Here is a 144,179-nt window from a genome sequence, read left to right as displayed (position 1 = left end):
TATGAGAAAATAATGAAGGAAAACTTCCCAAATCTGGTGAAGGAAATAGACATACAAGTCCAGGAAGCAGAGAGTCCCCAATAAGCCAGACGCAAATAGGACCACATCAAGACATATCATAATTAGACTTCCGGCCAAGATGGAGGCATAGACCAACAAGCTCTGTCTCCCTCTACAACTAAGTAGGATTACAGCTAATGCAAAACTAAAAATAATAAGAAGTTCCTGAAAATAAAGCTACGTGGAAGTCCTACGTATGCAGTCATAAACAAATGGTGCTCATCCGGTTGGGTAGGAAGTGCGAGCCCGTGGCTGAGAATGATCGAACTGTGCTGGAGGCAGCAGCCACAGCGGCGAACAGCAGGACCTGGTGAGCAGACGCCTGTGTTTGGGGGGAGGAGAGAGGTACCTGGGGGCCACCCTGGCTGCATACTGAATCTTTCGACTTGCAATTTCAATAGCGGAGAGGGCAGACCCTGTTGGGAGGTGGCCCTGTTTGCCAGTGGACAGTAACAGCAGGAATCCATCTTGGACCCCCGCCCCCATGCAAAGCGCCACAGGGTGGTGAGAGAGGTCGCCAGGTTGTGACAAGCACATGGGGCTCCGCCCAATACAGCATAGGAGGTGTGACAGTGCCCCGCCCATTAGGGAAAGATAAACAAAACAGTCAGAATGGCAGAATTAATGATTGAAATACCAATCACATAGCTAACTAAAAAAACAATTAAAAGTCTTGACCGAGGAATAAATAGTGAATCTTTTGGAAGCTCAGTTTAGAGCCATAGTTATAAGACAGCTTACAGACCCAACAGCGAAGTTGAATCAAGACTGGGAAGGAATAGAGGCTAGCCCTGCTGAAATGAACAAAAATACATACAAGACAAGTGATGAGGAAGGAAAAGCCATAGATCAAATCAACAAATCAGAACATAGAGAGGGAACAAACAGTCAACGAGTGCAGAAAGAGGAAATGAAGAGTGAAGAATATGATGAGAGGCTCAGAAACCTCTGGGACAGCTATAGGAGAATGAACATTCAGGTTATCAGATTGCCAGAAGGTGAAGAAGAATTAGAAATAGAAAAATGTGAAAAAATAATGAAACAGAAATTCCCTAACTTGGGGAAGGAGGTGAACTTACAAGTCCAAGAAGCACAGAGAGTTCCGGATAGACTGAACCCAGGGAGGACCACACCAAGACACATTATCATCAAAATGTCAAAAATTAAAGATAAAGAGAGAATCTTTAAAGCAGCAAGAGAGAAGAGAAGAATTATGTACAAAGGGGTCCCAATTAGACTATCATTGGATTTCTCAAAGGAGACTTTACAGGCAAGAAGGGACTGGCAAGAAATATTCAAAGTAATGAAAATCAAAAACCTACAACCATGATTACTCTATCCAGTGAAGCTCTCATTCAGGATAGAAGGACAGAGAAAGTGTTTCCAGGAAAAAGTAAGACTGAAGGAGTTTGTTAGGTCCAAACCACTGTTATGTGAGATGTTAAAGGGACTTGTTTAGAAGAAGGAGGATCAGGATAATGAACATTAAAATGAAAACTGTATTACAACAACCAACAGCAGAAGCTACGGAACTGAGGCAAAGGCAAACTAGGCAACGAGAAGGGGAAAAAATTTACAGGTAAGGTGAGCATATTGGGGGGAGGTCAGCGGGGAGAAGAAGTGGGGAGAGGGAGGGAGATGGTGCAGGAATTGGGAAGCATAGTGGGAGGGAGTGGAGTGGAAAGGAATATGTTGAAAAGAACTATATGTAGGACCAATGGGCATGGACTAAGGGGGGAGACAACTGGAGGGAGGGGGAGCAGGGGAGAAGGGAATTGGAACAACTGTAACAACATAATCAATAATAAAAAAATTTTTTTAAGATATCATAATTAAAATGCCAATGTTTCAAGATAAAGAGAGAACCTTAAAAGCAGCAAGAGAAAACAGAGAGTTACCTACAAAGAGGTGCCTATAAGACTCTTAGCTGATTTCTCAAAAGAAATTTTGCAGGCAAGAAGGGATGGGCAAGAAGTATTCAAGGTGATGAAAAGCAAGGACTTAACACCAAAATTACTCTATCCAGCAAAGCTATCATTTAGAATGAAAGGGCAGGTGAAGTGCTTCCCAGAAAAGGTGAAGCTAAATGAGCTCACCATCACCAGGCTATTATATAAAATGTCAAAGGGACTTACTTAAGAAAAAGAAGATCAAAATTATGAACATTAAAATGACAACAAACTCACAACTATCAACAACTGAATCTAAAAAATAAAAACAAAATCCAACTAAGTAAACCAGAATAGAAACAGAATTACAGGTATAGAGATCATTTGGAGAGTTATCAGCTGGTAGAGGAAGAGGGAGAAATGGGGAAATGGTACAGGGATTAAGAAGCATAATTGGTTGGTACAAAATAGACAGGGGGAAGTTAAGGATAACATAGGAAATGATGAAGCCAAAGAACTTATATGCACGACCCATGGACATAAACTAAGGGGGGTGGGATTGCTGGAGGGAAGAGGGGTACTGGAGAGAGTGGAGCAAAGGGAAAAATTGTGGCTGCTGTAACGTCATAATCAATAAAATACACTTAAAAAAAGGAAAAAAAACAGTGATAATTCATGTTGAATTATGTACCCTACATATGATTTAATGAAAATGGTACACTCTCTCTGTGTACCCAAACTGATAATCCCAATATAATCATCAGAAAAGCATCAGATAAATCCCAGTTGAGAGCTATTTTACACAATATCTAACCAATAATCCTCAAAACTGTCAAGATCCTCTGAAGAAAGCCTGAGAAACTATCACAGCCAAGAGGATCCTTAGGAGACATGATGACTAATTGAAATGTTCTGATATGGATGACATCTTGAAACAGAAAAAGGACATTAGGTAAAAACTAAGAAAATTGGCCAAAAGTATGGACTTTAATAAATAATATCAAGATTGGTTCATAAATTTTGAGAAATATACCACACTAGTGTCGTCGGCAGCCGTCCGTCTCGAGAGACGATGGTGTAGCTTCTTAAGAGTCCATCTGCACCGCCGAGAATGGTTGTGCAGTCCGACTCGGGAGTGACACGGTATCTGTCTCCTCCCGTGTTGAATCGACATCTTGCGATGACGCTGGAGTGTCCTCTCCAGTGAAGCTGAAGCTACAGAGCCTGGGCAGGGTGATATGGAGGGTCTGCTGTTGCCCATGCAGCAGACCCCCCCCCCCTCTTCGCAGCTGAAGGATCCAAGGGAAAGACGGAGTCAATACAGCTTGGCTTCAAGTGCGCCGCAGGAGTTGCCGGTGTTGACTACAATGTCAAACCGCCTTAGGGACTCCGGCTCCGGATTTTCTGTCGGGGTTTACTCCCTTAGCCTTTCCCCTGAAGAGGTATGCCGCAAGGCAGCGGAGGTTTTTTGGAGTCAGAGTTTTCCTTCTCTGATGTACCCTGACTGGAAGATCGAACCAGCGACACTTAGCTCGCAGGCCGACGCTCAATCCACTGAGCCAAACCAGCCAGGGGGACCACACTAATGTAACATGTTAATAATAGGGAAAACTGGGTGTGGGGTATATGGAAACTCTCTATGCTACCTTTGAAACTTTTTCTATACATTTAATACTATTTTAAAATAAACAAATTTATTTAAAATTTCAATGCTGAAATAAAATATTCAATTGTTTATATATGAGTACTTTACTTTTAAGCAAAAAGTAGTATGCTCATGAATCTACTGCTAGGGCAGAGAATTGGGAATTCAATACTGGTATCATTCACTGAAGCCCAGATTTTATCAGCAAAGTCTTCTCATTTTGTTCCTCTGCCTTTATTAGCATTTGCAACACTCTCAATTTAGCATCCTTTGCAATTTCATTACCAGGCTAGTTATTTCCTCTTCCAGATCATTAAGTTAAAATACACAAACTTCAACACCACACCCTGTGGCAGTTTTGAGAACTTGTCCTCAAATGGCTGCAGAGCTATGAAGTTAGAAACCAGCTAAATAATGATTATCTGCAAATGGCGATTTCCCAACTTAATTGGTTGAATTTAATTGTGCCGATGGTGATAGTAAAACAAACACTTTATTGCTTTCTAAACAGATACACTGTGGTCCTGAATTCTGATTGAAAGGTAACCAAGTGAGCTTGTTGTAACATATTACTTGTCACTCTCCAGGAATAGTTGTTTATATCTCATAAAGCTGATCATTATCAGATCACTATTTGCATGATCTTTATCACTTCGTATTACTTCCTGTGTGTGGAGTATGTTTGTTTTAGGTTTCTCCATCAAAACCAAACTAGACACCTGTCATCAACTATTTTCTTCCTCTGGAGTCACTAGCCACAAGAGAAAGGTACACACATGGCAGATGTGTAAACACATTCTTATAACCAGGACCTAGATAAAGAAACAGAACATTAGCATTTCAGAAACCCCTCCTGTGCCATCATCCAGGCTTTACCTATTCTGATTTTGAAACTATAATTTCGATTGCTTTTGGCATATTTCAAATAAGAAAATTGAATCATACATTATGTGTCCTTTTGGGTCTGACTTCTTTTGTTCAGCTTTATGTTTGTGATATGAATCCATTTGTTGCATGTAGTTGTAAATAATTTATTCTCATTGCTATATAGAATTTCATTGTGTAAATATACCACAATTTATTTATTTGTTTATTTGTTTGTTTATTTATTTATTTCCTTTTTTCCTCTCAAAGTAGTATCATAGTTCTTTTTCATAGTCTTTTTAACCTTTTTAAGACATAAATTTTTCAATATTTCAGGAAATACTCATCTAAAACCTCATTCTTAATAACTGCACAGCATTCTGTCTTATGAAACATTTGCCTAACAATTCCCTAGTGTTGAGTATTTAGCTTACATTTTGTCAGAAGCCTAGGAAGAGATTCATTGTAAATATTTTTTTCATCTTTGATCATTTCCTTAGGATGATTTTATAGAAACAGAATTGCTGATTGAAAGTCTGTGCACATTAACAAAAAATTAATAATAACTGCCTAATTGTCTTCTAAAAATTAATACTATTTAAATTTTTAACATTAGTTTATGGAAGGGCCATTTCATCATGCTTTTGGCAGTATTGAGCATTATAATTTTAATTTTTACACATGTAAAATGTAAAAAGCCTTTCAGTATTCTTTTAGTTTTTTTATTAAGAGTAAAGTTGACTATTTTTTAACTGTTTTCCTTTTTTATTTGTTTTTACTTATTAATTTAATCCTCACCTGAGAATATGTTTATTAATTTGAGAGAGAGAGAGAGAAAGAGAGAGAGAGAGAAACATTTATTGGCTGCTTCCTGCACCCTCCCTAACTGGGGGTACGTGCAAGGCGGGGGTGGGATTGAGCCTGTAATCTAGGTGTGTGCCCTGACCTTGCCCTGACTGGGGATTGAACTTGCAATGTTTTTGTGTATGGGACAACGTTTCAACCTGGCCAGTGCTCCATTTTTAGTTCTTTTATAAATTAGCTTTTTAAGTTCTTTGATCATTTTTATTAGAGTGTTTATGTTTTTCTTATTAGATTCTTAGATTTTTATATGCTAAGTGATGGTTTTATATGCTTTTTATATTTTTAATATGTTGTGATAATATTTGTTATTATTTATTGTAAACATATTTCCTAATTCATCATACTATATTCATAGTGTCCTTGGACATATAGAAATTTAAATATTTGAAGCCAAGGTCCAAATCTTTTTATATAATCATGTTATTAGCTATTTACAGTGTGATTTCTTACATTATAGTCATACATCAATCAGAAATTAATAAAATTATTATAGTTAGTTTATGCCTTTAAGAAAAAGGTTTTATTTATTTATTTTTAGAGAGAGGGGAAGGAAGGAAGAAAGAAAGGGAGAGAAACATCGCTGTGAGAGAGAAACATCTATCAGTTGCCTCTTGCATGCCCCTATCTGAGGACCTGGCCTGAAACCCAGATATGTGCTTTGACTGGGAATTGAACCAGGGACCCTTCAGTTCACAGGCTGGCACTCAATCCACACCAGCCAGGGCACTTGTTGCCTTTAAAAAATAATTTTGTTTTTAATTGACTCTTTGATTTATCTGGAATTTACTTGACCTTATGATATTATCTTATGAAATAGGACACTTAATTTGATTTTCTCCAAATAATTAATTTCTAAACCATTGTGTTAAATAAACATCAAATTCCTACTGCTTTGTGATTCTTTTTTTAAATCATAATTTGAAGTTACACTATATATTAATGTGTGTTTCATGGTTAGTTATTTTATCCCATTGATCTTTTATTTACACAACATGTTTTTGTTGGGTATCTCTATCTCCTATGTCCTAGACCCTATCATAGGCACAGGGACATATAAAGCTGAACAAGACAGATACTGTAAGCTTCATAAGGACATGGGCCATCTCATTGCAAGAGAGTGTTACCACTCAATTAATTCTAGTTTGTCTTATTACTCCTCAATTATTTTTTCTCACTTGCTTCTTAACATCCAGTTAACTTGAAGGTATGTGGATAGTAGGAAACCAGTCCTCTTTTTTCACTCCGTGACATTTTTTTGTCCAGGCTAGATGGACTATAGGGCCCTGATTGGGTCAACCAAAAGATTTGTTTCTGCTTCTTCCTTTCTACCTTGATTTAGTAAAGGCATAGAGTTTTTTCACAATGCAGCAATAGTAATTGAGAACATTAAACCTAGAGTCAGAAAATCTTTGTTTTAACTCTGATTATGTACTAACTTCATGGCCTCATAAAAATGTCTTCATTTCTTGGAACCCCAGATTCCTCAACTTTAAAATGGAGTTAATCATATTGGTCTTATAGGAAGCTTTGAGGATGAAATGAGAATAGGTATTAAAACTTGTAAATTGTAAAATGTCTCTGATATACAAATTATTACTGTTATTTTTAAACTAAAATACAAAGAACATGAAAGCAGGGCTCATGTCTTGCTGCCTTTGTGATCCCTTGTCCAAGCACCTCATTTATTTAGTACTTATAGGGAGCCCTCAGTAAATACATTAAGAAATTTCCCTGCCATTTATATGCTGTTCTAATATAGCCTGATGGAAACATATCCCACCCAGAAAATATAAGCAAATAACTCATTATTTGTTGTAGATTTCAGTTGTTTTTAGTAGTTTATATAAGCCCGTTGCTATCCCAGAGTTTGGAAACCATCTTAAATATTGATTAAAGGAATAGAGAGCATCTATAAGATAATGTAGTAATCCTTTGACATTTGAGGGGGATGCTTCCCTAAACCCTTACAAATCTCCAAACTTGAAAATACTATGATAATGTACACTTTTCATCATTGAAAACACTAAAATGTAATGAAAGTATTTGTGATCACATTTTTGGTGACAACTCTACTAGTGAAATTGAATTTTTCTTTCTCTTGGGAGGTGGTCTTGCTGTTAGTTCCTTGGCCTGCCCTTAAACAGACACCAGTCAACTTCCTGATTTGCTGACTCCAGGATGAATAGAGCTTAAACCCAAATTGACATCCTTATTCAAACTTGAATTTTATTCTGACAGGAGAACAATTCAAACCTTAACAGAGTGAGTGAGGCCAGATGAATAGCCAGGAGGTTAAGGGACTTGAGAACTCCAGTTAAAAAAAAATGGGTAGATTGAGTTCATTTATCCTATCAGAGTTTTAATCATGTTTTACGGATGAGGAAAACTAGGACTCAGGAATTTTTAATAACTTGTCCAAGGTCAAAGAGCTGAAAGAGTCAGGATTTCAAACCCTGTTGGAATCCATATTTCATACTTCTAACCACTTTGTTCTAGGGTAATGCCAAGGACTCTTTTGGATATCAATATTTTTCCTGGTTGGTGCTTTATAAATGCCCAGGTGAATTTAGATATTGTGGAGAACAATTTAGGCTTGTTATGTAATTGAAGGTAAATTTCATTTTGCTTCAGATATCTCTGTGAACAATGGGGAGAATTAAGCAACTGGTAAGCAGTTACAGATCAGGGCAACTGTACTCCATATTGAGCATGACAGACAGGCTGGCAAGTGGCTCTGAGGGTGGGACCTAGGCACTTAATGCCAGCTCTATCTGGCAACTTGGTGACTCCAGGGATTCAGATCCCAGCAGCCCCGCAGCACCTCCACTACTATGCTTAATTAATTCCTGCATCTGTCAGTAGATATCCAGGCATCTTGAATCTTCATGCTTATAACATTTGCTCTAAAGAGAAATCTGGAACGAGGAGGGCCTACTTGGAGCCCCATCTAAGAAGAGAGTTTAATTTTGTTACTGCAGTACTAGAAGGTTCTTTTCTGTGCTTCTTTTTACCACCTGCTTGAAGATACACAATGTTCCTCCCCATCATAGTGCCCCTTCCCACCCCCTACCCTATGTCATCTGTCAAGGAAGCCTTGCCTCACTTCTCTTATTCCCTTAATTAGGGTAAAGGAGGTAGGTCCATCTTCCCATCAATCTCAGCCTTCCTCTGGGAATAAAAAACCCTCTCATTATTTTTCCTCAGTAAAATTTGGAGCCACAGACCTCTTCCAAACATTGCAGAGATTTTCTATTTCACATTAGGACCCATGGTTTTTATTACAATATGCTGAATATATGTTTTGGCAAATGCTAAAAGATCAATGTGGAAAATTATTTCATCAAAGCTGAATATAACCATCATAAAATCAACTTCTAGGTCATAAGGATAAATCTGAAAATGTACAAAAACATTGATTATTAAAAATATAATAGTCAACTTCTACAAGATTGACATTTATAGATCAGAGACACTATTTTATCAGGTTCTTTCAACTGCTTGATTGATTGCATAACATTACAATGCACATTTGTGATACCACATAGATGCTCACTTTCAAATGAGGTTGTTGGATAACCAAGGCATTTTGAGGCTTGTTCTGTCAATATAGAATTCTGCTGGGGGTAAGGCTGCAGCCACATTATTAAGCTTTCCTTTCTCTCTACTAGTAATCAACTAAGGCTAAGGATATTTCTTCCTCATCTGTTGGACTTGAACTTTGACCATGGTATTATGCTTTAACTGAAGCAATCCCCCCAAATGAAGCTCTGTGTATTTCATGAAAAAGATGATTTCTTAAATGTTCAGAAACAGTCTTATATGTTATCTTGTTTAATAGTATAAATGATAGCACTTAAAACAATCCTTCCAAAGATGGACTTAAGATATAATTTAATCTCCATTATTTGGTCTTGCATTATTTCTGAATTTAAATTTTTATTAAAAAATTGTTGGTTTATAAAGAAGTATGTTCTTGTAAAACTGTAATACTCTCTCTTAACATGGTATTATAAACTGTTAAGCTATGTCTCTACTTAAATATTTCAAAGTTCTTAAAAATTGTTTTTCAAATATAAAATTAACAGCTTTCACATTATCAGTAATTGTAATGTTTAATTTTTGCAAAGAGCAATATGCATTTACACTTGAATGGCTTAAAAGAATTTCAATGTATAAAGCACGTGCAGATACTTTTTACTCAAAATTATATTTAGAATGCCTACCCCCAAAATTATATCTAGAATTTGAATGTGAACATTCTGATAACAATAAATCATAATTATATATTATTTATTTCACAGGTATTATGTTGACTATATATGACAGTAATCTTTATCACCATGTGATCTTTGTGCACAATAAAGATAACAGAAACAAATGTTTCAATTTTTTAGCCTTCCAAGAGCCAAGAGAAATGCAGATTTTGCCTTTATATTCAGTCCAGAGTCTAATGTTGGGTACATCTTTAGTTTCTAGCTCAGATGGTTTTAGGACCAGGTTCAAACCAGCCCTCCTATGAAAGGCCATCCATTCACTTGACTCTGGTGTTCTCACTCACTATAGGTCTACTACTTTCCTTCTTTTCTGGCCACACATATCAACAGAGGTCTTTCCATTTTCCTTCTATTTCCACATTACTCACTGTCTCATTCATTCACCATAGATGAATGAATGAATGTGTTAGGCAGCATGCTAGGTCCTGGAGATACAGCTGAAAATAAATATTCCCTTCTCTCAAGTAGCTTCTACTCTAGGGGGTGGAAATATGGAGAAATATGGGATTACTATATACAATGCGTGATTAGTGCTATGCAACAGAAGAGCACAGGAGGCTGTGGGAACTCACAGGACTGGCACCTATCCCAACTTAGAGGTACAGAGTAGCCTTCCTGGTGGTGTTCATTGGACTAATAATCTCTAAAGGCTAACTGGAAGAGAGGCAGAGAAATACCAAACCAAACCAAACTAAACCAAAAACAAGGACTAATTTGGTTCTTGTCCCCCTTGCTCACCCCAGTCTTGCTCACCCCAGTTGGTACTTTGAAAGACCATTAAACAGCCTTCTTATAAATTCCAATGGTACTTTTTCTTTCTTTTAACAACATCTGAGACTTCTTTTACCATGAATATTTCCCCTTTACTTTCCTGACACTCTCATTCTCCTGGCTATCATGACCTCATCTGCCCTTGGTTTTCCCTGTCTCTTTTTGTGTTCCCTTTTTTTACTTCTCCCTCTCTTTCCTCCATCTATGTATGGAATTCACCAAGGACTCAGCCCATGGTCCTCAGAATTTTCTTCTCCTTTGGGGAGAGTTCATTAATACTCAAGGTCTCCATTACTCTAGTCTAACAATTCTCTCATTAAAATCACCTGCACCATACCTCAAACTATGTATAGATACATCCCACTCTCTGTCTTTATTTCTACTTCAGTCCTATCACAGTCCTCCTCTTATAGCAAAACCCACCATTACAGAGAAAGGGGACATCAGCCATTAACACCTCAGTTAGAATTTGTTTTCTCCTTTTAGCAGTAGTAGCAATTGTTGCATTTTATCTATCATTTCAAATTGTAGAATATAGATTTTGTCCCTTGTTAGGAGAATTTTACACTGCAGTAGAATGAAGGTGATCAGAATATACCACCTCAAAATATGTCACTTTGGCATCAAGATTATTTTGAGCTGAAGGCAATTGAGGAACAGTAGATGTGAGAAAATTTCTCTGTCTCCCTCCTTTTTGCTTAAAGGCAGGATAAAAATTTCCTTTTGTGAAGGAGTCCCTCCTCCCCTCTCCCATACTGCCAAGAAGACAATAACCTGAGACACTCATCATCACAGAGACTATGTGAGATTGAATTTGCATAACAAACTTTACCGAAATAACCCTTAACTTCCATTAGTTTCCCTTTACATAATTATCATCCACAATTTACCACCTCTAGAAGCAAAAGCATGTTTTCTTAGCCTTGTCACTTATCAACAAAGTTATCACTCTGTTAAGATGGTATATAATCTCTCAGGTCTGTTTTTGGGGGGTTTGTACTTTCTTTTCTCTGAGGCTCCCATGTACATGTAAAAATTAAAATATTAACATCAAACACATTTCTATGACATTTCTCTTATTAATCTTTCTTTTTGTTTTATTCGTACAGCCCCAGAAACTGTACATAAAAAGGTAGAGGAAAAACTTTATTTCTCCCTTATAAGACATATAGAATAGTTTTTAAAATTTTTCGACAGGGGTTATAAGCATTCCCAACTATTTAATAATCATCACTGAAAACACATATGAAAAAAGTTTATAATATAGTATTTTTAATCAAAAATGAAGAGGATTACAAAAAGGTTTATGAAGTGTTTTCCCATTTTTTGAAATATAGTGTATATTATGTGTGTGTGTGTGTGTGTGTCTGTGTGTGTGTGTGGTGTGGTAATGTGAGTGTGTGTGCATTAGTTATTCATTGCTACTTAACAAATTATCCCCAAACATCATGGCTTAAAACAACAAACATCTATTATCTCATAGTTTCTGTGTGCCTTGAATTTGGGAATGGTTGGTTTCAGCTCAGGGTTTTTTCATGTCATTAGAATCTGAATGTTGGCTAGGGTTGCCGACTCTGAAGATTTGACTGGGGCTGGGGGATCTGCTTCCAAAACGCCCCACTTATGTGGCTCTTGGCAGGAGGCCTCAATTCTTTGACATATGGGCCACTCGAATGTGCTGCTTAAGTGTCCCCATATGTCAGTTCACACCCCCAGAGAGACTGATGAGACAAAGAGAAAGGGGAAGGGAGAGACAGAGATAGAGAGATAGAGACATATGCAATGCTTTTTAAAAAACTTTTAATTGTTATTCTATTACAATTGTCCTAAATTTTCTCCCTTTGCCCTCCTCTGCCCAGCCCACCCGCCTCTCCCACAGTCAATTCCCACACTGTTGTCCATGTCCATCGATCATTCATACATGTTCTTTGATATTATTTGACTAGTCCCTTCCCCTTCTTTCCACCATTATCCTTCTCCCCTCTCTCCTCTGGTCACTGTCAGTCTGTTCCATGTTTCCATGCAACACTTTTCATGACTTAGTTTCAGAACTCGCAACCATCACATTGGCCACATTTTATTAGCTAGAAACAAGTCACTGAATCTGACCCACTCTCAGTGGGACGAGAATTAAGCTCTGCTAGATTCATGGGACGAAGAAGGGAGGAGAGGTGTAAACCAGTTCAAAACCTTTATTGGGGAGGTCCAAGCAGGCAGGCTGAGACTGGAGTGAGTGCAGCCCTGAGCAGAAACAGAATTGGGTTTTTAAGGGCTTTAATCCTGGGTAACAGAATTGTCAGAGTCCAGGCAAGCATAATGGCCTGACCACAGGTTAAATTGGTTGATTCTTACAAAACAGGGAATGGGAGTTGGTTGATTCTTGCAAAACAGGAAATGGGAGTTGGAGGGACACCCTGCAGTTGGTCTGATAGGAGAATTGATTAGGAAGGGACATTGATTCTGAGAACAGAGAAGTTGCTAAATTCCTGCCTGCAGATAAGGATACCTTTGAAGGACACAGGCAGTCACTGGGGCCAGCAGTTACTGCAGGGTCAGTATATTTATTGGAGGTTAGCTAAAATTTGACCTGAATTCCCAGAACCCAGTTCTTATGCCCTAAGAGGCTCTACCTTTTGAAGAAAGGAGTAGCAAAGACTTTGGAAGTATTTTAAAATTTCACAATTTGTAGAAAAATGTCTGTAAGAATAAATAAATGCAATGCTTTTTACAATGATCTCTGCGTGGTTAGATTGAGGTAAGTCAATGAGTTATTTATTTACCTGTTGAGATGTGCCTAAAACACCTTCCTCCAAAGAAGCCCTTTCTTTATTTATTTTTTCTTTCTCCTAATATGGAACATTGAAAAATTAATCCCTGCCTTTTGTAATCTAGTAGTTATGGATTGAATGATGTCTTTTAACACTTTTCGCCAAATCTGTTGCCCCCAGAACACAACAAGGATGCCAGCCTGTTAAACCAAGCACGCCGTTGACCGGAGACAGGCAACTGACCTGGAGTCTGCACGATCCTTCTCCATGTGGGAAGGCCACCCTCCACTCCACACCCCCACTATTATTAGGGTTTTCTGGACCCAAGGGTAGGTAGGACGATGACCATGTCCAGCTTGAAGCAGCTAGAGGAGCTTGAGACCTTCGCCCATTGTCCTTTACAAGATTACAAAGGGTCCTAATATTTGAGAGGGGGGGGGTAGTTATTTTTTACGAACCAGGAGTATGGACTTGGGGGGGGGATTGCTGGGGGAGGGAGATGCTGGGTCGAGGGGAGCAAAGGGGAGAAAATTGGAACTGTTGTAACAATAAAATCAATAAAAAGCATTTAAAAATTTTACATGGACATGAATGTTTTAAAATAATGTTTTATTTTTTATTTTCTTATTTTTATTTTTATTTTATTTTTTGTTATTCAATTACAGTTGTCCCATTTTTCCCCCATTGCTCCCCCCTCCCAGCCCATCCCTTCTCCCACAATTATATCCCTCCCCGTTGTCCATGTCCATGAGTCAATCATATACGTTCCTTGACCTGACCCTTCACTTACTTATCTCCCTTCTCTCCCTCCCCCCTCCCCCCTACTGATTATTATTCTAGTCTTTGCCTATTTAGTTCATTTGTTTGTGTTGCTCTTTAGTTTCCTTTATTGGGTGATATCATGTGGTATTTTGCTTTCTTTGCCTGGCTTATTTCACTAAGCATGATTCTAATTCCATCCATGTTGTCGCAAATGGCAGAAGTTCCTTCTATCTTTCTGCTACATAGTATTCTATTGTGTAGATGTACCACAGTTTTTTGATCCACTCATCCACAGACGGGCAGCTAGGCTGTTTCCAGCACTTAGCTATTGTAAACAGGGATGCTATGAACATAGGGGTGCATAAGTTCTCTTGAATTAGGGTTTCAGGATTTTTCGGGTATAATCCTAGCAGTGGAATCACTGGTTCAAATGGCAGTTCCATTTTCAGTTTTTTGAGGTAATTCCATACTGTTTTCCATAGTGGCTGCACCAGTCTGCATTCCCACCAACAGTGCAGTAGGGTTCCTGTTTCTCCACATCCTTGCCAGCATTTGTTGTTTGTTGATTTGTTGATGATGGCCATTCTGACAGGTGTAAGGTGGTATCTCATTGTGGTTTATATTTGCATCTCCCTGATGGCTAATGATGTTGAGCATTTTTTCTTGTGCTTATGGACCTTCCGTATGTCCTCTTCGGAGAAGTGTTTGTTCAGGTCCTTTGCCCATTTTTTAATTGGGTTGCTTGTTTTCTTGATGTTGAGTCGTATAAGCTCTTTATATATTTTGGAGATCAGTCCCCTGTCTATGATATCATTGGCGAATATGTTTTCCCATATGGTTGGTTTCCTTTTCATCTTGCTAATGTTTTCTTTTGCTGAGCAGAAACTTTTTAGTTTGATGTAGTCCCATTTGTTTATTTTTTCCTTTATTTCTCTTGCCTTAGGACATGTATCCGTGAAGATATTGTTACGTGTGATATCTGAAATTTTCGTGCCTATGTTTTCCTCTAGGACTTTTATGGTATCACGGCTTACATTTAAGTCTTTAATCCATCTTGAGTTTATTCTCATGTGTGGTGTAAGTTGGTGGTCTAGTTTCATTTTTTTGCATGTCCCTGTCCAGTTCTCCCAGCACCATTTGTTAAAGAGGCTCTTCTCACTCCATTTTATGTTCCTTCTTCCTTTATCAAAGATTAGTTGACCATAGAGGCCTGGGTTTATTTCTGGGCTTTCAATTCTGTTCCACTGATCTATATGTCTGTTCTTATGCCAGTACCAGACTGTTTTGATCACAGTGGCTTTGTAGTATTGTTTGATGTCTGGTATCGTGATTCCTCCTGCTGTGTTCTTCTGTTTCAAGATTGCTTTTTGTATTCGGGGTCTTTTTTGGTTCCATATGAATTTTTGGAGGATTTGTTCTAGGTCTGTGAAATATGTCATTGGTATTTCAATAGGGATTGCATTGAATCTCTAAATTGCTTTGGGTAGTATGGCCATTTTGATGATGTTGATTCTTCCCATCCAAGAACATGGTATTTGCCTCCATTTATTTGTATCTTCCTTAATGTCTTTCTTCAATGTTGCATAATTTTCAGAATACAGGTCTTTTATCTCTTTGGTTAAGTTTATTCCTAGGTACTTTATTTTTCTTGTTGCTATAGTAAATGGTATTTTATTTTTTGCTTCTGTCTCTGAGATTTTATTGTTGGTGTACAGAAATGCCTTAGATTTCTGTATATTTATTTTGTACCCTGCTATTTTGCCAAATTCACTTATTATATCAAGTAGTCTTTTAGTGGATTTTATAGGGTTTTCTAGGTATACTATCATGTCATCTGCATATAGTGATAGTTTTACTTCTTCTTTCCCAATTTGGATGCCTTTTATTTCTTTGTCTTGTCTGATTGCTGTGGCTAGGACTTCCAACACTATGTTGAATAGAAGTGGGGAGAGTGGACAGCCTTGTCTAGTTCCTGATTTCAGGGGGAATGCTTTCAGTTTTTGTCCACTGAGTATGATGTTGGCTTCAGGCTTCTCATACATAGCCTTAATGATGTTAAGGTATGCTCCCTCTATTCACATTTTGCTGAGTGTTTTCAACATAAATGGGTGTTGTACTTTATCAAATGCTTTTTCCGCATCTATACATATGATCATGTGATTTTTGTCTTTCATTTTGTTTAGGTGATGTATTATATTTATTGATTTGCGAATATTAAACCATCCTTGCATCCCTGGGATGAATCCCACTTGATTATGTTGTATGATCTTTTTGATGTATTGTTGGATCCTGTTTGCCAAAATTTTATTGAGGATTTTAGCATCTATGTTCATCAGTGATATTGGCCTGTAGTTTTCTTTCTTTGCTATGTCCTGACCTGGTTTTGGGATTAGGGTAATACTGGCATCGTAGAAAGAGTTTGGGATTTTTCCCTCTTCTTGGCTTTTCTGGAATAGTTTGAGGAGGGTAGGAGTTAGTTCTTCCCTAAATGTTTTGTAAAATTCGCCTGTGAAGCCATCCAGTCCAGGGCTTTTGTGTGCAGGGAGATTTTTGATTACTGTTTCAATTGCCTTCTTTGTTATTGGTCTGTTGAGACTTTCTACTTCTTCATTCAGTTTTGAAAGGTTATATGTTTCTAGAAATCTGTCCATTTCTACTAGGTTGTCAAATTTCTTGCCATATAGTTGTTTGTAGTAATTTCTTATAATTGTTTGTATTTCTGAGGTATCAGTCATGATTTCTCCTCTTTCATTTCTGATTTTGCTTATTTGGGTCTTCTCTCTTTTTTTCTTAATAGCCTGGCTAGAGGCTTGTCAATTTTGTTTATTTTTTCAAAGAACCAGCTCCTAGTTTTGTTGATTTTTTGGATTGTTTGTTTCGTTTTTATGTCGTTTAATTCTGCTTTAATCTTGATGATTTCCTTTCTTCTTTTTGCCCTAGGCTTTGTTTGTTGTTGTTGTTCTAGTTCTTGTAGCTTTATGGTTAGGTTTTTTTATTTGAGATTCTTCTAGTCTTTTCAGATATCCTGTATTGCTATGAACTTCCCTCTTAGGACTGCTTTTGCTGTGTCCCATAGTTTTGGGGCTGATGTGTGTTCATTGTCATTAGTTTCTAGAAATTTCTTGATTTCCTCTTTGATGTCATTGTTAACCCATTCGTTATTTAAGAACATGTTATTCATTCTCCATGAGTTTGGGTGTCTGATTTTTTTCCCTGAGGTTGATTTTTAGTTTCAAGGCATTGTGGTCTGAAAAGATGCTTGATATGATTTCAATTTTCTTGAATTTGTTGAGGCTTGTTTTGTGTCCTATCATGTGGTTTATATTTGAAAATGTCCCATGTGCCTTTGAAAAGAATGTATATTTTGCTTCTTTGGGGTGAAAAGTTCTATATATATCAGTTAAGTCCATGTGGTTTAGTGTGTTGTTCAATGCCTGTATATCCTTGCTGTTTCTTTGCTTGGATGATCTATTGTTGATAATGGAGTGTTGAAGTCCCCTACTATGAGTGTGTTGTTGTTAATATCCTTCTTGTGGTCTTCTAGTATTTGCTTTATGTATTTGGGTGCTCCTATGCTGGGTGCATATATGTTTATCAGTGTTATATCTTCTTGATGAATCGTTCCTTTAAGTATTATGAAATGTCCTTCTTTGTCTCTTTTTATTGACCTTGCTTTGAAATCCATTTTGTCTGATATGAGGACTGCTACCCCAGCTTTTTTTTCAGGTCCATTTGCTTGGAATATTTTTTTATATCCCTTTACTTTCAGTCTGTGTAAATCTTTTGTTTTCAGGTGTGTTTCTTGTAGACAGCAAATATGTGGCTCCTGTTTTCTTATCCATTCCGTTACCCTATGTCTTTTAATGGGAGCATTTAATCCATTTACATTTAAGGTTATTATTGACATGTATTTATTCATTTCCCTTTTGTATCTCTGTTCCTCTACTCTTTTTTTGTTTTTTTTTCTTCCTTTTTCTTAGAATATTCCCTTTAGCATCTCTTGCAATGCTGGTTTTGTGGAGATGTATTCTTTTAGTGTTCCTTTGTCTGAGAAACTCCGTATTTCACCTTTCATTTTGAATGAGAGCCGTGGTGGGTAGAGTATTCTTGGTTGTAAGCCTTTGTTTTTCATTGCTTGAAATATTTTTGACCATTCCCTTCTGGCTTGTACTGTTTCTGTAGAGAAATCAGTCAATAGCCTTATTGGAGCTCCCTTCTAAGTTATTTGCTGTTTTTCTCTTGCTGCTTTTAGGATTCTCTCTTTGTCTTGGAATGTTGCCATTTTAACTATGATGTGCCTTGGAGTGGGTTTTTGGGGGTTCCTCTTGATTGGAACTCTCAGTGCTTCTTGGACTTGCATAACTTTTTCTCTCATCAGGTTCGGAAAATTTTCTGTCACTATTTCTCCTATCAGTTTTTCAATTCCATGATCCTTTTCTCCTCCCTCTCTTATTCCTATGATCCTTAAATTATTTTTTAATTGCTATCCTGTAATTCCCTTACATCTTGTTCATATTTTTTCTATCTTTTTTCATTTTGCTGTATCATTTGAGAATTATTACCTACATTATCCTCTAACTCACTAATCCAATCTTCTGCTTCGTTTAGTCTGCTTTTGACTGATTCTACTGTGTTTTTCAGTTCAGAGATTGTATTCTTCATTTCTTCCTCGTTCTTGTTGATAGTTGCTATGTCTTTTTTTATGCTGGTGTAGTTCTCTGCAAGTTCCCTGTAATTTTCTTGGAGCTGTTGGTAACTTCCTTGGAGGTTGTCATAGTTGTTTTTGAGGTTCTCGAGCATATTGAGCTTCTTCACCACCATAGTTTTGAATTCCATGTTTGACATTTGGGCTATGTCTATTCCATCTACCTCCCTTTCTGGGGAATTCCTCTTTTCTTTTCATTGAGAGGTTGTTTCTGCATCTTACCATGTTGGATTCTTCTTGTTTGTTTTTGTTATTTGGATTTGTCTGCTTTGCCTTCCCACCTTTGTATGAGATTTTTTATGGTAGATCTGGGGGTTTCAGTGGTGCAGTCTCTTTGATCTCCTGAGCCTGATGTTCTTGGGGTACCTTTTATATCATTTGTTTATGCTGTCTGATTATATTTCAGATTTTTTGTTGTTGTTGTTAGGATATTCCTTCTGGCTTGTTGATTGAGAGTCACTCTAGCCACTTTATCTCAAATTCTTTTGTGGAGATGTCAGTTCAGCCTTCTTGTGTCGTCTTCTTTTTCTGTGTTCACAGCTAGTCTAATGTGATGGGTCAGAGATTCCTATTCCTTGCAGCAGTGGTGTGTGCGAGGTGGCCGGCAGGGCGCAATTCAAGGCAGCCAAGAGCCCACCTCAGGTCTGCCACGCTGCACTTCAGGAAAGCAGGCCACGCTGCGCTCTGGGGAAGCTGGCGAGGTGTTTTTTATTTTCACTCAAGCATCAGTGCACGCCCAAAGTGGCTGGGGAACTAAGCTCAGGACTGCCACGCCACGCTCCTAGAAAGCAGGCTGCGCCAAGCTCTGGAAAAGCCCTCCAGGTGTTTTTTTTGGCTCGAGCACCGGTGCACGCCCAAGGTGTCCGGAGAACTAAGCTCCAGCCTGCCGCGCCGCACTGCTAGAAAGCTGGCTGCACTGCGTTCCAAGGAAGCCGGCCACGCCGTGCTCCGGGAAAGCCCTTGATGTGTTTTTTGGCTCCAGTGCCGGTGTGCACCCAAGATGCTGGGAAGCTAGCCTGGGCAAGTGCTCTGCGCTCCGGATTCTGGCCTGGTACTTTGGCCTGGTGCCCACTGGGCTGGCCAGGGGCGACTGCGCACACTCTTCTGCGTGTCTAGTGGGCCCTCCCTGCGCCCGTTGGGTCACTGATTTTATGTCTGTTGGCATGTGTCTGAAGAGCACCTAGACACCCAGCCCTGCGCACCTGGGCTAGTGAATGAGGGCACTTCCCTAAGTGTGCCCCCGTGACCCAAGGGGAGGGTTGGGGGTGTATGAGCGCACTACTGCACCTGCGCTCCTCAAGAATGGCCTACCACCCCCAAACTTTCCTCCCCTCTCCACCATCCACTAGAGAAAAATATAAAGGAGAATTATGTTCTCACTTGCCCGGCAGCACGCTGTCTCCTGTCCTTCAGCGCCAATGCCACTTGGTCAAGTCTGGTCTCTGCCAGCAGGCAGAGATCCGCTCTCCTCCCAACACCTCTCCTGGGTAGCCTGCGGTCGCCAAAAAGCCTTTGTTTACTTCCAGCCCCAGCTCCGGCAGCCGACCCAGTCAGGAATCCCGTTTCGTCCCCTTTTTCTCCGCTATCCTCACTAAACAGGTTGTTCCCAGGTGGATTTTCTCTAATCCAGCAGTGCCTTGGCTCGACTCCTGCCAGTGTCCAGCTGCTCACTGAGATGTTCTGTCTTCAGTTAGCCCAAACTGCAGAAGGGTCTTGGGAGCCTGAAACCGCAGCCTCTCCTCACTCCTCCGCCATCTTCCCCTCTCAAATAATATGTTTTAAATAAACCACAAAAATATTCTGTGATGCTGATGATGTTGCAGTTTGCCAAACATATTTCTTGAAACATTCTCAGTGGATTTATCAGTACTTAAGATGCTATGGCCAGAAATAGTTCCATAACACCAAACTTCTGAAGTACATATCATATTACTTTTAGTTTATAAGTGATGAAACTGAGGCATAGAGAGGTTAATTGAGGTTAACTAACTATAAATAAACAGTATAGATGATATTTGAATCTAGGTTTCCTGGTTCTACAGCCAAAGAGTTAAACTAAATGAAACATGCACAATGCATATTGAACTGTATGTAATCACACTATAGATCACATAAACAGTAGTTCAGAGAAATTAAAGAGCCAGAGCTGATCTAGTCAAGAAAATATTCATAGAAGAAATAAACAGTGAGCAGTATTGTGAAGCGAAAGAGTGGGGTTTGGGAAACCTAGGGATGACATTCCAAATGAGGGAAGCAGCCTTGCCAAGGTCCAGAAGTAGGTTGGAGCCTGGACTTTCCAAGGATGTCCAAATGAGAAGACTGGCCCTGGTGAAGTAGAGGGGTTCCTGATTAGTTGTGGGAGTTAAGAGAAAATGGAGTGAGATACAGGGTGGGAATGGAATGTTGGGCTCAGAAGGGCCCTGGCTGCAATCAGAAAGGCTTATCCTCAATTAATGTTCACACAGATTTAGAGATCATGGCTCTTGGTTACCAAGAAGGAATTTAGAAATTTTCTGGTCCATGCCTTTGATTTTCAATTTGGGGAATTGAGGCCTATGGAATAAAGTGATTCAATCCCACCTCAAATTTATTTTACTTACTTATTCTATTAGCAATTGTTGGAATATTAGAGTATTTTTAAAATTTAAAGTTCTTAATATATTTTTACCATTAAAAGATTTTTCTAGTATAAATAATAAAGATCCCCTTTTCTAAAATATGGCACCACAGTCTATGACTTACTATGGTATTAACTGAACTTATAGGAAGTTTATGTGCCAGACTAGGACACTGTCATCAAAGAAGACCCATTTCCAAAATACCCAGGGCATTTCCTGTTGATGTGAAAGATTTATTTATTTATTTACTTATTCAGTACAACATATTCTAAATACAAAGAGCCTTTCAAAACAAATATACAAATCTATGCCCAAGGATTGAGAAGTTTATGGTCCTTGATAACTTGAAAATCACCAAAGTTAAATCTTTTCAGCAGACATTGGTATGTTATTACTATTAGAAATAATTTTCAAATTGAATGTTTTAAAATATCAATAAGAGAAAATACCCTATTTGATTTATTTTCTTCTGTTTATCAAAGTTCATGTTGAAATGAATCACCTAAAGAGCTGAGATCAGCTCTCCATGGTATTTAGTACCCACTTCACACTACAGGCTCTTAGATGATGTCATGTTAATTATCTAGAAAGGCCGGATGGAAGATCCAAGATGGCGGAGGAATAAGTGGAAGCTACACTAACCTCCTCCCAGGACCAGTCTGGATTTACAACTTAATTTTGGAGAAATCATCTGGAATATACCCTGGCTGGTTTGGCTCAGTGGATTGAGCGTCGGCCTGCGAGCTAAGTGTCGCTGGTTCGATCTTCCAGTCAGGGCACATCAGAGAAGGAAAACTCTGACTCCAAAAAACCTCCGCTGCCTTGCGGCATACCTCTTCAGGGGAAAGGCTAAGGGAGTAAACCCCGACAGAAAATCCGGAGCCGGAGTCCCTAAGGCGGTTTGACGTTGTAGTCAACACCGGCAACTCCTGCGGCGCACCTGAAGCCAAGCTGTATTGACTCCGTCTTTCCCTTGGACCCTTCAGCTGCGAAGAGAGGGGGGGTCTGCTGCATGGGCAACAGCAGACCCTCCATATTACCCTGCCCAGGCTCTGTAGCTTCAGCGTCATCACAAGATGTCGATTCAACACGGGAGGAGACAGATACCATGTCACTCCCGAGTCGGACTGCACAGCCATTCTCAGCGGTGCAGATAGACTCTTAAGAAGCTACACCATCGTCTCTCAAGACGGACGGCTGCCGCCGCCGCCGCCGCCGACGACCCAAAGCAATTTATAGATTCAATGCAATCTCTATTAAAATACCAGCAACATATTTCACAGACCTAGAACAAATACTTCAAAAATTTATATGGAACCAAAAAAGAGCCCGAATAGCCACAGCAATTTTGAGGAAGAACACAGTAGAAGGAATCACAATACCTGATATCAAACTATACTACAAGGCCACAGTAATCAAAACAGTCTGGTACTGGCATAAAAACAGACATATAGATCAATGGAACAGAATAGAGAGCCCAGAAATAAGCCCAGGTTCATATGGTCAACTAATATTTGACAAAGGGGGAAAGAACATCAAATGGAGTGAAAAGAGCCTCTTCAACAAATGGTGTTGGGAGAACTGGACAGGGACATGCAAAAAAATGAAACTAGACCACCAACTTACACCATACACCAGAATAAACTCAAAATGGATCAAAGACTTAAATGTAAGCCATGATACCATAAAAGTCCTAGAGGAAAACATAGGCAGGATAATTTCAGATATCACACGTAGCAACTTTTTCACTGATATATCTCCAAAGGCAAGGGAAATAAAGGGAAGAATAAACAAATGGGACTACATCAAACTAAAAAGTTTCTGCTCAGCAAAAGAAAACATCAGCAAGATGAAAAGAAAACCAACCATATGGGAAAATGTATTCGCCAATGACATCTCAGACAAGGGATTGATCTCCAAAATATATAAAGAACTCATACGACTCAACGCCAAGAAGACAGACAACCCAATTAAAAAATGGGCAAAGGACCTGAACAAAAACTTCTCCAAAGAAGACATACAGAGGGCCCATAGACATATGAAAGTATGCTCAACATCACTAGCCATCAGAGAGATGCAAATAAAAACCACAATGTGATACCACCTCACACCAGTCAGAATGGCCATCATCAACAAATCAACAAACAACTTGTGCTGGAGAGGATGTGGAGAAACGGGAACCCTGGTGCATTGCTGGTGGGAATGCAGACTGGTGCAGCCAGTATGGAAAACAGTTTGGAATTTCCTCAGAAAACTAAAAATGGAACTGCCTTTTGAACCAGCAATTCCATTGCTAGGATTATATCCGAAAAATCATGAAACACCAATTCAAAAGAACCTATGCACTCCAATGTTCATAGCAGCACTATTTACAATAGCCAAGTGCTGGAAACAACCTAAATGCCCATCTGTAGATGAGTGGGTCAAAAAACTCTGGTACATTTACACAATGGGGTTCTATGTAGCAGAAAGAAAAAAGGAACTTCTACCATTTGCAACAACGTGGATGGAACTAGAGAGAATAATGCTTAGTGAAATAAGCCAGGCAATGAAAGAAAAATACCTTATGCTGTCACCTATTACAGGAAACTAATGAACAACACAAACAAATGAGCAAAATTGAACCAGAGCTATGTAAACAAGAAGTAGACTAACAGTAACAAGGGGGGAGGGGGGAGGGAGAGAAGGGTGTAAGAAGGGGAAGTGTCAAGTCAAAGAACATGTATAAATGACCCACGGACATGGGAAACTAAGTAGGGACTGAATGTGGGGGAATGGAGGGGCAGGGTAGAGGGAAGCAAGAGGGGGAAAAAAGTGAGACAACTGTAATGGAAAAACAAACAAAAAATTTTTATAGTGGGGGAAAAATGAAAATATGAAGAATGGAAATGCCAGTTCACTGAATATTAGGTCAACGATTTTCCTTCACGTTGTATATTTTTCTCCCTTCTTGATCTCTCCAGAGTTTCGCATTCTAAACAAGTAAGTAATGACTTAAGTTTCTTTGCATGGACCTAGTAAGACCAGTTGTTAATAGAGGTTCATTTTTTTTTTTTTTAACCAAGTCTTTGACTGGAATTTCAAGCCTAAAGGAGACATACTTGGGCTCAAGTTGTTACCAAAAAGCCCCGAGGAACTGGGAATGACTTTCAAAGGTAATAAAAGCCCACAAGATAAAAGGCCTGGTACCATGGTTGGTTGTGCGGTCCACAGCAATCTCTCCAGGATAGAAACGAAGGTTGTTTCCCTGAAAGATGGCTAGAAGGGACCTTAAGGCACAATGGAAAACCAGAAAGACTTGGAAAGGACAGGTGTGTACAGGCAAGGATGAATGCCAGGTATGTGGCCCAGCTTCTGTGCCCTGAAGAACAGACTGAGGGTCACCCTAAATGTTCCTTGTATAAGTTCCAGCAAAGCAGAACTAAAGTTCATAAGTGATCATTTGCTGCTCTTGTTATGTTTATGGAAATGAACAGGATAAATTAAGAATGGACTTAATGTAGTCCCTTTAAAGACAAGGAGGGTAATCTTAGGGAGAAAAATCATTTTTCAAGGAAAATCACAATGATCAGTAGTAGACTGTAAAGTAGGTCAGCTAACTGTCTTAAAAGTTTCTTCTCATTTAAAATATGGTTTCACTTGAAAATTAAACCATGTCTGTGATATCACCAAAGAGATTCAAGTTCCAGGCAAGTAGAATGTCAAGTGCCTTGCAGCTGGATGTCTTCCCAATAAGACAGTCTTACAGATTTAGACACTTGTTTGTTTGTTATGTTACATAAATTAAGATGTGTTTTCTGTTTTCAAAGGGCATAAGCCTATGACTGCATTACCTGAGTGATTGTCTGTATGCATAAGCCTCACTTAATCCTCTCTGCAGCGCTGCCTCCTGAGACTCAACGGTTTGGTTGAACTAAATGGCTGGGTTGGTGAAGAATGGGGTGGTCTGTGGGCTTCATTTTAAAACTGGTTTCTCTTTTCTATCCTAATGGCTTGGACAGAAAGGGCCCAGAGGTCTGAGAAGGGGGAAACCTAAACTATTTCCCTCAGCCCAAACTAAGTATAATGGGCAAAAGGGTTTTGGATAGGTGAGATGTGCCTAGCACACCTTCCTCCAAAGAAGCCCTTTTTTTTTTCCCCTAATGTGGAACATTGAAAAATTAATCCCTGCCTTTTGTCATCTAGTAGTTATGGATTGAATGATGTCTTTTAACCCTTGTCGCCAAATCTGTTGCCCCCAGAACACAACAAAGATGCCAGCCTGTTAAACCAAGCACGCCGTTGTCCGAAGACAGCCAACTGACCTGGAGTCTGCACAATCCTTCCCCATGTGGGAAGGCCACCTTCCCCTCCACAGCCCCACTATTATTAAGGATTTCTGGACCCAAGGGTAGGTAGGACGATGACCATGTTCAGCTTGAAGCAGCTAGAGGAGCTTGAGACCTTCGCCCATTGTCCTTTACAAGATTACAAAGGGTCTTAATATCTGAGAGGGAGGGATAGTTATTTTTTACGAACCATGGGTATGGACTTGGGGGGGATTGCTGGGGGAGGGAGATGCTGGGCGGAGGGGAGTAAAGGGGAGAAAATTGGAACTATTGTAACAATATAATCAATAAAGAAAAGCTGGGAAAAAAGAAAGAAAGAAAGAAAGAAAGGCCAGATGGAACAATGTTTTGTTTTCCTTTGGTGGCTAATGACAACTGGTGGGTTTTATCCCATTCCTCTGTTTTTCCATCAAGGATCCAAGGAGTTTTTGCTACAAATTAGATATGGGTTTCAACTCCTGTATCATTTCAAGTCCCCTCATTCACACTGATGATTAAGGTTATTCAGAGTATGTACACATGGATCTTGGAAATAAACAGGACATTTTATCTTACTGGGTTATTCCCAGTATACCAGCACTACGTTATATATGGGTTCTAGTAGTTAACAAGATTGAATTAAAGCTTGTTCTTGGTACCTTCCATCTCCTTCCTCCTTTTCTCTCTTCCCAGCAACAAGGTGAGGGAAACAATATGCAATTATTGTGGGGGCAGGGACACTTCAAAACCAATCAGGGAAAATAACTGTATATGTGACATAAAGAGGTCAGGCCATTAGCTGAGTGATTAATGTACCTGATGGTATGCCTTATTGAGGGTCAAATCTCCTTAGTAGCTAATGGGGGCAAAATGATCTTCAATCACCCATTAAGGCTCTCAGATAAATGCCCAAGGGAATTTATTCAATGGCTACCTCTGTTTGGGAACACTGTTCTTCCTTGACCTGGGCCTTTTTACTCAGCCATAGTGCTAGCCTCTCTTAGGTGACTCATCAAGCTCAGATCCACATCCAGGGCATAGCTCAGCTTTTCACTCTTCTACTCTTCCTTCCCTTTTGGGGACCTTTTATTCATACACTCATGTCTGTCTTGCTGAGCTTTCTTGTACTGAATCATTCAATTAACCTGAATTGTCCTCATTTTGTGTTACCTCTTCTCAGGCATTTTATTGAGTGCCATTTTCCTGCCCGTTTGAATTTTCTTCAGTTATACCTTTTATTCTTTAGAACTTTACTATGGTATTTTTTTAAAAAGGCCCCTCTTAATGGAGATTATATTGTGTACGTATAAGGCACTCATTTAACAAATGTTGCCCAAAGACAGCACATATGATTTTATATTTGTGATTTTTAAAAAATCCATAATTTTATCTTGGAGTGAAATTATGCTATAGATGTTATATGAAGGGGAAAAAGCTTCAGCTCAATATCTAATCATTTCATTATAATTTCTGTCACATCAGTCAGATTTCTGCTCGGATAGTGCTGCATAAAAAGCAACCCCCAAATTTCAGTTGTTTACAAAAAAGGCATTGTTTTCTTACTCTTATCTCTCTGTATGTTGGCTATGGGAGTAGCAAGTAGGTGCATGTGATTAAATCACAGACATGGGGAGGGTACTGGAAATAAACAGGTGGAAGAAGATGAGGTTTCACAGCAGACAGATGGCAAGGTTTAAAAAGGCCTCATACAACAAGGAGACAATGGAGAATCCTGAAGCTTTTTTTAAAAAGAAGTGACATGATTTTATTCTAGAGGATAACACTCATGCTGTGTGGAGGAGGGCCTGAAGCTGGAGTTCCCTGGAGTCAAGTTTCCACATGGAAATCTGTCATAGGAGATGAGATAGGAGCTGGACAGCCTGTGAAATAACAACTTTGCTTTAAGGATGAAGCCTAGAGCACAGGTACTAAAGATTAGTTTCAGGAGGGAAAGAGTGGCCATCTATTCAATGTAGGAATAAAGGAGGGAAGAAGCTAGGATGAAGCTAAGTTTCAGATGTCTCCTCAGAAGAGGGAGATGTAGTCCTAGAGAGAGTAGATGAATATAGAAGAAACAGGGAGGAAAATGAGACCCCTAGTATCCTATGCAGACATCTGCAAGACATAAATGGACAAGTACAAAAACTTGTTTCCTTAGCTACAGAATTAGTTCAGAATGTGAGAGAGATAGCAAGATGATGATGATAAAGATGAAAATGATGATGACAATTACCATTGATGTTGATGATGAGATGAATGCTGTCTCTGTTTCCATGTATTATGTCCTTTGTTCCTCATAAGAATACTATGGAATAGGTACTTTTAATAGCTTCATTTTACAGATGAGGAACCTGACAATTATAGTTGGTGAGGGTCCAAAGGCACACAGCTGATAGATGGTAGAGTGGAAATTTGATTCCAGGTATGTCTGTCTCCTCTTTACCTCTACTTTGGTGAGATGGTTGTCACTTCAAGGTTGAGCTAATATTCATGGAAGGGCTGACTAGCTTATGCTGCAAAGGATGATTTCATACTTCTCTGAAGTCCCTCTTGAAATAGTCTAAATCATATAAATCAGTACCTTTATTTTACACAATCATTGACCGACTGATTGCAGTGACTTCATGAAAATTATCTTCCTAGCTAATAAAGTTAATGCTTATGTGAGTAGCATTTTTCACTTTACAAAAATATTTCACATGCATCTCCTCATTTGCACCTTACAAAAATTCTGCAGGGAATATAGAGTAAATATATGATCACCAAAAGACATCAAATTTTCTCCTTAAAGGAAGAGATTGTATATAGTTTGAACTTGGTGAACCATACAGTGTCTGTCTCAACTACTCAACTCAGCTCTCACAGCATGAAAGCTGTAGATAATACATAAATGAATGAGCATGCCTTTGTTCCAATAAAACTTTGTTTATAAAATTAGGCAACCACCTATATTTAGTCTGTGTGCCATAGTGTGCCAACTCTTGTTATAGATGAATAAGCTTCATTTAAAGTGAATAAATGATTTTCCCAATTTCACACAGCTTATAGAAATAGGAGTGGAACCCTGGCCTCCTGCTTGCTTTATTCATTTAATAAATATTTGAGTCCCTATTACTTGTAAAGTACCATTCTAAGCACTGGGGACAGAGAAGGTCCTAATTCCCATGTGGCTTACATATTTTGGTGAGACAGATGATGAACAAATAAATGAGTAAAGAAGGTAATTTAAAAAATTGAAAAGTGCCATGAATACAATAAAGCAGTGTTAAATAGAGGACAATTTTAGCTATGGGAATCAGAGAAAACCTTTGTAAAACAGAAAAATTTGAGCTGAAATCTGGAGGAAGAGAATAAATCTATTACACAGATTTGGGGAATATTATTCTAGGCAAGTAAACTAATTAGTGAAAAAAAAACAGTGTGGCTAGAACAGAGTGAACAATGGGGAGAATTATATCTGAGAAACAGGAGGGAAATAAGGGTGAGAATTATAACCCATGGCAAAACTTTGGATTTTATTCTAAGTGAGGTTGGAAGTCAATGCCATTTTTTTAATATAACATACTGTTCTTAAATCTCTTTGTGTCTCCTTTGCTGCTCAAGAACATGGCAGATGTTCTCAGAATGTATTAGTTGATTGACAGATTTTGTCACTTAGGTTCCTCAAAGCATGAAAAACCCATCAACATGCTGGGACCATTGTAGACCCTTGTGAGGGGACACAATTAATAGATCCTTTTCCATTGAAGGTTTCCAAGAAGGCTGTGCCTAATATATTTGTCCAGGGACAGCAGGGAAGCCCTTTTTTCTCTCCTGGGTAGTGCTGGGCATAATCCAGACCATCTGCTCTGGCCCAGGCTCCCTGGCCATAGGCTCTGCCACCATTTTTCAAAACACTCCAAAGTTCAGAAGTGAGATGTCTCTTTACATCAGTCACTTTGTCAGGATGAGCCATCATGGCGCATCAAAAGTTTTGTGGTAATCTAGTTCTAAGTGTATAATTGACCAGCTGTGGGTAAGTTTTCTCTCCATTTTCTTATCTATAAGCTTAAAGCACATTTGCACTAGTAAAATGAAATTATGTATGTTAAGGGCCTGAGCCGAAGTGTCCTCACTGAATGTCAGATTTCTTTCTTTCCCAAATGCTTTTGTATTTCGTGATTACCAGGCAAGTCCCATTGAAAGTAGTCATTTATTTAGCATCTACATTTTATTAAGGGTTTAAAAAGTAATAAAAATTACAGCAATCCTTAAAACAGTTGTAAATGCACTGAAAAAGTTTAGCCATCTCTGCAATGACTGACTTTTGAGAGAGAATCATTGTGGTGGATCCTATGATGCTTCTTTGCCTAGATTTCCTTCAATGAAGAAAAGGTTGCTGCCAGCAGTCAGCCTCCAATGTCAGCACCTTCAGAGATTTCCTCGTGCTGCAGAGGGCTGCCTTACCAAGGCCATTCCCTCTCAGGTGGCCCACTTCAATTGTTGATTGATGAGCCACTCTAACAATCAGACTAGTTGGCTCAACTGGGGAGAACTTTGGGGGCTCTGACCTCTTCTAGGGGGTTAGGTGAAGCTGTTGTTGATTCTTAATTGCAACTCAAGGGCCCATCTATTCAACCTTGTTTCATTCTTCTTTTCACAGGTGTTGACCCCAAGATCATTCCCTAACAAACATTATGTGTGTTTAACTCCATCTGAGTCTAATTTCCAGAAAATCCAACCTGTAACAGTTGTGTGTAGTTTTCTTTTTGCCTTCTTAGTATCCCTGTGACCATCTGTTTAGTGAATCTGGTGCTTGTGTAAACTACCCTTCTACAATTATTAACATTTTATGTCCTGTACCTATCTGAAAGCGTATTCAATCCATGTATTGTTTACAAAAGACCTTCAATGAAGTTTAAAAAAAAGACAAAACAGTAAAATATTCACTCAAGTATTTGAAAAATGTAATTTCTACAACTAAAAGAATTTTAAAAGATTTTGGATTGCTTAATGTCAATTAATTAGGTATGACTGACATGAGATGTATATCATGTAAGAGATTAATCCAGAGTTAACTAGTGAGGTTATGAAACAGAGTACAGATTTTCCCAACAGCCCATGGTTTGAGGAACAGGGGAAGGAGATAATACAGCTTTTCAGGTATTCTGCATATCTATGGCAAGTTGATAGATAAATAATAGTTGTCTTACTGCCTTGGGGCAAAAGGTGTATGTGACTTTCAGGATTTAAAAGGAAGGACCAGCAGCCTTGACAGAAACGGAAGCATAATGGAGGTGTGCCATTATGAAGGAGCATGTCGTAGCAGCCAAGTGAGGGAAGCATGTGGAAGCAGCCATGCGGGAAGCAGCAGGAAGCTATGCAGTTTGTAGTCAGGATTCAGCCATGCCGCCTAGGCCAGTAGGAAAGCAGGCATGCCACTGCTTTGATTGTGTCCATTCTAGCTGACCCTGAAGCCACCAAGGACTCACCTTGCAGACCTGGACTCTACCTGGACTCCTGGAACTTGGGACATATGAAGAGAACACTCTCTTAGGACTTGTGCTTTTCCTGGACTTCATCAAGATCCAGTGTAACATGGCACATGCTTTCCTGGACTATTATATAAAGGCCAAAGACAACATATCCCAGATCCTGAAGGAGAGAGATGATAGGTAAGGGGTAGGGAACTATTTGGCTTTGTTTTTATAACCTTCTGTGGATCAAGGGAAATCCTGGGTGTTGTGGGAGAACAGGGCTCTGAGCAGAAGTGCTCCCAGGCTGGCCAGGGTTGGAATATTGTAAATAAAGACCTGTTTCTCTCAACACTTAATTGTTGAGTCATACACCAAGGTGCCATGTGAATGAACCCTGGTTTTCTCAGCCACAGTTTTGTAACATATCAACATGCAAGGGAAGGAGAATGAAATACTGGCACTTGAGGGGTTAAGTCAGGGTCAGAAAGATTAAGAAATTTAGAAAAGCATAAAAAAGATGGCATACTAAGATGGAGGCATAAATACACACACTGCGTCTCCTCACAACTAAGAAGGAATTTACAACCACTCCAAAAGTTAAAGAAACAAAACAAAACCAAAGAAAAAACAAACAAACAAACAAAAAAAAAAACAGAAAATCTAGAAAACTGAAACTACAGGGAAGTTCAGAAAAGAAATAAAGAAGAAATAATCAGTTAAGAAGGTAGGAGAGGCAGAGCCAGAACGGAGAGAAAGAGGAGTAGAGCAGCAGCTGTGGGGGTGGTGCTCGGTAGGCAGTGGTGGCTGGCAAGCGTGCGACTGGTGGGAGCAGCTGGCAGATGTGGCTAGCAGTACAGCAACTGTAGCTGCGGTGAAAAACACAGTCATACAGTTTAAATCTGAGGAGCGATCCCAGCCCCAAACCAGATGGATCCCAGTCCCAGACCAGACCACAGAGCTTGTGGTTCCAGCGCATGGGAAAATAGAGCTACATTACTTCTGACTGTGAAAGCCAGTGGGGGTTGGGGCAGAGGAAGAAGCTACTAGTCTTGAAAAGAAGGCCGCTTACTTAGTATGGGAAGGGGGAGAAGTGCCTGAAAAAGCAACGGCAACCAGCATTGTTCCTTCTCAGACCCTTTCCCCACAGACAGCACCAAAACACGGTGAAACAAGTCACCAGCACTAACGAATACCTAAAGTTCCCCCCCCTATAATCTAAAAGTGTGACAGCCCTACCTAAATTACAGAGGCAAACACAGAAAGCTGTCAAGATGAGGAGACAGAGAAGTATGACCCAAGAGGGGGGCAGATCAAAGTTCCAGTGACAGAACTAAGTGACAAGGAGATAGTGAACCTAACAGATGAGGAGATAACGAACCTAGCAGATGCACAGTTTAAGACACTGGTGACAAAGATGTTCACTAACTCGACAGAAAAGGTTAAACAGGATGGGGAAAGAAATGAAGGCTATCCTAAGTGAAATGAAGTAAAATTAACATGAAACTAGTAATGAAGGAAAGGAAACCAGGGTTCAGATCAACAAATTGCAACATAAGAAAGAAATAGACTTCCGGCCAAGATGGAGGCGTAGACAGACACGCTGCATTCCCCTCCACAACTAAGAAGGAATACAACTACCTCAAAACTAGAAACAACCAGAAGTTCCAGGAAATCAAACTGCATGGAAGACCAGCAAACAAAGATATAAAGAATAAATACTCATTCAGACAGATAGGAGGAGCAGAGCTGGGGCGGAGAGGATGCAGTGTGGTGGCAGCAGTGGCAGTGGCAGCAGGCCTGTGGAAAGCACAGTTACACATTTTAAGAGGTTGGGAGGGACACCTGGGGAGTGTTCCTAGCTCCTGACTAGGCCACGCAGCTCATGGTCCCAAAACTGGGGAAAATCAAGCCTCATTGCTTTTGACTGTGCAAACCAGTGGGGGTTGGGGAGGAGGCAGAAACTGCCAGTCTCTCAGCAGAGTCCGATTGTTTAAAGGGCCCCCACAGTCCTAGACTGTCCGCAGACCTATCTGCTCTGGGAACGACAGCCAGGGCAACAGCTAGAGAGGCACCAGTCCCATACAGAAGTGGGAGAAGTGCCTGGGAAAGAGGCATGTGCTGGGCAAGCAGCATTGCTCCTTGTCAGACCTCTCCCCCACATACAGAGCCACAACGTGGTGAAACAGGTTGCCCTGTACTGATGAATCCCTAAGGCTCTGACCCTTACAACATAACAGGAGCGACAGCTCTACCTAAGACACAGAGGTAAACACACACAGGAGACTTCCAGTCAAGATGGAGGCCTAGACTAACACACTCTATCTCCCTCCACAACTAAGGAGGAATACAAAACTGCAAAACCAGAAATAACCAGAACTTCCAGAAACTAAAATGAAGTCCAATGTATGAAGTTATAAAGAAGTGCTGCTCATCCAGATGGGTAGGAGGGGCAAACTTGGGGCGGAGAGGTCAAGCTGTGCTGGTGGCAGCAGCAGTGTCGATGATGGTGGGATGGCGGTAAGCACAGACACCCATATTTAAGGGAAGGTGAGAAGTGCCTGGGGAGCACCCCTAGCTTCAGACTAGACCCATCAGCTTGTGATTCCTACTCCAGGGAAGGCAGACGCCCATTGCCTTGGACTGTGAGGCCCAGAAGGGGTGGGGATGGAGGAGAAGGCTCCTGGTCTCTCAGCGGATAGTGAACAGCAGGAATCCATCTTGAACCCTCACCACCACAGAAAACACCACAGTGTGGTGAGAAGGGTTGTCCGGAAGTGAAGAGTGCATGGGGCTCCACCCCCTATAGTATAGGAGGTGTGACAGCTCCACCCAGGAAGCAAAGGAAAATACAAAACTGTCAGGATGACACAGATCAAGATAGAGATCCCAGTGATGCAGCTGACCAGACAGCAAATACCTAATCTAAGAAGCAGCAGATAGGAAATCTTTCTGAATCACAGTTCAGAGCTTTTGTTATAAGAATGCTTACAGACCTACAGCAGATCTTAAACAAGACAGGGAAAGAATGAAGTCTGGTCCTGCTGAAATGAATGAAAATGCACATGAAACTAGAGGTGAGGGAAAGAAAACTAGGAATCAAATCAACAAATTGGAACATAGGAAAGGAACAAACAGTCAATCAGTGCATAAAGAGGAAATGAAAAGTGAGGAAAATGAGGAGAGGCTCAGAAACCTATGGGACAGCTATAAGCAGGCCAAAATCCAAATCATTGGGTTGCCAGAAGGTGAAGAGGGAGAGCAAGAAATTGAAAAATTATGTGGAAAAATAATGAAGGAAACCTTCCCTAATTTGGGGAAGGAAATGGTCATACAGGTCCAGGAAGCACAGAGTCTCAAACAAACTAGGCCCAGGAGGTACCACACCAAGACACGTCATAATGAAAATGCCAAAGGTTAAGGATAAAGAAAGAATCTTAAAAGCAGCAAGAGAGAAGAGGAGAATTACCTACAAAGGGGTGCCTGTAAGACTGTCAGCTGATTTCTCAAAATAAATTTTGCAAGCAAGAAGTAACTGGCAGGAAATATTCAAAGTGATGAAAAGCAAGGACCTACATCCAAGAGCTATCATTCAGAATGGCGGGGCAGATAAAGTGCTTCCCAGACAAGGTAAAGCTGAAGGAGTTGATCATCACCAAGCCATTATTATATGAAATGTTAAAGGGACTTATTTAACAAAAATAAGATCAAAACTATGAACATTAAAAGGACAACAGTATCACAACTATCAACAACAGAAGCTAGGGAATGGAAACAAAGGGAAATTAAGCAGACAACCAGAGTGGGAACAGAATCATAGGTATGGGGATCATATGGAGGAAGGTCAGCTGGGAGGGGGAAGTGGGCATGAGGGAAATGGTGCAGAAATTAAGAAGCATAGTAGGAGGGTGCAGAATAGACAGAAGGATGTTGAGAAGAGCTTATATGCATAACCCATGGACATAGACTAAGCGGGGGGCTGTTCATGGGAGGAGGATCTTTGGGTAGAGGGGAGCAAAGGGAAAATAAATTGGGACAACTGTAACAGCATAATCAATAAAACATACAAAAAAAAAAAAGAAATAGACAAATTCACCATGAAAAAAAAAAGATAGCATACTATATTTGTTTAAATCCCAGGCAGTGTAAAAGTTTGCAAATGGCTTTAAACATATGAACATGGCAGTCTGTGCCCTTAGCTGAGTGTCGTTGGAAAAATTAGTCTTAGAGAGGTCAAATGAGGGTTGCTGTGGTGATTAAATGAGGTAATGGCTAATACATGGTAAGTGCTCCGCAAATGTTAGCTGCGGCCTCTGTTGTTATTCAAAGTGGCATCTGGCAAACATTCCCCAGGGAAGCCTCTCTCAACAACAAACAAACAAACAAACAAACAAAAACACTAATGATGATTTAGTGGGGGAAATAAAGCTCTCAACAAGGAAAATAAGACTGATAGGTAATCTAATACCAGATCCTTGAAGAAACAAACTAATTTCAAAACAAGGGGAACTGGGTTTGGCTTCATAAAAGGTAGAAAAAATACTTTGTGCTTTAGTCACTAAAGATTCACAATTTTTAGGGGGACCACTTTGTAAAGTATATGACTGTCCAACCACTGTGCTGTACACTTGAAACTAATAAAACATAATATTAACTGTAAACTGCAATTGAAAAATAAAATTTAAATAGAAAATATAATAAAAAAATATTACATTTTTCTACTTAAAATGTTCTTTAATGACATATTTTTGAAAATATCATTATTAATGGTCTTATACCAAAATGTAGATATTATATCACCATTTTTTGAATGGTGAAAATTTAGTTTGTTCTAACTTTTCACTATTGTAATTAAACCTACAAGGATAAAAAAATTCATAATTTGATCCAGCCAGAAACTTGGGCATCTTCCTTCCTTTTCTACTGAGTATGGGAAGGAACAGTACATACACAAGCAATAGGATTATAGGGCATTATTTACATGGGGTCATTGTAGGAAAAACTGAGGTAGCCGTGCACACTGGGAACTGTAGTTTTTCATATAACACATCAGTCCAGAAAACTAGAGAATGAGACCATGGGGTAAGAAGGTATCTCCTTACATGTTATAAAGGTACTAAAAGTTAAATTTTGCTTAAACATGAACATCAACCTGTCATTTTGTTGTAAGTAGCAGAAAGGCATTCTAGGGAGAAATCATCTGGAATAACCAACCGAACACCAGCTTGAGAGAAGTCTTATAACCACGGAGAGACAGAAAAGGCTGCTACATCACAACGTGACCGGTAGGGAGTGCGGAGACGCGGAAGGGCTGGCTGGGCTCACACGGGTGGCAGCTGAAGGGACTGAGAAACAGCTCAGCAGCCGGGGGTTCCCCCTGAGAAGGGCAGGGTCTAAATCCCCAGCTGAGCTTCCCAGCCTACAGCAACAGAGTGGAAAGTAAAATAGTATCCAGCTGAGAAAAGCGAAAAGCCACAGGGTTTCTTGCTAGCCGGAGAGAAACAGCTGCAGAAAAAGAGCTCTTAAGCGGATCATATATGAAAATATTCTGCCCCCACTTACCCTGAGCACAAGCAGAGGGAAGACAGAGAGGACTGGAGATACTTGGGGAGAGTTCGGTGTGGTGGCTTTGAGGGGAGAGCTGGGGAAGTGGCCAGCCGGGTCCCGGTGCTGACTCATCCCCAGTGCTGCAGGCAGACCATTCCCAGCCAAGTGGCGTCAGCCTGAGGGGAAGCAAAGGCCCTGCCTACAGGAATTAAGCTGCCACACCCACAGTCCTTAAGCCTGACAGCTAATCACAGTTTGAATAGATTAACAACTAAAGAAGCCAGACAAAGGCTGCCTAGGCCCAGACTGGTACAGGATCTGACGCCACCAGGGGCAGATCCAGGAAGTGCAGATCATTCTAAGAAGCACCAACAAACAATAGGAGTCACAAAAATGGGGAGACAGAGAAACAACCCCCCATCAAAAGGAAAGGTAGAGTCCCCAGAAAGAGTGCTAAATGAAATAGAGGGGAGCAAACTATCATATACGGAATTGAATGCACGGATTATGGAGAAGCTCAATGAGCTCAGTGGAAACTACAAAGAACTCCAGAAAAACTACAGTGAACTCCAGAAGAACTATAAGGAACTTACTGAGAATTATACCAGCATCAAAAAGGACATGGAAGCTATCAATAAGAGCCAGGAGGAAATGAAGAATACGATCTCTGAATTGAAGAACACAGTAGAAAGAATTAAAAACAGGCTAGAGGAAGCAGAAGATCGGATCAGCGAGCTGGAGGACAATGTAGACAAAAACTCACAGACAGTGCAACAAAATGAAAAAAGACTGAACAAGACTGAAGAGGCTCTAAGACAGCTGCAGGACAACATGAAACGTAATAATATCCATATCATAGGAATTCCAGAAGGAGAAGAAGAAGAGCAAGGAATAGAAAACCTCTTTGACAAAGTAATGACAGAAAACTTCCCTAACATGAAGAGAGAAAGAATCATGCAAATCCAGGAAGCACAGAGGGTCCCAATGAAGATGAACCCCAACAGGCCCACTTCAAGACACATCATAATTAAAATGGCAACATTCAAAGACAAAGAGAGAATCCTAAAAGCAGCAAGAGAGAAACAACTAATAACATACAAGGGAGCTCCAATAAGGCTATCATCAGATTTCTCAGCAGAAACACTACAAGCCAGAAGGGAATGGCAAAAAATATTCCAAGCAATGAAAAACAAAGGCCTACAACCAAGAATACTCTACCCAGCAAGGCTCTCATTCAAAATGGAAGGTGAAATAAGGAGTTTCCAAGACAAAAGAAGGCTAAAAGAATACATCTCCACCAAACCAGTATTGCAAGAGATGCTAAAGGGTCTGCTTTAAGAAGATGAAGAAACAGAGAGAGACAGAGAGGAACACGAGTACAAAGGGGGATAATGACAATGAATAAGTACTGAAAGAAAGAAGAAACTTCTACCAATTGCAACAACATGATTGGAACTAGAGAGAATTATGCTTAGTGAAATAAGCCAGGCAACAAAAGAAAATTACCTTATGCTATCACCTGTTACAGGAAACTAATGAACAACACAAACAAATGAGCAAAATTGAACCAGAAGTACATAAAGAAGGAATAAACTAACAGTAACAAAGGGGGAGATGGGAGGGAGAGAAGGGGTAAGAAGGGGACAGGTCTAGTCAAAGAACATGTATAAATGACCCATGGACATGGACAACTGGGTGGAGACTGAATGTGGAAGAAGGGTGGGGCAGGGTGCAGGGAAGCAAGAGGGGGAAAAAAAGTGAGACAACTGTAATGGAAAAACAACAAACAGAAAATTTTTTAGTGGGGGGGAAAATAAAAATATAAAGAATAGAAATGCAAGTTCAGTGAATATTAGAAGGACAAGGATTTTCCTTCCGATAAGACAGTCCTACAGATTTAGAGACTTGTATGTGGGTTATGTTACATAAATTAACATGTATTTTCTGTTTTCAAAGGGTATAAGCCTACGATCTCATTACCTGAGTGATTGTCTGCACGTATAGGCCTCACTTAATCCTGTCTGCATTGCTGTCTCCTGAGACTCAATGGTTTGCTGAACTAAGTGGCTGGGTTGGTGAAGAATGGGGTGGTCTGTGGGCTTCACTTTAAAACTGGTTTCTCTTTTCTATCCTAATGGCTTGGACAGAAAGAGCCCAGAGGCCTGAGAGGTGGGAAACCTAAAATATTTCCCTCAGTCCAAACTAAGTATAATGGGCAAAAGGGTTTTGGACAGGTGAGATGTACCTGGCATACCTTCCTCCAAAGAAGCCCTTCTTTTCCCTAATCTGGGACATTGAAAAATTAATACCTGTCTTTTGTCATCTAGTGGTTACGGATTGAATGATGTCCTTTAACCCTGTTGCCAGCCTGTTAAATGAAGCATGCCATTGTCCAGAGACAGCCAACCAACCTGGAGTCTGCACGATCCTTTCCCTTGTGGAAAGGCCACCCTCCCCTCCACAACCCCGCTCTTATTAGGGATTTCTTGACCCACGGGTAGGTAGGACGACGACCATATCCAGCTTGAAGCAGCTAGAGGAGCTCGAGACCTTCGTCCATTGTCCTTTATAAGATTGTAAAGGGTCTTAAGTCTGAGAGGGAGGGATTGTTATTTTTTATTGTTAAAATATTTAACTAATTAATTAATTATTTTTAAAAAAGAAGAAGAAGAATATATGAAAGGGTGAGGCGGAAGAGCTTGTATGTACGACCCATGGGCATGGACTTGGAGAGGGGATTGTTGGGGAAGGGGTTGCTGGGCGGAGGGGAGCAAAGGGGAAAAAAATTGGAACTATTGTAACAATATAATCAATAAAATATACTTTAAAAAAAAGGCATTCTACCACTAGCATGGAAGTGTAGAAGCAAAGACTAAGATGAATGAAGTCACAGAACAATGGGAAACAAATATATCTAGAAGACTCAAAAGAATAACAAACTTCTAATAATTATCTACTAGTGAATCCAGAGGAAAACGTCAAGGAATTATTTATTTAACATTTATGATAGAGCACGCGAAGACATAGTCTTCATGAAATAGCTGCAGACTAGTAGAAAGATAGTATATTAAAAATCTGATTATAAAATCAAAGAGAAATGTCAAAAATCATTTCCAAATTAGAAGATACATAATTACTAAAAAAGATGAATCTAGAATTTTAAAAATCATATTATTAACAAAAACTGAGAAGGTTTAAGGGGCCAGGTAGTGAAGGTCAGAAATGTAAGATTTTAATATATCCTTTGGCTGAAACAGGGATTACTCAAATGTTATAATTTCATTTTTAATTCACACAGAGTAAATAGACTGTAAATTGTTTGTGAACACAATCTATAAATGAGCACTACAGAATTAAAGTCAATTATTGCCAACAAACAAACAAACAAACAAACAGAAAACAAAGGAATCCAGAAGGAAAAATTAAAAATAAGAAGGTATAGAATATGATGATGAGAGCCAAAGTAGTAATAATAATACATGTCAGTAGGTTAAACCAGTGGGTTTCAAAATTTTAAGCACTTGGATCTTATTTTCAAAGGAAATACTATATTTGATCCCAAATTATAAAACTGTATTTTTAAGTTGCTTTTGTTTATTATAAAGTCAATTAATGAGATCTAACATAATGAAAAAGTAGCCTTCACTGTGTGCATATTGGTCCTAGACTGTCAGTTTCCCTGAAAAGTTAATCTATAGATTAATACGATTTCAATCAAAATTCAATGCAATTTTTATTTGAACTTGATAAAAATGAGTCTGAAGTATATTTTGAAAAAAAAAAAAAAAACGAAGAAAAAGTCAACAACAAAGACCTAAAAAGAGGAGTATGAGGACTGTGGAGCTGCTATATAAGATATTAAAATGCACTGAAAAAACTCTAGTAATTAAAGGCATGACACTAGCCCCAGAATAATAATAGCATTAAAAAAAATTCTAGTGTGAAAAAAAACCCAGTGTGTGTGCAGGTGTTCATATTTTATAATTTAAAAAGTTTAGAAGTCAACTCAGTTGGGAAAGTATAGATTATCAATAAATGACTTTAGATAAGATGGCTTACTCATCTGAGAAAAATTAGATCAACAAAATTAATTATAAATGTATTAAAGGTAGAAATTTAAAAAGTAAAGCCATGAGTTTGTTTTTATTTTGTTCATTTCTTGTATGTTTTGGATTCCACATATACTTATCAGGGTGACCATTTAGTAAGTTATATAAGTATAATCACTATGTTGCACATCTGAAACTAATATAACACTGTATGTCAACTCTAATTGAAAAATAAAAATAGGATATCAGAAAGGTCTGACAAATAAAATAATCGTGAAGCCATAAAAATAAAAATATAACATAGAAAATAATATATCTTTGTAGTGGTGCAAAAATTGACACAGATAGCTTAAACCAGAAGTAGAGAAAGTACTGCCCACTCATGGCCAAATTTAGAATAATGATGCACATTTATTGATGGCTGCTTTCACTCTGCAGATTTGCAACAGAAACTATTTGGCTGGCAAAGCCTAAAATATGGGGTGGGGCAAAAATAAATTTAAAGCTGTAAGTATGCAAAATACAGAGTTTATTCTTGTATTATTATGTATTAATTATCGTATTATTTTCCATGTGAACAACTGCAAACATACTTTTGACCCACCCTGTATTTATTCTCTGGCCCTTTACAAAGGTTTGTTGACTCTTGGCATAAATCATAATATAATCTTATGTAGTCAAATCTAAAAAGTTTAAACTTTGGAGTGGAAAATAAGATAATAAATAATAAATAACTGGGAAGAATATTTGCAATGTATAATAGACATATAAATAGCTTTTACAAAACAACAAGAAAAGCTGTACTATAGCAGAAAAATATGCAAAAGACAGAAGCAGGCAGTGCACAGCACACACATTATCAATAGCTAATAAACCAAAGTGATGTGTCAGCTATCTCTAGTAGTAAAAAAAAATGCATTTAACAAATACTGTACCACAAGTAAATATTAGACACACACCCCAAAAGGAGTATACCCAGTATGGGTTAAAATGTAGAAAAACAGACTCATTAGCTACTGGTGAGTTGTAGACTCAAGGGCAATTGGTAGCATATAGAAAAAGCTTTAAAATGTATATACCATTTGAGAAAGCAACTCCATTAGTAGGATTTACCCTAGGGAAATAATTAAGGACAATTACAAAAATTTATTTCTAAGGATATCCAATGCAGGATTATCCATAATGGTAAAACATTGTAAGCAACTTTAAATATAAAAGAGTATGACATTTCTTGAGTAAATTATCATCAACTCATAAAAAATATTCTAAGCTATTAAAAGTTGTATTATACACTTTAAAAAATGTTCAGAATATATTCCTGAGAATGAAAAATAGGTTAGAAACCAAAAAGTATATTATAATTGCATTTTTGAAAAGAAATTCACATAAAAATCTATGGCAAACATCAGTTAGTATTAGTTACACTGCCTTGTGGGATAACAGATGATTTTTACTTTCTCCTCTTTGCTTATTCATATGTAAGTGCTTCACTAAACTGTCTCATCTCTGTGGGGTACAAAGAGGAAATGGTTTTATTTTTCTCCATTCTCAGCCTTCACTCCCATAACTGTGCCATATGTAAAATACCTCCCTTGCTGGGTCACAGACCCCTTTAATACATTTTGGGATGATTTCTTGACTTCATTTTTTGATATTAAAAACTTGTCCATTTCATTTATCCTTCAGAGCTTTTCTCTTTCCTCAGGGCCTGTCAAGTTTGTGAATTAAGGGATCTTGGGGTAACATGGTATGTGGCAGCTCCCCCGGGATGCACTTCTCTGTCCATCACCTTGTTGCCATTCTATTGTGTTGCAAGGGAAAGGAGGAGGGGATTAGGGAAAAGAGCTCCCTTAGTCTTTGCTTCTTCTCTGACAGGTGCTGTATACCTTCTGTGTAATGGGCTCTAAACACTGGCACCCACAAAGGACACTGAGATGTTTACCATCTAACCCTTTGATCACTTTCAAACCCCACCTTCTTTCCAGCCCTCTTCAACCACAAGCTTCCCACTGACAACACAGCCTCCCCCACCTTGGGGTGGGGCTACCTGCAATCTTGCACAAGTTTGGTGGCCTTTGAAGCTATTTATGTGACCCCAAGTGAAATTCAGGCATTAATGTCAAACAGACCACCATGGGGCATGTGAACTGTTCCATGGCCAGCCCTGCTATCTCCTCTTCTGCTATTCTCCCCAGCTCAGAAGGGACCAGGAGAGGACCCACAAGTCCTCTTCCCATTTAGATTACTAGACAGGACCTGGTGCCAGTCTCCACTTCTTCCAGGGACACCCAATGCTTCTACTGGTGGCTTCCTTGGAGCCTCTCCCCTGGCTTGACTTCCATTGCCTTTTGTTCAACTTTGGTGGAGGACGTTACGAGACCATTTGGGGATAAAAGGGCCCTCATCAATTCTTCAATGGCTCAGGACTCCAGAAATGCCTTCCTTTCTCTTTTTCTTGGCCCCTCTTAAATTAGGGATAACTTAATTTTAAAAATCTCAGTGGAAATGTTTTCTTGGAATATTATAGGAAGATTATTTTAAAGAATACAATGATGAATAATCTTACAAAATGTGAACATGTTGACAGTTGGAATGAGTTACTTTACTAGAGATCAAATATATTATCGAACTACAGCGCTATTATGACTAAACATATTGAATGATAAACATAAGAGAACAGATAGCCCTCATACAGATCCTAGCATATGGAAGAATATATGCTAAATATATATTCTAAAGGAAATATCATAGACTAATGGGAAGGGATGACATACTCAACAAAAGTGCTGAGAAGATTATTTGGAAAAAATATGTTACATTCTCATTTTATATCATACACCAAAAAAAAATTTCAGATATATTTAGTTAAAAAACATAAGCACAAAAGCCCTAGAAGATAAAATAAATAGTGTTAGAATTGATCTTGAATTGAGAATAGTATTTCTCAGCCTGTAAGCATTGGAATAAAACATATAGGAAAAATAATTAATTGTTTTGTGTTAAATAAATTAACAAATGTGTAATTATTTTTATAGGCATATTGAAAACTTCATAAAAATAGAGGCAAATAAGATATGTTCAATAAATTTTAGTGTAATAGGACAGACAAAGCTTAGTATATTTAATATATAGATAAACCATCAATCAGCAACCAAAGCACTAATGTTTCCATAAAAAACTGGGACACATGTAAACAGAAAGAAAGCTGTAATTATGCTCCCAAATTATATCAGAAACATATTTGACTTCCCTTAGTACAAAATGCAAACTTAAACAAGATAACTTCTCACCTATACAATAACAAGAGGTTTTTAAAATGTACAAAGATGTTGCCAACACAGTGAGGTGATCGTTTTTATCCACAGCTGATGGAAGAATGAATTGGCCAAATCTTTCAGGAAAAAAGTTGGACATAATATTAAAAAAGCCTTAAGACTGCTGGTTCTCTTGCACTCCATTATTCTACTTCTAGGAATCTATCCCAAGGGACCATCTGGATGCACAAGCAATTTATACAGAGGAATATTGATCATATATATTATTTATAGTTATCAAAAGTTATAAATAAACCATTATTTTATTATTGGATATTCAGGAAAGTAAATTATAATCTCTTCAAAGATGGTTTTAGCCCTGGTTGAGAAGATGGTGGGGGAGTAGGTAGTAGTGTTGTCTGGTTGCTCCCATTGCAGAAGAACTTGGAGTACAAACACGGAGAGGAGTGTGTGAGGGCGGATTTCAGATAGCGCAAACAGGGACAGAAGTGTGGGAGTGGCATGAAAGAGGGCTGAAAGCTCAGCCCACACTCCCCAAGAAAAGTCACTGGGCCTCCCAGCCCAGCACCCTGCCGCACCTCACCCAAAAGGAGCAGCTTCAGACTGGCTCATTAACTGGTATCTGCTTAGAAACTTCCCCTTGCCAGATGTGCTCAGACCAGCAAAGTCCTGGAGGGAGTCAGTGAGAAGGTTTCATTGAAACAGCCAGGGGCCTGGGAAGACAGTGAACAGCCTGGACTGTGAGAAACTGTATGAACTGAGTTTAGGTGGGGACTCCCTACTCTGGCAACCCTGGGCTGGTAACCCTGCACTCCAGGCACTCGCAGTATGGCTCCACCAAACAAAAAAGCAGAACTGTGCTGTGGAGAGGGGCCCATACAGGAAAGCTGCAGCTGAAACGCAGACTTGGTAGGGATCCCAGGCAGGCAAGCAGTACACACAGGCACACAATAAGGCGCTGGCAGCCAGAGACACAGGCACACAATAAGGTGCTGCCAGCCAGAGGCGCAGGCCAATGCTACAAATTGGAGGCAACACAGTTTTTTGGAGGAGGAAAGGAGACAGGACCTGAGACTGGGCAGGACTAGGGGCTTGTGCACTGGCTTGCCAGCAGAACAGCATTGCTAGACAAGCCTGAGGAGCGCTGGAGGGTGCCACAGGATAAATGAGGAGAGACCAAACCCAGTGTGGCTCACAGCAGGGAGCGGCGGCAGGCCCACTAGTGAAAAAAATGGCAGCCTCCGAATCCATCTAGATCTCCTCACAGACAGACAGCCAGAAAAGATTTGAAACTCATGGAATTTTGACCAGGGGCAGGTCCAAAAAAGAAGGACAGCGCCCAAAGGTTGTACAGGAGAAAAAAATCTTTATTTAATCTGTTTCCTACCTTCTCTCCCTCCTATTATTCTTCTTTAATTTTTTGTTATTTGTCTGTTTTGTTTATCTTCCTTCTCCCACTACATATATAGCATAAACTGCTATATAAACCTAACACTATACACTTCCACTTTCTCAATTCATTCTGCATTCTTCCCTCCCCTTTTTAACATACAATGTAAATACTACTTACTGTCTTGCATAGCCTTGACCCTACTTGCTACTACCATTATTCTACCATCTTCCCTCTAAAGAATCATCTCTCTAGCAGTTAAAACAACTCTTATCTGCTTTTCATACAGTATAATAGTCTTAACCTCTTTACATCTATATTAATACTGGCTTATTTGCTACTGATAGTGTGTTGTGGGTGGGAGATGTTTTTGAGGGTGTGGGTTCATTGCCTGGGTTGTGTGTTTATGTTTTAACAGCATCTCCACAAAAGAACTCAAGACAAGCTGGGCAGAGTGATTCTCAATCAACTATCCAGAGGGAAGTTTCCACCAAAGAGTAACTGAAATAAAACAAGACAGCTTAAACAAAAGACATAAAGGGAATCCCAAGAGCATCAAGCTCAGGAGATCAAAGAGACTGCACCACCGAATTCCCCAGGTCTCCTATACAGAAACTCATACCACAAAAGTGGGAAATCAAAGCAGACAAATCCAAGAATCCAAAAGGAACAAGAAGCATACAACATGGGGAGACAAAGAAACAACCTCCCAATGAATGGAAAAGAGGAATCCCCAGAGAGAGAGAGAGAGAGAGAGATGAAACAGAAGCTGTCAAACTATCAGACATGGAATTCAAACAAATGGTTATAAAGAAGCTCAATGAACACGGTAAACTCAGAGAAAACTACAATGAATTCCAGGGGAATTACAAAGAACTCCAGGGAAACTACAAAGAACTTCAGGGAAGCTACAAGGAACTTACGGAGAACAACACCATCATAGAAAAGGACATAGAAACTATCAATAAGAACCTGGGAGAAATGAAGAATACAATTTCTGAACTGAAGAACACAGTAGAATCAATCAAAAGCAGGCTAAACGAAGCAGAAGACCAGATCAGCGAGTTAGAAGACATTGTAGAAAAAAATTCCCAGACAATACAACAAAATGAAAAAATATTTAAAAACAATGAAGAGGGTTTAAGAGAACTGCAGGAAAACGTGAGACTAAACAACATTAGAATCATATGTATACAAAAAGGAGAAGAAGAGGAGCAAGGGATAGAAAACCTGATTGAAAAAGTAATGACAGAAAATTTTCCTAACTTGATGAGAGAAAAAGTCATGCAAGTCCAGGAAGCACAGAGGGTCCCAATGAAGATGAACCTAAACAGGCCTACTCCAAGGTACATCATAATTAAAATGGCAACATTCAAAGACAAAGAGAGAATCCTAAGAGCAGCAAGAGAAAAACAGCAAATAACATACCAGGGAGCTCCAATAAGGATATTAACTGATTTCTCAACAGAAACACTACAAGCCAGAAGGGAATGGCAAAAAAATATTTCAAGCAATGAAAAACAAAGACCTTCAAGCAGGACTACTCTACCCAGAAAGGCTCTCCTTCAAAATGGTAGGTGAAATAAGGAATTTCACAGACAAAGGAAGACTAAAAGAATACACCTCCACCAAACCAGCACTGCAAGAGATGCTAAAGGGAATGCTGTAAGAAAAAGAGAGAAGGAGAGGAACACAGGTACAAAGGGAAATGAATAAATACCTGTTAATAATAACCTTAAATATAAATGGATTAAATGCTCCAAGAAAAAGACATAGGGTAACAGAATGGATATGGAAACACAACCCACATATATGCTGTCTACAAGAGACACACTTCAAAACAAAAGATTTACACAGACTGAAAGTGAAGGGATGGAAAAAAGTATTGCAGTCAAATAGACAAGAAAAAAAAGCTGGAGTAGTGATACTTATATCAGACAAAACAGATTTCATAGCAAAGACTATAAAAAGAGACAAAGAAGGACATTTTATAATACTTAAGGGAACAACCCATCAAGAAGACATAACCCTGGTAAACATATATACACCCAACATAGGAACACCCAAATATATAAGGAAAATACTAGAAGACTACAAGAAGGATATCAACAACAGCACTCCCATAGTAGGGGACTTTAACACCATGTTATAAACAATAGATCTTCAAAGAAAAGAAACATCAAGGACATTGAGGCATTGAACAACACACTAGATCACATGGACATAATTGATATATATATGTATATATATATGTGTGTGTGTATATATATGTGTATATATATGTGTGTGTGTGTGTGTATGTGTGTGTGTGTGTGTGTGTGTATATATAATTTTCACCCCAAAGAAGCAAAATATACATTGTTTTCAAATGCACATGGGACATTTTCAAAGATTGGCCACATGGGAGGACACAAAATAAGCATCACCAAATTCAAGAAAATTGAAATTATATCAAGCATCTTCTTAGATCACAGTGTCTTAAAACTAGAAATCAACCTCAAGGAAAAAACTCAAAGACATTCAAACTCATGGAGAATGAATAACATGATATTAAATAATGAATGGGTTAACAATGACATCAAGGAGGAAATCAAGAAGTTTCTAGAAACTAATGATAATGAATACACAGCAACCCAAAACCTATGGGATACAGCAAGAGTAGTCCTGCGAAGAAAGTTCATAGTAATACAGGCCTACCTGAAAAGGATAGAAGAATCTCAAATAAAAGATCTAACCCTACATCTATAAAACTAGAACACCAACAACTGTGGGCAAGTGCTCCTCGTGGTTTAAGGAACTGTAGCCCTGGCCTGAGCATGACGAGCCGCCAGCTTTCTGGCCACACTTGCCTCTAAGTCTCAACATAAGACTGTGTGTAGAACATGACTGACAACCACTCAGAGGGTTGCCTTGGGAATTGGAACAAAGGATGCTCATTATGCTCATTATGCTTTAGAACTTGCTCTTCCTTCCTTATCAGTAATGTAACATAAATAATCTCTAGCAAGGTGTGTATGAAACCTTGCACCTGGTCCGAATGTTTTATAGACCTTGACTCTAATCCGTCAGTGTGATTCCTGAATTAGTGTATGTTATCTTTACTGTCAAACAACTGAATATAATAGACAATTTATGAATTTTAGCCTTGTATCTCTCGTATGTATCCTCCTCAATAAAAGGCATGAGGGATGAAAGTTTGGCTGCTTGTCTCCATTAGAGAGGCAGTCACCTTCCCTCCCCAGACATAATAAAGTGTCCTGGGTTAAAGTTTGTTCCACCATGGTCAAGAAGCCTCTGTTGGACAAAGCAACTTCCAACAGAGTCTGGGTGTGCGTGGCACCTCCACCGTAAACAACGAACAAAGCACAGGGTGAGTAGAACAAAGGAAGTCATCAAGAACAGCGCAAAATTAAATGACTTAGAGACTAAACAAACAACTCAAAAGATCAACAAAAGTAGGAACTGGTTCCTTCAAAAGATGAACAAAATTGACAAGCCCTTACACAGGCTTATCAAGAAAAAAAGTAAGAAGATCCAAATAAACAAAATCAGAAATTAAAGAGGAGAAATCACGACTGATACCAGAGAAATACAAACGATTGTAAGAAATTACTACAAACGACTGTATGGCAAGACTTGACAAACTAGATGAAATCGACAAATTTCTAGAAACATATAATCTTCCAAAACTGAATCAAGAAGAAGTAGAAAGCCTGAATAGACAGATAACAAAGAGTGAAACTGAAACAGTAATAAAAAAAATTCCCAGCATACAAAAGCACTAGACCAGATGGCTTCACAGGTGAATTTTACAAAACATTTAGGGAAGAACTAATGCTTACCCTTCTCAAACTATTCCAAAAAATCCAAGAAGATTGAAAAATTCCAAACTCTTTCTATGAAGCCCCTATTTCCCTAATTCTAAAACCAGGTCAAGACACAACAAAGAAAACTAGAGGCCAATATCGCTGATGAACATAGATGTTAAAATCCTCAACAAAATATTGGCAAACAGGATCCAGAAACACATTAAAAAGATCATACACGATGATCAAGTGGGATTAATCCAGGGATGCAAAAATGGTTTCAAATTTGCAAATCAATAAATGTAATATACCACCTAAACAAAATGAAAGACAAAAATCACATTATCATTTCAATAGATGCTGAAAAATCATTTGATAAAGTACAACACCCATTTCTGATGAAAACTCTTAACAAAACTCTCAACATAATAAAGGCTATATATGAGAAACCTGAAGCCAACATCATACTCAATGAACAATAACGAAAAACATTCCCCTTGACGTCAGGAACAAGACAAGGATGTCCACTCTCTCCACTCCTATTCAACATAGCCTTGGAAGTTCTAACCACAGCAGTCAGACAATAAAAAGAAATAAAAGACACCCAAATTGGAAAAGAGGAAGTAAAACTGTCATTATTTGCAGATGAGATGATAATGTACATAGAAAACCCTAAGAACCACTAATAACCTACTCGATATCGTAAATGAATTTGTCAAAATTGCACGGTACAAACTCAATATTTAGAAATCTAGGCATTTTTGTACACCAAGAATAAAATGTCAGAGACAGAAACTAAAAAAAAAAAAAAAAATCCTATTTACTATAGCAACAAGAAAAATAATGTACCTAGGAATAAACTTAACCAAAGAGATAAAAGACTTGTACTCTGAAAATTACATAACATTGTAGAAAGAAATTAAGAAAGATACAAATAAATGGAAGCAAATACCATGTTCTTGGATGGGAAGAATCAACATAATTAAAAAGTCCTTACTACCCAAAGCAATTTCCAGATTCAATGAATTTCCTATTAAAATATCAGTGATTTATTTCACAGACCTATAAAATATACTCCAAAAACTTATATGGAACCAAAAAAGATCCCAAATAGCCACAGCAATCTTGAGACAGAAGAACACAGTAGGAGGAATCACAACACCAGACATCAAACAATACTACAAAGCCATTGTGATCAAGACAGTTTGGTACTGGCATAAGAACAGACATATAGGTCAATGGAACAGAATAGAGAACCCAGAAATAAACCAAGGTCTATATGGTGAACTAATACTCGACAAATGGGGAAGGAACATAAAATGGAGTGTAAAGAGCCTCTTCAAAAAATGGTGCTGGAAATACTGGACAGTGATGTGCAAAAAAATGAAACTAGACAACTACCTTACACCACACACCAGAACAAACTCAAAACGAATCAAACTCTTAAATGTAAGCCATGACATTATAAAAATCCTAGAGGAAAACATAGGTAGAAAAATTTCAGATATCTCACGTAGCAATATTTTCACCGATACATCTCCTAAGCCAAGGGAAGTAAAGGAAAAAAATAAACAAATGGGACTACATCAAACTAAAGAGTTTCTGCTCAGCAAAAGGAAACATCAGCAAATGAAAAGGAAACCAACAATATGGGAAAATATATTTGCCAATGATACCTCAGACAAAGCATTGATCTCTAAAATATATAAAGAACTTACACGTCTCAATACCAAGAAGATAAACAGCCCAATTAAAAAAAATGGGCAAATAATAATAATAATAATAATGGGCAAAGGATCTGAACAAATAGTTCTCCAAGGAGGAGAGCCATATGAAAGAATGTTCAACATTACTAGGCACCTGAGAGATGCAAATAAAAACCACAATGACCCTGGCTGCTGTGGCTCAGGGGTTGAGCATCGGACTGTGAACCAAGTGTCGCTGGTTCAATGACCAGTCAGGGCACATGACTAGGTTGCACAACAGGTCCCCAGTAGGGGGTGTGAGTGAGAGGCAACCACACAGTGATGTCTCTCTCCCTCTCTTTCTCCTTTCCCCTCTCTCTAAAAATAAACAAACAAACAAATAAATAAATTATTTTAAAAACTACAATGAGATACCACTTTACATGTGTCAGACTGGCCATTATCAACAAATCAACAAAAAACAACTGCTGGTGAGGATGTGGAGAAATGGGAACCCTAGTGCACTGTTGGTGGGAATGCAGACTGGTGCAGCCACTGTGGAAAACAGTATGGAATTTCCTCCAAAAACTAAAAATGAAACTACCTTTTGAACCAGCAATTTCACTGCTAAGACTATACCCAAAAAATCCTGAAACACCAATTGAAAAGAACCTATGCACCCCTATGTTCATAGCAATGCTGTTTACAATAGCCAAGTGCTGGAAACAGCCTAAGTGCCCATCTGTAGATGAGTGGATTAAAAAACTGTGGTACAGTTACACAATGGAATACTATGCAGCAGAAAGAAAGAAGGAACTTCTATCATTTGTGACAACATGGATGATACTAGAGAGAACTATGCTTAGCTAAATAAGCCAGGCAATGAAAGAAAACCACCATATGATATCATCTAATACAGGAGACTAGTGAACAACAAACAAATGAACAAAATTAAACAAGGAACAGAAAAACAGTTATTGGGGAGTGGGGAGAAAAGGGGTAAATAGGGAAAGGGTCTAGTAAAGGAACTAGTATAAATAACCCATGGACATGGACAACGGGGTGGGGAATGACTGAGTGAGAAGTGGTGGGCTGGATCGGAGGGAGAAATAGGGGAAAAATGGGACAACTGTAATAGAAAAACAATAAAATTAAATTTTAAAAAAGATGACTTTAGTATCTGTGAGATATCCCAAATATTCCACATATTGTAGAATTATTATTAGCATGTCAGAGTGCTTATGTAAAAACATCTACATACAAAATTATTTGTAATATGACTGTATGTTTAAAATTCTCACAAACATGGCTCTTGTTACTTCAGTTCAGTTTGTATGTCTCTTAGATTTAGTGCTTTTTCCATGCAGACAGAAAGAAAGCACCTTCCCAAGGAATGAAAATTTCAGTCCGTAAAGAATATAAAATGAACTCAATTCTACATTTTAGTTACAGCAGTCATTTCCACCCTCTTCATTCTCCTATGTCAATGCATTCTTTGCCAAAGGATTTTTAAAATTATAGTAGTTAACTATTCAATTTCTATTTCCTTAATTATATTTCTAAACAATATACATATCTTCTTATATTTTTACATTTAAAACACAGCTTAATTGACATACAATAAACTGCATATATTAAAGTATGCAATTTAATATATCTTGACACATGTATATGCTGTAAAACCACCACTACAATCAAGATAATGAACATAACATGATTAGAATTTGATTATGAAAACATATGGCCTAGAAAGAACTGCTCCACAACGCTCAGGTTATTTATATTTAGCAAATATAATTTTAATCTTTTTAAATGTATTTTCAAAATTTTCTGTAATGTGAATGTGTTATATTTATAAGTAGAAAAATCCTGGGACTTCCGGCCAAGATGGAGGCTTAGACTCACATGCTCCATCTCCCTACACAACTAAGTAGGAATACAACTACATCAAAACCAAAGATAACCAGAAATTCCAGAAAATAAAACTACATGGAAGCCCAACATATGAAGTTATAAACCAGCGGTGCTTGTCTGGACGGGTAGGAGGGGCAAAATCGAAATCGGGACAGAAAAGTCGGGCTGCGCTGTCTGTGGTAGCAGGAAGGATAGTGACCAGACTGCGAGAAATGCGAGGGGAGCAATCCCAGCTGCAGTCGAGATCCGGCAGCTCGCGATTCCAGCGATGGGGAAGGCAGACCCCCCCATTGCCTTGGATGGTGAAGCCGTGGGGAAGGAGCCTCCTGGTCTCTCAGCGGAGAGTAATGGCAGGAATCCATCTTGAACCCCCGCCCCCACACAAAGCACACAGAGTGATGAAAAAGGTCGCCAGCCGCCGGGTAGTGACAAGTGCACGAGGCGCTGCCCCCTACAGCCTGCCCAGGAAACAAAGGTAAACAGAAAACTGACAGGATGAAACAGACCATGATTGAAATCCCTGTGACACAGCTCACCAGGCAGCAGATCAGGGATCTAACCTGTGAGCAAGTAAGAAATCTTTCTGAGGCTCAGTTCAGAGCTATAGTAATAAGGTGGCTTACAGAATTGACAAAAGATTTGGAACAAGACGGGGAAGGAATTAAAGCTAATCACACTGAAACAAACGAAAACACATATGAGACAAGTGGTGAAGAAATGAAAACCAGAGATCAAATCAACAAATCAGAACATAGGGAAGGGACAAACAGTCAACCAGTGCAGAAAGAGGAAACAAAAAGAGAGAAACACGAGGAGAGGCTCCGAAACCTCTGGGACAGCTATAAGTGAACGAACATTCAGATTATAGGATTTCCAGAGGGTGAAGTAGAAGAACTAGAAATAGAAAAATTATGTGAAAAAATAATGAAGCCGAACTTCCCGAACTTGGGGAAGGAAACAAACTTACAGGTCCAGGAAGCACAGAGAGTTCCAGAAAAACTGGACCCAGGGAGAACCACTCCAAGGCACATTACAATCAAATTGTCAAAAATTAGAGATAAAGAGAAAATCTTAAAAGCAGCAAGAGAGAAGTAAAGAATTATGTACAAAGGGGTCCCAATTAGGCTCTCAGCTGATTTATCAAAGGAGACCCTGCAGGCAAGAAGGGACTGGCAAGAAATATTCAAAGTAATGAAAATCAAAAACCTACAGCCACAAATACTCTATCCAGCGAAACTGTCATTCAGAATAGAAGGGCAGAGAAAGTGCTTCCAGGACAAAGTAAAACTGAAGGAGTTCATTAGATCTAAACCACTATTATATGAGATGTTAAAGGGACTGGTTTGGAAGGAGGAGGATCAAAATTATGAACATTAAAATGAAAACTGCATCACAACAACCAACAACAGAAGCTAGGGAATTGAAACAAAGGCAAACTAAGTAGGCAATGAGAGTGGAAAAAGAATTATAGGTATGGGGAACATATCGGGGGGAGGTCAGCAGGGAAGGAGAAGGAGGAAAGAGAGGGAGATTGTACAGGAATTAAGAAGCATAGTAGGAGGGAATGGAGCAGACAGGAAGAGGTTGAGAAGAACTATATGCACAACCAATGGACATGGACTAAAAGGGGGGACAACTGGAGGAAGGGGATTCACTGGGTGGAGGGGAACAGAGGGAAAAGAAATTGGGACAACTGTAACAGTATAATCAATAAAACATATTTTAAAAAATCCTGAGGAAAAGTTAATGACAGTGATTGAGGGTAGGATGCAGAGTGGTAGGTCAGGAGGTGGTGCCTTATGAAAACCAAAGAAAGAGAAGTCTTAAGGAAGGCTACTACTCTGTATATTGGATATTAGGTTTCTACGAAAAAGGGTCCAGAACTGTTTCTTTGGCAAATCAACAGCAGAGATCGAAAGTAGTAGGTTAAAGAATAAATAGGCTTGGGGGAGTGACAGAGGAGGGGCCAGAGCCCAGGTGACAAAATAAGCTTTGACTATGAGGAGGGACACCTCTCCAGAAGTAATGAACTAAAATGAGAGAAGGTGTTAGACAAAATCTCATGTTGAAGGGTGGAGAATTGAAAGCTTACTTTTGCCTGTGGTACAAAAGCAAGTTTGTGTCCTACTAATAACGTGACTTAGACGGCAAAATGGAGGACACTGGTAAATTTTGCCAGTGGCAACTAAGAAGTAGCAGGTATGAGCAATTCCTACCTGAATTGAAGAACTACCTGGGACAGAAGACCACTGTTGAAATGGCCCCCATTTCCTTGTTGTGATTTATTTTACTGATAGACTAGAGGCAGAAAAGGAAAGTGAGCTGTCAGCTTAATTCAGTGCTGGGGGTTGCCAAGGAAGGGGGAGGTTGGTAAACAAAGAAGAAAAGAGTTAGGAATACAAGTTAGGTAAGGACTGCTTTATTACTGGAAAAGTCATCTTTAAATGGAAAATAAACTAGGAATGTCTGCTCTTTTAACAAAGTTATGTTTGTATTTTTCTTTATTTTTATTATTGACATTATTACAGATGTCCCTATTTCCCCGCACCTTGCACACCTCTTCCCTCTGAACATCAACACACTGTTTTCTGTGTTCATGGATTATGCATATATGTTCTTTGAAATTGATGTTATTATTATTTTGGTACATGGTTGATTTTGGTTATATTCCAAGTAGGATTATCACATTCTCCTCTCAGCTAATTCTTCACTCAATATCATTTAGTTCATTTTTAAAAACACTTGATGTGCTAACCCATTCCACTGTTACAATGCAGCAGTTAAAATAGCCAGAAGTAGTGTCTATACACAGTAAGCATTCTACAAATGTTCAAATAGATAAGCAGACAGCCTGTGTATCTACAGCTGTATATAGAGCAATGTATCATTAACTAATGACTCTAGGATTTTTTTCAGATACTAATAAGCAAAGGCAGTGTTAACATTATCTGTAATAAACACTTGGGAAGAAAACTACTTTGTAAGTATTCCAGTGTCTCCAAAATGGAGGAATAGCCCACTCAAGCAAATCATTGATGAATCTGGTGTTGTTGTCAGTTCTACTCAGATCAGATGACAACAGCAAATGGATGTTATCTAGTAAAATTTTCCCACCATATTATAGTTGCTTGCTTGAGACATTTTCATGTTTTATTAAAATCACTGAATAAATTTCCATTTCCTTAATTTGTTCTTGGAATGTTCTGAAGTTTCTGAGAGTCATTACTTGTCAGAGAGCACATGAAATTATAGAACTTGTTTATTAGCACCAGACATTTCCTTTGAGGGTTGAGGTTTAGGGATAGCATATATTTATGTCTATCAATCATGAAAGGCAAAAGAAATTGTCAAGGACTAATATGAAAAAGGCTGAATATATTTGTGCAACTCTAGATCTAGCATTCCCTGTAGATCATTTTTGGCAGTTTTTTTATGTGCTTCCTATTTCTGCTGTCCACATTTAAGCTATCTTCATAAGAGTCACTGTCTTGAGTTCATATTCTGAAACATGCCAGTTTGTTGTTGATTTATAGAGTATTTCTGTGCCTGAGTTTTAGATCTAAGTTTTGTCTTTTTTTTTTTTCCAGGAGGAACCTCATACAATGGCTGAGTGAGGTGACATGCATGCTCTGTTGCTACAGTGATATCTCACTGAAGGCACTTGAAACTTTCCATGCCTCATATTCTTCATCTATAATATGGTAATTTTTCTGTTTATTGATGAGAGACACACATACAGACATACAGACCTTGATGTGAGAGAGAAACATCAATTGGTTCCTCCTATACATGTCCCAACTGGGAAGTGAACTCACAACCTAAGTATGTGCCCTGACCAGAAATCAAATCCCCAACCTTTTGGTGTATGGGATGGGGACAATACTCGAGCCAACTGAGCCACACTGGCAAGGGCTATAAGATGGTAATATTATGTCTGTTTTTATCTTATAGAACATTTCAGAGAGTCAATCAGATTTCTTTTTTTAAAAAAAGCACTTTGAAAACAATTCAGGTCAAAAAATTTAGATTTTTCTTCTTGGAAGAGAACTCAACCCAATGTAAACAAATGTTCTTTGAAAATGTTGCTGTTGAAATTCTGACATGATTTGTCTCAGTGTTTTGATGACTTCTGGTTGAACCACTTTCCCATCATTGTTTGGAATCTCTATATGCTATCCGCTCTTAGTCTTTTATTCATGTCAAATTCAATATCCCTGGTCATGAACATTTGGTCAAAATGACACCCAAGACTTCAAGAGATACATTTAAGACTTGAAAATTTAGTTGGAACTTAGCCTCCTACTTAAGGGAAAAAGCCACCTTGAATTATGGGAGAAGAGTTTTTATGTATAGGTTGATTTCATTTTTGATAACTTAATTGTTATACTGATCTGTTTTTAATATTGAAATGACCTCTCAGCTCAGTCAGTAATGATTTATTTTGATATTACAAAAACTCATTAAAAGTAAGACAATACTCCTTCTTCTATTACTTTGCTGCTTTCCTAAAGATAATTGCCTTAAGATTTATAGTTCTCTTATTCCTAAAATAAGAATAGCTGCCCACACAAAACTATTTGCCTAGCTCTAATAAACTGTTATGTATATAGACTTTTTCTGGAGAAAGAAGTATACTTGAATGCTGAACACTTTCACTCTGAATTTAATCTCTACTGCAAACTATGAAGGTTGTCAATGTGAAGATGAGGAGTTGGTATGGTAGAATGGATATTTGCATTTAGTGCTTTGGCATAGAATAACTGGAGTTTAGATGGAATAGTTAGAACTTTGTGTGAAGATTTGTGTCAAAATTTCTTTTATTCTATAAAAGTTTATCAAAAGCATTCTACCTAAATACAGACTCACCAAATTACCCCTGATTGGTTGAGGTAGCAAACAGTATCAGGACCCCATACATATCTTCTCAGCCTTAAGAATTTAACTGCATGCTGGCCCAATTTCAAATGCCAGAAATTCCATCTGAAGGCTTTCTCTGGCTACTTGTGTCATCTCTGTCCTTGCATATAACAGGTCAGAAGTAGCAGGACATTTCTGTCACCTGGAAGTAGCCTTCAATCAGTGGCTGGTGGGAATGGCTGAATAAACACTTCAGCTTCTTTGTACCTTGAATTGTATAACACTGAGGTGTGTGCTCTACATTATTTCTGAGTTCCCAGTGGGATTGATCTCACATTGCTCCCTGTGGTAACCTCATGATAATTCCCTTTTTATTGGCTTCCTTTCCTTTTCTGTCTTACTTTCCTATGCCCTTTCTGGCGTTTTCTAGGGTCACTCCCATTGTAAAAAAAACAAAAACAAAAACTACTTGCACTTGAGTCCTTGACTCAGAGTTTGCATCTGAAGGAATCCAAAGTAGGACAGTTGGGAATCTTGATTCTGTCCATACAAGTGTATTTAGGGATCATGGGAGGCTGATGAATGACCTCATGAATTAAGATCACACAGCTCTTCATCGGAGCTGTGATGGCATCAGGGAGAACGCCTGCCACTTTTTACACAAAGAGCCTTGTAAACAGGTAACTGAGTTCGTGCAGCTGAAAGAGAGAGCATTTAAAATTGGCAGTGGCATATGAAGGCATGAAAACAAGATCTTTCCCCTCTATCACCCCATAGAAGGTAGAACCAGGACTTGGTCGTCATATTTCCATGGTATAATTTTAAAAACGTATGTGGATAGACCATTATGGTGGGAATGAGAAACCTGTAGGTAGTTAGTATTTCTGGTTAAGGGGCAGAGAGCAGCACTGTAAGAGGAACAAAATGTTGTTTGATGTTTAAAAATAGATCTAACTCTACCAATTAGTCTGTTCTGCCTATGGTAACCTGATTTAATGTTATGGTGGTAATCGCTTCTGGAAAGCTTTGACATATTTTGTAATTGAATTGCCAGGTTCACACAGATAAGTGTGTCTAGTTAACCAAATTATGTTGACTCCCTTGGAAAGCCAGTGTGAGGACTTTCCTGTTTCCTGTCTTCATGTGGTTTTACAGATTCATGACAGACCATTAGCATGATGAAAGATCGATTATTATCTTAGGTAGGAGACTGTAATTTGTCCCATTTTTATTTTTATTTTCCATCACCTTGAATATCATATGCACTTATCAAAATGGGTGTCATATACTTTGGAATTTATAAAGTTAGATTGCACACTTGTCAAACATTTTTTTTCCTGACATGGACAAAAACATCAACATCAAGCTTTAATTAATCTGCTTAGAAATAGAGATGTCAAGATTTTAAAAAATGGCAGTATCAAAATGAAAGACTAGGGACTGGAATGGCTCATTCATTCCACCAACAGTTTTTGAACACATTCAGTGCATACAGCAAGTTGCCAAACCTGGACTGAAGTCTGTGAGAGGTTGGAGGAACATGAAGCTCATACCTTCATTAAAGAATATGTAATGCCTACAGTGCTTGACACTTTACTAGGCACTGAGGAAACAGCAATAATAAAAGAGACAGGACTTCTGGCCAAGATGGAGGCCTAGACAGACACACTGCATCTCCATCCAGAACTAAGGAGTAGAACTATCTCAAAACTAGAGATAACCAAAATTTCCAGAACAGCAAGCTGCGTGGAAGTCCAACAAATAAAGATATAAAGAATAAATACACATCCAGACAGGTAGGAGAGGCAGAGCTGGGGCAGAGAGGACGTGGTGTGGTGGCAGCAGCAACAGAAGTAGCAGTGTCAGGCCAGCAGAAACCTCAGTCATACTTTTTTAATTAATTAATTATTTTCTTAACAAGATTAGTTTATTCAATTTAATTTTACTTTATTTATCTGTTTTTAGAGAGAGCGGAAAAGAGAAAGAGAGGGAGAGAAACATCAATGTGCGGTTGCCTCTCACGTGCCCCCAACTGGGGACCTGGCATGCAACCTAGTCATGTGCCCTGACAGGGAATCGAACCAGTGACACTTGGTTTGAAGACTGACGCTCAATCCACTGAGCCACAGCAGCCAGGGCTCTCAGTCACACATTTTAAAATGTCGGGAGGGACACCTGGAGAGCGCTCCCAGCATCAGACCAGACTGCATAGCTCACAGTTCCAGCACCAGGGAAAATAAAGCCACTTTGCTTCTGACTGTGCAAACCAGTGGGGGTTGAGGCAGAGAAAGAAACTGCTGGTCTCTCAGTAGAGTCCACTTGTTTAAAGGTCCCTCATGGTCTTAGAACATCCACAGTCCCACCTACTCTGGGAACCATGGCCAGGGCAACAGCTAGAAAGCACCAGTCCCATATGGAAGTCGGAGAAGTGCCTGGCAAAGGGGCGAGTGCTGAGCAAGCAGCATTATTCCCTCTCAGACCCCTCCCCCACATATAGCACTACCTGGTGAAATGGGTCACCCATATTGATGAATGTCTAAGGCTCCTCCCCTTACAACATAAGAGGTATGGCAGCTCTACCTAAGACACAGAGGCAAACAAACACAGGAGCCTGTCATGATGAGGAGACAGAGAAGTATGGCCCAAAAGAGGAAATGGATCAAGGTTCCAGTGGCAGAACTAAGCAATAAGGAGATAGCCAACCTAGCAGACATAGAGTTGAAAACACTGGTGATAAAAATACTCACAGGCTTGGAAGACATGCTTAAGTACAGCAAACGCATAAGGAAAGAAGTGAAGGCTATATAAATGAAACGAAGAAAAATCCACACAAAACCAATGGTGAAGGAAAGGAAACCGGGGTTCAAATCAATGGTTTGGAACACAAGGAAGAAAAGAACAGTCAGCCAGTACAGAATGAGGAAACAAGAATTGGAAAAAAGAATGAGGAGAGGCTTAGGAACATCTGGAACAATTTTAAAGGTGCCAACATCCAAATAATAGGGGGCCAGAAGGACAAGAGTAAGAGCAAGAAATTGAAAGCTCATGTGAAAAAATAATGAAGGAAAACTTCCCTAATTCTGGGAAGGAAAAAGACATAGAAATCCAGGAAGCACAGAGAGTCCCAAACAAGCTAGACACAAAGAGGACCACACCAAGACACATCATAATGAAAATGCCAAAGGTGAAAGATAAAGAGAGAATCTTAAAAGCAGCAGGAGAAAATCAGAGAGTTACTTACAAAGGGCTGCCTATAAGACTATTGGTGATTTCTCAAAAGAAACTTTGTAGCCAAGAAGGGACTGGTAAGAAGTATTCAATGTAATGAGAAGCAAGAACCTACAACCTAGATTACTCTATCCAGGAAAGCTATCATTTAGAATGGAACGACAGATAAAGTGCTTCCCAGATAAGGTAAAACTAAAGGAGTTCATTATCACCAAGCCATTATTATATAAAATGTTAAAGGGACTTACTTAAGAAAAAGAAGATGAAAACTATGAACACTAAAATGACAACAAACTCACAACTATCAACAACTGAATCTAAAAAATAAGAACAAAATCCAACAAAGCGAACCAGAATAGGAACAGAATCATAGGTATGGGGATCATTCGGAGGGTTATCAGCTGGGAGAGGGAAGGGGCAGAAATGGGGAAATGGTGCATGGATTAAGAAGCATAATCGGTTGGTACAAAATAGACAGGGGGAAGTTAAGAACAATATAGGAAAGGGTGAAGCCAGAGAACTTATATGCGCGACCCATGAACATGAACTAAGGGGGGGGGGATTGCTGAAGGGAAGGGGGATACTTGGGAAAGGGGAGGAAAGGGGAAAAAATAGGGACTACTGTAACAACATAATCAATAAAATATACTTAAAAATAATAAAAGAGACAAAGTTCCTTCCATCATAGAGTTTATACTTTAAAGGGTTGATATGAGATGAGAGAAAGGGACTATTTAACCCTTATTCTCAAGAATATTACAATCTACTTGGAAAGTAAAGGTAAGTGCACTGAGTCAAAATTCCAAAACAATGCAAAAATGGGGCAGATGACAGAAGTAGGTGATCAAAGCTTTTCAGATGTAGGTGATCAAAGTAAGCAAAGTAAAGGAATACCCAACACTGCGTCTGCCAGAGATTTTCTAAGACACCTAGAGGAAGTCAATTAACTGCCTCTGTTTTCCCAAGTAGTGATCCAGGTGCAATTTTGCTGTTGATTAGAGCCCCTGATTATCTTGTCTTGAAGACCATTCACAATGGGAGATCTGGAAGAGAGGCAATCTCTGAATGCAAGTTTCAAAATCTACAGCAAATATTATACTCAATAATTATGTGTGTGTTCTTTTAAAATGTAATAAGAAGAGATTGACTGTTTTCATTGGATTTAACATGGTATTAGAGTTTGTAAGCAATGCAACAGACAAGGAAGAATAATATAGTTTTAAGAATAAGAAGGAAGATGTTGACTTGCCATTATTTTCAGACAATCTAATTGCTTACAAAGAAAATTCAAGAGACTCAACAAACTTTTTGAGCTAATAAGAAATTTCAACAAGGTTAAGTAGGTGAAAATAAAATTTAAAAATCAACAATGTTCCAATACATCAGCAATAACTAATTAGAAAAGGTAATTTTAAGAATCATATTCACATGAACAACAAACCTTTACATATGAAAAAATTTAATAAAAAAAATACAACTTAATGTAGAAAACCAAGTGGAGAGCTCTACATGTTTGCAGATGTTACTTCAATAAAAATCTCAACAGTTTCGTGTGTGTGTTGATAAGATAATCTTAACATTCACACAGGATAATAAAAAGCCCAGAACATCAAGACAATTTTAAAAAAATAAAAGCAAAATAAAAGAACTTGCACTACCATATATCTGATATATAAAATATAATTACATTACATATAGGATACACACACATACACACACACACAAAGACTAATTAAGACAGTGTAGTGTTGGTGTAGGGATGGAAAAGTAGACCATTTACCATAGGAAACTAAACAGTTCTGTGTGAATGTGCTTGTGTATGTGTGTTTTAAGTATTTGAATATGTGCTCTACTTTAAAATAGGACTCTTGTCTTAGTTTTGAAGCATGAAGACAATAAATCTTATATTCCAAGATGACACCATGAAAAGATTTCAAAGTCAAAATATGAGAATTGCTTATGGAACTTTTAAGACCTTCACTTTCATAGAGGCTGTAGATAGCAGTGGAGAGTTGCCGGAGAATTTGTGAACAAAATTTCTTTGGCAGGTCCTGGCTGTGTCACTCTAACTCCTTCCAAGGCAAGGGGGTTGTGAAAGCTCTTTCTTCAGCTCAACTCCAAGTAGAAATGTCTTTGAGCATTTGGTATGTAGTTCTCACAGCTGATGGGACCCTGTGAACTGATATTTGGCCCCTTTCAGGAAGCCTACAGGATGTGTAAGGAGTTAGGAACTTGCTCTGGTGGTGCAGTAAGATTGTGGGTACTCCTTCACTGAGAGTGGACTCTATTCCTAGAGTTTGCTGGGACCAAACATATGAGAGTAGTTCTGTGGATGAGATGGAACCACATGTAGAAGAGAGAGCCAGCCTGGAGCTTTACACAGCTCTGTCCTCGAGAAATGCCAGGGACAAAGGGGTGCCAAACAAGAGAGAGCCATGTAAAGCTGGCACACACACGTGCGCGCGCGCGCGCGTGCACACACACACACACACACACACACACACACACACACACACACACACACACAAAGCCAAGAGGAAAGCAGCTTGACAGAGGAAAAGGGCCAGCATTTGCCTGGCTCTCAGAAGTTCATGTAAATGCCTCAAGGGGGAAGCCTCTTTAAATTCCAAATGAGAAAGTCAACTTCAACTGTCTGCCAGATTCAGTGAGTGTAAAGTTATCTTGAACTCTCCCTTCTCTCTTTGACTCCATTAGAATCAGAGAAGAAGCAAGGAAGATGGGAGTAGGAAGGAGGTTGCAGGTATTAGGTAGAGATGGAACGGGAAGGATCATGTACTGTTCCCAAAACAGTCTTCTCATCTACAAAGGCCTTGGTTGGGTGGAAACATTTAACTTTAAATTAAATTTTGAGTTTTGATTATTATACAGGACTGAACTTTTATATGTATGTATTCAGGCTCCTGCTATAACACTATATATACATTTCTGAAAAACCTCTTATGCTGCATAGTCACACACTATAATTGGCTTATAGGAAAAATATATTGAGACAGACCACTCAAAACATATGTAAATTTCTAACTAGATTACTAACAAAAACCATAACAATGCTAATAAAAATACCGACATGGTTTAATCTCCATTGATATTTATACCCAGCCTCACAATCAGCTGATCCTTGCCTGTTATTGACCAGACTCAGGCTTTGATCTTTGACGTATAACATATCGGAGGGCATTTAATTATGATGAGAACAGTTTCATCAAAACTAAAAATCAGGGACTTTGGAAGATGGCGGAGGAGTGAGGAGAGGTTGCGGTTTTAGGCTCCGGAGACCCGTCTACAGTTTGGTCTAATTGCAGACAGAACATCTCAGTGAGCAGCTGGACATTGGCGGGAGTTGAGCCAAGGCACTGCTGGATTAGAGAAAATCCACCTGGGAACAACCTGTTTAGTGAGGATAGCGGAGAAAAAGGGGACGAAACGGGATTCCTGACTGGGGCGGCTGCCCGAGCTGTGGCGGGAAGCACACAAAGGATTTTTGGCGACCACAGGCTACCCCAGAGAGGAGTCAGGCGGAGAGCGGATCTCTGCCCGCTGGCAGAGACGGGACTCGACCAAGTGGCATTGGCGCTGAAGGACAGGAGACAGCGTGCTACCGGGCAAGTGAGAACATAATTCTCCTTTATATTTTTCTCTAGTGGATGGTGGAGACGGGAGGAAAGTTTGGGTGGGGTAGGCTGTTCTGGAGGAGCCCAGGCGCAGGGGCGTGCTAATCCACTCCTCAACCCTACCATTGGGTCGAGGGGGCGCACATAGGGAAGTGCTCTCATTCACTGGCCCAGGTGCGCGGGGCCGTGAGTCCAGGCGTCCCTCGGACATTCCCCAACGGACATAAGATCAGTGCCCCAACGGGCACAGGGAGGGCCCACTGAACACGCAGAGGACTGTGCACAGACACCCCTAGACAGCTCCCGTGGGCGTAGGGCCCCAGGCCGGAAAGCAGACCACTAGCGCAGGCTCTGTTTGTGCCCGCCCAGACGGGTGAGGGAAGGCGGGCGGCTGCAGCACGGGAACAGCGAGAGGCGGCGACCCACGGACGCTCGATTCCACTGAGCGCAAGTGTCCCTGGCCCTGCCCTAAGAGGCGAGAGACCAACTCCCGGAGCTCGGCTCAGCGGGACTGAGGGCACGGGGCAGCGTGCGAGCGTGAAAGCACCTCAGCCCGGGGTCAGTGGGAGCTCTCTGGCCGCCTGTGCGGGCAGGGTCACCTTGGCGCGAACGGGGAACCGCCGCGGCCCAGCGAAAGAAGGAGCCAATCCCGGGGAAAGCGCTCGGGCCGTCCGCGCGGGCAGGGTCACCTCGGCGCGAACGGGGAACTGCCGCGCCCCAGCGAAAGAAGGAGCCAATCCCGGGGAAAGCGCTCGGGCCGTCCGCGCGGGCAGGGTCACCTCGGCGCGAACGGGGAACTGCCGCGCCCCAGCGAAAGAAGGAGCCAATCCCGGGGAAAGCGCTTGGGCCGTCCGCGCGGGCAGGGTCACCTCGGCGCGAACGGGGAACTGCCGCGCCCCAGCGAAAGAAGGAGCCAATCCCGGGGAAAGCGCTCGGGCCGCCCGCGCGGACAGAGACACCTTGGCACGAACGGGGAACCACCGCGGCCCGGCAGCAGTGGGCTCCAACCGCGGGGCAAACTCTCGGGCCGTCAGAGCACGCAGGGGCTTACGCGCAAGGGCACCTCAACTGGCTACAGCGGGCAGCAAGGTAGCGCGCCGCGCCGGCAATCGCGGGCGCGCACCATAGCGGCAACCGGGTGCGCACACCAGTCAGGCAAAAGAACAAGAACCTCTGACCTGCCACACTAGACCAGCTGCGGACCCAGAAAAAGAAGGCAACACACCAAGGCTAAAACGGAGTAAAAACATCGTTTTTTTTTTTTTTTTTCTCCAAATTTTTTCTCCCAAATTTTTTCTCCCTTGTTCTTTCTTTCTTCTTAATAATTTCTTTTCTTTCCTTCTTTCTTTATTCTTTTCCTGGGGTTTTTTTTGGGGGGGTTTTTGGGGGGTATATATATATATATATATATATATATATATATATATTTTTTTTTTTTTTTGGTTCAATTTTTTTTTCTCTCTCTTTTTTCTTTCTTCTGTATTCTTTCTTTTCTATCTTTCTTTGTTCCTTTCTTGCTAACCTTTTGGGGTTTTTTGGGGGGGGTTGTGGTAAATTTTTTATTTTCTTCTCTTTCTCTCTTTCTTCTTTTCTTTCTCCTATTTTCTTGGGGATTTTTTGGGGGAGTGTTTTTCCTCCACCTCTTCCAATAATAACAAACTTTATCTCTAACGTGTTGCATATAACCTCTCCTTCTCATCCTTTCTCTTTAATAGTGGTTTATTCGTTTGTGTGTCTAGCTTAGCCCCCCTATTACTTTAAATAATACAATATAATTACTATATAAACCCAAATACAATACAATCCCACTTTCTTACTATACTAAGTATTTTTCTATCCTTTTCTTCTATTTTTCTTAACATACAATGTAAATATTACTAACTGGCTTGCACAGTCTCAACTATTATTAATCTATCAACCCCTCTATCAAAAATTATATTTTTCCTCCCCAAAAACAACTCGTATCTATTCTTCTTATAGTATAAAAGCTCAAATCTCTTTACATTTATATTAATACGGGCTAGTTGGCTAACGATAGCAGGATAGAGTGGGGGATACTTTCTGAGGGTGTGGGTCTCCTGCCTGGGCTGTGTGTTTATGTCTTTAACAGCATATCCACAAAAGAACTCAAGACAAAGCAGATAGAGTGACTCTCAACCAAGTAGCCAGAAGGAAGATCCTATCAAAGAACATCTGAAATATAACCGAACAGCATAAACAAACGACATAAAGGGTAACTTAAGACCATCAGGCTCAGGATATCAAAGAGACTGCACCACTGAAACTCCCAGACCTTCGATAAAGAATATTACACCACAAAGGAGGGAAGTCAAAGCAGACTACCCCCCCAATAAATAAATAGATAAATAAATAAATAAATAAATAAAAACAAAAAGAATCCAACATGGTAAGACGCAAAAATAACCCCTCAATGAAAAGAAAAGAGGAATCCTCAGAAAGAGAGATAGACGAAATAGACATAGCCCAAATGTCAGACATGGAATTCAAAACAATGGTGGTAAAGAAGCTCAATATACTCGACATCCTTAAAATCAACTATGACAACCTTCAAGGAAGTTACCAGCAGCTCCAAGAAAATTACAGGGAACTGGCAGAGAACTACACCAGCATAAAAAAAGACATAGAAATCGTTAACAAGAACCAGGAAGAACTTAAGAATACAATCTCTGAACTGAAAAACACAGTAGAATCAGTCAAAAGCAGACTAAACGAAGCAGAAGATCGGATTAGTGAGTTAGAAGATAATGTAGAGAAAAACTCCCAGACAATACAGCAAAATGAAAAACGATTGAAAAAATATGAACAAGATGTAAGGGAATTACAGGATAGCATTAGGAAAAATAATTTAAGGATCATCGGAATACGAGAGGAAGAAGAAAAGGAACATGGAATTGAAAATCTGATAGGAGAAATAGTGACAGAAAATTTTCCGAACCTGATGAGAGGAAAAGCTATGCAAGTCCAAGAAGCACTGAGAGTTCCAATCAAGAGGAACCCCCAAAAACCCACTCCAAGGCACATCATAGTTAAAATGGCAACATTCCAAGACAAAGAGAGAATCCTAAAAGCAGCAAGAGAAAAGCAGCAAATAACATACAAGGGAGCTCCGATAAGGCTATCAACTGATTTCTCAACAGAAACATTACAAGCCAGAAGGGAATGGTCAAAAATATTTCAAGCAATGAAAAACAAAGGCCTACAACCAAGAATACTCTACCCAGCAAGGCTCTCATTCAAAATAGAAGGTGAAATAAGGAGTTTCTCAGACAAAGGAAGACTGAAAGAATACATCTCCACCAAACCAGCATTGCAAGAGATGCTAAAGGGACTGTTCTAGGAAAAAACAAGAGAGGAGAGGAACAGAGGTACAAAGGGAAATGAATAAATACACGTCAATAATAACCTTAAATGTAAATGGATTAAATGCTCCAATTAAAAGACATAGGGTAACGGAATGGATAAGAAAACAGGACCCACATATTTGCTGTCTACAAGAAACACACCTCAAAACAAAAGATTTACACAGACTGAAAGTAAAGGGATATAAAAAAATATTCCAAGCAAACGGACCGGAAAAAAAAGCCGGGGTAGCAGTTCTCATATCAGACAAAATGGATTTCAAAGCAAGGACAATAAAAAGAGACAAAGAAGGACATTTCATAATACTTAAAGGAACAATCCATCAAGAAGATATGACTTTGATAAACATATATGCACCCAACATAGGAGCACCCAAATACATAAAGCAAATACTAGAAGACCACAAAAAGGATATCAACAACAACACACTCATAGTAGGGGACTTCAGCACTCCATTATCAACAATAGACAGATCATCAAAGCAAAGAAACACCAAGGATATACAGGCATTGAACAACACACTAAACCACATGGATCTAACTGATATATATAGAACTTTTCACCCCAAAGAAGCAAAATATACATTCTTTTCAAGTGCACATGGGACATTTTCAAAGATAGACCACATGATAGGTCACAAAACAAGCCTCAACAAATTCAAGAAAATTGAAATCATATCAAGCATCTTTTCAGATCACAATGCCTTGAAACTAGAAATCAACCTCAGAGGAAAAAATCAAAGACACCCAAACTCATGGAGATTGAATAACATGCTATTAAATAATGAATGGGTTAACAATGACATCAAAGAAGCAATCAAGAAATTTCTAGAAACTAATGATAATGAGCACACAACAACCCAAAACCTGTGGGACACAGCAAAAGCAGTCCTGAGAGGGAAGTTTATAGCAATACAGGCATATCTGAAAAGGCTAGAAGAATCTCAAATAAAAAACCTAACCACAATGCTACAAGAACTAGAACAACAACAACAAACAAAGCCTAGGGCAAGAAGAAGGAATGAAATCATCAAGATCAGAGCAGAACTAAATGACATAGAGACTAAACAAACAATCCAAAAGATCAACGAAACTAGGAGCTGGTTCTTCGAAAAAATCAACAAAATCGACAAGCCTCTAGCCAGTCTAATCAAGAAAAAAAGAGAGAAGACACAAATAAACAAAATCAGAAATGAAAGAGGAGAAATCACGACTGATACCTCAGAAATACAAATGATAGTTAGAAATTACTTCAGACAACTGTATGACAAGAAATTTGACAATCTAGAAGAAATGGACAAATTTCTAGAAACATACAACCTTCCAAAACTGAATCAAGAAGAAGTGGAAAGTCTCAACAGACCAATAACAAAGAAGGAAATTGAAACAGTAATCCAAAATCTCCCGGCACACAAAAGCCCTGGACCGGATGGCTTCACAGGCGAATTCTACAAAACATTCAGGGAAGAACTAACTCCTATCCTCCTCAAACTGTTCCAAAAAATCCAAGAAGAAGGGAAAATCCCAAACTCTTTCTATGAAGCCAGTATTATCCTAATCCCCAAACCAGGTCAAGACACAACAAAGAAAGAAAACTACAGGCCAATATCACTGATGAACATCGATGCTAAAATCCTCAATAAAATATTGGCAAACAGGATCCAGCAACACATCAAAAAGATCATACATCATGATCAAGTGGGCTTCATTCCAGGGATGCAAGGATGGTTTAATATTCGCAAATCAATAAATATAATACATCACCTAAACAGAATGAAAGACAAAAATCACATGATCATATCAATAGATGCAGAAAAAGCATTTGATAAAGTTCAACACCCATTTATGATGAAAACACTCAGCAAAATGGGAATAAAGGGAGCATATCTTAACATAATTAAGGCTATATATGAAAAGCCTGAGGCCAACATCATACTCAATGGACAAAAACTGAAAGCATTCCCCCTGAACTCAGGAACGAGACAAGGATGTCCACTCTCTCCACTCCTTTTCAACATAGTGTTGGAAGTCCTAGCCACAGCAATCAGACAAGAAAAAGAAATAAAAGGAATCCAAATTGGGAAAGAGGAAGTGAAACTTTCATTATATGCAGATGATATGATAGTATACCTAGAAAATCCTATAAACTCCACTAAAAGACTACTCGATATAATAAGTGAATTTGGCAAAATCGCAGGGTACAAAATAAATATACAGAAATCCAAGGCATTTCTGTACACCAACAATAAAATAGCAGAGACAGAGACAAAAAAGAAAATACCATTTACTATAGCAACAAGAAAAATAAAGTACCTAGGAGTAAACTTAACCAAAGAGATAAAAGACCTGTACTCTGAAAATTACATAACATTGAAGAAAGAAATTAAGGAAGAAACAAATAAATGGAAGCAAATACCATGTTCTTGGATGGGAAGAATCAACATCATCAAAATGGCCATACTACCCAAAGCAATTTACAAATTCAATGCAATCCCTATTAAAATACCAATGACATATTTCACAGACCTAGAACAAATACTCCATAAATTCATATGGAACCAAAAAAGACCCCGAATAGCAAAAGCAATCTTGAGACAGAAGAACACAGCAGGAGGAATCACAACACCAGATATCAAACAATACTACAAAGCCACTGTAATCAAAACAGTATGGTACTGGCATAAGAACAGACATATAGATCAGTGGAACAGAATAGAGAGTCCAGAAATAAACCCAGGCCTCTATGGTCAACTAATCTTTGATAAAGGAGGAAGGAACATAAAATGGAGTGAGAAGAGCCTCTTTAACAAATGGTGCTGGGAGAACTGGATAGGGACCTGCAAAAAAATGAAACTAGACCACCAACTTACACCACACACGAGAATAAACTCAAGATGGATCAAAGACTTAAATGTAAGCCGTGACACCATAAAAGTCCTAGAGGAAAACATAGGCAAGAAAATATCAGATATCTCACGTAACAATCTCTTCACGGATACATCTCCTAAAGCAAGAGAAATAAAGGAAAAAATAAATAAATGGGATTACATCAAACTGAAGAGTTTCTGCTCAGCAAAAGAAAACAACAGCAAATTGAAAAGGAAACCAACCATATGGGAAAACATATTTGCCAATGACATCACAGACAGGGGACTGATCTCCAAAATATATAAAGAGCTGATACGACTCAACATCAAGAAAACAAACAACCCAATTAAAAAATGGGCAAGGGACCTGAACAAACACTTCTCCGAAGAGGACATACAGAAGGTCCATAGACACATGAAAAAATGCTCAACATCATTAGCCATCAGGGAGATGCAAATAAAAACCACAATGAGATACCACCTTACACCAGTCAGAATGGCCATCATCAACAAATCAACAAGCAACAAGTGCTGGCGAGGATGTGGAGAAACGGGAACCCTACTGCACTGTTGGTGGGAATGCAGACTGGTGCAACCACTATGGAGAACAGTATGGAATTACCTCAAAAGATTAAAAATGGAACTGCCTTTTGAACCAGCGACTCCACTACTAGGATTATACCCGAAGAATCTTGAAACAACAATTCAAAAGAACTTATGCACCCCTATGTTCATAGCAGCACTGTTTACAATAGCTAAGTGCTGGAAACAACCTAAGTGCCCATCTGTAGATGAGTGGATCAAAAAACTGTGGTACATTTACACAATGGAATACTATGTAGCAGAAAGAAAGAAGGAACTCCTACCATTTGCAACAACATGGATGGAACTAGAGAGAATTATGCTTAGTGAAATAAGCCAGGCAAAGAAAGAAAAATACCATATGATATCACCTAATACAGGAAACTAAAGAACAACACAGACAAAGGAACTAAATAGAACAAAAAGCAGAGTAGCAGTCAATAGGGGGGAGGGGAGAGGGAGAGAAGGGGGATAAGTAAGGGAAGGGTTTAATTAAAGAGCCTGTATGAAGGACTCATGGACATGGACAGCGGGGAGGGATATGATTGCGGGAGAGGGGGTGGGCTGGGTGGGGGAGAGAAATTGGGGGAAAAGGGGACAACTGTAATTGAAAAACCAAAAAAAAAAAAAAAAAAAAAAAAAAAAAAAAACTAAAAATCAGATCTAGGGCAAAGACAATTTTAACTTAAGGTCCTTCCTTCCATCTTTCCTCCCTCTTTTCATCCCTTTCTCCCATTTTTTTCTTATTTCATCCTTTCCTCCTTTTCTTTCTTTCCCTTACTCCCTTCCCCTCCCTTCCTTCTTTCTTTCTTTACTTCCTTCCTGAGATATTTTTGCAGCTCCTTTAGATAGTTTAAAATAATAGAAATTGTGGTAGTTTCTGAATCCATTAAACTAGCTACTACTTGCACTAAAGGAAGGCACTTTGGATGTATTTTTCAGCTTTATTCTTTTCTTTAATATGCTTCATTGATTATGCTGTTACAGTTGTCCCAACTTCTTTTCCCTTTGTTCCCCTCCACCCAGTGACCAACCTCCCTCCAGTTGTCTCCCCCTCTTAGTCCATGCTCATTGGTTGTGCATATAGTTCTTCTCAACATCTTCCCATCTACTCCACTCCCTCCTACTATGGTTCTTAATTCCTGTACCATCTCCTTCCCTTTCCCCACTTCCCCCTCCCTGCTGACCTCCCCCCATAATGTTCCCCATACCTATAATTCTTTTCTGACTCTTGTTGCCTACTTAGTTTGCCTTTGTTTCGATTCCCTAGCTTCTGTTGTTGGTTGTTGTGATGCAGTTGTTACTTCAATGATCATAGTTTTGATCCTCTTTCTCTTGAACAAGTCCCTTTAACATTTCATATAACAGTAGTTTGGATCTGATGAACTTCCTCAGTTTTACTTTGTCCTGGAAGCACTTTCTCTGACCTTCTATTCTGAATGACAGCTTTGCCGGATAGAGTAATCGTGGTTGTAGGATTTTGCTTTTCATTACTTTGAATATTTCTTGCCTTCAGAGTTTCTTTTGAGAAATCAGCTGATAGTCTTATTGGGACCCCTTTGTACATAATTCTCTTCTTCTCTCTTGAGGCTTTTAAGATTCTCTCTTTATCCTTAATTTTTGACATTTTGACTATAATGTGTCTTGATGTGGTTCTCCCTGGGTTCAGTTTTTTTGGAACTCGCTGTGCTTCCTGGACCTGTAAGTCTATTTCCTTCCCCAAGTTCGGGAAGTTCTGCTTCATTATTTTTTCACATAATTTTTCAATTTCTAGTTCTTCTTCTTCACCTCTGACAACCCTATTATTTGGATGTTGGCCAGCTTATAGCTGTCCCATAGGTTTCTGAGCCTCTCCTCATTTTTCTCACTTTTTGTTTCCTCTTTCTGCTGGTTGACTGTTTGTTCCCTCCCTATGTTCCAATTTGTTGATTTGATCCCTGGTTTTCTTTCCCTCATCACTAGTTTGTATGTGTTTTTGTTCATTTCAGCAGGACTAGCCTTCATTCCTTCCCTGTCTTGTTTAAGATCTGCTGTTAGGTTTGTAAGCATTTTTAAAACCAAAGCTCTGAATTGTGCCTCAGAAAGATTTTTTATCTGCTGAGCTGTTAGATTAGATATTTACTGTCTGGTCAGTTGCATCACCGGGATCTCTATCATGATTTGTGCCATTCTCACAGTTTTGTGTTTTACCTTTGCTTCCTGGGCGGGGCTGTCACACCTCCTACACTATAGGGGGTGGAGCACTGTGCACTTGTCACAACTGGGCAACCCTTCTCACCACGCTGTGGCATTTTCTGTGGGGAGGCGTCCAAGCTGGATTCCTGCCATTCACTCTCTGCTGAGAGACTGGGAGCCTCCTCCTCCATCCCCACCCTCTCTGGGCCTCATAGTCCAAGACCATGTGGGTCTGCCTTCCCCGGCGTTGGAATCACAAGCTGACGGGTCTGGTCTGCAGCTGGGGGTTCTCACCAGGTGCTTCTTGCCTCCCCTTAAATACAGATGTCTGTGCTTACCGCTGTCCCACCGCTGTCGCCGCAGCTGTCACCGCCTACACAGCTTGACCTCTCTGCCCTAGCTTCACCCCTCCTACCCGTCCAGATGAGCACCACTTCTTTATAACTTCATATGTTGGACTTCCATTTTATTTCTGGAACTTCTGGTTATTTCTGGTTTTGTGGTAGTTGTATTCCTTCATAGTTGTAGAGGGAGATGGAGCATGTCAGTCTAGGCCTCCATCTTGTTCAGAAGTCTTCTGTGTGTGTTTACCTCTGTGTCTTAGGTAGAGCTGTTGCTCCTGTTATGTTGTAAGGGGTAGAGCCTTAGGGATTCATCAATACAGGGCGACCTGTTTCAACATGTTGTGGCACTGTATATGGGGGATGGGTCCAAGAAGGAACAATGCCATCTGCCCAGCACTTGCCCCTTTTCCAGGCACTTTCCCCACTTCTGTATGGGACTGGTGCCTCTCTAGCTGTTTCCGTGACCATCGTCCCCAGAGTGGATGGGCCTGCGGACATTCTAGGACTGTGGGGGCCCTTTAAACAAGTGGGCTCTGCTGAGAGACTGGCAGTTTCTGCCTCCTCCCCAACCCCCACTGGTTTGCACAGTCAAAAGCAATAAGGCTTGATTTTCCCCGGTGCTGGGACTGTGACCTGAGCGGTCTGTTCAGGATCTGGGAATGCTCCCCAAGTGTCCCTCCTGACTTTTTAAAACATGTAACTCTGCTTTCCGCCAACCTGCCACTTCCACCGCTGCTGCCACTACCCTACCATGTCCTCTCTACCCCAGCTCCACCCCTCCTACCTGTCTGGATGAGTATTTCTTCTTTATATCTTTGTATGTTGGACTTCTATGCAGTTTGATTTTCTGGAACTTCTGGTTGTTTCTAGTTTTGAGGTAGCTGTATTTTTTCTTAGTTGTGGAGGAAGATGCAGCATGTCTGTCTATGCCTCCATCTTGGCTGGAAGTCCTTCGCCTTTATTCTTAAGGTCTTTGCAGTGAACTGGATGCTTGTCTTCCCTTCATTCATAAATTTAAATATTAACCCAAAATATGATGGTATTTGGAGGTGGGGCTTTATGGAGGTGATTACAGGTCATGAGGATTAATCCCTTATAAATACAATTAGTGCCCTATAAATAAGATTAATGGCCTAGAAAACACCTTTGCCCTTTCTTTCCACCCTGTGAGCATTCAAGGAGAACTGTGTATTTTGTAGCCAAGAAGAGGGCTCCAACCAGAATCCAGCCATGTAGGCACACTAAGCTTGGACTTACAGTCTTCAGAACTCTGAGAAATAAATTTCTGTTGTTTATAAGCCATTCAGTCTGTGGTAATTTGTTATAGAAGCCTGAATTGACTAAGACAGTCTTTATATTCTGGGGATTTCTCTTTAATTTTGAGAAATCTTGCTCCTCATCTTTTCAAATCATTATCATGCTAGGAAAAGTCACATATGAACTAAAACAACTTCCATTTAACAATGATAATTTACCCCTATTCACCTATCATATTTGAACTAAATCATAAACAAATACAAACTCTAGTGGAGTATACACATATAGAAATTTATGTAAGCAACAAGATGTTAAAATGGGATATGGTGTCAATTCTGAGTTCCCTGTCATCATGGGAAAGAGATAGAGGCCCTTGTCTATCACCTCAGGTATTTTTTGAGAAACCCATCAATAAGACTACTTCAAGATTTTAGTATGTGTCCTCTGGAGTTTTGGAGAGACAGTAGACTGGTATATGCTATAGTTTTGAGGAAACTAAAATTTCAGAGCCTGGATGAAGCAACCTGTGGCTGTGACTGGGGAGTAAGTGACACTTATTGATGACTAAGCAAAGGTTTGACTTCCTGATGGACCATATATGAGTTGAGAGAGTAGTTGAGCTTGAAACTACTTAAAGGGACTTTGCCCAAGAGGGCCTCAAGAGGGGTAATGGGAGAAGGTATATATGGAGGAAGAATGCCAAGAAACAGTGAATCAAGGGTAGATTCACTGAAAGGCAGGTAGAGAATGCATCATGCATGTCAGAGACCAGCAGGTGGAGCATCCTCAGTGATGGATGTGGATAAGTTCTGCTATCCCACAAGAGAGAGAAAATTAAACATTCATCACAGCTAGAGAAAACCAAAACTCGCAATGCTACCAGTCAAGTTTGTTCCCTTATTTCTCCTTCTCTCTTTCCAAAATTTGATTCCAGAGTCATCAGAAACTGTGATTAGCAAGCAGGAGGAAGAGGGTCCAATGTTCAATGTGGTAAATGAGAAGAAGCAAACCTTGTCTCTCTCAGAGTAGATTTTCCCCCTGAATAAGAGCTCAACAAAGAGAGGGGAGAGGCTCTGATTTTGAGGAGAGTTTGACATTTTGAGTATTATTCCAGAGTGAAATTATTGAAGTAAAATTGCTTTGGGAATTGAAGAGGGCATTTCAATCTCTCTGAGAATGAACAGAAAAGGTATTGGGTGACAGAACAGACTATGGTGTGAGGAAGACTACTGGTGCCTACTGTAGTATTTATCATGCTGTTATTATATTTTAAGCAGTTCAAAATTAAAGATTTGGCAAAGTAAAATAAAAAAAATGAAATGACATTTAACGATGAGCTTAAAAATTTTTTTATTAGCCCTGGCTGCTGTGGCTCAGTGGATTGAGCATTGACCTGTGAGGCAAGTGTTGCTGGTTTGATTCCCAGTCAGGGCACATGACTAGGTTGCATGTCAGGTCCCCAGTTGGGGGCGCAAGTGAGAGGCAACCACAGTGATGTTCCTCTCCCTCTCTTTCTCCTTTCCCCTTTCTCTAAAAATAAATAAACAAACAATCAAACAAATAAATAAATTATTAAAAATTACAAACATATATGTCCATTTCAAAAATAAAATTTTTTATTATTTTTATTGTTGTTTTATTACAGTTGTCCCATTTTACCCCATTGCTCTCCCGTACTCCTCAAAATATTTTTATTTCATTTTTCAATTATCATTTATCCCCCTTATACCCACTTCTACCCTTTACTCCCTCCCACAATCACTACAGTGTTGTCCATGTCCACGACTCCTTTTTCTTTTTTTTGCTCAATCCCTCCACCCCCTGACCTCCCCTACTGCAGAGCTGTCAGCCTGCTCTCTGATTTATGTAATGTCTTGCTCAAGGCAAATAATCTCAGTGTTCAATTTTAAAAGGTGTTAAGATGTTGTTTAATTAAATCATCGAAAGGAAAGTTTTTGTAAAACCATATACTTTGCTCACCAGCACATTGGTCCATCCAGTTTTTTATTTTTACATTATCACTTGCTCAGCTTTGTTGATGGGTTGTTTTGCCAGCCACTCCCTTGACTACACTAGGTTCCATTGATTATGAATTTCTGTTTTTTCATAGAAAAATTTCCAGTCTCTAAATCAGGATGCAGTTCAGTGCTCGATTCCCTGAACTCTCCAGAAAAAAAAAAAAAAATAGAGGGAGATAATGAATATTTGATCAGATGATTATCTATCCATATGAAAACCTTTTATATAATTTTATCTGCTTATACTTTGTTTCAACTCAGATGCTGCTTCCACTATAGCCTTATTGGATTCTTCTTGCCAAAAAATAAAAAATTTCCACTGTCATATGACATTTTTCTTCTTAGAGCATGCACCACACTCTGCCATGTGTTATAATGTATTATTTTAAATATATTTTATTTCTCAAGAGTACTTACCTTTAAGGAGTTTACAATCTATCTTATTCATCTTTAGGACCCTCAAAGTACTTAGTTCAGAATCTTGCCCATAACTGATTAAAATTGGTAGAGATAAATTAAAGAGCTAAGATGAGAAGTGAACAGTATGTGCAAGTGGGGTAGAGGAAGTGTGTGCTGCACAATGGAGAAATGTCTCTTCTTGAGGACAAATACAGTTTCCTAAAAGTTTTTAGTAGTAATCATGGGAAATCCCTGGAGGAAATTGGAATGTCAGCTGAGACCCCTGAGAACCACTATACATGGCTTGGAAAAAATGACACTGTTAGAGAAAATTAAAGCCTTTGGAGAACTATATCAACTAGTTTATAATTAGCAATTACTACAGAAAGGAAAAATATTTATTCCATTATGACAACAAAGATATCATAATTGTACCAAAAGAGTTTGTCTGCAGCCTTTCCAGGATGCATTGAGCACTTAAATACAGGAACAAATTGCCTTAACTTTGGTGGAAACAGTAAGAAAACAAGCTTTCTTAAGCTGCCCCTTATCTATAACTACCAGTCAACAACACGTGATATGGTATGACCACCATGTGGGTGGTTTAACCGTATCTTCCTATTTCTTTCCTTTACCAAGAACCTCTGTTGCTAAGTCAGTTCTGATTAACAACCAAGGCAGCTCAATTATCCCCTAGTGACTTTCAAGGAATCATGTATTTTTTTTTTTTTATTGAACTACCATTTATTGAGAATCTATTTTATGCTGGACATTGTGATAGTGTGAATCTGTTCAGTCTCTTAAATATTCTTGTATCTTATTCTCAATGTCTTTATACATGTTGTTTCCTCTGTCTGAAGTATTCTAAGCTGTCTTAAATAACCCCTACTTATCATTCTGGTTTGGGTTTAGACACCTCATAATTTGGGAAAAATATCTAGACCTTCTAAAGTTTTAGTTTTCCCTTCTATGTGATTTCATAACGATATAAACTTCCCTCATCATATGAAATCAAACTTTATTTTAGTTTAGCTGGTAGCTTCTATTAATCTATACACTCTTGGAGAGCAACACCTGATTTTTTTCCCTTCTTTCCCTCATTACTGTCTCCCCTGTACCACTGTAATGGCAGGTGAAAGTTGATTAATGTATCATTATCTTTTTATGGCTGTTATATGATTATGTTATTATAATATATTACCACGTCAATACCCCATAATAGTGTTAAATGTCTATGTACCTTTGAGGGATTTATCCATTTGCAACTAACTGTAATTTTTTAAAGCATTATCTTAAAAACTTATATGGACTCCTTTGTCCATAGAATTTCTGAAGCAATTTGAGTAAAGTTTTCTGTTTTTCAGTGTGATAAACAATGCCAGGAATCAAGACCTGTATTCTAGGCTTGGCTCTGTCACTATCCTGCTGTGTGCTCTTGGAAAATAACTACCTCTCTGAACAGGTTTTCTCATCTATCCAAAAAAAATATGGAATAAGAGCTGTTCTATGCCTGATATTCTGTGACTACCATTGTGTGATGATTATAAAACATAACTCAAACATTCTTGAACTGTCCTCCCATTGAATTGTGATGGTCTATGTTCCCTCTTCTTGAATCTGGGTTTTGGGACTGATTGTTTAATAAAATATACTGGAAGGGATGCTGTGTCAGTTTCTAGGCCCAGATCACAATATTGACACTTCTGCCCTAGTCAGATTGCTCAGTTAGTTGGAGCATCATCCCATTCATGAAAAGGTTGCAGGTTCAATTCCTGGTCAGGTTGCATACCTAAGTTGCAGGTTTGATCCTTGGTCTGGGCACATTCAGGAGACAACCAATTAATATTTTTCTCTTACATCAATGTTTATCTCTCTCTCTCTCTCTCTCCCTTTCTCTGTAAAATCAATAAACATTGACACTTCTACTTCTTGCCTTTTCAATGTTCATGCTGAAAACCCAGCTACCATGCTATAAGGATGCCCAAGCATCCTCTGCAGAGGCTTACCATAGAAAAAGTCAGAGTTCCCTGGTCCCCAGCCTCAGCTGAGAGCTCAGCTGAAAGCCAGTACCAAGGTAGTCATGTTAGTGAACCATTTTGAAAGTGAATTTTCCAGCCCCAAGCTGAGCTGGTGAAGCTGATGCTACATAATTCAGAGAGGACCTGTTCCTGTCCAGCCCTTCTCAAATTGCAGATTCAAGAGCAAAATCAATGGTTATTGCTGTTTTAAGCCACTAGGCTTTGGAGTAATTTGTTACACAGCAATAGATGACTAATACATACCTTTTGTTATTTCACAGTGTCTCAGAACTTTCATTTATTTGCATATTCTGGTATGTATAAAATTAGCTTCAGATCTTTGATAAATCAATACTTAGTTCAAATTTATAACAGGAACAAAAGCAGTAAGGAGAATATGCCATTACATGTTCAAATGCTGGTTGCATAGTGCTCCTCCTGGGCTTCTTAGCAAAGGTTAATGGAAAAACCTTTGATTAAATTAACTGATGTAGGTAGAAAATGGGCCAACCACTCTCCCTTGGAATGTAAGTACTATGATTGATGATGGCTCTTTGCAAAACTTTCTGAAGATGATTGCCAATTATGAGTGAGTCCACAATCTACAATGAAAACTTCCCCCTCATTTATTTTGTGCAAAGTGATCTTCTTAACAGTGGCACCAAAATGTCAATTTACTACTATGCCCCCTCACTGATCTAGGGTCTGGAATCCAAAACATTTTTTCAACTGGCATTATGTTACATATAAAAGAAAGTTTTTATACCCCAAATAAATAGATCTCTAACTAAAACAGTTCAGGGTATAAAATGAAGAGAGGCTCTTTTTTTTTTCTCTCTCTCTCTCAGTATCTGAGTACTTAATTGTCAATGGGCTTGGAAACTGAGCATGGAGGGTTACAGCTTTGTGCTGCCATTGTGGTTCCTGGGACTGGTGACTTCTGGATTGGGTACCAGGACTGAACTTCTGGAATGATTCTCCTATATGAGGGCAGTGGTCTTCCCTTCTTAGGACACACTGATTATGAGCAACAACCACAGAGCCAAATAATCTAAGTAAAACTCAGCTCACTGGCTACATGACCTTATTCAAATTACTAAGCCTTTCTATGCTTTGATTTCCTCATAACAGTGATAATAGTAGTGACTATTTCATAGGGTTACTTTTAAGGTTAAACGAGTTAATATGTGTAAAGAACTTAAAACAATGCCTATAATATAGAAAATACTATATAGTTGTTAGCTGTTATTATTACTGTTAATATTGTCATTAATTACTATTATTTTAATTTTCTTCTTACCTTGTAGTTGAAAACCATGCCTATAATAAAATCTATTATGTGTGGACACCACACAGAGCCTGCCATATCCAAGAGGCCATTTATTAATTTTAAAAGTCCTGAGCATATCATTGGAATGGAGAGCACATTCAGGCATTCTTTTTTCTTTCTTATTCCTGAGACTTTGACTACATATCATTCCTCCACCCAGATCTGCCTCCTCCCAGGAGCTGCCCACTCCTATTCTACTTCCACCAATCACTTTTCAAACCATAATCTGAATAACATAATTGAGATAAGATTTGGGTTCTAGTGGGCTTTTGTTTGTTTGTTTTCCCTAACACTCAAGTTTAAGTCGCTGCCTTAGATAGAGCTCCCTGGAAACTGACTGTGAGATAAAGTTGTGTGTTAAGGTTTGTTGGGGAATGCTCCAGGGAGATATACTCATGAGGAAGTAAGAGGGGGTAATATTGAACATAGAAGTTGACCATCAATGTGATTGCTACAGAAGCCTCAACTGATCCTAAAGGGAATGTTGAGTTGGGAAGGTCTTCCAGAGTCATCCAAAGTTGAGGTTGAGGGGATCAGGCCTACGAATCTTCAAATGAAACACTGAGGCTGAACTCCCAGAAGAGGTGTAAAATTGTTCAAGGCTGCTTCCTGTAGTCAAGGGACACAGCTGTGTCTGCAGCTGATTGTCCCAGCAGCTGGGGATGGGAGCACTGGCCCTCACAAAAGGACTTGGATAGAGCACCACAAATCCACCAACGATAGACAACTTGTTTCAAGAATAATATTTTCAGTGAAAATGCTTCAATATCTACTAACAAGAAGCAAATTACTCAGGCAAATTGCTTAATTTCTCAGAGTCTCATTTTCTCCTATACATTGGAGATTAAATACTTTATTATGGCTAATAGCTCTACTACTTTGTCTTTCCCATAGTTAATAATCATTTCTAGTTCTTGTACCACCTTGCTCAGTTTCATGAGATCAAGAATCTTAGGTCTAGAAATTCTAGCTCTTGCATTTTCAAATGACACTGGGGCTTATATGTTTGCTCTTACTTAGGACTAGCTCTGAGGGCAGGAAATGAACATCATTTAAACACCTACAACATACCAGGCTCTCTGCCAATTCATTTAATCCCCACCACAGCACAGGGGCAGGCACTAGCACAATCATTTCCCACAAGAGAAGGGTGAAGCTCAGAGAGGTAAAGTGGCTTGCTCAAGGTAATATGGCTAATAAGGGGCAAAAATAGGGTTTCAGTCCAGGTTCACACAGTGTCATGTACTGCTGCACTTGTGTAGGTATGAGTGTCCTTCACTTTAAAGCTCAGGTTTCCAGAATGTAGTTGGGAACATAAAATTAAAATTATAAGGGGGACTAATATTTTTAAAATATTGATATAATTTTCTATTCTGCCTTCCTGAGAATGTGATTTTACCCTGGTTGGCCCAGGATACTCAACTGCCTGGAATTTTTTGAGGTTGTGTGTGTGTGTGTGTGTGTGTGTGTGTGCACGCACACGCACGCGCACTAGTGATAAGAAATGTTAAAGAAGGAATACAGAAAAACCATGACCATGTTCACAAAATATGATTGTACAGCAGGCCAACAGCCTTGTAAGTTTGGCTATGGTCTTTAGAAAGCATTTGCTCAGTTTTTAAAGCAGACTCCTCTCCCTCATTCCCCTTTAGATATCCAACCTTGAGGACCTAGAGTAGCTCAGAAATATGGTGAGTGCACACAGCAAAGCCCAAGTCTTTCTGTTCAGTGCTAGAAGGAGAATATTACCTAAGGGAAATAAGAGACAGCCAAGCCCCTTTCCCACCATGAAGAAAGTGGGAAGGAGAAAGAAAAAAAGAATAACAAACCAAGATGTGGGTTCCTGATTCCTTTCTCTTCAGGCTTAACTGATCATACAGGAAGGCAATTTAGAGAAATTAGAGTGACACCAAGAATAAATGAGGTACAGCATGGAAAGACAGAGGAAGACATTAGGTTTAGCTTTGTGGCATTGGAAGCTCTCAATTCCTATGTGCCATGCACTCAGAGTTGAGTATCCATTGACTTTTCATAGAGACTGCCTGTGGCAGGATGACATAAAGGAAGGGAATTTTCAGTTATTTCTTGGGGTAGAGCTGAACCAGTAGACATGATAGAACACTTGGCAGAGACCCAGGGATCGGTCATTAACCAGTGAGGTTTGAGGAGATGCCTAGTTGCCACTGAGTTTTACAGAAACTGAGAGGGTTGCAGATTGGGGCTATACCACCTACAGCCATCAGCAGCAGATGGTACAGGTAGGGCAGGTGATGCATTCAAAAGGATAACTGAGGTATTTCTCTTGTTACATTGGAGACAGAGGCCACTATGTCTTAAGACTTCAACTGGTGCCTTGCTCTCTGACTTCTGGGTGCCTTTGCCAATGGAAGGTACCAATTGGGGGCCATAGTGAGGGTGGAAAAAGAGATTAGTGTTATTTCTGTTCCTTTTCTTTCTGACAGTGGGTAAGAAGTAACTATTCCCCTACACAAGTTTCGATGGGCAGCACTCTCCCATATCTATAGGTAGCACCAAGCTCTGGAACCTTCTCTCTTACTCTTTTAGACTTAGAGGTGGCAGCACCATCCTGCTGTTGTGAGCATTGGGTGCTTCCCATCCCTCATAGGCTTCTCTTAACCTTATCAATACCTCTGGAAATAGTCCCTTATTTAAATGAGCCCCCTTTGCATGTAGTTTCATGCTTGATAGAATGATTTTCTGTCCTGGTTTGTCCCATGCAGTTCTGGTTTATTCCAGCTATTCTAGTGTAATGATTGCGGCATTCTCCTATCACTCTCAAAAGATCCTGGTATGGATAGTGCTCTATTCATTCGACCCTTACTGCACAACCCTAGGGAGGCTGGGAGGAAGAGACTCTATTGAATTGGATTATATGTGAACCAGATTGAGCTCTCCTGCTCACTTCACGGGAAGACATCAGATTAGTTAAAGACACAATGGAAGAAGTTAAATTTCCTCAACACTTATGGGTTGTGGTGTGAATGCTTTTTCAATTTTCATTCCTGGGGTGCAGGACTCTTCCTCATACATCTTTGCCAACTCTGCTATACCTAGTGCCCTGAGTGCCATGAGGTTCATAAACACTGTCTGAATGAACAATAAGGGGATGGTGTCAGTATTTTCAGTCAGTGTGACAACTCATTCACACATGGAGGTAACCATGGCACCAGTTCTCACAGGAGCTGAGTGTACTTCACAGAGGGAACTGCTGCTGTTAAGGGGAAAATAATTGGCAGTGGAGTAATGTGTGTATGTGTAGCTGTGTGTTTGTGTGTTGGGGGGGGGCCTGGTTTGGGCATGAAATTACAATCTAAAAATAAATTCACACTGAAGTCATTTCTGGTATTAGGGTGAACACGAACTTAGAGAATGCATTTTGCATTTTAAAATCCTCCTGCTTTGCTTCTTTTCACTGCACACAGAAACCACACAGCTGGCCATTGACTGCACTGTGGGGTCAAGATGGTGACTCTCAGTTCTGTTTGATTTAGCAAGTGTTCACTGAGCATACACTGTGTGCTAGGCCTTGAGCTGCCAGGTTCCTCTGTGGAAGTCAGCCTGCAGATAATGTGGTCACAGCCCTGAGTATCCCTGGGTCCAGTCAGTCTCCTTTCTTCTCAAGTTAGAAATCACTGCACCTACCGCCTGCCTAACCTCATTTTTTCTTTAGATGAATAAATGAAGGATCTTAGAAGAACTTCAGTTTGTTCCTGTAGAGAAGCAGGGACCCTTTTACTCAATAATACTACCATCTATGGTAACTTCTCAGAAACTCAGCCATCTAAGAGCAGCCTTATTTCCTTCTTGGTGGTTTCACACTTTCTCTCTGGCAATGTTGTTCACCAGTGAGACATGGGTGGTGATTAGAGGTGAGCACTGTGACAGAAAGCTTCTTGTGTACTCAGCATAGGTCTCCTCCTAGGAAGAGCCCTGAATCAGGCCTGGGTGATAGCACATTGTAATTCTGAAAACAATACTCACCCCATGTACCCCTGGCTGGTTTGGCTCAGTGGATTGAGCGTCGGCCTGCGAGCTAAGTGTCACTGGTTCGATCTTCCAGTCAGGGCACATCAGAGAAGGAAAACTCTGACTCCAAAAAACCTCCGCTGCCTTGCGGCATACCTCTTCAGGGGAAAGGCTAAGGGAGTAAACCCCAACAGAAAATCCAGAGCCGGAGTCCCTAAGGCGGTTTGACGTTGTAGTCAACACCGGCAACTCCTGTGGCGCACCTGAAGCCAAGCTGTATTGACTCCGTCTTTCCCTTGGATCCTTCAGCTGCGAAGAGAGGGGGGGTCTGCTGCATGGGCAACAGCAGACCCTCCATATCACCCTGCCCAGGCTCTGTAGCTTCAGCTTCACTGGAGAGGACACTCCAGCGTCATCGCAAGATGTCGATTCAACACGGAAGGAGACAGATACCGTGTCACTCCCGAGTCGGACTGCACAGCCATTCTCGGCGGTGCAGATAGACTCTTAAGAAGCTACACCATCATCTCTCGAGACGGACGGCTGCCGACGACTCACCCCATGCTCATCATCAGTGGCTCCCTGAGTGATCTTTGAACAAGTTTTATGCTCAGGTATGGGTTTCTCTGAGGTTACCATTTTTGCTGCAGCAACTTGTGGTAACCCTCCTTGCTCTGGGCTGGTATGTATGGGCTCCTTCTCACCTTTGCTCTGGCTATGGCCACAGCCCTAAAATCTCTGACAGACTTCCCTGAGTTCTGATGTTAGCACCCTGGGGCTGGCCCCACTTGCTTCCTAGACTCGGAAAAGACCATGGGTTTCCCAAGGAAAGAGATGTGTAATGGGCTTAACACATGGTTGCAATTTTTTGTCACTCCTCCCATCAAAAGGTGACATCTAATTCCCCTCCCTTTGGACATGGACTAGACACAGTTATTTGCTTCTAACAAATAATATGTGGTAAATGTGATGTTCTATGACTACCAAGGTTATATAATAAATGGGGATACAGTTTTGGTTTGGCTCTCTATCTCTTTTCAGAACCTCACACTTTGAACCCAACCCAGGCCACAGGGACAGGCCCCATGCAGGTGTTCTGCCTGACATTCCCAGCTGAGTTCCCAGTCAACAGCCAGCATTACTCCCCAGACATGTGAGAAAGAAAGCTTTCATGGTGACTCCAGCACCAGCTGCTGTCTGACTGCAACAACAAAGGAGACTTCTGTGGGAAAGCCAGCTAGCTGAATACAGTCAACTCCCATATCTATGAGAAGTAATATTAATACATAATTTGTGCTGTTTTAATGCCATTATGATTGGGGTGGTTTGTTAGGCAGCTATAGACAACCATTATGAGAGGCAAAAATAATTTGGAGAAAGTTCACAGAGAGCCAGAGGGTGATTTAAAAGTTATATATAAAACACAATAACATGCTGGAGAGTGTGAACTTTTTAGTCAACCAAAGGAAAGAGCAAGGGGAAACTTTTAAATGTATTTAAAAAACACAACAAAGGAGAGTGAACCTTCTTGATTTCCAGTGAGGACAGCGTGAGAAGAAATCAGCTTAAATTGCAGCACAATGAACCTCTGATTGATGTAAACACTAATTTTTTTTTGAGTGTGGGGAGAAATGCATGGGTGCTCATATTTTGGTGAATCATATATTGTCTATATTGCCTCCCACCCAGTTAAGTACCTTTCCTCACTTCATGTTCACTGTGGTTTCTAAGAAACAATTAATATAAAATGTAATAAATACACATTGAAGATAAAATGTGTTAATATCTTCATATGTACACTATTTGAGTTTTAAGGAATTAAAAAGAAATGCTCAAAACAGATTTCTGTAGAATGGTATCATCTCCTTAAATAGTATGATAAAAAATTAACAAGTTTGTGTTAATTGTTTTAGAACTGTGTGATATAATTTGCCAAAAGGCTCACATAGAATTTACTGAACTAAAGAGATCACTTCTCAGCATTCTTATTACACGCAAGGCTATTTTGCAACTCCATAGCTTTCAACTTTCCTCAAACTGGAAGGTCACCCCCATCTTTCATCTCACCTCACATCTGCTTGTCAGTTACCCTTGGTAAGAAACAACCACTCCCTACACAAAATAAAATGTTACGTAGCTTAACAGTCACTTATATACACCCACACCCACACTCTGTCTTGCAATATACTGTTGTTCCTTTTTCCCACCGCTACATTTGTTACCTACTGCCACTCTAAGGGCAGGGCAAAGAGCTAGATTTAAAGAAAGCACGCAGAAGCCTTTTGGAGAAACAAGAGCAGCCCTCCTTCTGTGTCTTAAATGTAATCACAAAAGCTGAACACAGAAAAAATTTTCCTACTGTTTCTGCTGCAGTTTTTTATTTTGGAGGACATTTATTCATCTTTATTATTTCCTTGTTAAGTAATATTTAATCTTACTGGTGGTTGGGTGTGGGCAGCAATCACATCAGAAGGAAGAGAAAGAAATTCAAACATATTTATGAGGGAAAAAAATAAGTGCTAACAGTTATAGGATGGTACATCCTTTATAGTTAATATGCAGCTCAGGAAAGAATAGAATAGGTTCCCAAAGTATGCAAGAAAGCAAAATCAGCTCTGTGTAGACCATACCCTGTGTTAACACACTCAGAGGTATATTCTCTAGGCAACCAGATTTGTTTGCAGGTGGATGTTTTTCAGAAAAACCTATTATTTATGAAGTGCACTGGGGCTGGAAAGTAACAATGGCTAAACAATGGGTCAGAGGTTCTCTTGACCTACAGTGTTAAAAGCTCAACATAGAAAGCAAAGAAAGTTAAGAGAGGCCTTATAATGTTTAGAGTATAAGTAAAGAGGCCAGAATCTGGGAGCAAAAATCTAAATGACATTGCCATTAACCAGTTCACTATAATCTTAATCTACATTTATCATATCATTTATTACAGTGGAACAACCATTTTAGTTCATCCTAGGAAACAATACTCTGTGATGTATTACTTATTTGTTCATCTTCAGTTTCTTGATCTGCAAAATAGGAAATAATAATATTTACTTTGTGAGGCTGTTGTGAGGATTTTATGAGGTAGCACATGTTAAATTCTTAGCCTGGTACATAATACTAGTTAATATTTAGAGTAATTTTTATTATTGCTACTGGAAGGCAGTATAGAGTAGAGAATAATATGTGTTTTGAAATTTGAGAGAATTGGATTTAAATACCAGTTTGTTTGTTTTTTAACTAAGTAGTAATATATCCTGGTGTATATCACTATAAAATAATGCTTACTTATAAGATAATATTACTTATCTTATATGGTTGCTGTGAGGCTTAACTAACATTACAAAAAAATGTTGAATGCAGTGTCTGCCACATGGAAACTAACAAATGACTGATAACTATTATTACTCTATGGAATTTTTATTATAGATATGTTTGGCCTAAGTTACACCTAATTTTATTAAAAAATGAAGCACTGTACTTCAGGATTTGCAATAATTGTGGGGTTAATCCATTCAGGTCCTCCTAGAAGATGGGACTAGCTGCAAAGAAGACTTATTGGGAGAAACATACCAATAAGAGAGCAGGAATAGGAAAGAAGAGCCTTCAGGGTGATACAAGTTTGACCCCTGAGAAAGAAGAGGGAAAGAATGAGAATGGGGTAAAAAGGACCTTAAATGCAAGAGAGTTATGAGAAAGTCTCAGCTGGGTAAATGGGGAGCCCAGAACAATGATTGCCCATCAGAGAAGTCCTGTGTCAGGCAGAATGGCCCAGTTTTGGTGAGTGCACCATGCTGTCATTGAGTAGAAAGAGTCTGGGGAGAGTGTGGCCTTGGCAGGAAGGCTGCAGATGGGGACTATGCATTTCTAAGCAGGGTCTCTGGAAGGGAGCTCTATATGGTGTAAAACTATGGCCACCACAATGGGCTAAGTTAAGCTCCATCCCAGTCAGAACTATCTTTTATATTAGTTAGTTCTTGTTTGGGTCAAACTCTCATAAAATACCTTCTATAATTGTAAAATAAAATTGAATTTTTGAAGAAAAAAAGTACTTCCAAGAGTATTTTCTGAGGAGTAATTGAAGCATTGAATCAAACAAATATGATATGTGTTGAAAATCAGCTTAAAAGTTTCCATTTGAAAAAGAGCAATGCAGGTGTCAATTTTTCCTGTTTGATTCCTTAAAGGAAGTTAGGCCATAAGTCTCCTTTATGTGCATAACTGAAAAATGGGAAGTTTCAATAATTCATTCTGGATTCTCTTCCTATTTAACTGTACTACTTAGATTTATTTTAAAATTTTGTTTCAGAGGGATGTCAGAAATGTAATAGTGGAATTGGACCAAGTAAGTCTACTTTTAGCTTTTATTTCCTCTGCTATAAAACCCTGTTTTCTAGTTTCAACTTTATATTCCTCTCAATCTGTAATATCAGTGAAAAAAAAAAAAACTTTTCCTTTACCTTCTTAGGTTCAGTGTTTGGGGTTGTGAATTAAACTGACAAAAGTACACATTAGCAAGAGAAAAGGCATATTTTAATCATGTACTAGGGGATTTTTACAAAGAAATGTGACTCAAAAGGGTTGGTTAAAATTTTAAAATTTGGAGCATATAGACCAACTTATTTGGGGAAGGAGTAGGATAAAGAACACTTATGGAAAAACAAACAACTTTTTGTAAAGACAAATGGGCCCTTAGGAGAGGAAGATATGATGGTTATGTGACAAAGTCTGTTTGGGTGCGGTATAGTGACTTCTCATCTCTGGTGATGAGTCTCTTTATTGGTGGCTCCCAAGGAGGGCCTTAAAACAACTGAGTCCTTCTGAGTTCTTTTGGGAGGCTTTGTTTTTAGGCAGATAAGGAATTTCAAGAACTCAAATGCCTTCTGCCCAAAATAATTTTTATGCCACTGTGGCATATTCTGTACTCTTTCAATGATGTGAATGTCATACATTTTGAGGACCCAGACCAAAGGAAGTGCATAAAGACCCAGTAATATTGACTTCCAGCCAAGATGGAGGCCTGGAAAGACACACTGCATCTCCCTCCACAACTAAGAAGGAATACAACTACCTCAAAACTAGAGACAAGTCATTCCAGAAAATCAAGCTGCATGGAAGTCCAGCAAACAAAGATATAAAGAAGAAATATTCATCCAGGCAGGTAGGAGGGGCAGAGCTGGGGTGGAGAGGACACGGTGTGGTGACAGCGGCAGCATCAGGCCGGCGAAAAGCTCAGTCACACACTTAAAAAAAATAGGGAGGGTCACCTGGGGAGTGCTCACTGTGCAGCTCACAGTCCCAGCTCGGAGGGAAATCAAGCCTCATTGTTTCTGACTGTGCAAACCAGTGGGGATTGGGGTGGAGGAAGAAACTGCCAGTCTCTCAGTAGAGTCCACTTGTTTAAAGGGATTCCACAGTCCTAGAACGACCACAAACCCACCGACTCTGGGAAAGACAGACATGGCAACAGCTAGAGAGGCGCCAGTCCTATATGGAAGTGAGAGAAGTGTCTGGAAAAGGGGCGAGTGCTGAGCAAGCAGCATCGTTTTCTCTCAGACCACTCCCCCACATACAGTACCACAACTTGGTCAAATGAATCACCCTGTACTGACAAATACTTCAAGCTCCACCCCTTATAACCTAACAGGTGTGACAGCTCTACCTAAGACATAGAGGCAAACAAACACAGGAGCCTGTCAAGATGAGGAGACAGAGAAGTATGGCCCAAAAGAGGGAAAAGATTAAGGCTTCAATGGGAGGACTAAGTGACAAGGAGACAGCCAACCTAACAGACATAGAGTTCAAAACACTGGTGATAAAGATGCTCACAGACTTGACAGATGTGCTTAAGTATGGCAAATGCATAAGGGAAGAAGTGAAGGCTATGCTAAATGAAACGAAGGAAAAGCCACACAAAACCAGTGGTGAAGGAAAGGAAACCAGGGTTCAAATCAATAATTTGGAACATAAGGAAGGAAAAAACAGTCAACTAGTACAGAATGAGGAAACAAGATTTGAAAAAAATGAGGAGTGGCTTAGGAACCTCTGGGACAACTTTAAATGTGCCAACATCAGAATCATAGGGGAGCCTGAAGAAGAGGAAGAGCAAGAAATTGAAAACTTATGTGAAAAAATAATGAAGGAAAACTCCCTGGATTTGGCAAAGGAAATAGATGTCAAGTCCAGGAAGCACAGAGAGTCCCAAACAAGCTAGACCCAGAAAGGACCACACCAAGACACATCATCATTAAAATCCCAAAGGTTAAAGATAAAGAGAGAATCTTAAAAGCAGCAAGAGAAAAGAAGAGAGTTAACTACAAAGGGGTGCCTATAAGACTATCAGCTGATTTCTCAAAAGAAGCTTTGCAAGCAAGAAGGGGCTAGCAAGAAGTGTTCAAGGTGATGAAAAGCAAGGACTTAAAACCAAAATTACTCTATTTGGCAAAATTATCATTTAGAATGGAAGGGGAAATAAAATGCTTCCCAGACAATGTAAAGCTAAAGGAGTTCATCACCACCAAGCCATTATTATATGAAAAGTCAAAAAGACTTACTTAAGAAAAAGTAGATAAAAATTATGAACATTAAAATGACAACAAACTCACAACTATCACCAACTGAATCTAAGAAATAAAAACAAAATCCAACTAAGCAAACTAGAATAGGAATGGAATCATACGTATGGAGATCATTTGGAGGGTTAATAGCTGGGAGGGGGAAGGGGGAGAAATGGGAAAATGGTGCAGGGATTAAGAAATATAATTGTTAGGTACAAAGTAGGCAGAGGGAAGTTAATAATATAGGAAAGGGTGAAGCCAAAGAACTATATGCACAACCCATAGACATGAACGAAAGGGGGTGGGATTGCTGGAAGGAAGTGGGGTACTGGGCAGAGGGGAGCAAAGGGGAAAAAATTTGGACTACTCTAACAACGTAATCAGTAAAATATCCTTTAAAAAAAAAACAAGATCCAGTGTTATTGCTGGCATTATCTCAATAGTTTCATGTTTATTCACTAGACAATTTAATGATGGTGGAGAAAAAGCTCTTTGGCATTCACTGATGGCATAAGTCATAGAAACAATTCTTTGCAAAAAACATTACAGCTCTTGAAATTAAAACATTACTATCATAAAGAAGAGGCACTGGAATTACGAGCAGAGAGGAAGGGAAGAAAAAGAATGGAAAATACAAGACAGGATATTCAGGGTCAAGCAATAACTGCTTTGTGGCCAAAGCCTCTCACTGCTGAAGAAAAATCAACAGGTGTTAGATATGTGAAACCAATGAAAGTGTCACATCACCAGGGAACTGACAATACCAGTAAATCATCAGCAGGCCTGGATAAATTAAATGTTGGCATTCCAGGCAGAGGCTGTGGCCACAATTGCTATGACCCTTTGTAAATTTTCTATCTCAGTGAACAATGAGATGAGAGTAAAAACAAGGGTCAATATTTATACTGCTGGTATCCTGTGGAATCATTTCAAAGATTTTGATTAAAAACAAAGTGGATTTTGTTGTTTTTGTTGATGTTATTTTAAATTTGGGAATCTCTGAGAGGCAAAGGCAATAGGATTATATAATGTATGAGTTTGCTGGTATGACCAGAGTGGCCTTTGATCAGGGTGGTGCAGGACTAAATAGTTTACTCAAACTGGTGTTAAGAGTGTGTTTGACGATCTATTAGAGGTGGGAAGCTACTTGATACCTTTGATTCCTATAATATTTGGGAGTTGATCCTATTTGAGCAAGTCGGCTTACATGAAACAATATTTATTATACCACTGTTTATAGTTGTAAAACCCCTATAAACAATTTGAATATGCATCAACAGAAAAATTATTGCATAAATTGCAATATTTATGCTGTGCAGTTGTTAAATTAGATCAAAACCTATAGACTTTGAGAGATATCCATGAATTTAAAAAATAGCATGTTTTCAAAAAGTATTAAAAATTATACTTAAGGGATTTTAATACTTCTTTTGCTTATGACACGAACTACAGGAAGTCCGCAGTTAACGTCATTGATAGGTTCTTGGAAACTGTCACTTTAAGTGAAATGAGTATAAGAAAACTATTTTACCACAGGCTAACTGATATAAACAAGAGTTAAGTTACTATGGCTTATTTCTGGTCACAGAAACATTACCAACCTTCTCAATAAAGACCCAAAATATTTTAAATATTAAACATTGAAATAAATGTGAGCTATACACACATTTAATGCAGGTGAATAAAAATGAGTAAGAGAAATTTTTTCCAATCTGCTTATTCCAGTTAATGTCACAGGTGACTAGAACATCTTCCAGCAGGTCAGGTGCAAAGAGGAAATCCACCCTGAACGGGATTCCCTTCCATTGTAGAGCACCCTCACACACACCCGCACTCAGGTGGGGCCCATATAGACATGCACATTCACCTCATGTGCACAGCTTCGGGATGTGGGAGGAAACCAGAGTACCCGAGAAAAGCCATGTAGACATGGGGAGAACATGCAAACTCCATACAGACAGTAAACCCTCCCAGAAATTAATTTTTATCTTTCTCATCAACATATAACAAAATGGCATTAAGAAAATTGATGTTATTTGAGGATGTGCTGTATATATGATTGCATCTTATTGAAAATAAATAGGAAATTTACTAAACTATAGTTTTTAAAATTTATCTGGTAGATAGATTAATTCCTTACCTGGAGCTTGATTCACATTTCTGTGCCTCATTATAGCTGAGATAATTCTGAGAAGATGATAATTACAATATTAGAAGTACCATTTTTTAGAAGTTAAAGAATGAGAGGATTTATAGAGGCAGAGGATAGAGAGATAAATGTAGTAAATTATTTGATTAGGGCTAGGTACTTTAGAAAAGCTTCTACTGAGAGAAGGAAAAATTAGAGGTTACTACTGTTCAATTGCAGATAGGGATAGAGAAGAAAAAGTGGTCAATGTAAAAAGCCTAGAATTGCATATTCAACCTCATTTTGTATAGTGCATTGCAGTTTCAAAGACATTCTTTATATCCAGTTCTTCACTTGTCAGAGAGCTGGATACAGGCCTGCTGTTTCACAGAAAAAATAAAAATAGAACTAGATTAGTTCTGCCTAAATTCTCTCTCTGAGTACTAACTAAATTGGATAATTGATAAAATCTGTATGTGAAGTCAGTCAAGGGAAAATTAAGGTTTTCTTCACTGGCATTTAGAATTAATATAGTCTTCAGTGTAAATAAATGCACAAACTATGCTGTGGATGATGCTCTCAGCATTCCTCTACCTTACACAGGTCTGGCAGATTGGAAGCAGAATGAGAATGGAGTAGAAGGGACACCATCTGGGTAGTGATGCAGGTTAAGTGGGAAGAGTAGAGAACTTAGAGTAATAAGTTTACAGATGAATTGAGGTGATGGTTGTGATGACTGTGGTACAGAACTTACCCTTCTGGTGAGGGTGAACCAGTTAATTAAGACCAACACTCCTACTGAAGACAACTAATATGCCACACCCTGGCATATTTAAAATATTCTGGAAAGTGCCAGATGAGATAGATGAAAATAGAGCCAGGGACTAAAGGAAAGGAGATAAACACCCAGGGAGTGAACCAGAGTTTGGAGCTACTTTTCTCCTGGGGCATTGGGAGTATTTGCCAATTTCTTACCAGGTGACTGAGAGCTTAAAATGCTTAAATTTGGTAGCTTTGAATGCTTATTTTAAAAAATCTTGTTGATTTGTTTAAATTGAGTTAACATGGTTAATAACATTATGTAATTTTCAGGTGTACAACATTGTAATTGAACATCTGTATACACTATAATGTGCTCACCACCAAAAGTTGGATTTCCATTTGTCGTCACACATTTGACCCCTTTTACCTGCTTCACCCTCCCCCATTTGTTGTTTGTATCTATGAGTTTGTTTTTGTTCATTTTGTTTCTTTTTTATTTATATTCCTCATATGAATGCAACTGTATAATTTTTGTCCTTTTCTATCTGACTTATTTCACTTAGCATAATACCCTCAAGGGCCATCCATGTTTTTGCAAATGGTAATATTTAAGTTATATATAAAATGACACCTTCTTTATCCATTCATTGGTGAGGACATTAAATAAAGGGAACCCTCATACACTGTTGATGGGATTGTAAATTGGCACAGCCGTTATGGAAAAATTATGGAGGTTTCCCAAAAAATTAAGAATAGAACTACCATATGACTGAGAAATTCCACTTCTGGGTATTTATGTGAAGAATATAAAAACATTAATTTGAAAAGATATATATATATATATATATATATATATATATATATGTGTGTGTGTGTGTGTGTGTGTGTGTGTGTGTATAATCCTATAGCATTATTTACAACAGCCAAGATACAGAAACAACCTAAATGAATGACACTTTTGATAATATTTGAGGGTAGAGTACAAGGTTTGGCATTCAAGGCTCTGTGGCCTGGGGCCATAGAAAAGCTATATCCTAAGAGTGAGAGTGCACCCTCACAGTTACCGCAGGTCAACTGCTTTCAATCCCTGAGTGGACTGAAGTGATCCTGGATTACCTAAGTTCCCAGGCCATGGCAGAAGCAAGTGGAAACCCTCTAGGGTGGAGGCTAAAGTTACCTTATGTATTATGTTATTTCTATAAATATTTTATAACTACAATATTTGGCAAACAAAAATTAAGCAGATGATTAAGGAGACAAGGCTGAATACCTTGGAATGGCATCTTTAAATTGTTAAAAGAAAATAACCACCCTTCTAGAATTCTATATTCAGTGATAATATCCTTCAGTAATAAAGGTGACACAAACACACTGTTTTAGTTATCTATTGCTATATAACCATATTACTACAAACCTAATGGCCTAAAAAACACATATTTATTATCTCTCAGTTGATGTGGGTCAGGAGACTAGACATAGCTCAGGTGGGTTTTTTGAAAGGTTACAGTGAGGTGTTGGCCAGAACTGGGTTCTTATTTGAGGCTCTACTGGGGAAGAATCTGCTTTCAAGCTCATGTGGCTGTTTCCAGCATTCATTTGACTTCTGGCTCTCAGAGTGAGGTCCTAATTTTTTTGTCAGACTTTAGCTGAAAGCTGGAGGTTTTAAATCCATGTATTATAAAAGGAAGGCTAAAAGTCAATGAGTTGAGCATTTATCTCAAGAAATTAAGAAAAGAAAGGCAAATTAAATAGAAAGAAGACAATAATAAAACATAGACATTAATGAAATAGAAAAAAGTACCATAAAAAGAATCAGGACTTCTGGCCAAGATGGAGGCTTAGACGGACACACTCAGTCTCCTTCTACAACTAGAGAGGAATACAACTACTTCAAAACAAAAAATAACTAGAAATTCCAGAAAATAAAGCTACATGGAAGCCCAACGTATGAAGTTATAAACCAGCAGCGCCCTTTGGGCAGGTAAGAAGAGCAAAAGGGGGCAGTGCTGTTTGCGGTAGCACCAGGGACAGCAGCAGGGAGAGCAATCTCAGCTGCAGTCTAACCCCGGCAGCTTGCGATCACAACGCTGGGAAAAGCAACCACCGCATCACCTCGAACGGTGAGACCCAGAGGGCGGGAGGATGGATCCCGGTCTCCTAGCGGAATAACTGCAGGAATCCATCTTGGACCCCCGCCCCCACACAAAGCGCCATAGCGCTGTGAAATAGGTTGCGGATCGCCACTGGTCGCTGGGCAGTGACAACAAAGTGCCACAGCGCGGTGAGAAAGGTTGCTGGACCGCCGCCGGTCACTGGGTTGTGACGACAAAGGGCCACAGCACGGCGAAAAAGGTTGCGGATCGCCGCCGGTCGCTGGGTTGTGACGAGTACACATGCACTGCCCCCTATAGCCGGCCCAAGAAAACAAAACGCATCTGTCAAAATGAGGCAGACAACTATAGAAATCCCGGTGGCGCAGCTCACCAGGCAACAGATGAAGAACCTGACAGATGAACAAATAAGAAACCTGTCAGAGGCTCAGTTCAGGGCCATTGTTATCAGGTGGCTTACAGAATTAACAAAAGATCTGGAAAAAGATGAGAAAGAATTGAAAAACACTCATACTGAAAGGAACAAAACCACATACAAGACAGATAGTGAGGAAATAAAATCCAGAGTTCAAATCAACAAACCAGAACATAGAGAAGGAACAAATAGTCAACCAGTGCAGAGAGAGGAAACGGGAAGCAAGGAAAATGATGAGAGGATCAGAAGCCTCTGGGACAGCTATAATAGATCCAACATACGGGTAATCTGATTGCCAGAGGGCGAAGAAGAAGAACTAGAAATTGAAAAATTAAGTGAAAATATAATAAAGCAGAACTTCCCAAACTTGGGGAAGGAAATAGACTTACAGGTCCAGGAAGCACAGAGAGTTCCAAAGCAACTGGACCCAGGGAGAACCACTCCAAGACACATTATAATCAAAATGTCAAAAGTTAAAGATAAAGGAAAAATCTTAAAAGCAGCAAGAGAGAAGAAAAGAATCATGTACAAAGGGGTCCCAATTAGACTATCAGCTGACTTCTCAAGGGAGACCCTGCAGGCAAGAAGGGACTGGCAAGAAATATTCAAAGTAATGAATATCCAAAACCTACAACCACGAATACTTTATCCAGCGAAGCTGTCATTCGGAATAGAAGGGCAGAGAAAGTGTTTCCAGGACAAAATAAAACTGAAAGAGTTCATTAGATCCAAACCACTGTTATATGAGATGTTAAAGGGACTGGTTTAGAAAAAGGAGGATCAAAACTATGAACACTAAAATGAAAACTGCATCACAAGAAACAACAACAGAAGCTAGGGAATTGAAACAAAGGCAAACTAAATAGGCAATGAGAGTAGAAAAAGAACTATAGGTATGGGGAGCATATTGGGGGAAGTCAGCAGGGAAGGCGAAGGGGGAGAGGGAGGGAGATGATATAGGAATTAAGAAACATCGTAGGAGGGAATGGAATAGACAGAGAGGCTGAGAAGAACTATATGCACAACCAATGGACATGGACTAAAAGGAGGGGACAAGGGGAGGGAGGGGGGCCACCGGGTGGAGGGGAGCAGAGGGAAGGGAAATTGGCACAAATGTAATATTATAATCAATAAAACACATTAAAAAATAAAAAAATAAAAAAAATAAAATTAAATTAAAAATTAAAAATAAGAAATTAAAAAATTAAAATAAAATACAAATAAAAAACTTAAAAAAATAAAAATTAAAAAAATATATAAAAGGAATGTTTTTACTCAGTTCAGCCTTTGTGTGTCAGCTTCTTTTTTTGCATCCATAGCTGGTCTAATGAGGTGGGCCAGAGGTTCCGTTCCTTGCAGCAGCAGTGTGCCCCCGCTGTGGCCACCGCTGCGTTTTCCTTTGACACCTGTTGGAGCCGGCCAAGGTGCTTTTGCACATGTGTCCGTGCTCATGCCAGGGGGCCTGAGCGCTAGCCTCAGGCGTGCGGAGCCACGCTCTGGGAGTTGGTCTCTCACCTCTTGGGGCACGGCCCCGGACACTTGTGCGCAGTGGAAGTGAGCGTTTGTGAGTCGCTACCGCCCGCTGTTCTGGTGCCACAGCTGTCCGCTGTTCCAGCACCCACCTGGGTGGGCACGAGCAGAGCCTGAGCAAGTGGTCTGAGCTCCTGCCTGGCACCCACTGGAACTGGCCAGGGGTGTCTGCGCACAGTCTTCTGCGTGTCCAGCGGGCCCTCCCTGCACCCGTTGGAGCACTGATCTTATGTCTGTTGGGATGTGTCCGAGGGGCACCCAGACACGTGGCCCCATGCACCTGGGCCAATGAATGAGGGCACTTCCCTATGTGTGCCGGCTCAACCCAAAGGGAGGGTTGGGGAGTGGGAGAGCACAGTTCTATGCCTGTGCTCCTCAAGAATGTCCTACCACTCCCAACCTTTCCTCCCCTCTCCACAGTTCACAAGAGAAAAACATAAAGGAAATTTACGTTCTCACATGCACAACGGTATGCTGTTTCTTGTCTTTCAGCGCCAATGCCACCTGGTCGAGTCCTTTCTCTGCCAGCGGGCAGAGATCTGCTCTCCTCCTGATTCCTCCCTGGGGAAGCCTGTGGTCGCCATAAAACCTTTGTGTACTTCCAGCCATAGCTCGGGTATCCACCCCAGTCAGAAATCCTATCTTGTCCCTTTTTTTTTCTGCTATCCTTACCAAACAGGTAGTTCCCAGATGGTTTTCTCTAATCCAGCAGTGCCAAGGCTCGACTCCTGCCAGTGTCCAGCTGCTCACTGAGATGTTCTGTCTGCAATTAATACAAACTACAGATGGGTCTCGGGAGCCATAGAGCGCAGCCTCTCCTCACTCCTCTGCCATATTCCTCCAGATAAGTTTTTTGACTTAACCCTTTCCTATATTATTCCAACTTCCCCCTGTCTGATTTATACCTACCAATTATGCTTCTTAATCCGTGTACCATTTCTCCCCCTTCCCCCTCCCAGCTGATAACCCTCCAAATGATCCCTATACCTATGATTCTATTCCTATTCTGATTTGATTACTTTGTTTTTATTTTTTAGATCCTGTTGTTGATAGTTGTGAGTTTGTTATTATTTTAATGTTCATAGTTTTGATATTTTTTTTTAAAATAAGTCCCTTTAACATTTCATATAATAATGGCTTGGTGACGATGAACTCCTTTAGCTTTACCTTGTCTGGAAAGCACTTGATCTGCCCTTCTATTCTAAATGATAGCTTTGCTGGATAATGTAATCTTGGTTGTTGATCATTGCTTTTCATCACTTTAAATACTTCTTGCCAGTCCCTTCTTGCCAGTCCCTTCTCACCTGCAAAGTTTCTCGAGAAATCAGCGAAGTCTTATAGGCACCCCTTTGTAGGTTAACTCTCTGCTTTTCTCTGGCTGCTTTTAAGATTCTCTCTTTATCTTTAACCTTTGGCATTTTAATTATGATGTGTCTTGGTGTGATCCTTTTCGGGTCTAGTTTGTTTGGGACTCTCTGTGCTTCCTGGACTTGTATGTCTATTTCCTTTGCCAAACTAGAGAAGTTTTCCTTTATTATTTTTTCACATAAGCTTTCAATTTCTTGCTCTTTCTCTTCTCCTTCCGGTACCCCTATGATTTGGATATTGGCATGTTTAAAATTGTCCCAGAGGTTCCTAAGTCTCTCATTCTTTTCAATTCTTGTTTCCTCATTCTGTACTGTACTTGTTTCCTCATTCCTTATGTTCTAAAGCATTGATTTGAACCCCATTTTTCTTCCCTTCATCTTTGGTTTTGTGTGCGTTTTTCTTTGTTTCCTTTAGCATAGCCTTCACTTCTTCCCTTATGTGTTTGCCATACTCAAGCATATCTTTCAAATCTGCAAGCATCTTTATCCTTAGTGTTTTGAACTCTGCATCTGTTAGGTTTGCTATCTCTTTGTCACTTAGTTCTATCATTGGAATCTTGATCTGTTGCCTCTTTTGTGCCATACTTCTCTGTCTCCTCATCTTGACTGGCTCCTGTGTTTGCGTCTTTGTCTTAGGTAGTGCTGTCACACCTGTTATGTTGTAAAGAGTGGATCCTTAGGTATTCATCAGTACAGGGCAAGCTGTTTACCATGTTGGGCTGTATGTAGAGGAAGGGCCTGAGAGGAAACAATGCCACTTTCTCAGCACTTGCCCCTTTTCCAGGTACTTTTCCTGCTTCCTGTATGGGAATGGTGCCCCTCTAGCTGCTGCCCTGGCTGTGGTTCCTAGAGTGGGTTGGTCTGCGGATGCTCTAGGACCGTGGGGGCCCTTTAAACATGCAGACTCTACTGAGAGACCAGCAGTTTATTCCTCTTCCCCAACCCCCACTGGTTTTCACAGTCAGAATCAATGAGGCTTTATTTTCCCCAGCACAGGAACAATGAGCTGTGGGGTGTGGTCTGGTGCTGTGAGTGCTCCCCAGGTGTCCCTTTCTATTTTAAGGTGTCACTTTGCTTTCTGCTGGCCCACCACAGCTGCTGCCACCACACCACTTCCTCTTCACCCTGGCTCCACCCCACCTACCTGTTTAAATGAGTATTTCTTCTTTATATCTTTGTTTGTTGGATTTCCATGCAGCTCAGTTTTCTGGAACTTCTGGTTGTCTCCAGTTTTGAGGTAGTTGTATTCATTCTTAATCATGGAAGGAGATACAGCGTGTGTATCTAGGCCTCCATCTTGGCCAGAAGTATATTAGTTGCCATTTGATGCCAAAAAGAGCATTCACTGATCAACTGGAAATAAACTTCTGTTCCTCATCTAGGGCGATTTCCTTATTCTTTTCTTTTCATTAGCAATGTTCAGAGTAAATCATATCCATTGATGACAAATTAATTTCCCCCCTTTTTCTTATTATTAGCATTATTATAGGCTATTTTATTATGGTTTTTCCAGAAACAGACCCTGAGTCTCAAGTACAATTAGTTATTTGAGAGATGATCCCAAAAACACTGGCAGAGGAGTAGGAAAATGAGACAGGGCTGAGAAGGTATTCAGGAGGCATTAATTAGCCATTTATTGCTTCAATTAACTGGAGTTTAATCTTTCTGCAGAACTCAGTGAGCCACTGTAGTACATATGTCTTAAAAGTTATCTTATTTGAAGAGCATTTACACACCAACTTCTGTCAATCATTAAAAACTGCTCCTAGGGAGCATTAATTTCATGACATTATCAGCCAAAGGGCTTGAACACCCAGAGGAAGCCTTCAGACAAAGAAATGAAAGCACTGGCAATTTCAAGTCCCCTGTTGTGTGGGTATGAGTAAGGGTACCACAACTTAGAGTCATGATTTTTGATGCTCAAAATCTCCCAAATTTGACGAGTGGAAACTATTAAATCTGCTCACACTGTATCCATCTGGCAGACTTACATTAGCTTTGAACACCTCCTTACTTTCTGGCACAGGATAAACCAGTCACCTTACATTTTGCTTGCCTCAGACCTGGAATTAAGTATTTCTCCAAGGAGCTCTGATTAATTTAAAGGGGGAAACCAAGATCTGTCTGACAGCTAAAAGAGCCCACTATTACTGAGTGTGTCATTGCTTCTTGCCCTTTTAGTGCCCTAGTTTCACAAATTCACCTTGCAATTTCCAATTTAAATTTAACAATACAAAATTTTTACTTAATATATTTGATTTTATCTTTGTTTTTCTTTTCTCTTAGATATAAAAATATGGTTTTTAATAACACTAACTTAAGAACTAAATAGAACAAAGAGCAGAATAGCAGTCAATAAGGGGGAGGGGGGAGGAAGAGAAGGGGGATAAGTAAGAGAAGGGTCTAGTCAAAGAACGTGTATAAATGACTCATGGACATGGACAATGGGGAGGGATATGATTGTGGGAGAAGGGGTGGGCTGGGCGGGGGAGAGAAATGGGGGGAAGTGGAACAACTGTAATTTAAAAACAAAAAGAATAAAAAAAATAAAAAAATAACACTAACTTAAGATTTCAAAAGCAGTATACCAATATTGCTATTGTACTAATTAAAGAAAAATTATTACTATTTCTTTGCAGTTCTTTTTGTTCTTACTATATCCCAATAAGAATATATTATCAGAATAATATGCTCTAAAATCACTTATAATAATTTTTTCTCTCTTTTTTTTAAAACATTTTGACATTCAGTTAGGATCATTTCCTTCTGCTTATTTTCCATGTTAGGGTTTTCTTTAATTCTAGTCTTTATTTTTTTAAATTTATCTTTCAATTTTGTATTATTTTCAGATGTACAGCATAGAGGTTAGACAATCATATACTTTACAAAGTGATCCCCCTGATATTTCAAGTACTCACTTGACACCATGCATAGTTACAATGTTATTGACTATTTTTCATACACTTTATATCCCTATGACTATTTTGTGACTACCAATTAGTGCTTCTTAATTCCTTCAGCTTTTTCACCCATCCCCCTAACTCCCCACCCTTCTGGCAACTATCATTCTGTTCTCTGCAACTATGAGTCTGTTTCTATTTTGTTCTTTAGAGTGCATATTTAAGTGAATTCATGGTATCTGTCTTTCTCTGTCTGACTTATTTCACTTAGCATAATACCCTCTAGGTCTAATCATGATGTTGCAAATAGTAATATTTCAATTATTTTCATGTAATTATTTTATTTATTTCTTTTTTAAATTGAATTTATTGCAGTGACATTGGCTCATAAAACCATACAAGTTTTTTTTTTCAATTACAGTTGTCCCCTTTTCTCGCAATTTCTCTCCCCCACCCAACACACTCCCTCTCCCGCAATCATATCCCTCCCCGTTGTCCATGTCCATGAGTCATTTGTATATGTGCTTTGACTAAACCCTTCCCTTACTTATCCCCTTCTCTCCGTCCCCCCTCCCCCCTATTGACTGTTATTCTTCTCTTTGTTCTATTTAGTTCTTTTGTTTGTGTTGTTCTTTAGTTTCCTGTATTAGGTGATATCATATGGTATTTTTCTTTCTTTGCCTGGCTTATTTCACTAAGCAAAATTCTTTCTAGTTCCATCCATGTTGTTGCAAATGGCAGGAGTTCCTTCTTTCTATGTAGCAAAAAGAAAGAAAAAAAACATACAAGTTTTAAGGGGAAAACAAAACAAAACATCTTGGCCAAGTAATATTCCATTGTATATATGTGAATACAGTAAAACATTTACCCACTTCATGTATCAAGACATATGCAAAGAGATAGTTGGAATTCTTTTTGTTTGATGTTAGAGAAATTCAGTCCTAGCTAGTCCCAGCCTGAGTTCACCAAAACTGATAAGTGATCTCAGACATTTTTACTACAGTTTGCAGTCAGAGCCTGCTTCTATGGAAACAGATGTCAGCTTGCTGAAAAGAGAGAAAATAACTTTAGCATTAATTACTATTTCATTTTGAATTCAATTGATTTCAGAATAAATCGGGAGACAATTTGGTGGTATTATTTTGAGAGTGCTGTAGGCATGCCCCCACAGTATATTAAAACAGCTTAATAAATATAACAAGGTACTGTGGGTTATAAAAAAGAGAACCAGAGCTCAATTACTAAAGTAAGCACAATAAAAGTATATAGAAATCTCAAAATCCAATTTTGAACTGTGTAGATGAGTGAGTGAATTGTTTTTCATGAATCTAAATTTTCCTCAATAAAGCAAAGTCATAATGGGATTGCTATGATCCTTTCACAAACACTGATGAAGAAAATACAAAAATAGGCAAAGAAAAAAATAAGCCTGATTTTGGAGTGCTCTTATTTTTCTCTATGCTGTTTGAGGGTGTGATTGCTGGGTTCCTTATGTTATTTCTTTTACTTTCAGCCACTGCATCACTTAATTTTATTCCCTAGCCTTTTCCATGTGTGTTTGTGTGTACACTGAAATGTCAGAGATGGCTTATCAATTTTGGTGGGCTCAGGCTGGGACTTGCTAGGACTGAATTTCCCTGACACTAACAGATACCATATTCAAACTAATTTCTAGAAGAGTTGCAGAATCTCCTAATATCTATTCAAGAGTTCTTACTTTGAAAGTAGATGTTCTTGGGAGGGGTTATATATTACAATATTATTTGGCCTTGAAAGTAATAGGTTGGGATTATCTGGAAGCTGGCTCACAGCTAGAAGTAGACATTGCATAAATAATAGGTTAGAAGTCAGGACGAGGAGAGGGGTAAGATGGCCGCAGAGTAGGGACAGTGTTCTCAGCTCGCTCCTGTTAAGGAGAGAATCCAGGAACAAATGCGTAGAGGAGTGACTGAGTGAGAGTGGATATCTGATAACGTGAACGGGGAGGAGATCGTGGGAGCAGCGTGGAGTGGGGTGGAGGGGTTTATCACAAACTGCAGGCTGAGTCATTCCGAGACTCCGTGCCTTTGCAGTATCAAGCCGGAGAGCTCACTAGCCGGGAGTGAATTCTTGTAGGGAGTTAGGGAGAGGATTTGGCTGAAAAAGCCAGAGGAGGGAGAGAACAGTGAACAATCAGGACTGGGAGAAACTGTGTGATCGGAGTCTAGAGGGAAACCTCCTCAGCTGCAACCTCCGACCAAAAGCTCGGCACTCCGGGCAAGCCCAGCACTAGCGCTAGGGCCCTACAGAACAAAGGAGCAGTTTTGGGGCAAGGAGAACGGCAGCACAGAAAAGCTGCTGCGGAACTCCAGACCGGGGGAGAACTGCGTTCTTGAAACCGGTGTTTGCTCTTTAGTCACGTTAGAATCCCACAGAACAAAAGGCCGGTCTGGGGCTAGGAGGGAAATAGGACGCACAGGGTGTGTAAGTAGGGAAGAGAGCGGAGGCAGAGGTTCTGGAGGGGAGACGGTTTTAGGGCAGGGAGAAGGGGCCGCAGGGAAGGGCTGCTGTGGAGCTCCAGACTGGCAGAGACCTCCGGGGTAGGAGAGTGCTGCGCTGACCGACCACACTAGAATCCTACAGAACAAAGGGACGGTGCTGTGGCGGGAAGAAAGATAGAGTGCACAGGCCAATAGACAGGGAAGCCAGTGGAAGCTGTAGCTCAGAATAGAGAAAATTTTGGGGCAAGGAGAAGAGCAATGCAGGAAAGCCACTGCAAAGCTCCAGACTAGGGGAGAGGCCCTTGGCAGGAAAGGGCCGCTGGGCCCGGCACTTTGACCGACTGTGCCAGAGTCCTGCAGAACAAAAGGACGATCTTGAGACAGGGAGAGAGATAGGGTGTGCAGGCATATAGACAGGGAAGAGAACAGAAGCTGTAGCCTGGGAATAGAGACAGGACTGGAGGCAGGGCGGGGATTGCTGGCAGGCACAGGCTGAACCAACAGTGGGAAGGAGTAGCTGGAGAAGCCTGAGGAGGGCTGAGGGTGCCTCAGGAGGGGACAACTAAACGCAGCTCACAGCAGAGCGGTGGTAGGCCCACGAAAAAAAGACTAGCAATCCCAGAATCAAGCAGAACCCTCCAACAGCCAGCCAACCAACCAGAAAAGATTTGAAACTCATGGAATTTTGAATAGGAGCGGACTCAGGAAGGAAGCAAGGAAAAACCAAAAAACAAACAAACCAAAAATACTCAGAGACTGTGCATAAAAGTTGAATTGAGTTAAAATCCTCATTCTTTTATCTCTCACTCTCTCTCTAACTACCCCTACCGCCAGTCCCTTCTTATTCTCTCTCTTTTTCTCCCCTCCTCTTCCCTCCCTTCTCTCCCCTTAGCATGTCTTCCCTTCATCATATTCTCACTTAATTTTATAATTTTAAGTTCTCTCCCTTTCTCACCCTCTCTTTTCTCTGCGCTACGCACCTTCAACTTTATTAAATTTCTTTCTTTATTTTGTCCCCCCCTTCAGTCTACATTCGTTTTTCTTTCATCAATTGTCCTTATTTTCCTTCTCTCCCTATACATATTCTCTCTCTCTACCTATTCCACTTTATATTCTAATCTCTTAATATTGAAATTATAATTCTAATCTATCCCCCTCTCCCTTTACTCTCCCATTCTTACCCCTTCTCTTTTTCTACCCCATCCCCTCACTTCTTTCTCTACCTCTGGTATTTCTCTCCTTCATCCTATATTTTGTCAACTCTTCAATTTCAATCCTCCCCTCCCTAATATCTCCTCTTCCTGATTTCCTTCCCTCCTCTGAGCTCTTTTCTTCCCAAAACTTCTTGCTTTCCTATCTCGTATTCTTCTCTCTCTATATTCAACCTTTCTCTCTATCTTGCAACTTTATATCATGTTTTAATCTCCTAATCTTTTTTATTATATAATTTTAAAAAGAATTTTAGTTCAGTCCCCTCTCTTCTACCTCCCCTTCTTCTTTCGTTCTCTCTCCTACCCTTCTCTTCTCTACTTTCTCTCTCTCTTTCCTCTCTCCCTTCCTGTCTTGCTATTTTCTACTCTGTATTTTTATTCTTAAAAAATTCTCTTTCAATCTGTTTCCTACCTTCTAACCTCCCCAGCCCTCTCTTTCAATTTCTGGCTGTCTGTCTACCTGGATGTCTGTTGTGTCTACCCTACCTCCCACGCTAATCATATAGTATATACCGATTATATAATCTTAATGCTATACACTTCCACTTTCTAACTCCACACTGTAACCCTCCCCTCCTTTGCAAACATACAGTGTGTTAATTGCTCTCATACATAATCTTGATCCCAATTGCTAATATCAATACTCTATCAACTTCCAGCTCAAAAATTACCCTTCCTTCATTTAAAACAACTCCTTTCTGTTTCTCCTACGAAATAAGAGTCCCAGTATCTCCACAAGTATATTAACACGGGCTCATTTGCAGCCTATAGTGAGATTGTAGTTGGGGGAGATATTGGAGGGTGTGGATTTCTTGCCTGGGTTGTGTGATTATGTTTTAGCAGCACCTCCACAAAAGATCTCTAGACAAGGTGGGCAGAGTGACTCTCAATCAACTAACCAGAGAAAAAGATCCACCAAAAAAGTAGCTGAAATACAACCAGACAGATTAAAGAAATATCATCAAGGACAATACAGACAGAGATCTAGGAGGGCAGAGGAGTAAGTGGAAGCTACACTAACCCCCTCCCAGGACCAGCCAGTGCTGACTCAGCCCCAGTACAGCAGACAGACCATTCCCCTCCAAGTGGCATCATACTAAGGGGAAATAAAAGCCCTGCATACAGGAATTAAGTTGCCACACCCATGGTCCTTAAGACTGATGGCCAACCACAGATTGAGTATAGTAACAACTAAAGAAGAGAGACAAAGGCAGTAGATCACTGGAAGTCTCCAATAGGCTGCCTAAGGCCAGTCTGGCACATGATCTGATCCTACCAGAGGCAGATCGAGGAAGAACAGATCATTCTAGGAAGCACAAACAAACAAAAGGAATCATAAAAATGGGGAGACAGAGAAACAACCCCCCATCAAAACGAAAGGCAGAATCCCCAGAAAGAGTGCTAAATGAAATAGAGGGGAGCAAAATATCAGATACGGAATTTAAAACATGGATTATGGAGAAGCTAAATGAGCTCAGCGGAAACTACAAAGAACTCCAGAAAAACTACAGTGAACTCCAGAAGAACTATAAGGAACTTACCGAGAATTATACCAGCATCAAAAAGGACATGGAAGCTATCAATAAGAGCCAGGAGGAAATGAAGAATATGATCTCTGAATTGAAGAACACAGTAGAAGGAATTAAAAGCAGGCTAGAGGAAGCAGAAGATCAGATCAGCGAGCTGGAGGACAACATACACAAAAACTCCCAGACAATGCAACAAAATGAAAAAAGACTAAACAAGACTGAAGAGGTTCTAAGACAGCTGCAGGACAACATGAAATGTAATAATATCCATATCATAGGAATTCCAGAAGGAGAAAAAGAAGAGCAAGTGATAGAAAACCTCTTTGAAAAACTAATGACAGAAAACTTCCCTCACATGAGGAGAGAAAGAGTCACGCAAATCCAGGAAGCACAGAGGGTCCGAATGAAGATGAATCCCAACAGGCCCACCTCAAGACACATAATTAATATGGCAACATTCCAAGACAGAGAGAGAATCCTAAAAGCAGCAAGAGAGAAACAACTAATAACATACAAGGGAGCTCCAATAAGGCTATCCTCAGATTTCTCAGCAGAAACACTACAAGCCAGAAGGGAATGGCAAAAAATATTCCAAGCAATGAAAAACAAAGGCCTACAACCAAGAATACTCTACCCAGCAAGGCTCTCATTCAAAATGGAAGGCGAAATAAGGAGTTTCTCAGGCAAAGGAAGACTAAAAGAATACATCTCCACCAAACCAGCAATGCAAGAGATGCTAAAGGGTCTGCTCTAAGAAGATAAAGAAACAGAGAGAGACAGAGAAGAACACGAGTACAAAGGGGAAAAATGACAATGAATAAGTACTTATCAGTAATAACCTTAAACGTAAATGGATTAATTGCTCCAATTAAAAGACATAGGGTAGCTGAATGGATTAGAAAGAACGACCCACATATATGCTGTCTACAAGAGACACACCTTAGAACAAAAGATCTACACAGACTGAAAGTAAAGGGATTGGAAAAAAGTATTTCAAGCAAATGGACATGAAAAAAGAGCCGGGGTAGCAATACTTATATCAGACAAAGCAGATTTCACAGCAAAGTCCATTAAAAGAGACAAAGAAGGGCATTTCATAATACTTAAGGGAAAAATCTATCAAGAAGATATAACCCTTATAAATATATATGCACCCAACTTAGGAGCACGCAAATATATAAGGAAAATTTTGAAAGACTCCAAGAAAGATATAGACAGCAACACACTCATCGTAGGGGACTTTAACACCCCATTGTCAACAATGGACAGATCTTCAAAGCAAAGAAACACCAAAGATATTGAGGCACTGAACAACACTTTAGATCAAATGGACTTAGTCGATATATATAGAAGTTTTCATCCCAAATAAGCAAAATATACATATTTCTCAAGTGCACATGGAACATTTTCAAAGATAGACCACATGGTAGGACACAAAACAAGCCTCAATAAATTCAAGAAAATTGAAATTATATCAAGCATCTTCTCAGATCACAATGGCTTAAAATTGGAAATCAACCTCAAACAAGAAACTCAAAAACACTCAAACTCATGGAGAATGAATAACATGCTATTAAATAATGAATGGGTTAACAATGACATCAAGGAAGAAATCAAAAAGTTCCTGGAAACCAATGATAATGAACACACAACAACCCAAAACCTATGGGATACAGCGAAAGCAGTCTTAAGAGGAAAGTTGATAGCAATACAAGCCTACTTAAAAAAGCTAGAAGAATCTCTAATAAAAAATTTAACCCTACAGCTACAAGAACTAGAGGAAGAACAACAAGCAAAACCCAGATCAAGTAGAAGGAAGGAAATCATCAAGATCAGAGCAGAATTAAGTGACATAGAGTGTAAAGTAACAATTCAAAAGATCAACAAAAGTAGGAGCTGGTTCTTTGAAAAGATAAACAAAATTAACAAGCCTTTAGCCAGGCTCATCAAGAAAAAAGAGAGAGGACCCAAATAAATAAAATCAGAAATGAAAGAGGACAAATCACAACTGATACCTCAGAAATACAAAGAATTATAAGAAATTATTACGAACAACTGTATGGCAAGAAATTTGACAACCTAGAGGAAATTGACAGATTCCTGGAAAACTATAGTCTTCCCAAACTGAATCAAGAAGAAGCAGAAAGTCTGAATAGACCAATAACAGCTAGTGAAATTGAAGCAGTAATCAAAAAACTCCCAGCACACAAAAGCCCTGGACCGGATGGCTTCACAAGAGAATTCTACAAAACATTTAGGAAAGAACTAACTCCTATCCTCCTCAGACTATTCCAAAAAATACAAGAAGAGGGAAGACTCCCAAACTCGTTCTATGAAGCCAGTATAACCCTAATTCCAAAACCAGGTCAAGACACAACAAAGAAGGAAAACTACAGACCAATATCGCTGATGAACATAGATGCTAAAATCCTCAACAAAATATTGGCAAGCCGAATCCAACAACACATTAAAAAGATCATACGCCACGATCAAATAGGATTCATCCCAGGGATGCAAGGATGGCTTAATATTCACAAATCAATAAACGTGATACACCAGATAATCAAAATGAAAGACAAAAACCACATGATAATAGCAATAGATGCAGAAAAAGCATTTGATAAAGTACAACACCCATTTATGATAAAAACTCTCAGCAAAATGGGAATAGAGGCAGCGTACCTCAACATAATAAAGGCCATATATGAGAAACCTGAAGCCAACATCATACTCAATGGGCAAAAACTGAGAGCATTCGCCCTGAGATCAGGAACAAGACAAGGATGTCCGCTCTCTCCACTCCTATTCAACATAGTCTTGGAAGTTCTAGCCACCGCAATCAGACAAGAAAGAGAAATAAAAGGCATCCAAATTGGAAATGAGGGAGTGAAACTGTCATTATTTGCAGATGACATGATAGTGTACATAGAAAATCCTCTAGACTCCACAAAAAATTATTCAACCTAATAAGTGAATTCGGCAAAATAGCAGTATACAAAGTCAATATTAAGAAATCGAAGGCATTTTTATACACCAACAATAAAAACTCAGAGATAGAAACTGAAAGAAAAATCCCATTTACAATAGCAACAAGAAAAATAAAATACCTAGGAATAAACTTAACCAAGGAGGTAAAAGACTTGTACACAGAAAACTACATAACACTGAAGAAAGAAATTAAAGAAGATACAAATAAATGGAAGCACACACCATGCTCATGGATGGGAAGAATCAACATCATTAAAATTTCCATACTACCCAAAGCAATTTATAGATTCAATGCAATCCCTATTAAAATACCAGCAACATATTTCACAGACCTAGAACAAATACTTCAAAAATTTATATGGAACCAAAAAAGAGCCTGAATAGCCACAGCAATTTTGAGGCAGAACACAGTAGGAGGAATCACAATACCTGATATCAAACTATACTACAAGGCCACGGTAATCAAAACAGTCTGGTACTGGCATAAAAACAGACATATAGATCAATGGAACAGAATAGAGAGCCCAGAAATAAACCCAGGTTCATATGGTTAACTAATATTTGACAAAGGGGGAAAGAACATCAAATGGAGTGAAAAGAGCCTCTTCAACAAATGGTGTTGGGAGAACTGGACAGGGTCATGCAAAAAAATGAAACTGGACCACCAGCTCACACCATACACCAGAATAAACTCAAAATGGATCAAAGACATAAATGTAAGCCGTGATACCATAAAAGTCCTAGAGGAAAAAATAGGCAGGAAAATTTCAGATATCCCACGTAGCAACATTTTCACTGATATATCTCCTAAGGCAAGGGAAATAAAGGAAAGAATAAACAAATGGGACTACATCAAACTAAAAAGTTTCTGCTCAGCTAAAGAAAACATCAGCAAGATGCAAAGGAAACGAAACATATGGGAAAATATATTCGCCAATGACATCTCAGACAAGGGATTGATCTCCAAAATATATAAAGAACTCATATGACTCAACACCAAGAAGACAGACAACCCAATAAAAAATGGGAAAAGGACCTGAACAAACACTTCTCCAAAGAAGATATACAGAGGGCCCATAGACCTATGAAAGTATGCTCAACATCACTAGCCATCAGAGAGATGCAAATAAAATCCACAATGAGATACCACCTCACACCAGTCAGAATGGCCATCATCAACAAATCAACAAATAACTTGTGCTGGAGAGGATGAGGAGAAACGGGAACCCTGGTGCATTGCTGGTGGGAATGCAGACTGGTGCAGCCACTCTGGAAAACAGTTTGGAATTTCCTCAAAAAACTAAAAATGGAACTGCCTTTTGAACCAGCAATTCCATTGCTAGGATTATATCCGAAAAATCATGAAACACCAATTCAAAAGAACCTATGCACTCCAATGTTCATAGCAGCACTATTTACAATAGCCAAGTGCTGGAAACAACCTAAATGCCCATCTATAGATGAGTGGATCCAAAAACTGTGGTATATCTACACAGTGGAGTTCTATGTAGCAGGAAGAAAGAAGGAACTTCTGCCATTTGCAACAACATGGATGGTACTAGAGAAATTTATGCTTAGTGAAATAAGCCAGGCAACAAAAGAAAAATACCTTATGCTGTCACCTATTCCAGGAAACTAATGAACAACACAAACAAATGAGCAAAATTGAACCAGAGGTATGTAAACAAGAAGTAGATTAACAGTAACAAGGGGGGAGGGGGGAGGGAGAGAAGGGGGTAAGAAGGGGAAGGGTCAAGTAAAAAAAATATATATATGAATGACCCACGGACATGGGCAACTGAGTGGAGACTGAATGTGGGGGAAGGGAGGGACAGGGTGCAGGGAAGCAAGAGGGGTAAAAAAGTGAGACAACTGTAATGGTAAAACAAACAAAAAATTTTTTTAGTGGGGGAAAATTGAAAATATGAAGAATGGAAATGCCAGTTCAGTGAATATTAGGACAAAGATTTTCCTTCACGTTATATATTTTTCTCCCTATTTGATCCCTCCAGAATTTGGCATTCTAAACAAGTAAGTAATGACATAAGTTCCTTTGCATAGAACTAATAAGACCAGTTGTCAACAGAGGTTCCTTTTTTTTTTTTTTTTGACCAAGTCTTTGACTGGAATGTCAAGCCTAAAGGAAACATACTTGGGCTCAGATTGTTACCAAAAAGCCCTGAGGAACTGGGAATGACTTTCAAAGGTAATAAAAGCCCGTGAGATAAAAGGCCTGGTACCATGGTTCGTTGTGCGGTCCACAGCAATCTTTCCAAGGAAGGAACGAAGGTTGTTTTCCTAAAAGATGGCTAGAAGGGACCTTAAGGCACAAGGAAAAACCAGAAAGACTTGGAAAAAACAGGTGTATACAGGCAAGGATGAATGCCAGATATGTGGCTCAGCTTCTGTGCCCTGAAGAACAGACTGAAGGTCACCCCAAATATTCCTTGGGTAAGTTCCAGCAAAGCAGAACTAAAGATCATAAGTGATCATTTGCTGCTCTTGTTATGTTTATGCAAACGAACAGGATAAATTAAAAATGGACTTAATGTAGTCCCTTTAAAGACAAGGAGGGTAACCTTAGGGAGAAAAATTATTATTCAAGGAAAATCACAATGATCAGTAGTAGAGTATAAAACAGGGCAACTAACCGTCTTCAAAGTTTCTTCTCATTTAAAATATGGTTTCACTTGAAAATTAAACCATGTCTGTGATATCATCAAAGATATTCAAGTTGCAGGCAAATAGAATTTCAAGTGCCCTGCAAGTAGATGTCTTCCCAATAAGACAGTCTTACATATTTAGAGACTTGTTTGTGGGTTATGTTACATAAATTAACATGTGTTTTTTGTCTTCAAAGGACATAAGCCTATAATCGCATTACCTGAGTGATTATATGTACGCATAAGCCTCACTTAATCCTCTCTGCAGCGCTGCCTCCTGAGACTCAACGGTTTGGCTGAACTAAATGGCTGGGTTGGGGAAGAATGGGGTGGTATGTGGGCTTCACTTTAAAACGGGTTTCTCTTTTCTATCCTAATGGCTTGGACAGAAAAGGCCCAGAAGTCTGAGAGGGGGAAAACCTAAACTATTTACCTCAGCCCAAACTAAGTATAATGGGCAAAAGGGTTTTGGACAGGTGAGATGTGCCTAGCACACCTTCTTACAAAGAAGCCCCTTTTTTTTTTTTTTCCTAATATGGAACGTTGAAAAATTAATCCCTGCCTTTTGTCATCTAGTAGTTATGGATTGAATGATGTCTTTTAACCCTTTTCGCCAAATCTGTTGCCCCCAGAACACAACAAGGACGCCAGCCTGTTAAACCAAGCACGCCGTTGACCGGAGACAGCCAACTGACCTGGAGTCTGCACGATCCTTCCCCATGTGGGAAGGCCACCGTCCCCTCCACACCCCCACTCTTATTAGGGTATTCTGGACCCAAGGGTAGGTAGAACGACGAGCATGTCCAGCTTGAAGCAGCTAGAGGAGCTTGAGACCTTCGCCCATTGTCCTTTACAAGATTACAAAGGGTGCTAATATTTGAGAGGGGGGATAGTAAATTTTTACGAACCAGGGGTATGGACTTGGGGGGGATTGCTGGGGGAGGGGGCTGCTGGGTGGAGGGGAGCAAGGGGGAGAAAATTGGAACTGTTGTAACAATATAATCAATAAAAAACATTAAAAAAAAAGAACTAGAACAGCAACGACAAACAAAGCCTAGGGCAAAAAGAAGAAAGGAAATTATCAAGATCAAAGCAGAATTAAACGACATAGAAATGAAACGAACAATCCAAAAAATCAACAAAACTAGGAGCTGGTTCTTTTAAAAAATAAACAAAATTGACAAGCCTCTAACCAGGCTCATGAAGAAAAAAAGAGAGAAGACCCAAACAAACAAAATCAGAAATGAAAGAGGAGAAATAACAACTGATACCTCAGAAATACAAACAATTATAAGAAATTACTACAAACAACTATATGGCAAGAAATTTGACAACCTAGTAGAAATGGACAGATTTCTAGAAACATATGACCTTCCAAAATTGAATCAACAAGAAGTAGAAAGTCTCAACAGACCAATAACAAAGAAGGAAATTGAAACAGTAATCAAAAATCTCCCTGCACACAAAGCCCTGGACCGGATGGCTTCACAGGCGAATTTTACAAAACATTTAGGGAAGACCTAACTCCTACCCTCCTCAAACTATTCTAAAAAATCCAAGAAGAGGAAAAAATCCCAAACTTTTTCTATGAAGCCAGTATTACCCTAATCCCAAAACCAGGTCAAGACACAGCAAAGAAAAAAACTACAGGCCAATATCACTCATGGACATAGATGCTAAAATCCTCAATAAAATTTTGGCAAACAGGATCCAACAATACATCAAAAAGATCATACACCATGATCAAGTGGGATTCATCCCAGGGATGCAAGGATGGTTTAATATTCGCAAATCAATAAATATAATACATCACGTAAACAAAATGAAAGACAAAAATCACATGACCATATGTATAGATGCAGAAAAAGCATTTGATAAAGTACAACACCCATTTATGTTGAAAACTCTCAGCAAAATGTGAATAGAGGGAGCATACCTTAACATCATTAAGGCTATATATGAGAAGCCTGAAGCCAACATCATACTCAATGGACAAAAACTGAAAGCATTCCCCCTGAAATCAGGAACTAGACAAGGCTGTCCACTCTCACCACTTCTATTCAACATAGTGTTGGAAGTCCTAGCCACAGCAATCAGACAAGACAAAGAAATAAAATGCATCCAAATTGGGAAAGAAGAAGTAAAACTATCACTATTTGCAGACGACATGATAGTATACCTAGAAAACCCTATAAAATCCACTAAAAGACTACTTGATATAATAAGTGAATTTGGCAAAATAGCAGGGTACAAAATAAATATACAGAAATCTAAGGCTTTTCTGTACACCAACAATAAAATATCAGAGATAGAAGCAAAAAGAAAATATCATTTAGTATAGCAACAAGAAAAATAAAGTACCTAGGAATAAACTTAACCAAAGAGATAAAAGACCTGTACACTGAAAATTATGCAACATTGAAGAAAGAAATTAAGGAAGATACAAATAAATGGAGGCAAGTACCATGTTCTTGTATGGGAAGAATCAACATCATCAAAATGGCCATACTACCCAAAGCAATTTACAAATTCAATGCAATCCCTATTAAAATACCAATGACATATTTCACTGACCTAGAACAAATACTCCAAAAATTCATATGGAACCAAAAAAGACCCCGAATAGCAAAAGCAATCTTGAAACAGAAGAACACAGCAGGAGGAATCACGATACCAGACATCAAACTATACTACAAAACCACTGTAATCAAAACAGTCTGGTACTGGCATAAGAACAGACATATAGATAAGTGGAACAGAATTGAAAGCCCAGAAATAAACCCAGGCCTCTATGGTCAACTAATATTTGATAAAGGAAGAAGGAACATAAAATGGAGTGAGAAGAGCCTCTTTAACAAATGGTGCTGGGAGAACTGGACAGGTACGCGCAAAAAAATGAAACTAGACCACCAACTTACACCACACACGAGAATAAACTCAAGATGGATTAAAGACTTAAATGTAAGCCGTGATACCATAAAAGTCCTAGAGGAAAACATAGGCAGGAAAATTTCAGATATCACACGTAACATTATCTTCACGGATACATCTCTTAAGGCAAGAGAAATAAAGGAAAAAATAAACAAATGGGACTACATCAAACTAAAAAGTTTCTGCTCATCAAAAGAAAACATCAGCATGGTGAAAAGGAAACCAACCCTATGTTCATAGCAGCCCTGTTTACAATAGCCAAGTGCTGGGAACAGCCTAAGTGCCCATCTGTAGATGAGTGGATCCAAAAACTGTGGTACATCTACACAATGGAATACTATGTAGCAGAAAGAAAGAAGGAACTCCTGCCATTTGCGACAACATGGATGGAACTAGAGAGAATTATGCTTAGTGAAATAAGCCAGGCAAAGAAAGCAAAATACTATATGATATCACCCAATATAGGAAACTAAAGAGCAACACAAACAAACGAACTAAATAGGCAAAGACTAGAATAGTATTCAGTAGGGGGGACGGGGGAGGGAGAGAAGGGGGATAAGTAAGGGAATGATCTAGTCAAGGAACGTATATGAATGACTCATGGACATGGACAACGGGGAGGGATATAATTGTGGGAGAAAAACCCTCACAATAATAAAATAATATGATGCATTTTTCCTCTTAGATCCAGGTTCCACCTGGCCCACTCCTGGCTCTGCCAGAAGGCATATCCTCACTCTCCACCCCTTACTTCTCTCAGTAGAAACCTAGGGTGACCAAAAAATCTTTGCACCCTGCCAGCCGCAGCTCAGGGAGCCAAACCAGCCAGAATTTGGGTCTCACCCCTTTCTCCTCCACAATCCTCACCAGACAGGTCACTCCAAGATGGTCTCCTCTGCTGCCAGCAGCACCAAGGCTCAACTCCCACCAGTATCCAGATGTTAACTGAGATGCTCTGTCCACAATTAGGCTAAACTGCAGACTGGTCTCAGAAGCAATCAAGTGCAGCCTCTCCTCACTCTTCCACCATCTTTCTTCCCTTGAGGTATTATTTATGTAGCAACAAAAATCTGATACTTATTGCTTCCCCCACTCTCTAACTGGTTTCAGCTCATACTATTTGCTTAATAAATAACTTACACCTGAATCTCATCTCAGTATCTGCTTTTGGAGAACTTGACATTAGGATTCAGATTCTAGCTCTGCTATCTATCAGCTGTGTGACCTTGGTGAAGTCAATAATCTCTTTATTGTGCCTCAGTAAAAGGTGGATAATGATTAATACTGACCCCTTAGAGTTGTGTGAGGTTTAAAAGGGTCAGTCCTCATAAAGTGCATAGTATAGCACCTAGAGCATTTTTGAAGGTGAACAACATTAGTACTTATTATAAGTGCAGCGTAGGTGACACTTGTGTCAGCTGTAAGGTCTAACCAAATGGAATTTTTGTTTATAGCCTCTGGCCTCTGTCATCCATCTTGCTGGCTTTTGAACACAAGAAAGTATAAACAGGAGACTGAATGCCTCAGCCCAATTTGAGAAAAAACAATTCAAGACACACACACTCCATGTGGTAGGTTAATAGCGTCATCTTTATAAATGAACCTTAAACTATTGCATTGTGATCAGATCTACCATTTTACCTAAAGTAAACAAAACCTGCTGCCTGACCCATCACTGTTTTCACCGTAATTTAAAAAAAAGGAAAAAAAAAAGAAAGGCATGGAGCTGAAGCAATTATTTCAACAGCTAAATGACAGTGCTTTCATGTTTCAAAGTAAAGGTTAGATACTACCCTTCCCCCATCACTTTTTAAATTAAAAAATGTGTATAAAGTCAATTAAGAATCTTTATAAAGGGAGATTCTTTTTTTCTAGAAATTCTGATTCAAAAAATTCTTCATGTAATGTTAACATATACATGTGAATAGATAGTAAACAATTGTAATGAACTGGAAAAAAGGATCATCGTGGTCTGCCAGTGAGGGTATAATGAAGAAAAATTAGAATTCTTCAAGCTTAACAGAGATTGTAGGATGAGAGGGTTCTGGATTTCAGTCTCCAGTTAAATAGAGAATGAGAAATATTTCTGCATTAATGAGGGGTCTAAGGGAAGAACCTCAGCTATAAAGCTGCCAGATTAAATGGCACAGGGTCTGAGAGAGCTCTTCCAGTGCCATTCATTTCCCTACCATGGCTGCAAAGAATACCTTCAGCAGCCCCAATAAGGTTTTAGAGAATGATTTCTCCTGAATTTTGTTTTAACCTCCATGGTCAAACTTTCAATTACCGACTATAAAGACTGGTAGATTACTTATTGAAACTAAGTACTTAGAAAAGTTGAAGGTGGTAGGTAGGAATAGGAAGCATGGTTGGAGAAAATGCCAAGTACCACGAGTTTTGAAACTCTACAGTTTGTAGGTGCATCACAGTATGTTTCTATATCTAGAATTATCTGAGGAATAGTCCCTAAAACAGGTGCTGCTGGTTATGTTGCCTATTCAGTCTTTCTTGAGATTCCTGTGGAAATTTGTGATTAAGCCAACACATGAAACTGGCAACTGATACCAAGAGAGATGATCTTTTTGGCTCAATACAAGCTCTGTTTAACACATGTTGGCTGAGCCTGCCAATAGCCATAGGAATGATGCACTGGAACTTAAATAAGCAACACTTGATTGAGAGCAAAAGGCACACAGAAAGCTCAAGAGTTGTTCTTTAATGATACAGGGAGAGGAAAATCTAAAGCAGTTCTGACCTTTATTTTTCCAGCATAATGGAATGACCATCATTGTGTACATCATCAACTTTCTTTTTTTTTTAAGTATATTTTATTGATTATATTGTTACAATAATTCCAGTTTTTTCCCCTTTGCTCTCCTCCGCCCAGCACCCCCCTTCCCCAACAATCCCCTCTCCAAGTCCATGCCCATGGGCTGTACATACAAGCTCTCCTGCCTCACCCTTTCATATATTCTTCTCCTTCTTTTTAAAAAATAATTAATTAATTAGTTAAATATTTTAACAATAAAAAATAACAACCCCTCCCTCTCAGACTTAAGACCCTTTACAATCTTATAAAGGACAGTGGACGAAGGTCTCGAGCTCCTCTAGCTGATTCAAGCTGGACATGGTCGTCATCCTACCTACCCTTGGGTCAAGAAATTCCTAATAAGAGTGGGGGTGTGGAGGGGAGGGTGGCCTTCCCATAAGGGGAAGGATCGTGCAGACTCCAGGTTGGTTGGCTGTCTCTGGACAACGGCATGCTTGATTTAACGGGCTGGCATCCTTTTTGTATTCTGGGGGCAACAGGGTTAAAGGACATCATTCAATCCATAACCACTAGATGACAAAAGACAGGTATTAATTTTTCAATGTCCCACATTAGGAAAAATAAAGGCTTCTTTGGAAGAAGGTATGCCAGGTACATCTCACCTGTCCAAAACCCTTTTGCCCATTATACTTAGTTTGGACTGAGGGAAATATTTTAGGTTTCCCACCTCTCAGGCCTCTGGGCTCTTTCTGTCCAAGCCATTAAGATAGAAAAGAGAAACCAGTTTTAAAGTGAAGCCCACAGACCACCCCGTTCTTCACCAACCCAGCCACTTAGTTCAGCCAAACCATTGAGTCTCAGGAGGCAGCTCTGCAGATAGGATTAAGTGAGACCTATACGTACAGACAATCACTCAGGTAATGAGATCGTAGGCTTATGCCCTTTGAAAACAGAAAACACATGTTAATTTATGTAACATAACCCACATACAAGTCTCTAAATCTGTAGGACTGTCTTATAGGAGAGACATCCAGTTGCAAGGCATTTGACATTCTTCTTGCCTGTAAATTAAACATCTTTGATAATGCCACAGACATAGTTTAACTTTCAAATGAAAACAAATTTTAAATGAAAAGAAACTTTAAAGACGGTTAGCTGCACTACTTTATAGTCTACCACTGGGCATTGTGATCTTTGAATCGTGATTTTTCCCCCTAAGATTACCCTCCTTGTCATTAAAGGGACTGCATTAAGTCCATTTTTAATTTATCCTGTTCATTTGCATAAACACAACAAGAGCAGCAAATGATCACTTATGATCTTTAGTTCTGCTTTGCTGGAACTTATGCAAGGAACATTTAGGGTGACCTTCAGTCTCCCCTTCAAGGCACAGAAGCAGATCCACATACCTGGCATTCAGCCTTGCCTGTAAACACCTGTCTTTTCCAGGTCCTCCTGGTTTTCCATTGTGCCTTAAGGTCCCTTCTAGCCATCTTTCAGGAAAACAACCTTCATTCCTTCCCTGGAAAGATTGCTATGGACCACTCATCCATCCAAGGTACCAGGCCTTTTATCTCGTGGACTTTTATTACCTTTGAAAGTCAGTCCCAGTTGCTCAGGGCTTTTTGGTAACAACCAAAGCCCAAGCATGTCTCCTTTAGGCATGACATTCCATTCAAAGTCTTAGTTAAAAAAGAAAAAAAAAAAAAAAACCCTACTAACAACTGGTCTTATTAGTTTTATGCAAAGAAAGTTAGGTCATTACTTACTTCTTTAGAATGCCAAATTCTGGAGGGATCAGATAGGGAGAAAATATATACAGTGTGAAGGAAAATCCTTGTCCTTCTAATATTCACTGAACTTGCATTTCCATTCTTTATATTTTTATTTTTCCCCCCACTAAAAAATTTTCTGTTTGTTTGTTTTTCCATTACAGTTGTCTCACTTGTTCCCCCTCTTGCTTCTCTGCACCCTGCCCCTCCTTCTTCCACATTCAGTCTCCACCCAGTTGTCCATGTCCATGGGTCATTTATACATGTTCTTTCACTACACCCTTCCCCTTCTTACCCCTTCTCTTCCTCCCATCTCCCCCTTTGTTACTGTTAGTTTATTCCTTGTTTACGTACCTCTGGTTCTATTTTGCTCATTTGTTTGTGTTGTTCATTAGTCTCCTGTAACAGGTGATAGCATAAGGTAATTTTCTTTTGTTGCCTGGCTTATTTCACTAAGCATAATTCTCTCTAGTTCCAATCATGTTGTTGCAAATGGTAGAAGTTCCTTCTTTCTTTCAGTACTTATTCATTGTCATTTCCCCCCTTTGTACTCGTGTTCCTCTCTGTCTCTCTCTGTTTCTTCATCTTCTTAAAGCAGACACTTTAGCATCTCTTGCAATGCTGGTTTGGTGGAGATGTATTCTTTTAGCCTTCTTTTGTCTTGGAAACTCCTTATTTCACCTTCCATTTTGAATGAGAGCCTTGCTGGGTAGAGTATTCTTGGTTGTAGGCCTTTGTTTTTCATTGCTTGGAATATTTTTTGCCATTCCCTTCTGGCTTGTAGTGTTTCTGCTGAGAAATCTGAGGATAGCCTTATTGGAGCTCCCGTGTATATTATTAGTTGTTTCTCTCTTGCTGATTTTAGGATTCTCTCTTTGTCTTTGAATGTTGCCATTTTAATTATGATGTGTCTTGAAGTGGGCCTGTTGGGGTTCATCTTCATTGGGACCCTCTGTGCTTCTTGGACTTGCATGATTCTTTCTCTCCTCATGTTAGGGAAGTTTTCTGTCATTAGTTTTTCAAAGAGGTTTTCTATCCCTTGCTCTTCTTCTTCTCCTTCTGGAATTCCTATGATATGGATATTATTACGTTTCACGTTGTCCTGCAGCTGTCTTAGAGCCTCTTCAGTCTTGTTCAGTCTTTTTTCATTTTCTTGCACTGTCTGTGAGTTTTTGTCTACATTGTCCTCCAGCTCGCTGATCTGATCTTCTGCTTCCTCTAGCCTGTTTTTAATTCCTTCTACTGTGTTCTTCATTTCAGAGATCGTATTCTTCATTTCCTCCTGGCTCTTATTGATAGCTTCCATGTCCTTTTTGATGCTGGTATAATTCTCAGTAAGTTCCTTATAGTTCTTCTGGAGTTCACTGTAGTTTTTCTGGAGTTCTTTGTAGTTTCCGCTGAGCTCATTGAGCTTCTCCATAATCCATGCTTTCAATTCCATATCTGATAGTTGGTTCCCCTCTATTTCATTTAGCACTCTTTCTGGGGACTCTACCTTTCCTTTCGATGGGGGGTTGTTTCTCTGTCTCCCCATTTTTGTCATTCCTATTGTTTGTTGGTGCTTCTTAGAATGATCTGCACTTCCTGGATCTGCCCCTGGTGGCGTCAGATCCTGTACCAGTCTGGGCCTAGGCAGCCTGTTGGAGACTTTCAGGGATCTACTGCCTTTGTCTGACCCCTTTAGTTGTTAATCTATTCAATCTGTGATTAGCCGTCAGGCTTAAGGACCGTGGGTGTGGCAGCTTAATTCCTGTAGGCAGGGCCTTTGCTTCCCCTCAGGCTGACGCCACTTGGCCGGGAATGGTCTGCCTGCAGTGTGGGGGTGAGTCAGCACTGGGACCCGGCCAGCCACTTCCCCAGCTCTCACCTCAAAGCCACCACACCAAACTCTCCCCAAGCATTTCCAGTTCTCTCTGTCTTCCCTCTGCTTGTGCCCAGGGTAAGTGGGGGCAGAATATTTTCATATGTGATCTGCTTAAGAGCTCTTTTTCTCCAGCTGTTTCTCTCCGGCTAGCAAGAAACCCTGTGGCTTTTCGCTTTTCTCAGCTGGATACTATTTTACTTTCCACTCTGTTGCTGTAGGCTGGGAAGCTCAGCTGGGGGTTTAGACCCTGCCCTTCTCAGGGGGAATCCCCGGCTGCTGAGCTGTTTCTCAGTCTCTTCAGCTGCTACCCCTGTGACGCCAGCCAGCCCTTCCGGGTCTCCGCACTCCCTACCGGTCACGTTGTGATGTAACGGCCTTTTCTCTCTCTCCGTGGTTATAAGACTTCTCTCCAGCTGGTGTTCGGTTGGTTATTCCAGATGATTTCTCCAAAATTACATTGTAAATCCAGACTAGTTCTAGGAGGAAGTTAGTGTAGCTTCCACTTACTCCTCCGCCATCTTGTTTCTCAACTTTCAAACCATTTGTTAAACTCTTATTTATACAGTGCTCCCCCTAGCAGTATGCACAAAGTGGGTTAACAGGGTACTCTCATGCACTGTTGGTAGGAGGGAAAATGACAATAGACTTTTGGTAGACAATTTAGGAATATATATCAAAATTTAAAATGCATATCAGTTAAGGTCTTGGTACAAAATAGATGGCACTTTTCAAAATGGGTATTGAGAGTGTGCAATAAGGGCTTAGGAAAACCAACAAGGGATAGTACAGTACCTGAATATTACCAGAGCATGGAACCATTACTACCCTAGGACTGAGGGGGAAAGAGGAGAGAGGGGTGAACAGAACTTGGAGCTGTATTGAAGGACATCTTTGGCCTTTGATAGAAGGAAATAGTTATATTTCGGTAGAAGAATGTGCTGGCAGAGAGAGTGCTGGGAGAAACAAATATCTCAAATTCACTGTTCTTCATTCTTATAATGTCTTGTCAGCATCTCCCAGTAACAAAACTGGGCCAGAAACTGGAGGTTACAGTACATATTCATCAATCTCCTTGGGCAAGAAACAGGGTGCTAAAGGCCTTCAGCAACAAACAAAATATCTAGCTCAGCAACCTTACCTATTTTTACAATGCTTTCTAAGTAAATGTTGCAATAGGGTGTTAAAGATAATCAGCATAGCATTTCTTGATAACTGGGAAAAACTGGAAGTGACCCAGATTTCCATAAGGGAGAAAGGTTAAATGAAAGCACATTCATATTATGGAATACTATGTGACTATTAGGAAAAATAAGAGAATCTATATGGCTGATATGGAAACATGTCCAAGATGTACATGAAAATACAAAACCAGAAAACATACAAAACACCCAATTTACAGATCAATATATAGAGCATAATCTTATTTTTGTTAGGGGGGAAAAAAAACCATAACACCATGTATATCTTGATAATACATACAGACCTCATTAAGGATGAGAAGGTAAATAGAAATTTTACTATTTTTATTTTTTTAAATGTTTACAAGAATTTATTTATACATTACTTATGTAATTAAATAAACCAATAAAACAGTGCAACTGAAAAATTTGTGTTAGTTATAACTTATAAAGTCCTGATGGTTAGAAAAAAAGCCCCTCCTTAATGCCTTTCCTTTCTTGTCTCTCTGCACTCTGCTTTGTGGGCACTGAGAGTCTTTGACTTCAGTTCCATTTAGTACTCCCTGTAGCCAAGCCAATTGTTATGGTTAGTAAACCTGGGGAATTACACTTTATTATTTACTTCTTTAACCTGTTGGGCATGAGAGGTGCTCACTGAGCTGTTCCCTTCCCATTTGACCCTTTCTTATTAGCTAGTTCCTAAACCCAACCTCATTATACCTCATTATATTAAGACTTAGCAAGATGCTGGAAATTCACTATGACCCATGTCCATGCTGTAGCTGAAATCTTTAAGCTTTCCATCTCACATCTTTTTAAAAGATTTTATTTATTTATTTTTAGAGAGAGGGGAAGGGAGGGAGAAAGAGGGAGAGAAACCTCAATGTGTGGTTGCCTCTCTCACCTGGCCTGCAATCCAGACTGGCCCGCAACCCAGCATGTGCCCTGCTGGGAATCAAACCAGCGACCTTTCAGTTCACAGGCCAGTGCTCAACCTACTGAGCAACACCAGCCAGGGCTGAATCTCACATCTTATTTATTGCACATTATCCTGTTGCTTCATCTCTTTCCTACTTCTTGATTGCTTAAGTTCTCCCATTTGTCTTCCCACTGTCACTTGGTTATGTGGTTGTTTCATTCTGGCATCTTTAAGTATTGCACTTTTGGTAACTTGCCTCTTTGGAGAGATGGATACGGCACTGCTGTGCTGCCTTAGCTGACAGCCCTGCCTGTTATGGCCCTGTTTTTTTCTCTTCCCTATGACTTTGACCACAGAAGGCTAGGACCAGAGAAGTTGCTGCTTTGGTTTTCTAAAGCACTAAGATTTCTTTGGGTCTGCAGTTCTGTTCTGGACCCAGCTTGCTTGCTTGGGGCCTGCCCATCTTGCATGGATTTTACCGATGTTCTCTCACCAAAGGACTTCACCTTACTTCCTGTACTTTCAAGTTCTGTCTTGTTCTAAGTCAAGGAGACCACCTGAAACTACTGACATCAAAATAAGTCTCATAATTAGTAAGTAGTTCTCAAAGTGTGGCACCGAGACCAGCAGTACCAGTATCAGCTGAAAACTTGGGAGAAATGCACACTCTTGGCCTCACCCAGGCATACTGAATCAGAACCTCTGAGGTTGGAGCTCAGCAATTTATGTTTTAATAAGGCTTCCAGGTAGTTTAATGCATGGTGAATTTGAAAACACTTGTCTAGATACTCTTGCTGTTGCACAACAGCTCTTAAATTAGTTCCCAGGCTTTAGTATGTATAGGAATCACCTGGGTAATTTATGATAGCTATAGATTCCAGAGCTCTACCCATAGATAATTTGATTTAATAGAGGGAGATTCAGAAATCTACATAAAAAAGACAGACATCCTACCCAAGAAGTTTTGGGAAGGTATTTTAAGTAACATTGTTTTAGCTTCTGCATATATCCCAAGTTCTCCAATACCCCAATGGGCAAGGAGTTGTGCAAATGTCCAATGACCCAGGAAGGAGCCCAAATTATTGCAGAAATAGCCTCCTTCTCTACTCCAGCCTATCTCCTCCCCTTCACCACCTCCCCTATTTATGTACTTCTTATACCTGAGCACCTAGAATGCTTCACAATTGGGTCTAACACATGAATGACTATCCAACAAAAATATTATCAATTCAAATGAACAACTATTTCCTCTCTATGATAGTAGGTAAAATGTATTGTGCGGTTGATATTTTTAGACATTCTATCCTTTTCTACTTTAGTCAGGAAAGCTTTTGTGGTCCCCAGACACACTGCTTGGATTGACTCAAACAATGCATTCACCTAAGAAGTCCAGAGAGGCTGATCCAGTGAACTCTACCTGTTAAGTCTTACTCTCCTTTATCATTTCAGTTAAGCACACATTTAGTGGCATAGTCCATGCTGGTCAGTTATTGATGTATAGTTGTACCTATTGATGTACTTAATAAACTATACCAAGCATGTATGTGTCTCTTGACTTGTTGTCCTTTCCTGTTGCTAAAAGTTGACCTAACATCTCTCCTTTCTTGATAGTAGCCTCCTGATTATCAGGGCAAATATCATGCCAAATTTTCACCCAGTTGCAACCTCTGAAACCAAGTGTGTCCCAGACAAGTCTTGGTGATGTAACACAGGTCTGAGATGCTTGTCTCTAACTTTTTTAAGTTGACTTGATCCATTCAGCTAGATGAATGTTCGGATCTTTTTTGGTCCTTACCTGGCAACTCAGCCAAAATGTATATGATCCTGCCTGATCTGGGCTCAGTCAGACTCATCATCCAAGGCCTAATTTCAATGATACTTGCTTTATCAAACCTACCTAGATGGATTCCTTCCCTTAATACCAGCATACCTCTTACAGCTCTTTATTAATACTAGTTATAGTTTCTGTGTGCAAGAAACTGAGAAGATAATTTGAAATTAAGTACCAGCATGCTATATCTCTCCTTCTTCTTTGAGTGGTTCTTGAAAGTAGGAATTGTTTTTCATACATTGTTGTATAAATATAACGTATCACACAGAGTTCTGCATATGAGTGTTCAAAATGTCACCTGGATTGGATAGAGGAATTAAAGACCTTTTCATTGTTCAATGGCACCTGGGAATCAAGTCATCTATAACAGAGTCCACAGAGACTAGCCATCTTTGTCTATGATGATGAGGTGGATGTGATTATTATCCATGCTAACAAATAAGAAATAGTAATGCATAGTAATGAATTTAAGGTAGTCCTGGTTGTGCTTAACTATGAAGTATAGACATAAGAACAGGCTATAGTAATTTTCTGGCTGATTTACACATCTCTTTAACTTGTATTTACTGAGTACTGTATGCACTGCATTGTGCTGAGTGCTATGGAAGATAAATAAGGGAATCATATAAGGCATCCAGCACTGAGTATGCTGCCCTCAAGGGGCCTCTAAAGTTGTTTTGGAAGATTAGACATGTATAGAAGAAAAACTAATGACAATAAAAGACAATACTTAAATGCAAAATGAAGGCTACTGAAGCTCAGGGAACTGAATGATCACAGTAGATTGGAGTGGTCTGGGAAAGATAGGCTGAGGAATACTTATATGGTTTAGATTATAGGCTGAAAGAATATTCCAGCCAGGATACATGTAGATGAAATATGCATGTGTGCTTATGGAATGATGAATAAGCTATACTTTTCAAAACAGAGAAACCAGTAATATGAAATTATCGGATCTTAGTCTGTGTGGTCATGGACACTGCTAGTGCTACTATCACTTGTTCAACCATAATTCATTTCTCAAGCCCCTTGGTCACCAGATATCTATCTACCTACTGACCCGAGGCAACTGGATACCTCTTTCATGGATCATCTCTGCTGGTAAGGTGCATATCTTCTAAATAGATTTCCCCTTTCCTTATATCACACAGCTTTCCTTTAAAGTTTTGTTATTTATGTCCTCAGAGATCATACTAGGGAAGGCTCAAGTGCAGTTCTCTTTACTCCCTACCTGGCTGTATAATTTGAAGTAGGTGGTATTCTTTGGCTGTCCACTCCTAGAATTGCAGTGTGTGTGTGTGTGTGTGTGTGTGTGAACCATAAGGTCTAAAATTCTACACACAGTTCCCACTTTGGGGCCTAGAAATTTCTCTACTAGGGAACCCCGTGGCCTGCTTGAGCAACCTAGGTCTTCCTGAAGAGTATATGCAGATTAGACCCAAACAGGGAGACCTAATTTTTATTTAGGTTTGGATACCTCTTAAAAATAAGTGCATATAACATCTAGAATCACCCCAAAGGATTCATTTGACTAGCTCCTCATGGAAGTAACTAATAGGTATTAGAGCTCAATGTCTTAAGGAACTATTTAAAGTAAGGTTTCTTGGGTTTGTTTTTCATTTCTCAAGGACATTTTTGTGCTATGCATAATTGGCAAATTAGATATTATAAAAGGAAAGATAAAAAAGATCAATGAGGGCCATGAAGTGCCAAGAGGGCAGAAGTGGAAGCAAAAAATGGCTGGGATTGTTCCATGGGCTTGCATTGTACAGGCACAGTTCCCTTCCTAAGAAAAGCAAATAAATTATGCTGTATAAATACAAAACAAACAGGTGAGGGCATTTGTATTGGTGTTTTTTTGCAAATATTTAAGTGTTATATTTTTTACTCTTTTTCCATTCCAGTCATTTCACCTTGATACTATCATTTATGTGACATTGCAGGGCAGCTTTCTGACAAATGATACCTTGTTAGATTGGGCTTCTCTGGCAGAAGTGTGCCAGGAGCAAACATTCAACCAGAGGGAAACCAAGATAATCTGGGGGCTGGAATCAGAATAAGTTTCACTGTATGCTAAATTAGTATTGCCCCCTTTGCTGTAGAAACCACAATGGGGTTTGTGTTTCTAATGACTCAACTTCTATGCTACCAATGTACCTCCTTTAAGAAAATTGCAACCATTTTTTATAAAGAAAAAGAAGCTGCTAGAGAGGGACCTCAGATACATGAGGGGAAGTTTCAGCACATCAGGAAATCAGACAGATAGCTGCAAGATGGGAAGATAGGAGGAGTCGAAGTCATTTTGAGTCTAAGAAGACTCATGTATGTTTTGAGCCACTTCCCAAGGTCATTAATCCTTGCACAGAGGTTGTAATTTGTAAAGGACACATCCCATTTGCCCCAGTTGTTCTCACAATCAGTAAATGAGGATAGAATGAGTGCCCTGACAAGTAAAATAAACCCAGGCTGCAGTGAAGTTTAGTTTGGGCTTATTGTAGTGATGGGTTTTGAATCACCATTCAGTTTTACACTTGAAGAATCAAATATTTTAAATTAAAGAAAAATCAATCAGATGTGAAGTATGGACTCCCCTAAATGTAACTTTATTTTTATGTGTTTATCTACTCAATCATATCGTGAACTTCTCCAGATCAGGGTATCTTTAATTCATCTGTGTAGTGCCAGACAATATCCCAGAGGCTGCCAAATAAAAAATGTTTAATAAGAACACTTGTGTCAAGTGAACAAATAAACAGAAGAAGGAAAAATGCTTGGGAAAAAAGGCAGACAACTTGCAAATGTTTTGGGTCATCAGGAACTATAAAGTCCTTGGGATCTGTTGGATGCTAGATTGAGCAGCTGGGTTAAATCCTAGGTCTTGCGATGCTTAAACTTTATGCACAGTTCAGAAAAGGATTCTAGAGTAAAAGGATTCTAGAGTAAAAGAATTCTAGAGAAAGTGAATTTAATTTCTCTATCATAATTCTAAATACTGCTTTACAAGCTTATCAGTTTCAGATTTTACTGTGGACTTCTTAGTTTATTGACCGGACTTCACAATATCTAGAAATAAAGATGTTAAACCTATTATTCGTTTACTCCTTGCCTCATTCTAAAGGTACTTGAAAGGGCTTATTTAAGGAAAATGTAATTGATAATAGGAATTAATCTGATGAAGAGGGAAATGGATTAATTTGTATGTTGAGATAATATGCTTTAAATTCTTTGAAGGAAAAGTCTTTTTTCCTGGACAGGGGATATTGTGTAGGAGTATTACGTGATAAGCAGCTCCTACTGAAGCAACAGTTACAAGGTTAGTTATTTTAAAAATAATCTCTTTTGCTAAAAGTTCAAAGTAAAAATTTAAAAATAATAATTCAGTGTGAGCTATTAATTAAATAACTAGATGCTGGGTTGTAAATTGAGGGGCAGAACTGCCTAGCAGCTAAGGTCCCCAGACCTAGAGTTGAATTTGTCTTGAGGTGGAAATCAAGCTCTGTCTTCTACCTGCAAGGAGACTATGCAAATGAACCTTCAAAGAGATGTTTCTTCAACCAAAACAAGCATATTAATGTATTTCCTAGGGAAGTTGTGATGTTTAAGTGAGACACTATCTGAAAAGTTTTTAGAATACTACTTAGTTATGTAATTGGTTTGAAAAAAATCAACTGTTAATATCCTTCTGGTGGTCTCAGCTATATAGGTTAACAGAATAGAGGAGCAGTAGTATATCTTAAGAATATTAACTTGGTCAAGCTTTGCTTCAAGTGAACAAAAGGAGTATACTATAGTTTATAATTTAAATTCACCTAGGTTACATTACAAATTGTGTTGAACTATGTTCTCCAAGCATAAAAGTTTTTCCTCATGGTCAAGGCCTCTGAAAATAATTTAAGAAAAATACTTTCAAAGCTAATTCATAAAAATCAACACAATACATCAGGAGATAGAAACACAGTGTGTGTGTGTGTGTGTGTGTGTGTGTGATCAATAGGCAGCTCTAGAGTAATAAGTGTTTTTGCATAACATAAGAGCCCTAATGTCTATTTGTTGTCATGGACAATGGTTTGGTGTTTTGTGCAGGTTATCATACTGTATTTCACTGAATCTACAATACTGTTGATTGTAAACTATGCTGTTTTTTGTTTTGTTTTTATGTAGTGGTAAAAATGCTGCCGTTTAAACTGTGAAATAACTCTTCCTTATCACCTGGATTTTCTATTGGCACTATCTGAAAGAGCTCTTTTAGACTTACATAAATACAGATTTTATCATATTTTACACTCTTGTGCACACATAAAAAAGGAAGCATGAGTGAAATAAATTGATTAATGTACTTCTAAAATGTCTATATTCAAAGAAAGTCTGATTCTTTTAAATCACTTCTTGGCTTAAAGTGATTGATGTCCATGTTTTTTCTCCACATACTAATATCCTCTGTTCCAGCTAGCATGTTGATGGTGCAAGAGTTTTTTTTTTATGGTGTGTTCACTATTGTCTTCAGAATATTTTTCCAAAGCATTACACATATTCTGTAAGCTTTGATAATACAAAATTCATGGGAGATTTTCAGACAACAATCAGGACTCATATTCCTTTATCAAATGGCCCTTAAATAGTCTGTTGTTTGAGATGCCAAAGGGTTGTAGTTGTCCAGTCATGCCATTAAGAAAACAACTAACTTTTCCCATGTGTAGATAGTAAATACTACAGCATGAATGTGGTCCTCTCCGATAGCAAGCATAAGTTGCCATTAATTATAGGGTATATCCTGTTTTGAGGGCTGTTAAAATATGATACATTGTACTTTAGTCTTAATGAAATACAGTAATATATACATACATTGAAGAAATGTATTTTTTCTCTAAGATTTTATTTATTTCATTTTTTATTGTTGTTTTATTACAGTTGTCCCATTTTTCCCCCATTGCTTTTCCCTGCCCTGCCCATGTTCTCCTCCCACAGTCAATCCCCATATCCATGGATCATTTATATTAGTTCTTTGATTTCTCTTTTCCCATTTTTCACCCTCCCCTCCTCCCCGCTGCCCCCTCTGGTAACTATCAGTCTGTTCCTTGTTTCCATGCCTTTGGTTCTATTTTGTTTATTTGTTTGTTTTGTTCATTAGGTTCCTTTATTAGGTGAGACCATATGGTATTTTTATTTTGCTGCCTGCCTTATTTCCCTAAGCATAATACTCTTCAGTTCTGTCCATGTTATCACAAAAGGTAGGAGTTCCTTCTTTTTATCTGCTGAAGAGTATTCCATTGTATAAATGTACCACACTTTTGTGATTCACTCATCCACTGATGGGCACTTAGGCTGTTCCCTGCATTTGGCTATTGTAAATAATGATGCTGTGAACATAGAGGTGCACGAGTTCTTCTGAAACAGAGTTGTAGGATTCTTTGGGTATAATCATAGCAATGGAATCACTGGATCAAAAGGAAGTTCTATTTTTAGTCTTTTGAGGAAATCCCATACTGTTTTCTATAGTGGCTGCACAAGTTGGCATTCCAACCAACAGTGCACTAGGGTTCCCGTTTTTCCACATCCTTGCCAGCACTTGCTTGTTGATTTATTGATGATGGCCATTCTGACCGATGTGAGGTAGTTTCTCATTGTGGTTTTAATTTCAATCTCTCTGATGGATAGTGATGATGAGCATTTTTCATATGCCTATGGACCCTCTATACATTCTCCTTGGAGAAGTGTCTGTTCAGGTACTTTGCCCATTTTTAATTGGACTGTCCGTCTTCTTGCTGTTGAGTCTTATAAGTTCTTTATATATTTTAGAGATCAAACCCTTGTTTGAGGTATCATTGACAAATATGTTTTCCCATACAGTTGATTCCCTTTTCATCTTGCTGATGTTTTCTTTCGCTGAGCAGAAACGTTTAGTTTCATGTAGTCCCATTTGTTTATTCTTTCTTTTATATCCATTGCCCTGGGATATATAACAGCAAAAATATTTCTGTGTGGTGTGGGATATCTGATATTTTACTGCTTATGTTTTCCTCTGTGACCATTAAAAAAATTTTTTTTTAATTTTATTTTTTTTTTGGGGGGGGGAATCCCCGCTCTATAACAAGTCCTCCCTCTCAGACTTAAGACCCTTTATAATCTTATAAAGAAAAATGGGCAAAGGTTTCATGCCCCTCTAGCTGCTTCAAGCTGGACATGGTCATCGTCCTACCTACACTTGGGTCCAGAGATCCCTAATAAGAGTGGGGATGTGGAGGAGAGGCTGGGCTTCCCACATGGAGAATGATCTCGCAGACTCCAGGTCAGTTGGCTGTCCCTAGACAGTGGCATGCTTGGTTTAACAGGCTGGCATCCTTCCTGTATTCTGTGGGCAACATTTTTGGCAACAGAGTTAAAAGGCATCATTCGATCAATAACCACTAGAAGACAAAAGGCAGGGATTAATTTTTCAATGTCCCACATTAAGAAAAAAAAAAGGCTTCTTTGGAGGAAGGTGGCAAGGTATGTCACACCTGTCCAAAACCCTTTTGGCTACTACACTTAGTTTGGGCCGAGGGGAATATTTTAGGTTTCCCGCCTCTCAAATTTCTGGACCCTTTCTGTCCAAGCCATTAGGATATAGAAGAGGAACTAGTTTTAAAGTGAAGCCCACACACCACCCAATACGTCACCAATGCAATTACTTAGTTCAGCCAAACCATTGAGTCTTGGGAGGCGGTGATGCAGACAGGATTAAGTGAGGCCTATATGTACAGAAAATCACTCAGGTAATGAGATCATAAGCTTATGTCCTATGAAAACAGAACACACATATTAATATATGCAACATAACCCACAAACCAGTCTCTAGATCTGCGAGACTGTTTTATTGGGAAGACATCCAGTTGCAAAGCATTTGACATTCTTGCCTGTAAATTAAGCATCTTTGATGATGTCACAGACCTAGTTTAACTTTCAAATGAAAACAAACTTTAAATGAAAATAAACTTTAAAGACAGCTGCACTAGTTTATATTCTACCACTGAGCATTGTGGTTTTCCTTGAATTGCAATTTTTTTCCTTAAGGTTACCCTCCTTGTCATTAAAAGGACTGCATTAAGTCCAGTTTAAATTTATCTTGTTTATTTGCATAAACACAAGAGCAGCAAATGATCACATATGATCTTTATATCTACTTTGCTGCAACTCACACAAGGAACCTTTAGGGTGACCTTCAGCTGCCCTTCATGGCATAGAAGCTGAGTCACATACCTGCAGTCAGCCTTGCCTATAAACACCTGTCTTTTCCAAGTCCTTTGGGTTTTCCATTGTGCTTTAAGGTCCTTTCTGGATATCTTTAAGGAAAGCAACCTTAGTTCCTTCCCTGGAAAGATTGCCATGAACCGCAAAACCAAGCAAGGTAACAGGCCTTTTTTCTCGTGGGCTTTTATGACCTTCGAAAGTCAATTCCAGTTCTTCAGGGTTTCTTGGTAACAACCAGAGCCCAAGCATGCCTCCTTTAGGCATGACATTCCAGTCAGAGTCTTGGTCAACAAAACCTCTGTTAAAACTGGTCTTATTAGTTGCATGCAAAGAACCTCATGTCATTACTTACTTCTTCAGAATGCCAAATTCTGGAGGGATCAGGTAAGGAGAAAAATATACAGTATGAAGGAAAATCCTTGTCCATTTAATATTCACTAAAATTGCATTTCCATACTTTACATCTTCTTTTGTTCACTTTCCTACATGTGAGGGGATTTTTTTGGTGGAGGGAGGGGGGATTTGCTGGCTCATTTATTAATTTATTTTGCTTTAATTTTTCCGCCAGTAAAAATTTTTGTTTTTCTATTACAGTTGTCCCACTTTTCCCCCCATTGCTACCCCGACACCAAGCCCACTGCTTCTGCAACAGTCAATCTGCACCCTGTTGTTTATGTCCATGGGTTATTATACTAGTTCCTGTATTAAACCCTTCCCCTACTTACGCCCCTTCTCTCCACCCTCTGCCCTTGATAACTATTACTCTGTTCCTTGTTCAATTTTGTTCACTTCTTTGTGTTGTTCAGTAGTCTCCTGTAAAAGGTGATAGCTTATGGTAATTTTCTTGCATTGCCTGGCTTATTTCACTAAGCATAATTCTCTCTAGTTCCATCCATGTTGTTGCAAATGGTAAAAGTTTCTTCTTTATTTCTGCTACATAGTACTCCATTGTGTAAATATACCACAGTTTTTGGATCCATTCATCTACAGATGGGGAATTAGGTTGTTTCCAGCAATTGGCTATTGTAAATAGTGCTTCTATGAACATAAGAGCGCATAGGTTCTTTTGAATTGGTGTTTCAGGATTTTTTGGATATAATCTTAGCAATGGAATTGCTGGTTCAAAAGGCAGTTCGATTTTTAATTTTTTGAGGTAATTCCATACTGTTTTCCATAGTGGGTGCAACAGTCTGCATTCCCACCAACAGTGCAGTAGGGTTCCTTTTTCTCCACATTCTCGCCAGCACATGTTGTTTGTTGATTTGTTGATGAAGGCCATTTTGACTGGTGTGAGGTTGTATCTCATTGTGGTTTTTATTTGCATCTCTCTGATGGATAGTGATGTTGACCATTCTTCCACATGCCGATGGACCCTCTGTATGTCCACTTTAGAGGAGTGTTTGTCCAATGCCTTTGCCCATTTTTTAATTGGGTTGTCTGCCTTCTTGGTGTTGAGTTGTATAAGTTTTTTATATATCTTGGAGATCAATGCCTTGTCTGAGGTATCATTGACAAATATATTTTCCCATATGGTGATTCCCTTTTCATCTTGCTGATGTTTTCTTTTGCTGAGCAAAAGTTTGATGTAGTTTGATGTAGTCCATTTGTTTATTCTTTCCTTTATTTCCCTTGCCTTAGGAGATATATTGGTGTAAATATTGCTATGTGGAATATCTTAAATTTTTTTGCATATGTTTTCCTCTGGACTTTTATGGTGTCACAGCATACATTTAAGTCTTTGATCCATCTTGAGTTTATTCTGGCATTTGGTGTAAGCTGGTGGTCTAGTTTCATTTTTTTGCATGTCCCTGTCCAGTTCTCCCAACAGCATTTGTTGAAGAGGCTATTTTCATTCAAATTTATGCTTCTTCTCCCATTGTCAAATATTAATTGACCATAGAGACCTGGGTTTATTTCTGGGCTCTCTATTCTGTTCTGTTGATTTATATGTCTGTTCTTATGCCAGTACTAGACTGTTTCAATTGCTGTTACTTTATAATATAGTTTGATATCAAGTATTAAGATTTCTCCTACTTCATTCTTCTTTCTCAAGATTTCTGAGGCTATCAGGGGTCATCTTTGTTCTAAGTAAATTTTTGAAGTATTTGTTCTAGGTCTGTGAAATATGTCATTGGTATTTTAATAGGGATTGTGTTGTATCTATGAAGTGCTTAGGGCAATATGGATATTTTAATGATGGTAATTCTTCCCATCCATGAACATGGTATATGCTTCCACTTATTTGTATCTTCCTTAATTTCTTTCTTCAGTATTATGTAGTTTTCCAAGTTCAGGTCTGTTACCTTCTTGGTTAAGTTTATTTCTAGGTACTTTACTTTTTTTGTTGCTATAGTAAATGGGTTTTGTTATTTTTTTGTTTTGTTTTGTTTTTGTTTTTTTAGTTTCTATCTCTGATATTTCATTGTTGGTGTACAGAAATGCCTTTTATGTCTCAATATTGACTTTGTATCCTGCTATTTTGCCAAATTCTCTTATCAGGTAGAGCAGTTTTTTGGTGGAGTCTATCAGGTTTTCTTTGTATACTATCATGTCATCTGCAAATAATTGCAGGTTTACTTTCTCTTTTCCAATTTCAATGTCTTTTATTTCTTTTTATTGTCTGATTTCTATGGCTAGAAACTCTAAAACTATATTGAGTAGAAATGGAGAGAATGGACATTTTTGTCGTGTTCCTGATCTTAGGGGTAGAGGTTTTAGATTTTGTTCATTGAGTATGATGTTGGCTTCACGTTTCTCATTTATGGTCTTTATTATGATGCAGTATGGCTCCCTCTGTTCCCAGTTTTTTGAGTGTTTTTATCATAAATGGGTGCTGAACTTTATCAAATGATTTTTCAGCAAGTATTGATATGATCATGTGATTTTTCTTTCATTTTGTTTATGTCGTATATTACATTTACTGATTTGCAAATATTAAACCATTCTTGCATCCCTGGGATGAATCCCATTTGATTGTGTTGTATGATATTTTAAATGCATTGCTGGATTCGGCTTGCCAATATTATATTGAGGATTTTAGCATCTATATTCATCAGTGATATTGAACTGTAGTTTTCTTTCTTTCTTGTGTCTTTACCTGGTTTTGGAACTAAGATAATACTGGCCTCATAGAAAGAGTTTGGCAGTCTTCCCTCTTCTTGAATTTTTTGGAATCGTTTGAGAAGGATATCAGTTAGTTCTTCCCTAAATATTTTTGTAAAATTTACCTGTGAAGTATCCAGTCCATGGCTGTTGTGTGCTGGGAGTTTTTTATTACTGCTTCAGCTTCACCAGTTGTTATTGGTCTGTTCAAGCATTCTGGTTCTTCTTGATGCAGTTCTGTAAGATTATATGTTTCCAGAAATTTGTTCTTTTCATCCAGGTTGTGGAATTTCTTGTCATATAGTTGTCCATAGTAATTTATTACAATTCTTTGTATTTCTGTGGCATCGGTTGTGATTTCTCCTCTTTCATTTCTGATTTTATTGATTTGGACCCTCTCTCTTTCTTAAATGATGAGTCTGGTTAAGGACTTGTCAATTTTGTTTATCTTTTTAAAGAATCTGCCCCTGGTTTTATTGATCCTTTGAATTGTTCTTTTAGTCTCTATGTCATTTAGTTCTGCCCTGATCTTGATTATTTTCTTCTTTCTACTCACTCTAGGCTTTGTTTGTTGTTGTCCCTCTAGTTCCTGTAGCTATAGAGTTAGGTTCTTTATTTGAGGTTTTTCTATCCTTTTTAAGTAGGTCTGTGTTGCTGTGAACTTTACTCTCAAGACTGCTTTCACGGTGTCCCATAGGTTTTGGGCTGTTATGTGTTCATTATCATTTGTTTCCAGAAATGTTTTGATTTCATCCTTGATGTCATTGTTAACCCATTCATTATTTAATAGCAAGTTTTTGATTCTCCATGAGTTTGAATGTTTTTGAGTTTTTTCCTTGATATTGGCTTCTAGTTTCAAGGCAGTGTGATCTGAGAAGATGCTTGATATAATTTCAATTTTCTTGAAATTGTTTAGGTTTGTTTTGAGTCCCACTGTTTGATCTATCTTTGAAAATGTTCCATGTGTATTTGAAAAGAATATATATTTTGCTTCTTTGGGGTGAAGTATTCTGTATGTATCAATTAAGTCCATTTGATCTATAGTGTTGTTCAGTCCCACAATAGCCATCAGGTTTTTCGCTTGGAAGATCTGTCCCTTGTTGCCAATGGTGTGTTAAAGTCCCCTATCATGAGTGTGTTGCTGTTGATATCCTTCTTGGCGTCCTCCAAGATTTTTCTTATATATTTGGGTACTCCTCTATTTGGTGCATAAATTTTTACAAGCATTATATATTCTTAATGGATCGTTCCCTTAAGTATTATGAAATGTCCTTCTTTGTCTCTTGTTGTGGCCTTTGTTGTGAAATCTATGTTGTCTGATATAAGTATTGCTACTCCAGCTTTTTTTCATGTCTGTTTGCTTGGCATATTTTTTTCCATCCCTTCACTTTCAGTCTGTGTAGATCTTTTTTTTAAGGTGGGTGTCTTGTAGACAGCATATATGTAGGTTATGCTTTCTAATCCATTCAGCTACACTATGTCTTTTGATTGGTGCTTTTAATCCATTTACATTTAAGGTTATTATTGATAGGTACTTATTCATTGTCATTTCCCCCCTTTGTACCTGTGTTCTTCTCTGTCTCTCTCTGTTTCTTCATTTCCTTAAAACAGACTCTTTATCATCTCTTGCAATTCTGATTTGGTGGAAATGTATTATTTTAGCTTTCTTTTGTCTGAGAAACTCCTTATTTCACCTTTCATTTTGAATGAGAGCCTTGCTAGGTAGTGTAGTCTTGATTGCAGGCCTTCGTTTTTCATTGCTTGGAATATTTTTTGCCATTCTCTTCGGGCTTGTTGTGTTTCTGTTGAGAAATCTGCTGATAGCCTTATCAAAGCTTCCTTGTATGTTATTAGCTGTTTCTTTCTTGTTGTTTTTAGGATTATCTTTTTTTCTTTGAGTTTTGCCATTTTAATTATGATGTGTCTTCGAGTGGGCCTACTTGGGTTCATCTTCATTGGGATCCTCTGTGCTTCCTGGACTTGGGTGACTTTTTCTCTCATCAAGTTAAGGAAGTTTTCTGTCATTACTTTTTTGAAACAGGTGTTCTATCCCTTGCTCCTCTTCTCCTTTTAGTATTTCTGTGGTACAGATATTATTACATTTCAAGTTGTCCCACAGCTCTCTTAAAACTTCTCCATTCTTTTCCAGTCTCTTTTAATTTTGTTGCACTGTCTGGGAATTTTTTTCTCTGTTGTCCTCCAGCTCACTGATCTGAACTTCTGTTTCATCTAGCCTGCTTTTGATCCTTCTACCTGTTCTCCAAATCAATAATTGTATACTTCATTCCTTTCTGACTCTTACTGATAGCTTCTATGTCCTTTTTAATACTAATGTAGTTTTCAGTAAGTTCCTTGTAGCTTCCCTGGAGTTCTTCATAGTTCCCCTGGAATTCTTTGTAGTTTTCTTTGAGCTCACTGAACTCATTGAGCTTCCCTATAATCATTATTTTGAATTCCATGTCTGATAGTTTGCTTGCATCTCTTTCATTTAGCAGTATTTCTGGGGATTCCTCCTTTCCTTTCAATGGGGAACATTGTTTCTTTTTTTCCCTGTTTTTGTGGCTCTTGTTTGTTTCTGTTTCTTAGGTTGACCTGCTTTGACTTCCTGTCTTCATGTTGTGACCTTCTCTCACAGGAGACCTGTGGGATTCAGTGGTGCAGTCTCCTTGATCTCCTGATCTTGATGCTCTTGAGATGCACTGTATGCCATTTATTTTGGCTGTCCAGTTGTACTTGGGTTTTGGTTGTTTTTGTATTGCTCTTTGGTGGGTCCTTCCCTCCAGCTCACTGTCTGAGATTCATTCCTCCCACCACATCTTGTATATTTAAGAAGTGTATTTTAAGTATCTTATAGCTAATATTAAATATTTCAATTGCAAGGCACATGCTTTCTCTATACAGTTCTCTAGCCTAGCACACAACTCCTCACACAAAAGAAGTTAATAGATCCTGGATGCTGATGTCTACATATATTCCAGATTTTTATCTTTGTTTTCCATTGAAGAGTAGGGAGTAATATGCTGTCATGAAAGATTTGAGTTGAGGAGTTCTTTGTCTGAAATAGCTTTTGTCCCCCCACAATTCATATGTTGAAATCCCATTCCCCAAGATTATGGCTTAGGGGGTGATTGAGTCATGCGGCCAGAATCCTCATGAAAAAAATTGGATTATGAAGGAGACTTAAGAGAGAGCTCCCTTACCCATTCTGCCAAGTTGGCAGTCTGTAACTCAGCCTCCATAACTGTAAGCAATAATTTTCTGCTGGTTATAAACCATCCAGTTTGTGGTATTTTGTTATAGCAACCTGAACACACTAAAAGAAGGAAGGTGGCTAGCTTTTAGTTTGTTTTTTCAACAAAATAAGTTACACAGAAACATATTTCTTTGCATCATGCACAAAAACTTTATCTTAGAGTCAGGCATGAGGGATTTATGCCAAATACAATCAACTGGAAACAAAAATCATTTGCTTGTTTTTCAGAGACCCCTGTTCCATACAGTCTGTCTACACTACCATGGTAGTCTACACTACCATTTTCTTCTTCTTTATTTATTCTTCTTCTGCTTTGTTGTTTTCTTCCCTATGTCTTTCAATACATGCCCAGTATTATTGCATAATAAAATATAAATGATTGAAGATCTATTCTAGCAAAGGAGAAACCCATCTTTGCCAAGATCAAATCATATTCACACTCTATCTCATTAATTTTTTTGTACTGCCCTAAATTAATTATGTTGATATCTTTCTCACCATTTTTGGTGCAGGATAGGCAAAATGTGCCATAACATTGCTAAAGAAACTCAGATAAGGCCAATAATAACCTTATGTAAGAAAATTTAAAAGAATTCTGGGTTCATCTGTTGAGCATTCATAATTTAACAAATACTTGTTAAGCACCTAGTATGGCCAGACACTAGTAAGCACCTAGCAGTGGTGAGACTCCAGCCTGAACCCCCAACTCATGGCACCCAGGCCTCACTGAAAATGTATTTTGAAATTTCCTTTTTCTAGAGCTTTTTTTCTTTCCTAAGCCCTATAAATAAATATAGTTCTTTGGAAGGTTAAAAAAATTCCAGTTGTGAGTAAAAAGAGATGTAGAGATTGAAATTTATGAAATTTATAACATAATGATTTCAAGTTCTATCCCTGTCTGGTGACTCAGATTTATCTAGCCAAGACCTCTTCATTGAGTTCTGAAGCTGCATGTCCAACGATCTCTATTCAATAATTCTATTTAAATATAGCCTCAAGGTCAATATATTTAAGACTGAACTTATGAACCAAAATTTATGGTCACTCCCTCTCCACTATCTTCCAATAAAGAAATTAAATGTCACTATCTCTTTCATACTTTTTGTTTTAGTGAATGTTAATTTTATCAATACAGTGTCTCCAGGAAGAAATACCACCTTTTTTCTCAAGCCTGTTTTTTATCTATTATAAAGTCCTATTGATTTTATCTAACATTTCATAGCTCTGTCCACTTCTCTCCAGTTCACTACCATCACCATTGCCCTAAACGAAACCACTATCATGTTTTGTGTGAACTTCTGTGAAAGCTTATAAACTAGTCTCCAGACATTAATGCTAACCCCTTTTCAATCTATCTTTTATTCTGAAGCCAGGATGTGATCATGTATTTTTTAAAATTCATTGCTCTATTCTCAACATCTATAAGTACTTGGCAATAGTAAGTATTCTAAGTATATGTTGCATATCTAAACAAACACCTCCTCTTTCCTTAAGATGTTAAAGACTAATATCTTTGATATGGCCTATACAATGCTGCATCACCTGTCCCTGCCTAGACTCCAGTATCATCTCACATCAGTGTCCTTCCCAGAGGTTTATTACACTTTACAACACACAAAGTAACTGTTTCTGCTTCAGCCAAACTTGGCTTATTTAAGCTTCTCAAACAAATTCTGCTCCCTCTCCCCACAGGGTCTTTATGCATACTGTCTCTTCTGTCTGGGTTTGTTGTCCTCCTTCACTTAATGAGTTCTTACCCTTTCTTCAACTCTTAGAAGTCACATGCTGTCTCCTCATGAAAGCCCATCCTCCCTGCACTCCCTGGCTGCAACAGTTTTCTTTATAATTTACCTATGAGGCCCACATTTCTTTGTGTCACATTTTTCACCATTTAGAATTATGTATTTTATCAGTGTGATCAATTGATTAATGTCTGTCTCCATGAGAGTAGGGAGTGAGTTTTTTTTTCTCATTAGTACCTAGCATCATGCTTGTCCTCAATGTCATTGCAAATAAAATCAAAATTTGGGCACAGTTAGGCTATCCTCTACCTTTGGTATCACTTGTTTCCTTCAGTAGAGTGCAGTCTACTATATAAAAGTAGGTTTGTTTTTTAAATTGAGATATTTATCATCTTATAGAAGGCAGTAATGAAAATATTCATTTAGAGTACAAGCTGTAAATAGACAAAATATTGACTTCTATTCTTATGGAGTTAAAACTTAAGAAGTTTATCATCTGTAACTGTCATCAGGTAGCAAAGCACTTTTAATTCACATTTTCAGACCTAAGAGAAAATGAACTAGGTAAAAGCAAATAGAATCAGCCATGAAGTTGAGGGGCTTGATTTTTCACTCTGCCAACTGTCTGAGGGGGGATTATTTAATTCAGCCAGTGTGTCAACAAGTCAGTCTAATTCCCTATATATGGTTATTTTCTTTTGCAAAATGTGTTTGTACTCTCTACCACAAAAACATATTTGCAGAAGGCATTGAGTATAAAATTATCTTTGTCACAGTTATTGAAAAAGAATATACAGAGCCCATAATGATTAGACAATTGATGTTTTCAAAATAAGATTAAGGTTCTCATTCCCATTCTAAATCATCTTTGTAAACTGAACTATTAAAACTCTCCACCAAAAAGAGAACCATATTTAAAAACTTGTAAAAGTTCTCTAACATAAATCCTGGAAACTTATGACATTTTAGTCATTAGTGATACAGTATTGCTAAACATATTTGAGATAAATAAATATTATTTGAGAATTGAAAGCCCCAGTTGTTTGTCCAACACTCCATATGTATCTAAATAAAAACTTTTTTTTTTAACTCAAGGGAAAAAACTATGTATTTTTCTTGGTGAGCATTTCATGGAATCAATATGCTATGCAACAAGTTTTCTATATTACTTTATAGTTTACAACATTCATTGCCTACTTTGATCCTCAGAATAATCTGATGAGACAGCATTTTTATCCTCTCCTGCTATTCCCAGATGGCTAACCTGAGGGCTGCCTGTCATTATAAGATAGTAAATGACCAAGCTGTTATTTCATTTATGTCTTCATATTTCAAGTCCCATACTCTTTGCTCTATACAATTCTGAAGAGAAGAGCTATCAATATTTTTAAGTTACTGGGAGAATAAGCCAGAATAAATGATTAAAACTTCAATAAGGGAAGTCTGTGAAGGGGTGATAGAAATTATCAGATGTCTTCAGAGTTCTTGCTCCTTCTGACTCCAAAGGGAGAAGATATAAACTCACTTAGATAATAAAGCCAAGATCTGTTCATTTATTGAGCTCCCATTATATGCCAGGCACCGTCCAAGTTGCTCAGAATGCAGACATGGCCACTGCACCCTAAGATCTCACAGTCCTTATGTGGAAATTAACACCTAAGCAGAGAGTGATAAATCAATGTGTTTATTACAGTGAAAGAGATATGTAGAAGGGCTTTGAGAGCACAGAGAAAACCATCTACTCCCGCCTGTAGCATGTCAGATGTGTCCTGATTAAAGATAGCAATAAAGGCCAACTGGACCCATCATCACGATGCTTTTGAAGTGTTAACTGTGAGTACAAGAAGACTTGTCTTACTTATTTTTGTATCTTTGTCACCTAATACATGACTGGTGCTCAACACTTAGTTTCTTTAACTAAACTGAACTTCTGGGTCAGAGATTCTGAGGAGACTCATGAAATGCTGGTCCCCTCCTTTGGAAAGAACTATAACTCTCAGGCCAAGCATTGAATGTCTTTTCATTTTCTTAGTTTGTCTAATCTTTCTTATCATAAATGATTTTCAAATATTGATACCTTAAAGAAACCTGTGAAGTTTCTTTCCATTGATAATTTGGGCCACAGATCTATCTTTTTAAAAAAGTAATCTTACCTGAGAGAAAAGCTTTCAATGTTTCTTCCAGCCTGGCAATCTTTTGGCCTTGCTTCAGATTTCTCTACTTAATAGAAAA

This window comes from Furipterus horrens, unplaced genomic scaffold, assembly GCF_987537825.1.
Source record: "Furipterus horrens unplaced genomic scaffold, mFurHor1.1.pri manual_scaffold_17, whole genome shotgun sequence".
Taxonomy (NCBI): domain Eukaryota; kingdom Metazoa; phylum Chordata; class Mammalia; order Chiroptera; family Furipteridae; genus Furipterus; species Furipterus horrens.
Note: the sequence above shows the minus strand (reverse complement) of the source record.